The 144,179-nt window shown below is 43.3% G+C and overlaps 2 protein-coding genes and 1 pseudogene across 2 annotated transcripts; 1 reads left to right on the top strand and 2 right to left on the bottom strand.

The window, feature by feature from the left end:
* The first annotated feature begins 37,193 nt into the window (after positions 1-37,193).
* Positions 37,194-44,133, top strand: LOC147452937 (uncharacterized; annotated as a pseudogene).
* A 932-nt stretch (positions 44,134-45,065) lies between these two features.
* Positions 45,066-45,917, bottom strand: LOC147452936 (uncharacterized). The gene is made up of 2 exons (XM_086519042.1): positions 45,515-45,917; positions 45,066-45,289 (listed from the first exon to the last, which is right to left on the bottom strand). Exons 1-2 carry the CDS (start codon positions 45,915-45,917, stop codon positions 45,066-45,068), a joined length of 627 nt encoding a protein of 208 aa, XP_086375168.1.
* A 15,568-nt stretch (positions 45,918-61,485) lies between these two features.
* LOC147452935 (ATP-dependent (S)-NAD(P)H-hydrate dehydratase-like) lies at positions 61,486-112,870 on the bottom strand. The gene is made up of 11 exons (XM_086518486.1): positions 112,684-112,870; positions 112,467-112,543; positions 81,778-81,887; positions 81,540-81,651; positions 81,351-81,413; positions 81,056-81,246; positions 62,727-62,788; positions 62,571-62,637; positions 62,407-62,487; positions 62,201-62,332; positions 61,486-61,932 (listed from the first exon to the last, which is right to left on the bottom strand). Exons 1-11 carry the CDS (start codon positions 112,781-112,783, stop codon positions 61,902-61,904), a joined length of 1,026 nt encoding a protein of 341 aa, XP_086374612.1. The 5' UTR covers positions 112,784-112,870; the 3' UTR covers positions 61,486-61,901.
* Between the last annotated feature and the right edge of the window lie 31,309 nt (positions 112,871-144,179).

The raw sequence follows: 144,179 nt of genomic DNA, 5'->3' as shown, positions 1-144,179 counted from the left end.
GTCACAGAAAGTAGCAAGGCTGGAAAGACTAATGGAGAGTTTCAGAGCTGAGAGGATGCTAAAAGGGGATCTGAGCGAATTATGGAAGCCCTCACTTGAGGCTATGTCTGGATCTTCTCGAAGGACTAAAAGGGATCGCTTCGAAAACTACATAAAGAATTTCAAGATCTTAGATGCTACAACTGAGAATATCCCAAACATACCTTTTATCGAAGAAGAAGTTGATGATGTGAGGCGGAAACTGCTAGAAGAGCAGGAAGGGGAAGAAAGAGAGAGGAAAACAAAAGCTGACCGGGATTTCAAAAAGAAACCATCAACCCCACCATCAAGCCGAGAATCCAACCCTCCACCATCACCACCTCCTCAACCCCGACAAATCGAGGAGTTGAACAAATCTAATGGGCAACAAGACTCCAAGGAAGAGGAGAACAAAGAGAAAGAGCAGAAGGCAGAAATTGAACCAAAAGATGAGAAGCCAAATCCAGAAGAAAAAAACTATAGAATATTCCTTGATCTACTAGCTGTTGGATACTCTCGAGAAGAGACAGCTCATGCAGCTTTTCAGCTGTCTAGCACTAGGCCCAAAGAATATATGTTGAGCCCCCAATTGGTTGAGTTGAAGGAAATGGCCACAGATACAATGGATTTAAAGCCACAAGCCAATAATTGGGATGAGGTGATGCAAAGACTCACTGGGCTCAGAGCAAGGTCTATGGCCACTGAGATTGAGTGTGATGATCTCAAAGAAAATGAAGTTCAAATCAAAGCCGAGGTGGACTCACTGCAAAAGCAGGACCAAGAGAACACACAGAAGCAAGCCAAGCTGCAAGCTGATCTGGACGCGGCACTAAAAAGATGCCAAGAGCTGGAAAGTTAGAGTCAGGCAGCAGACCAAAAGCTTCAAAGAGCAAATGAGGAGTATAAGAAAATTAGCAAATCACTAATTGATGCGGAGAAAGAAAGGGACAACTTGACAGTCCAGCTTGCTGATGAGTCCAAAGAAGTGGAGACTTTGAGGAATGCTAAGGAAAAAGCTGAGCTAGAACATGAGGCCAGCCAGGAAGAAGTTAGAGAGATGAAAGATCAAATAAAAGTGAAATATCAGGCAATCTAGAGACTAAGGGAATCTTCGGACAGAGTTAGAGTCAGAGCCACGGCCTCAACTAGCACTGCTTCAGAGAAGGATATGTATGAAGAACAGAAGAAGAAACTCCAAAAGGAGTTGATACTAGAGAAGAGACAAAGATTGATGATGGCCGAGGGCTCCCTAGTGATGAAAAGCCATTTGGAGGATGAGAACAAGGCCATGAAAGATGAGCTAGCAGCCTTGATAAGGAAGATGGACGAGGATCTCAAGAAGATGCAAACTGAAAATGAAGACACCAAGAAGAAGCTAGAAGAGGCTGAGAAAGCCAATGCTGAATTGAACGACCTTTTAGTGACCACGAGGATCAAGCTGAACAGGAAAAGAAAGCATATCAAAAGCAGATTGATGAGCTAAAAGGACAACAGCAGACTGAAGAGAGACACTTGAGCACAGGGCCAGCAGTTACGGAAGGAATTGATATAGACAATGTGTCAGATCCAGTGGACACAACAATGCAAGAGGACATCCTTGTGGGACCATCCCAAGAGGCCCAAGATATGACACAAGAAGAAGAAGACAATCTACAAAAGGCAATAGAAGCGGCCATAAAAGACACCACCAAAGAAGCAATGCAGTGGGAGCAGAGGATATTGAAGTCTATGAACATTCAGAAATTAGCTGCAAATGTTTCTCAACATGAATGGCTACAACCCTCTCTCCCATATCCTCGTCTCAAGTATGAAGCTGCTACACTAAACAACAGGATTAAAGAGGAGCCGATAGTACCACTTTACGAAGAAGATATCACCAAACCAGAAGGTCTTAAGCTTATTGTGGACTCTCAGCCAAAATGGAGGAAGGCATGGCTAACTAAATACCCACAGTATTTAGTACATATGGTAGAGGCACCTAAAATAATCAAAGACAACCTTAGCTTTTTTCCTCTACCAAGGATGCGGACCTGGAAAGAACAAGAACTGCTGAAGAAAAGCCACCCCACGTGGCTCAACTACCCAAAGCTACCAGGCTTGAAGGCAGGTGAGAGAATGAGTGAGCAATACATGGTGAAAACCCTAACGGGCGACATTAAATTGTTCGTTGGCTAGCCTGACCTCTCTTGCATTATGGAAGATATGTAAAACCCTTCTGGCAGTTTTTGAGATCTTTAAACCTAGACAGGCAACAGACAACATATTTTTCTTCCAAGATACATACAGATGTGCGTATGAACTGTCTGCTCAACCTTCCCATGAGGTGATACATGCCCTCTACCAGCGAATAATGTTTTTGCCCTCGTACCATCTCCAGGCCTTTGAAGAAGCCTTCTACACCGGTTTCTTCACCATCGATACAGATATATTTTACCCTACATTACTGGCCCAGCATGCACGGTATGAGTCTGTTCTGAAGATGCACGAAAGCCTCCACTAAAGAAGCAGTTCTATTGTGATGTCGAGGACAACATGATCTAGGAGGGGGGGTGTTAGCGTCTAGACACACTCAACGGAGAATGATTGCCTGGCGGGCTACTAATTTCCTTTATAATTATTCCTTAATTGAGAAGAAACCGTCATTTCACCTTTGTAAATAGTAGGGCTTGCAGAAGCTTCCAAATTGTATCCCATTTTTGACATTTAGACTTCGTAAATGGTTAAATTGTAACATTAGGGTTTGAGATTGTAAGGTATTTATACCACTTTTGACCTTAATGCAAAAAACCTTTTTGTCATTTTTATAAGTTTTGTCTGTGTGAGTTGAGCGTACTCTGTGTACGAGACAGAGTGAGAGTTTATCTTGAAACTATGCGCACACTGATGGTTGGAATCAAGTGCGAAGAAGTGTAGCATGTTGCCCCCGAAGAGAGCTACGCGCCAACACCTACATTGCAGGTGTACGACCCAGCTTTGTGAGATCGATCCACAAGCTATATCTGGTGATTCGATGAGCATACGTTGTCCGTTTTTTCATTTCAGCATATCTACGCGTTCACAATGAGTAGAGCTACACATTAGGCACTTTAGTTTTCAAAAACAATGACCTGCAAAAACCTATCAGACATCCTACGTGATTCTGCACCGGGTGTTTAGGATTGGGGTTTTGGGTCACGGACCTTATGGAGAGCAACCTATTGGTGTTAATAGGATTTCCTTCAAGTTCTGTAGCGTTTCGAGAACATTTGGTGGGTATTTGGCTCTTGAAAGCATTGTAGGAAATCTCCTCTTGTGTACTCTTAAAGGCTATAACTTAGACATTGGGTAAAGACCTCTGTAGGAAGTAGTCAATAGTCGGTCGAGTGTAGGTTGACACCCTATGCTTGCTTCCATGCGCCTGCGGGTCGAGCTTCGTCCTTAGCTGAAAAATCTTGTTAAGTGAGTTATCGCTATGCTGACGTCCGTTGCGGCGTACCCGCCAACACAGTGCTTGGGGCTTTGGGTTGACTTTGAATTCAAAGGTAAATTTCAAAATTTGTAAGTGGAATTGCAATAAATCTAGGTTTCTTGAGCGTTTAAAGGCAAATTACAAATTTTTGAGGCAAATCTCAAAATTTTGTAAGGGAGGTTACACTAAATCGAGTTGAGGCATAGAGCTTTCTCCTAAAAACTTAGAAAACTTGCATATGAGAAATTTTAGGAGCAGCTTGATCATATTTGAAGGCTTTTACACTCAATTTCTCTATACTTTGTAGGTTTCCTCACCTTCAAATCTATATTTTAGAGATAATTTCAAAATCTGCAAGTGGGACTACAATAAATTGAGGATTTTTCGAGCATTTGGCTATATCATACCTGTTTAGAGATAAATTTCAAAATCTGCAGGTGGGATTACAATAAATTGAGGATTTTTCAAGCATTTGGCTATACCAAACCTTTCTTCAAACATTTTAGAGGCAAATTTACTATATTTGAAGGTTTTTGCACTAAACTTATTCACACTTTGTAGATTCTCTAAACATTAATTTATGTTCTCTAACCTTTGTAGTTTCTTTTTTAAAAAAAAATAAAAGGTCTTGAGATCTTGATTTGAATCAACTCAAAAAGAATACATGCAGACCTTGGCATATCCTTTGCACAAGGGTCTCCAACCAATACAACATATGTACACTGTGACCCAAAACATACCCGAACATTTTTGTAAGTACACTATATTTCTATCAAGGACCTATCCTCTTCTTCTTGGCAAGCCGCTTCCTTCATCTTGATAAAATCCATTCACAATTAGAGGTAAATCTCAAAAATTATAGATGGGATTATACTAAACCTATGTTTTTTCCTCCAATTGTTGTGGGTGTCCTAACATTCAAATTAAATCTTACGAATGTGTGGCCCTTCCTATGAGGGGGGAGAGAGAGAGAGAGAGAGAGAGAGAGAGATCCTTTTCTTGACACCCAATCCACTCTCTTTATTTCTTTACCTTGTTCTAAGTGGAACACTATCATTACTCTCTTCCTACATGCAGAGCTTATTGCATTTCTAAAAGTGATGCATGACACAACCTCTTGAGATAAATTCTAATAAAACATGAATATATGTAAGATGTTGCAAAGCATTCTTTGATACCAAGCTTGGGAGCTTCTCATAGACATTATTTATCACGAGGTGCTAGCCCTTGTTCAATAAAATTAGGAGTATTCTACTTCTGCTGAGAGAGAGAGAGAGAGAGAGAGAGAGAGAGAGAGAGAGTCCTCGTTTGGTCTATCTCAGTCTAGTAATGGTACCAAGCTTGGTTATATAGACCAAATAAGCTAGCTTGATTATATAGATCAGATAAGTTAGCATGGTGTGAAGAGATGAAAGATGAGAGAGAGAGAGAGAGAGAGAGAGAGAGTTTAGGCTTGGAAAAAGTGCTACCAAGTTTAGAAGTGAAAACTAGGTTAAAACTTTTGCTTGTCTAAGAGTGGAGATGTGAAAATATTAGGGCTCTCATAGTTACCATTGTATCATGAAGGAGAGCTTCAAGTTTGAAAGAGATGAGTTGGCCTTTTTGTTTTTGCAAAACTCACAATTGGCAGTGAATTATATTAGTATAGCCAAAAAATTACAAATTCAAGTCATGCTCAAGCCCATGATGTCTCCTAAGTAACCATAGGTACATCGGGTGACACGTGAGCCACCCCGTTGTTGTGCCGTGGCACATGCATAATGTGAAACTAAAATATCTACCTCGCTCTCAATGATTTTTTTATGTGGGACCAAATGCTATGATTTACATAGTGTGATATATGCACTACAAGAGGTACTTTACATTAGCGATGCTCGCAATGCGACGCTTAAAAGTGAAAATTCACGGCATTGCTATGGGCATCGCTAGTTTATTTGTAACATAGCGACACCCATAGAGATGCCGACAGGGGTAAAAAATAAACCGAGAGCGCTCGAAAACTCAGATCTCAGATCTGAGTTTTTGGCGCTCAAGCAAGCAAAGAGGTAACCCGCGCTCTCCCTCTCTCTCTCTTTCTTCTCCACACAGACACACACACATACGAGGAGAGGAAGGAGAGCCAGGTATGCTCCTTTCATCTCCTCTCTCTCATGTTCCCTTCCCCTCTTTCTCTCTCTTTCCCTCTCTCTCTCTCTCTCACACACACACACATTGTGTTTTTGAGAGAGAGAGAGAGAGAGAGAGAGAGAGAGAGAGAGAGAGAGAGAGAGAGAGGGAGGAGAGAGAGAGAGAGAGCACATGCATAAACAAAACAAAAACACACACATGTGCATAAACAAAGAATGCATACACACGCAAATTGAGAGAGGAAAAGAGAGAGGGAGGGAGAGAGAGAGAGAGAGAGAGAGAGAGAGAGAGAGAGAGAGAGAGAGAGAGAGAGAGAGAGAGAGACAAGAGAGAAGAAGAAGAAGAAGAAGAAGATATTTTTAATGTCGTAGGAAACTATCCCAAGAGACCTTAAAGATCTAGCCGACGAGGATTTGAACTCAAGACCTGTTATTCAAGTGAGAAATGGCATAACCAATCTACCACACTTGGGTGATAGAAAGGTTATACCATGTTCCTCTTTTTATTGGCACACACACACCCACACACACACACCCGAGAAGAAGAGAGTTTTAACATCGTAGGAAACTATCCCAAGAGACCTTAAAGATCTAGCCGACGAGGAGTTGAACTCAAGACCTGTTATTCAAGAGGGAAATGGCATAACCAATCTACCACACTTGGGTGATAGAAAGGTTATACCATTTTTCTCTTTTTTTTGGCACGCACACACACACCCAAGAAGAAGAGAGTTTTAACGTCGTAGGAAACTATCCCAAGAGACCTTAAAGATGTAGCCAACCAGGAGTTGAAATCAAGACCTATTATTCAAGGGGGAAATGGCATAACCAATCTACCACACTTGGGTGATAGAAAGGTCATACCATTTTTCTCGTTTTATTGGCACACACACATACACACACCCGAGAAGAAGAGAGTTTTAACGTCGTAGGAAACTATCCCAAGAGACCTTAAAGATCTAGCCGACGAGGAGTTCAACTCAAGACCTGTTGAACAAAGTGAAAGAGAGAGAGAATAAAAAACCAAAGAGACAGAGAGAGGGGGGGGAGAAGACGAAAGAGAGAGGTAAGGGGAGAAAACAAAGAGAGAAAGAGATTATGTTAAAAAATTAAATTAGATTCCATTTAGACTTATGTTTATGTTGAGTTTAAGATTAGGTTAGATTTAGATTTATGTCAGATTAGATTTAGGTTTATTTTGAGTTAGATTTACGTTGGATTAGATTTAGGTTTATTTACGTTAGATTTAGATTTATATTAGATTAAATTAGATTTAGGTTCATTTTGAGTTTAAGATTAAATTAGATCTAGATTTATGTTTGATGGACTAGCTTTTTTTAGATTTAGGTTAGATTTTAGTGCATGTCAATGAAGGTGTGCTTTGCATGTCAATGAAGGTGCGCTCTTGATGTTAAACATTGTATGAAAAACACTTGCTCATATGAAAAACACTAAAAAAGACTTCGTTTTCCTACATGAAAAAATTTCCTACGCTCACAGCCTCGACAATCCATACGGACCAGTAATTCCACCTGCATGTTCGACTGCTGCTGCCATACAATAAGCCGTCATGATCAGCCAATGGAAGATCAAATTGAGCCTACACAAAAATTAGTGATGCAAGATGACGATTCCAAGGGTCACACACACACACTACACAACCCGTCAATCTACAGTAAGAATTAAGTGCTTTGCACAGGCATCAGCTACATTGCAAGAATGGTGTACCTGCATGCTACACACAAAGATCTACTGTGAAAAGATGTTAAGATGCTATGAAATGCTACAGCTAGAGAAGAGGCAAAGGGGTTTGGTCCACTACATGCACTATCATGTAGACATGAGTGTGTAGATTTCTTATACCCACAAATATAGGCATTGACCAATAAAAACAAGATTATAACCAGGTGGTTTTGATCTCCGTGCACCTCTAGACCGAGGTGTGTGGGGATTGGACATGACTAGAGAATGTGAGGTAGTTTACAGTGTGAACAAAGAGAGAGAGAGAGAGAGAGAGATAAAAGATGGAGGATGCCAATAGAAGATTAAATTTATGTGCACGTTATAAGGTTTTCACCCTCATTATGAAAAGTGACTAGGATGTGGGGACGTCCAACCGAAACACCTATCTTTCAACGAGGATCTTATGTCCTTGTAATCAATGCAAGCATGATGTGCGACGGACAAGACGTGTTTCTTTGCAGCACGTTTGAGAATTTGGCGAGTCCAATCCATCTATTATAGATCGAGTTGTTGCCAATTATAACTCCTCGAACTCTGACACTGGCCAACAGGAAGCAATCTTGCAACCCAATAGACATGTTCGCAGGCGCTTTGGTCAAGCAGCATATGTGAGTCCACAAGATGTAGCCTTTGACATCTCGGGGAATGATCATGCAGACCACATTCCCAACAAGTCAACGTTTGAGCCCGAGATCGATGAAATGATCGAGACGATCATGGACTCAGAAAGGCTTATCTATGATGATATGAAAAGTGAAGCCGATACGCCATTGTATGATGGAGCACCTGTGTCTAGATTGAAGGCGCTCCTGGTTCTTCTCAACATGCAGACAAAGTTTGAATGGAGTGACACTAGCATCATAGCGCTTTGCAGGTGATCTATTACAATGTGTTTACACAATTGTACCGCATTTTTTTTGCTGTGTAGATTGCTTAAAGAGAACATACTGCCAGTAGATAATGTGATGCCAGATTTCAAAGAGGAAGCAAAAAAGATCTTGAAAAACTTGGGGACGGATTACAATTCGATCCACGCTTGTCCTAATGATTGCATTCCCTTCAGAGGGGAATACATAGACATGGAGAAGTGTCTGCAATGTGATTCCGAGAGATATCGAGTAGATCTCCACATAACAAAAATTCCACAAAAGGTTTTGCAACATTTTCCTCTGATTCCTCGCATCAAGCATTTCTTCGAATGTAAGTCCATGGCCTCCCTAGCATCATGGCATGAGGAGAATAAATCTTTGGATGGTGTGCTACGGATTCCTGTAGATTGTGCAGCCTGGAAACATATAGATGAAACATGGTCGGATTTTGCCAGAGAAGCTCAAAACTTGCACCTAGGCCTGGCTATGGATGGCGTAAATCCATTTGGTCAAAGATCAACATCTTACAATATATGGCCCGTTGTCATCGCAAATTACAACATTCCCCCGTCGTTGACTACGAAGAAGGGACACCTATGGCTAAGCTTGATTATGCCGGGGTGGTGTAAAGTGAAGAATATGGATGTTTATCTTCATCCACTATTAGAAGAGCTACAGCAATTGTGGATTGGCATAGAAGTTGCGGATATGAGTCGACACACAGGTCGACGGAATGCTTTGATCAGAGGCATTCTAATGTAGACCATGCATGACTATCCCGGACTAGCAGAATGCTCAGGTGACTTAAACTTAAACGCTATAAATCTTGGTTTTTCTCAAGCTTATCTATTATCATGTGTATACATGCAGGGCTTCAAACAAGCGGATACAGAGCATGTGTCACATGTGAACCTAGACTGAATGTACGTCGGGCAAGTCATTGAAGAAGAAAATCTACGAAAGTCATCAAGCATATCTTCCAGAGAATCATGTGTTACGCGATGGCTTTTTGGGAAGAGAGCCCCCGAGGATGTCTTCACAAGCATGGTTAGAGAAGAAGGAGATGTGTGATGACGGTTTGCCCCCAGGGATGAATAGACTCTCTCTATGATACGGGTTACCATACTGGCCCCGACTCATGATCAATCACTTGCTCGATCCAATGTACATATTCAAGAATGTGGGTAATCTGCTATGGTTCATTGTATTTAATGGTCTTTGCATCCACTCCAGGTACTTATGCTCTAGGTATGTTCTCACAAGCAGGGACGACGAGCACTGTGCTCCGAGTGCGATGGAGACTGAAGCTGCAATCGCTAAGGTCTGCTCAACATAGATGCTGCTCGTCCCACTGCTAGATCTAGTTGATTGGGTGAAAGAGACACTATGAAGCACTACTACTGCTTCTCAACGTCTCTTTCACCCGATCAAATTAGATTTAGTGGTGGGGAAAGCAACTTCTATGAGTAGACCTTCGCGATGCAGCTTCAGTCTCCATCACACCCGGAGCACAATGCTTTTACAAATTCACAGAAATTCAACAAAATCTCTCTACACAGGAATCCCTCCCCCTTTATGAGTCCTCTCTCTCTCTCTCTTTATCTCTCTCTCTCTCTCTACTTGTCCATGTTTTCTTCTCCATTCATTCAATATTAAGATTAAATGTTCGTGTGTTTAATGGAGGTATGGATGATGATAAGTTTCTTTCTTCTTTGTCACCCCAACAGAGACAGTGGTACGTGGAGCGTCATCGCTCTAGAGAACCATCACGTGTTCCTACTCCTTTAGCGTCTCCCTCTGTTTTGGAGCATTCAACGCGCTTTGAATCTTTGGTGTCGACAAGATGATCTTCACACTCGTCTAGGCACCGGTGCTCTAGTGGTGGCGGTGGCCGTTGTTGTGGGTATGCCGTCGCCGATGCCTTGACACCACCTCGTGTTCAACAAGGCTCTTTACCCTCCCCTTCTTTTCCCGCCCCCACACCAGTCACCACATTGCCATCTACACCAGGTTTTGCGCGGTTGACGGCCGTTCCTAGCAACCACACACCACTAGCTACTCCTCCAGGAGCCACTCCAATCGACACTCCTCGCTTCGAAGCCCAGACTCCAGTGGAGACACCTGACGTCCGTGCCCCCATCGATATGCCGCTCAAGACCCCTGCTGGGACACCCAAGTTCACGCGTCACCAGCGAGAGGGCTTGCCTTACTCCGTCGACTTCAGCGGCGGCATCATCTTGGATAATGAAGGCAAGAAGGTGATCTCGCACATGCGCGGTCTTTGCTCTCAGGTGTTTAGAAACTACATACTAAAGACGTGGAGTGAAGTACCAAGTGATTTAAAAGACAGAGTCATCAGCATGCTGCATGACGAGTTTCCCGTTTCAACACGGGATGACCTCTTCAATGAAGACCTGATGAAGGTTCGAATGCGTGAATACTGCAAGCACAAGTGTTCCGAAGTGCAAAAAGAAATTAAGCATGGGGGGAACAGACCAGATTGGCTGGCCAAAGAAGATTGGAAGAATGTGAAGAAAGAAACCCACGAGAATCCTGACAAGTGGAAGCAACAAAAGGAGGCAGCCAAAGCGCGAGTAGAGGTAGGGAGCTCGCACCACTTGGGGAGCGGCGGATGGACATCATTTGAGGCCGATTTTGTAATTGTTTTCACATTGCTCTTTAGGTTTGATAGTTTAGGGTTTAGGGGTTTTTAAATTCTAACATAATGGATTCTTTGTATGTTTTGACAGTGGTCGATGATAAGATGTGATCCCACACCATACAAGCGTGAGTACGCAAGCAGGAAGGGCTTAAACGCCCTGATGGACATTCTGAGTTCTCACGGTGGCATGGTTAGTATTAGGGTTTACTCTTTTCTATTTGTTGTATTGTTTTATAAATTATATGTTTATACTTATAAAAAGCTATCTTATTGTTTTCTTTTTCAGAATCTGACAGATACGTCGCTTGGACGCGATGAGACGTCTGATTAGACGATGTTAGTCTAGCCGTAGCTAGATAGCATTAGTTTCCTTTTGTCATAGCATATGTATCATGAAATAACGTTTATACGTCTTTTTGTAACTATTGGAAAACCATGTATATTTTTCCAATAATGATAATGGTGTTGTAACTACTACATTTGCAAAGTTTAACAATCAAGTGATTTTGCCTATGATGTGTACAATTGTCATTGATTTACTTTCATCAATTTGCTTTTGTCAATTTTGTATCTTTATTCTGCAAACAATACTATGGATGATGGAGTTAATGGTTATATTGTCTTGTGGGTGACTACTTTGGGTCTATATCTGAGCTTGCACTTTCTTTCAAAGGTGAATCTGGGCTTATCTTGGATTGATTTAGGTTTACTCAATTCTTGAAACACTCAATATGGTTGATGGGTGGCAGGGCATTGAATGCCCTGCCGCCAAAAAAAAATTCTCTCTAGCGTCACTATGAGCGTCGCTATATAAAGTGCTGCAACGTTGTTATAAACATCGCTATAGGTGGCTTGTAAACGTCGCTATAGGCGTCGCTATATAGCGACGCCTATAGTGACGCATATGGCGACGGTTATAGCGATGCTCATAGCGATGATGTTCCCGTAATGATTTTGTTAGCGACGGTCTTAGCAATTCCGGGGAGTATAAAACCCCAATGTATTTCCGTTGTTAATAGCGTCACAAGTGCACACAACCTCTTGTAGTGATGCGGAAATAGATGTCACCGTTGCAATCATGTACATACCTTGTCGAGAAGTCGAGGCCCTACGCGTGGCACTATGGCATTCCTTTTCACATAAAAATATGTATATTTTTGTTTAGAAATGTATAAATGTCAATTGTTTCAATGTGGCATGCTCGTTTTGCCTAGAAAGTTCAATGCGGGCGATCTCGGCAAAAAATAGCAGGTTTCATGCACGGACATAAGAGATGCATCTAGAGTGCTTTCCAAGTGGTAAAATGAGATTCAAGATTAAATTTAATCCCAATGGGACTTTTCCACAATTTTTGGGATTTTTCCTAGGTTGTTTGGGCTTTTTACGGGCAAAAAAAGGCATTTTAGGGCTAAAAATGACCAAAAATGGGCATAAAATGGTCATAAAATGGTCAAAAATGACCCAAAAATGACTCAAAATGCCACATCACTCCTAGTGGCGTGATTATGAGGAGTGATGGAATGTTTTAGAAGAGAGATATCAGCACGTTGAGCTCCTCTATGAAAGGATCAAAAGCCTGCACCTTGATATGCTAGTGCAGTCATGTGCTGTTCCAACCCTGTATTCGAGGCTGTGAGGCCACCAATTAGGGTTTCCCCTATTCAAATACCTACTTGGGAATGAATAATGAAGTTCTGAAGCTTCCATAAAATGGCTACGATGGAGATTTGAAGTGTTTGTATAGGGTTTTTATCAGGCGAAAGAGCACTGCAACAGTGTAATTGGCAGTGAGGCTACACCAAATCATCACACACACAAGAGTTTTGAGTTGAGCTTGGTTCTTTTTCAAAGAGAATCTTTCATGGCTGGAGTTTTGTTCTTTTTGAGTGTGTTTTTATCCTCAAATATTCTATGACTTGCTTGATTTTGTTGCGAACTCTCACAGTCAGAGGCCTGGTGCTTTCCTAGCCGCACTCTGCACTTCTTGACACAAGTTTGGTGAACCCGACGCAAAAAAGGCTAGGATGAGGGTCCAAATATTTATTGAAGGTATCAAAACAAATGTTTAAAGCTATAGAGCAACAAGGGGTTTGGTTTGATCTAGTCACAATGCAAATGTTTCAAGTTTTTGCGGTGTTTATGCGGCAACAACATGCTGGGAAAGAAGGGAGCTTTCCTCAACCAAAGCGCTTCAATCTGTGGTGAAGAAAATGGATCAATTTAAAGGTAAATATGTAAAAAAGTATCTCTATGGATATGTAAAGGAGATGGAGCTTCATCGAGTGCCCGAAGCAGAGATGGTGCAAAATTTTGAACTAGCTGTGGTTCTCGATATCAGAGAGCATGTAAAGGGAATTAGAAATGAGCATGGGGCAACTTGGGAAGCATTCAAATTATCCTTGAAAGAAGAGTATTTCATGGAATGCTTTGAAATGGTGACAAATAAGACTTTTTTAGAGTGGGTAGTTCGGCCAAAAGAGGGACTTCCGCCTACTGAGCTGCTAAGGAGATTTGAATGCTGCTATAATCAACTTTCAAGGACTGAGAAGGCTACCCTAAACTCAACGAAGACGGAGCTCTTTTTTCAAGATGCAAGCAAAGAGATTCAAGAGAAGTTAGAGTTACTACTTGAAGATAAGGATGCGGAACAGGGCTTAAAGATTGATTGGAATGAGGTCGAAGATGCCATTTCACTGCTAATTAAGAGACAACGATGAAGAGACAAGATGATAGTCAACCCTACTCAAGCCCCAAGTGTGGTTTTACATGAAGTTGGAGACTGCATTCGACTAGAAACAAGTTGGAACGACCATGTAGATTCTTTGTCAGTGCATGCATACATTGCCAAATGTCAAGCCAATGAGTCCATTGTTGAAGAGAAATGTAGGCGTGAGAATGGGGATGAAGGGCCTTCAAAACGGGTGACAAGGAGTGGGGGCAAAAATGACACAGTGCCTCCTAGATCACCTTCCCCGCAACATATGCATGTCCCTGAAGTGCCTATGCATGAAGCCTCTAAAGAAGAAGGATGCAACAAAAGCTAAACCAAAGGGTCCGGCCTACAAACTCCAATCTAATATAGAGGCAGCAATTGATCTCAAAAAGGTTTTAGAAGAGAGGATTTTGAACAGTAAGGTGGAATTTACCCTGGGTGAGGTCCTTGGATAGCAAAGAGGGAGTTCCATGAAGGTATAATTGATATCATTAAGAGGAAGCGACAGTCTCTTACTGAATCTATCCATGTACATGGTGTATAAGAGACTTTAAATGCACATGGAGTACATGTCTATGGTGAGCAAGGTGATGAAACTATTGTTGGATGCTACAAGTCTAGGGGAGGAGTAAAATAGGTTCACTTCTTGGATGATGATGATGAAGTCGAGACCATTCACAAGAGTTATTACTCCAAGACTCATTGGGCAAGAGCGACTACAAAGACCCTAGTGAAAGTGGGAGAATTAGAAGAGCCATACATTGTGTTGATAGATCATGGGTCAAAGATTAACCTTATGTCAAAGAGTCTTTATCAGAAAGGAAAATGGCCAGTTGATATAAATCATGGATGGATGATTCATGCAGCAAACAACTCATCAGGGGAGTTGTACGGATCTTGTCCAAATGTAAAGGTGATTATAGGGGATGTGAGATTACCATAATTTCTTTGTTCAAGAGATTTCTACATACCCTCTTATCCTTGGGCAGCCATACATTACTGCTACTCACATGGAAACCAAGGTGATGGACGATGGGTCAGCTTCTACTAGGGCAAGGAGCAGGGATGGAAATTGTGTAGTACAGTTCCTTACTGCTTGTGTGGACCATGAAAGGAACTGTGAAAGTCTTAGAGAGCAGCCCTTGCCAAAGAAAAACGAAGAATTCAAGGACTATAGGGATATGAGGGGTTTTGGCCATGTACCATTATAGGGCAGGATTGCACTGGTACAAGAAGAGAAAAGTTCTTTCATGATGTATATGCAAAGGAAACTTTATCTACAGGTTTTGTAGGATTATCAGACTATGGATCTATTGCTTTTACAAAGTGTGAGGACTTAAAGCGGGGTGAATGACAACATGTAAAGAGTGTACAGAAATGTTGGAGGAATGCATAGCAGGTGTGTTTGATGAGTGTTCATTTGTGGATACCATGCAAGACTTGGAGTCTTTAGTGGATTGCAATTTGTGTATGGGAAGTGATGTTGTGAAAGTTTTCTCAATAGAAATGTACAAAGTCATTGAGGATTTCAAAAATGCTCAAGGTGTTGATGTACGAGTGAAGACTAAGTATAAGTCTGTGGCAAAGAAAGTGAAACTAGTGGCATTACCTCTACCAAAAGATTGCCCAGATAAGATGGAAGAAGCTGCTTTGCAACCTAGCCTTCGTGACCCAAGCAAGATTGGACACAAGTTCATACAGGATTCCTTGAAGGAGTTAAAGGTTGGTTGCAAGAACAGCTTGACAAAAGCTGAAAAGATATGCTTTGAAGACATGCTTGCCAAACAAAGCTTTTGCATTTGAGCCTCATGAGATAGGGTGTGTTGATCCATTCATTGTTGCTCCTATGGTAATCTTCACTATCCCTCATGTACCTTGGAACTTGAGGCCTATTCTAGTTCCAAAGGCTCATTTGCCAAAACTCATTGAGTTGCTTAATGAAAAGATCAAGATGGGTATTTTGGAGCCTTCTTGTGCTCCATATTCAAACAGGTGGTTCACAGTTCCAAAGAAAAATGGTTCTTTACGCTTTATTCAGGATATGCAACCCATCAACAAGGTTACAATTAGAAATATGGGTACAAGGCCAATTGTAGATGAGTTTGCAGAGGCATTTGCAGTAAGGGTAATATATTATATGGGAGATTTGTACTCAAGGTATGATCCATTCCAATTAGCAATGGAAAGCAGGGACATGACTACCATGAGGACACCTTTGGGCTTGGTAAGGATGTGCACCTTACCTTAGGGAGCAAATAATTTAGTTGCGCATATGATGAATGGTATGAACAAAGTCCTACGTGACTTCATACCTCAAACTACAATGCCTTTCCTTGATGATGTGCTAATCAAAGGATGTGATATAAGGATATAGATGTGGCTCTGGACTTGAGGGGGTTCTGCAAGTATGTGGCAAACCATATCAATGATTATGATAAGATCTTGTCAAGGTTGGAATAACTGAACCTTACCTTGTCTGGGCCATATGGTAGAAGGCCTTGTCCAATGAAGATGTAATTCAAAGAATGTAAGAGACATGTATTAATCTAACTGAGGTTAAAAGGTTCTTGGGTGCATGTGTGTTCTATGTTATCTGGATTTCGCATTATGCACATGTGGCAGAACCTTTGTATCAACTTTTGAGAAAGAACCAAAGGTTTCAATGGGAAGAAATGCATACCCATGCCATGAGAAAATTAAAGTAGTTGTTGCTTATGTCTCCAACTTTGAGGAAAGTAGACTGAATGTGGAAGACATGTAATTGTGACAATGGATACTAGCCCCATAGGAATTGAATGGGCGATTGGGCAAGATGATAATAATGGCAAGCGATATGTAGTGAGGTTTGGTGCAAAAGTCCATGTTCTCGTCAATGCATGTATCCACAAGTAAAAAGAGAGTTATGAGGAGTAGTCACAGCTTTGAAATGTGACAAAGAGCATTTGATAGGAGCAAATGTAATAGTGGAGACTGATTGTCTACCTCTTCTTGGGATGATCACAAGCTTCTCAACTCCCGACATTGCTATGTTGAGATGGATTGCCTACATAAAGTCCTTGAATCCTGAATTTAAGCATATTGCAAGGAAAGATAATTCACTTGCAGATATTCTTTCAAGAGCAAGGTATGAAAATGAAGAAGACATGGTTGTCGAGGGGGATAATGTAGGCACAAGGTTCTATAGTATCTCTCATACCAAGGGTGATCACGTTTGCCTATCAAATGCACTTGAGTCATTTACAGAGGACCTATATCAAGGTGATTGGTTGCTCTGAGCACTTTGACAAGGCAAGAAGGGTGGACTAATCAAGAGTTCAAAAGGATACAGAGAAAGGCCTATGGATACTTTTTGAAAGATGGGTACTTATGGAAGTGGCCAAAACAAAGAAATGGAATGCCATTGAGAGTTGTGAACGATAAGGATGCTCAAAAAGAGCTTATGAAAAAGTTTCATGAGAGTCTTTATGCTAGACATAGAGGTGTATGGGCCACCTTTACTATAATTAAAGAGAGGTAATGGTGGAAAGGTATGTAGAAAGATGTATCTCACTTTGTGGAGTCTTGTGAAACATGTCAAATGTATTCAAATGTACGTCATCGTGATGGGTTGCACCCTACCTACCCATTGGCCATGCATTATAAGTGGGTAGTAGATTTGGTTACAATTCCATTGGGTCTATGGCAAATGAGATACATAGTGCTTGCACAAGAAGACTTAACTAATCAGGTTGAAGGTTGTGCTCTAAGAACAAAAAGCACAGAATGGATATGTAAGTTCCTCTTGGATGATGTAATTAGCCGTTATGGTTGTGTTGGGAAAATAACAGCGGCGAAAAGGGGTAAGTTGGATGCTGACAAAGCAAGGGATTTTTTCTCTAAATTGGGCATTAAACTTGCTCTCACTACTGCATACAATCATGAGGAAAATGGTAAATGAGAGCGTGGACATCCTCCAATCAGTAAAGCTTTGGCTAAGGCCTGCAAAGGTAAAATGGGAGAGTGGCCTAGGTTATTACCTTATGCTTTATAGGCTGATCGTACAACTCATTGCTCAGTTATTGGTTATATGCCTATTGAGTTGATGTATGGTCAGAAACCTATAATGCCACTTGAGTATCTAATTCCCACATGGAATGTATTGCCTTGGGAAGATGGAATGATTAGGAAAGACCTTCTTGCTTTGCGTATACAACAATTAGAAAGAAGGCCGCAAGATATTGAGATTGCAGTAGCACAATTAAAAGATGCAAGGTTAAAGAATAAGATTTTGATGTGAACTCTTACAGTCAGAGGCCCAGTGCTTTCCTAGCCGCACTCCGCACTTCTTGACACTGTAACATATCTTGATAGGAATAGACCTCTACTTTAGTAATGACTATCCATTGCGGCATCAATAGCCCTATTCATTTCCTTATGGTGACAAACACTTCCATACTTTTTTGTATGATCTCAGAAAATCGAGTAGTTTCCAAGACGCTCTCAAACAGTTGATGGTTCCTTGCCTTCTAGACGTGTTTGAAGAAATCAAACGTCACAATTTGTGTGCCGATAAGTAGCACATTGTTCTAGAAAAACATCCCACCCATTAGCAGGTCGTTCTTGAAGAAACCAATCTTCCAAGTCTTTTATACCCATTTGCAAATCTTTCCTACTATGCCAATAATTGTGATGCACTCCTTGAATAAGCGAGGAGGGTCCTCTCTAGTTGTTCTGCAATGCAAGCCTCTATCTGGACCAATACCTCTAACATGAATCTTCAAACTCGTAGGTAAGGCCCCTAAATCTCATTCCAAAGAAACACCTTCATCTTAGGAGGCGGAAGAGGGCACCAGATGTTCTTAGTGATTGAAAACACCTTATTCCTACCATTTCTCTCTCCCCTCTTAGACAAAGTTATAACTCCCCATCATTATGGATTTAACAAAGGAAGGTCAATCTATGACAATATTCTAGCAACCATGGTTGGCATTGAGTACGTAGCATTCTTTGAACAAGAGTGTCTTCTATTGCAATTGGATCTCAACAAGGTGTATGAAAGGATCATGCGGTCATTTATTGAATATTTTATGAAAGTACTAATAGCCGTTTTTCGGCTCTTTGTAATTGCCACAGTGAGTTACCTCACCCTACCAAAATCACCCAAACACTGTGGCTATCCCTACCATTTCACTGTACATAGGCGTGCGTGAGTCACGGGACTTTTCCCATATCTTCTTAAAAAAACCCTCAATTAGCTAGTCATTGGGCTAGTTGAGCCAAAAAAATAAAATAAAATAAAAAATATAAGTATATTATGGCCCATGCGTATGTAAATATTTCTTTGTATATAGGGCTTAAATAAAATTTTTTTTCATAATTATTTTGGTATTTATTTAAATATTTCTACCTAGGTGTGTGTTATTTATGCTCTGTACATTGCCTCACCATTACCACAATTTTTTCTTACCATTTTTCATACTCTTTATTCCATATAGAAATATTTTCATGTAAGCTTCTCTTATATTTGATGTAACTCCACCCCAACAAAAATCCAAAAAAACTAGTTTTATTTATGTGTATATTTTTTCACTATTGTGATTTTTCCCTTCCTACATCTATTTTGTTTTTTTTCTAAAAAATTAGAACACCAAAAATATTTATCTTTTTATGGTAGCCTCATAATGAGAGAGATTTCTTTTGACCCCTTTATATTTTTTCCACTTATATTATTTATATTTGACATGTACATATTTTTTAGACCCCTCAATATTTGATTTTCTTAGTTGTACTATTCACTTATATCATAATCTCAACAATATCTTCAATTATAGACCTACCAAATAAGGTCAAGGGTAGGTGGCATGCATACATGCACTATGGAGGGCTCACTCTTGGAGGTATTCAAAAGAATCATCCAAAGAAGGACCCCACAAGGACCTTGTGCAGTGGAAAAAAACGGTCGGTTTTGCTGAATTTTTAAAGTCCACTTGCTCTCCGAATTTGAAAAGGTGATACAAACAAAAGTTGTAGCTCGTGGGCTGAACTTTTGCCTCAAATTTTTTCATATTTTTTTGAGCTACGAGTTGTGAGCTATGATTTTATTAGTGGACCCCAGTTTTCCCATGCTATGCAGCCACACTCTCTCTTCCACTTTATCATTTTCCTCTTTCACACACACTTCTCCACTCATCATCCCCACCTCTCTCACCACTCCTCTCTGCACCCTACTCACCTTCTCCTCAACCTTGAAGAATAAGAGAAACCATGGTGAACTCATACCTCCCACACACAATTCCATTCCAAAATTGACCACCTAGTCTCATTTTTCCTCCTCCAATTTACCCATATCTATCAAAAAAACCACAAAATTCAGCCTCTTCTCTTAAAAGACAGCATCATGGTGGTTGATTACTCAGCTTCAATTACCTTGTCTCTCAAGGAAGGTCAAGAGTGGAGAAAAAATGTACCGTCAAAGCTAGTGGTCTTCAACAAGCGTCAAAAATTGGCCCTACTCAAGACACTTGGAGCATCAACCTTGTAAGAAATCCACCTTTTCTTACCTCTTAAGAGTTTTTCTTCCTTATTTGTATCCTACATGGATACTCCCATTGTAAATATCCAATTCCATTTGTAAATTAATACTAACTCTACTAACACTAACCCACTATGAAAAGTCCTATCACCTCCATTTCTCTCCTCTCTCTTTTCCCACCAACTTCTTGATAATTCCAAGCAAAAGAAATTAGATAAATTGTGGAAAATCTAACCCAACCATGGTTAGAGGAGTAACCCTAGCCTTCAAAATTGCTATAAAAGGAGGGTGCAGCTAGCACAAAAAAGGGGGAGCCATAAGCAAGAGCACTATGTTATAGCTTGAGAAGCCAAGCTCAACCTCTCTAGAAGGAGCTCTTGAGTGGAAGCTCATTGTCTTATGCATGTGCATGTGTTGTCATAGGGGATTAGCAAGGGAACTCTATGCCATTGTAAGAGAGAGAGTGATAATTCAATTGAGAGTAGGAAATATATCATTTCTCCTACTAGTGTAAGCCCAACAATTGATGAATCAAGGAGGGTGGATTTGGACTAAGCTTGGATATTTTGTCTCCCTTCCAACGTGAAGTAATGGACAACAATGATGAGTAAGTGTCTTGGTGTTTTTTGTTAAGTTCTTGATAGCTTGTCTCTGGTGTTGTCATCAATCTAGCCATAAATCCCACATACTGTAAGAGGGCGACAGGGTGGAGAGGACTCCCCTGGCCTTAAGACAGTGATTGGGGTGGCTTTTCTTGTGATGTGTTGTGGTGAAATTTACGCAAGCTATGTTGAACAAATACTAATCTCACTTTGATTTGTCATGACAGATTTGTAAGAAGGTATTAATGCAACAAGCACCCCCTCCCCCTTTCTCTCTCTTTCTTAAATATATAGTTGTGTTTGCTTGATCATTGCCGGTACGTTTCAAAGCAACCCGAGCACTATCTCTCTCTCTCTCTCTCTCTCTCTCTCTCTCTCTCTCTCTCTCTCTCTCTCTCTCTCTCTCTCTCTCTCTCTCTCTCTCGTGTTTTAGTGTGTGAGAGTGTTCCATTGGTGTTAGGGTTAGTGTAAATTCCTTGCTTGTTTGTGGGTTGCTCTAACGATTCTCCTCTTTTGCGTCCTAGTTCGCTCTTAAACTAGGTGGTGCCCCTTGTGTAGTTGGGATTTGGCTGTGGGTTTGTTGTTTTGGTTTGTGTTGTGTTGTGCCCCAGCCCCATTGAGCAGCACGGGAGCCTTGAAGGGTGTCTAGAGGCCACTCTTCTTGTTGCCCGCCCCGGACCGCCTCAGTACTAGGCTTTGGGTCACGAATGTATTGCCTAATCCGCACCCTAGGTGCCAATAGCCAATCTGAGCTCATGTTCAATGAAAGAGTTGTGGGTGTATTTGAGGTCAAAAGATCAATTAAGAAAATCTTCCCTTTAGCCTCTCTATTGTTTGCCACTAGATCTCATCCTTTAGTAACAATACTTGAAGACAACGTTGTTAGAGGAGAGAGTCAAGGGTTGTCTCTTGATGACAACGACCAAATTATTGCAGACAGTTCCCTTCTTTTTCTCAAAGGGTGCCCTCAAGTGATCAGGAAGGCTTTGAAGATTGTAGAAACTTAAACCATTGCATCAGGATCAAAGTGTTGTATTGAAAAATCTAAGTGGATTTTTCTCTCAAAAAACAAATTGGTTGATCCTACCTTGTGGACCATCGGGGAGATCGTATCAAAAGGGAAGGTATTTTGGGCAGTAGGGGGACCATTGGGGGGCTGGAATTTATCCACAAGAAAAGTTTCTTTTGGGTTTTGGATAAGGTTATGAGCGAGATGCAAATATGGGAGATGTCCTTCTTTATTTTTTGAGTCACGTAAAGGTGGTCAATTCAATGATTCTCCCTTACATAGCCTTCATCAGGCCTTTGCTTAAGCTGGCCAAATGCAACTGGAAAGAGTTCTTGAAACCGGTGAAAAGATTCTTGTGGGAAAAAAATACTAAAGATTTGACACTCTCATAGTTGGCAGGTGGGATTCCATGGCAAGACCTCTTGAGCAAGGCGATATTGGATCCTTAACCCTTGCATTCATGCGGAGGCCTAGTGTGCCAAGTTTATGGTATCATTTATGAAGCAATACCAAGCATGGGAAATCATGATGAAATCCATGATAGACAGTGCCAAACTGTGTTCAAATGGCAGATAGTGAAAAGTGTTGAGATGTAGAGAGAAAGAGAGAGTGAGAGGGAGAGAGACGAGACAAGAGATTCATGAGGAGGCCTAGTGTGCCAAGTTTATGGTATCATTTATGAAGCAAGACCAAGCATGGGAAATCATGATGAAATCCATGATAGACAGTGCCAAACTGTGTTCAAATGGCAGACTGTGAAAAGTGTTGAGATGTAGAGAGAAAGAGAGAGTGAGAGGGAGAGAGACGAGACAAGAGACACACCATGTACGCTCCCAAATATTGATTCATATTGAGGAATATATATATATATAGGTGAAACTACGTTGAGTAGAGTGAGCCATATATAGCTCCAACACCCCCACTCAAACAAAGATCTCTAGCTTTGAATTAAAAAACCCTTGGGGAGTTCAAGGGAAAACCCAGGCCCCTATACAAATTTGAAAATATGAAACAGCGATAATGATTTGAAAGTGCATTGTGTATCTATGTACAAATATACAAGTGACCAAGAGGTCACAGTGTGCAAGTGGGGACTGTACACAGTGCATGGTACCTATATGATTACAATGTCATATGTATAAAGCTACCATAATAGCAAAGAGGCTAATCTAGAAAGAGTGAGGCCGAAGTAACTCCAAGCTCCGAGTGCAATAGGATGAATCATAACTTGTTGAGGCCTTTGGTAAGCATGTCTGCAATCATCTAGTCACTTGGATAGTGTTCAATCATGATAGTGCCTTTGAGTACTTCATACCGGATATAATGATAATGCACAACAATATGCTTGGACTTGTCATTTGAACATATTCTTTTGCAAGATTAATTGCACTTTGGTTATTACATTGCAAGGGTGTTCTAGAAAGAGGAGAATGACCAATATCAACCAATATTTATCGAAGCCAAATCAACTCACGAGCTGCAAGTGATGCAGCAATATATTCAGACTCAATCGTAGAAATTGCAACACAGCATTGTTTCTTACTAGTCCAAGAAACAAGACAACCATTTATGAAGAAGCAATTTCCACTAGAAGATTGCATAGATAAATGGGAGCTCGTCCAATCTACATCTATGTAACCCAAAAGAGAGAGAGATTGCACAGAGTTCAATGTCAATTGTCGTCAATGGAATAAACCAAAATCAGTAGTGATTTTTAAGTATTTCAATACATGCTTTGTTGTAGACCAATGCTTAAGATGTTGTCCAAGATAATTAGCAACAATCAAAATATCACGACAAGTGTGCATGCCAACAAACTAAAGACATCTGATCAAGTTAGCATAAGTTTGATTTGTGATAAGATCACCGCCACTCTCAGAAGTGTTCTTTGTAGAAATCGCAAAACACGATGTATTAATTGAAATGTGCAGATTTCAAAACAAACTTTTGAATAGTATCTGCAATAAACTTTGACTAATGAAGGAACAAAATACCTTTTGTGTGGTTCCTTTGAATCTAAATGCCAAGTCACGAGGAAAGCTCTCCAAGATTCACCATATCAAATATTGAAGACAACAACTTTTTCACTTGCTGAAGAAATCCCAAATCATGGGAAACAAGGATGGTACCATCCACATAAAGAGCAAGAATCACAAAACTACCACCTTGGAGCTTTATATATAAGTTGGGGATCGAAGAGCAAGAGATAAATCCTTTGGAGATGAGAAAAAGATCAAATTTTGTATATCATGCCCACAAAGCCTGTTTGAGACCATATAGTGCCTTCTGAAGCTTAGCAACAAGGTCTTCCTTACCTGGAATAACAAACCCTTTTGGTTGCTCCATATAAATTTCCTCTTTCAAATCACCATTCAAGAAAGAAGCTGGCACATCCATTTGATGAGCTTCTAAATTGAGTTGAATAGCAAATGTCACTAAAACTCAAACACTTATAATACGAATAGCTGGTGAAAAGGTCTCTTGATAACCAACACCTTCCACTTGGGAGTAACCTTTTGTAACTAAGCGTACCTTGAGCTTGTTAAAATATCCATCTACTTTTACTTTTGTCTTATACACCGAATTACACTTAATAGATGTACAACCAGGAAGTAGTTCAGTTAGTATACATGTACCTTTAGAGGTAAGAGAATCATATTGTGCTTCAAATAGCCTCTTGCCATTGATCCTTTTTGTGGAGAAGAGGTAGCTTCACTATAAGTAACGGGGTCTTCAAAAGTAGAGAAAACATTATCAACAATATCATCATCATAAACATACATTAACCATGTTCAAAATCAATAGGCAGATTAACAAAAGTGTTAATATCATCATTTAGTAACATTTAAAATGGGTTTATGTGAAGAAAAAAGCTGCTATGTAGGAAGAGTTTCATAATCTAAAGGAAATGGAAAATCTTGAAGCAACAATTTAGTATCATCAACATCATCCATGGACCATGAGCCTCCCATAAGCTGCTCGTTAAAAGTAGTAGCATGATTCACGATTACTTTCTTGGAGAAAGGGTCATAGAATTTGTAGCCTTTGGAAGTGTCAAAATATCCAATAAAAATAACTTTAAGACCAAGAGCTTCAAGCTTTGTTCGTGTTTCTTTGGGAACATGAATATAAGCGATACATCCAAAGGTTCAAAAATGAGATACAGAAGGAATGCCACATGTCCATGCTGTGATGGGTATCATACCAGAAGGTGCAGTAGTAGAAAGATAATTTTGAATAAATACTGCTATCAAAGTAGCTTCAGCCCAGAAAACACGAGATAATCTAGAATGAATCAACATACATCTTACAAAATTCAGAATAGTGTGATTCTTTCATTCATCAGTAACATCTTTTAGTTGAGGTGAATATGGAATAGTGTGTTCATGATGGATGCCATTGTCTGTAAAAAAAAATTCAAAATCTTGAGAAACATATTTGCCTACATTATCATTGCAAAGCTTCTTGAGGCTGATCAGTTTGAAGTTTCGCAGCCTTGTGGAATTGCTTGAAAATAGATGAGGCCTCAAATTTTCGTCTAAGCAAAAAAACAATCGTATATCGTGAGTAATCATCAATAAATGTAATGAAGTAACGATGTTATGATCTTGAAGAAGATAGAGATCCACATATATCAGAATGAACAAGATCCAATAAATCATGAGAATGAGCTGCATTTGAGAGAGGAAAGGGTTTTTTATTATGTTTCCTAAGAGCAAAAAAATCATAAATTTCCATCTGGGGATGAGCTTTAAGATCCATGCCATGAACAAGATCATGACGATGAAGATCAAGGAGTTTTAAGAAATCAGCATGAACAAAGCGGTGATGCCATACCTTGCAATCATAATCACCTGGAGTAGTGACAACATTTGTTATAGCATCATTGAGAGAGAGTTCAAGTAGATTACCATTTCAAGAATTAGTGGCCATAGTTTGTCCATCTTTCTCAATGTGGCATTTGGTATGATCAAATCCAACAAAAAACCCAAGATCAACAAGCCTAGCAACTGAAAGAATATTACGTTGAAGATCTGGAACATGTAGTACCCTTCACAAAACTTGACTAGAAGAAGATAAGGTACCATGATATAAATCTCCAATACCCTTTACTTGACAAGTCGTATCATCCGCAAGATAAACAACACGTTGATGGATGATAGTTATGGATCCATTTAGACTGATATTTCATATAACCTGTAGCACCCAAATTGATGATAAAAAATGAACCATCATATACATGAAGTATTCTGTCTAGAGAAACCAAACATAGGACACAACTTGTTTCTTGTACAATATTGTTACAATGTTTTATTAGCATATGCTCTATTATGATCTATGTCAAATCGACACGTATAGCACAAATGAGTGGGATGATCAAATCCCCCACAATATCCCCACAAGAAGAAAAAGAATCTCTAGATAAACATGGTTGTTTAGTGGTAATATTGTGTTCTTTATCATATTGACGTGCCCAACAATCATCTTTACTGTGGCCATTTTTGTTGCAGTAAGAGCAGTGCTTGTTAGAAAATTTGAAACGAGAGAAAATATTGCGACGAGAAGTACCTCTACGGTTTCCTCGTTGAAATGGACGCCTTCGAGCATAAAAAGCACAGTCCATATGTTGTGATTCAGTCTCCTCTTGTGAAATCATAGTTGCATCATGACTAGCATTACGTCCTCTTGACGTTGAGAGTATTCAATTAAAGATATACAGGTTTGGTCAAAATCAAGACCATCCTTGTTAGAAATAATGGTAACAATGTTATCATAGGAAGAGTCCTTCACCGTATCATCAAGAAGAAGTGTAATCAGCTCTTTTTTGGGGACAAGATCACCGACAGAAGCAAGCTTATTAATAATAGATTTGAAAGACTCAATATGTGCATCATAGCAGCTAAATTGCATTTATACGCCCGTATAACAAAAAATTATACGTATATTTTGGTATTATACATTGTATACCCATATTATACATGTATCTTCAAATAAACATTATTTCGGTCAAAATAATGTTTGCTTTATAAAAAAGGGCACCACGACAGTTCGTTCAAACTATCGTGATAGTGATTTGTTGATAGATAGATAGAGAGAGAGAGAGAGAGAGAGAGAGAGAGAGAGCAAATTCGATAGCGACACAGCCCTCACGAGTCAAGTAATTTCTTCTTCTATTTTTTTATGTTTTTTTTGTGAAATTTATTTGCTAGCGCTGATGTTGTGGAGCTTTGCTTGCACCTCAGAATTAGTTTGCAGGTTGTTTTTACTAGCACTGTTGTTGTGGATCTTTGCTCATACCTCAATGTTAGTTTGCAGGTTTAGATACCCGTCCTTGGCTATGTTGATCCTCGTGACACACTACAAGGGGGGTTAGACTTTAGACGCTTTGTCCTCCTTGGCTGCTGCTAACCTTCGTGTTGCACTGCAGGGAGGAGCTTAGGTTGTACAACTAGGTTTTCCGTCTTTGGTTGTTGCTGACCACCAAGTTGCATTGTAGGGAGGGATAATCTATCTTACATCTTTTTCTTCCTAGTTGTTGTTGACCATTGCATCGCACTACTGGAAGATCAGATTTAATAAAATAGATTCTTTATCTTTTTTTGTTGACCGTGTTGCATTGCAAGGAGGATTTTAGGATTTTTAAATCCTTTGTTCTTGATTGTTGCTAATCATCGCGTCGCACTGCAAGAAGATTGGATTTAATAGATTCCTCATCTTTGTCTGTTGCTAACCACCATGTTGCACTGCAGGGAGGGGTTCAGTGTTGTCAAATCCTTCGTTCTTGACTATTGCTGACCATCGTGTCGCATCGCAAGAAGATTGGATTTAATAGATTCCTTGTCTCCAATTGTTCCTAACCACCGTGTTGCACTGCAGGGAGGGGTTTAGGGTTTTTAAACCCGTCGTTCTTGGTTGTTGTTGACAATCGCGTTGCACTACAGGAAGATTGGATTTAATAGATTCTTCATCTTTAGTTGTTGCTGACCACCATGTTGCACTGCAGGGAGGGGATAGATATTTCACATCCTTTGATTCTGAGTGTTGTTGACCATCGCGTCGTGCTACAGGTTGATTGGACTTAATAAAATTCTTGTCTCTAACTATTGTTGACCACCGTGTCGCACTGTAGAGAGGGGCTATATGTTATTAATCCTTCATCTCTAACAGCTACTGACTTCCACGTTGCACTATAGGGAGATTGATATTACACATTTTTTGTCTCTGGCTGTTGCTGACCACCGCGTTGCACAACAGGAAGGAATAATGTATGTTTAGGTCTTTTGTTATTGGTTGTTATTATTGTCCATGAAATGTTTTTGTTCAGAACTATTTACAATCATATCTGTCAAATTTATATCTGCTCTAAATTTACCTTACTTATATTTGCTTCATGTATTTTCAGGCTTCAGGCATGGTAGAGACAAAATTAACGCGTCAGCATCGCAAAATTGTTTGTGATGCTCTAGTTTTGTCTCTCTATGGAGCTTCAAACGATCATTTGCGTCGGGCATTTGATCCACTGCAAGAAAAGTTCGATGATTTCATAATTGAACTTGTGTAACAGTTTTGGTTGAAACTGTGCAGTGCACTCCCTGTGTCATTTGACCCAGCTCTGCGCACTAATGGAGTAATGCATAACACAGTAAAGCAATTATTTGGCCAGGTTACTAGGAGCTTTGAGAGTATGGTTCATCCAGAAATCAAAGCCAAACCTGGAATCAAAGAGTGAATGCAGCTTGTGGCACAGATACATTCAAAATTTAAGAGCAAAGATAAGGTCAAAGGCTCTTCAAAATTTCCTAGAACAGAACAGGATGCGCCTCCTCTTTCATGTGTTGAGCCCTTAGTTGTACACCTGGATGATACTACATGTCCTTCTATCCTACACTTACTTGGGTAACATTCTATCTTTCACTTGCAAGCACCCCAATTAGGTGAAGGACGTTTTGCAAATGTTTAACAAGTTTTAGTGGCCCATCCTCTCTTCAAAGATCCTATCTATGTGGCAAAGATCTACAAGGACAAGATAGGAAGTAAGCCAACATTACAAATTGTGCTACAAGAAGCAACTGCTACTACTGTTCAGCATTGTGGCATGATATTGCCACGTGCTCTTGTTCGTTATATCAAAAGGCCTTTGTTGATCTTCAAGCTTTGGAATGGAGTCCATATTGAGTAGTGGATTCAGGGATGTCATCATGATGGAAGCAAGCCTGCTATCAGAGAGTTTCAACACACATTTGGAACTATACAACAGTTCATAGACAACATTTTTCCAATCTGCAATGCTCTTTTGCAGACGATGAAATTCGTGCATAGTCACAACTTCATTGACAATGATCTACACATTATAAATATTCTACTACGTTTTGATGAGCGAGGAGCTGGAATCGCGGACTGGGAACAAAGTACACCATCAAACACTTTGGTAACATTTCCCAAGCTGCCAAATCTCACCCCTCAAAATAGAGCTCAATTCAAGCGAGATTATCCATGGACTGCCCCTGAAAATATCAGCACCAATCCTCCTCCTTTCACCCAAGCATCTGATATATTCTCTCATATATTCTTAGAAGCTTGGTTGCATTCTAGAGCCCTTTGAGGTTCTCAAGCACAATTTTTTGTGAAATATAAACAAACATCTTGCCAGTGGATAGGCCTAAAATATGGGATTCAAGCCTTTTTTTGATGGAGCCCATAATGTTGGCTATCATGTTGTAATCAAACCTGCCTTGAGGCCTATTGATGATTAGACAAGTAACAATATTTTTTGTCATTAATAATGTACAATGTGTCGTAATATCTCAAACTAGATCTTTAATCGTATTTCTAGTTATGTCTTTAAAGTTCTTCAAGTTAAGGTTTTAAAGTATTTCAAGTTGGATCGCTGAAATCCTCTAAACCATCTCTCTTTTTTTAGTGCTAAGACTTGTCTCATTAAAGTTTATTGTTTTGCATTTCAGATATGGAAGATATTGCTCCCAACCAGAATGCATAGCAACCTAATGATCCTTTGATTAATCATGCATTGGCACAACAAATTTACAAAGAGGAAGAGATTCCGGTGGCTCAAGGAGATCTTAGCGCTTTGGCTGCATCCCAAGAAGATGAATCAAAACTTCAAGGGGAGCCATTGAATTACAGGCAATGCAGACATCTATGCCCAAGTCACTTTGTACGTGATACATTATTATGAGTTAGTGGAAATGCCAAGGCTTTCGCTCCCTTGAAGTTTCACATTTGCAACACACTGTCCGCTAAAGAAATATCCTTTCAAGATTTATCCAAGTGTACAGATCGCCACCAAATAATAATCAAGTGGCAATTTGCTTTGTGCAAAAATGCTATCGTTATTATGTATTGCGGCTCAAAGTAGATTGGAACGATCGTCCCACTACATGAGGCATCGACAGAGGACGCCCAGCCGAGAAGATTCATGCATGGGAAGCCAATCAAGAAGATCTTGCTCACGAGAGAGGCTACACATATTAGCCCAAAGAAACTGCAGTCATTGAGCAGCTCACAACCCAAGGTGTGGATTTGGCAAGTCAAGGAGAGACCCCAGCCATGCTGTACACTCATATAGCAAAGCTAGAAAGAAATTTAACATGGTACGAGGCAAGATCTGGGCCTGTTATCAAAGAAGAGATAGGCAATGCGGGTCCAAGTGATTCATTCGGCAAATTCAAAAGTTTGTGTATATGATCTTTTAGGGGATCCATCCCATGATTTAAATAAAATCTCCCAAACAATATCAAGCTCTTTTTGTATCTTAAATCTCAAGATTTGTAACAAAAACCTCTTTTTGATATGTAAATCTCTATTTGTTGGAACAAATGAACATGTCCGATATTGTTGTAATTGTGTAAGTTTTGTTCTCTCTCCCTCCCTCTTTTTGACAATGATAGAAAGAAGATAGAGAGAAAGAGAAGCAATGAGAGAGGAAGAGAGAGAGACAGAGACAGAGAGAGAGAGAGAGAGAGGTGATTGTGAAGCTAAACTCCACATTACAAAATTAATTAAGAATATAGTACAAACTTTATAGCTCATCTGTCCTCTCAATCACAGGCACCATGTCATCAATTTCTTCGACATCTAAACATTCCAGATCAATATCTTTCGGGTTCCATTCCATTTCATCATCGGAGTTGAGCTCATTTGCAATTACTTCACGTGTTTGAAAGTTCCCGAAGCTTTCTTCTGTGGCACGTGTGGCTAACTTTGTTGGCTTATGCATAAGTCGCATGTTACAAAATACATACACCAAGTCCGCAGCTTGTTTAGGACTTAAACAATTTCATGTTGTAGTATGCACGAAAGCAAATGAAGGCCAATTCCTCACAACTACCACTTGAGAAGGCAACAGACAATACTCTCATAGCCACATGTTGAAGTTACACTTTTTTTCCACCATATTCTTTCCACCAAACTGGTGTGCTCATCGTCTTGATAGCAGCTATATACCAAGGATCCCCAAACATTCCTTCTCTGCTAGTATATGCAATCTTTTGTGTGTATGCCACCTGTCCATCCACATTGCCTAATAGTTGGGCACACACTTTCTTGAAATCATTGATCACTTCATTTTTTGAAGATTGCTCGTGCATTTGGAACTTGGGATCTAAGAAAAACCTTGCTCCATGTAAAGGAGTATGCAGTTGTTCCCATCGTCTTTTGACAAATGACATCATCATGGCTTTCTCTTTTCATGCATAAGATGTACAGTATTTTAACTTGCGAGAGGCTTCATGCATGTACCAATAAACCCGTCCAAAGATAGAGGCTTCTTTATTTACTAATTGTATCAAATGAGTGAAGGGTTCTGTGACAATAACAATTTTATCTACATTTCTCCAAAACACAGGAGAGCTTACAAGTTGATAGCATTTGGAAGTAGTAGGTTCATACTTGGGATATTTATCAATCTAAATGTCCCATCTTCTATCTACCATTGTTTCAACAAGGGCTGCTTTAACCTGCTCTGCAGTGTAGAGAGAACGTACTATGCTGTCGCAAAACGGGTCACACAAAAAATCTATAATTTTTTTGTTGGGGACTTTGTTCTAAACAAAGACTAAGAAAATGAATTCTCTCTTATAAACTTCACCAAGTGGTTTGCATCTAGAAGAGTTTGCTTAATAGAAGGAACTTTTCCAAAGTCCTTCAAGAGCAGATTCAAAGTATGAGCAGCACATGGCTCCCATGTAATCTCTAGATACTTTGCTTCAATTGCTTTTCCAGCTGCTTTATAGTTAGATGCATTATCTGTGACAATGGCTATCACAGTTTTAGGTCCCCCTGCTCTTCTGATCGAACGCTCATATACACTAGCAAGATATCCACTAGTTTTCTCTTTCAGGTATGTGTCAATTGCTTGAAGAAAGATGGAATCTCTTGAATAAATCAACATCACATTAATCAATGGTTTCTTCTAACAATTTGTCCAACCATCTAGAGTGATTATGCATCCATACTGTGGCACATAATCAAGAGTTGTGCGCTTTAAAATATTCTATGATGTGGTTTTCACTTTATCTAAATAATATGTACGCATCTTATTATAATCAAGTACCACAAACCCTTCTTGGTTGTGCTCATTAAAGCATCTTTGAAGATAGGATTTTGAATGACATTAAAAGGAATTTCACATGCAATAGATGCTTGTGTCCACTTAAGATAGAGTTCAAGCAGCCATTGTTTATCAAATGCTTGATGCAAACTTAGGATCACTTGGTGCAGGTTCTCCTTCAGTCCATGCTTCACTTCGTCTTATATTAGCAGAGCTTGCGGTAGGGTTAGAGCTACAAGCCCCAACAAAGGATGAATGATACCCTCCTTGACCTTGATCAGGGGTCGAGGAAGGTTTTTGATCATTCTCGATTGTAGTCTCCATGTCCCTAGCCATAGATAGAGCCATCATTTTGGGACACCCCTTTTTTTCCCCTTAAGATGTACTCTCTTTGCCCTAAGCGCCCACTCGGGAAATTTTGTTTCAATACCTTTGTTTCAATACCTCTTAGGGGGGTTTTGCAAGCTTTCACGTTTTCAAGAATTTTGAACACATGTTCTTTTATCCTGTGAGCATTTTCACTAAAATTATGGCCGCAAGTCTTACACCTCAACATTGATGTAGTCTTTCCACTGACCAATTCATCTACGTAGTTTCACTCATATCCTTTCACCATCTTCTTAAGATTTGCAAACTCAAACAGGACTAATTACTAAATACACGTCTAAAATCGAACTCTAATACTATTTACATTACTTTATTCGTCAACGTTTTTAAAAAAAAACATAAATTTTCAAACTCTTTAAATTATAAAAACCAAAAAAAAAAATCAAGCGTGTGCTTTCACTCTATACCTGAATCATGATAAATAAATTGTTTAATCTATTTCAATAACTTCCAAGTGTGAGTAAACTCTACACAAAGTAAGATATTTGTTAAAAAAACCTACGTAAATTACCTCCAAGTGTGAGTGTAACTCAACACATGGCAAGCAATCAAAATTCACTACTTATCTAATTCTATTCTAGGTGTGAGAATACCTCTACAAAAAGCAAGAGATTATTATTTAATCTACCTAAATTGTCTATAGTGTGAGTATTACTCTACACATGACAGACAATCATTAGATAAATCTAACCTAAGTTAGTTCCAAGTGTGAACATAGTTCAACACACAACAAGTAACTCCTAACTTTACTATCTAACTTAAGTTACTTCTAAGTGTGAACATAGTTCAACACAAAGCAAATAACTACTAACTTTAACTATCTTAAATCACTTCCAAGTGTGAGTTTTCTCTACACAAGGCAAGTAATCACTAACTACTTTACTTAATTTACCTCCCAATGCAAGATATACTTCACACAGAGTAGATAAAGACTAAACTCAAAACTCCAAAGCCAAAGAAAAACTACATTTAACTAATTTAACTTTTTATCGAAAGCTCTAAATTTTTACTAAAAAATATATATAGCTAAATTTAAAATGTTTTTTTTATAATTTCTTTGATATTGTAAAGCTCACCTATAGATGAGAAAAGGGGGAAGAGAGATTAATAGAATGAGGAAAACAATCCGTTTCCACGGTATATATAGAGCTATATTTCGATCAAAATTCTAAGAAATTATACGACATGGTGTTTTTGTTGATGTGGCACCATATAATACGGTCAAATAAAGATAGGTGTCATATAATACACCCATTTAAAGTGTATTATACATACACCGTATAACATGTAACGCAACTTAGCTCCCTAACCTAGCTATTATCCACTTCTTATTCTACACCCACTTTTATCTCTATCTCTACATCTACTTCTACCTTTATCCTTATCTCCATCACTCTTGTATCCTGATTACTAAACGCATTCAAGCCACAACACTCCGCCAAAGCTATGATCGACCTTCTTGGAGAGCTATGCTAATGCACAAGGTGAGTAGTCATATCTTTACACTCTCACAAATCTCTTTCACTCTTAGAAGTTCATTCTCTCTACAAACTCTAGGTTCTCCTTGCTATAGGTACATCTCTTTCCATAGTATCCTTATTGCTTACGAGCAAGAATAGGGCTTGGGAGGAAAAATTCTCTTCTCTTCACTTCTCTCATATCTACATTTTGCACATAGTAGAATTATCCTAGACGAATAATCCACATGATGTGAATTTCTATCGCTTTCACTCTGTGCGATCATACTACCCCTTCTAGACTATAACTTTTCTTTTGATATAAGTGTAGTTATTTTGCTATTAACCAAAAGGATTTGTACACACAATTAATCCATATCACTAGACAAAACATATATATCATAGTAAGCACAAAAGTATAGTTCCAAAAATTATTTGTAGCTTGTTTGGTCATCAAAGGTTGAATGCCATTAGCTCATCTTTAACCCTTTCATCCCACCTACGATAACATATGACCAAATCCTTCATGTTTTCATCTTTGTGTTGTTTTGATTTTCTCTTTTGTGTTCTTTCTTTGTGTGTGTAAGTGCAAGAGAGAGAGAATGGGCTTCTTTGATTGCACTTCCTACCAAACTCTAGACTTCATAGCATCTATGGCATAACTTCATATAGTTTTTGGAGTTAGTTCACAAATTCTCATAGCAAGAAGCCCAGTGCTTTCCTGGAAAGGCTGCAAACTTCTCGACAAAGTGTAAGCCATATTGCCAGCTCACTTCAATATTTTAAAAGGCCCATAATATCTAGCAATGATTTAGGTGTTGGCTTAGTTTTTTTACTTTTTGAATGTTCTAGCACACGTAGGAATAGTGTATGGTTCTCCTTCCATCAAGGTTACCTGTTGACGTTTCTCATCAGTGTACTTTTTATATCTATCTTGTGCTTATCGTAAATTTTGACGAGCCAGTCTTAGCATCTCCATATCATCTTGGTTAAGGTCCTTTACTTGCTGAAGTTTCTTTAGTTCCCAACCCCATCATAATTGATGATCCCATGCAAAAAAAACCAGCTCATGTGGATCAAAAGTCAGTTGCCACATAAAGGTCATAAAGCAGCACTCGTGAATCACTTTAGTATGTGTTACTTCCACATTGGAAAAATGAGAAGAGGATTCTAGGGGAGGAAATTACACCATGTGCACAAATTTTTCACTATCGTGGGTAGCAAATTTCCCCTTAGGACAATCCTTTTTGACATGTTCACTTTTTATGTACTTATTATATAACTTATCCTTCTTTGCTTTTTCAAACTCCTCACTAGACGGATTTTCCCTTGGACTTTTTGGATGCATCAAATGAGCTACCAAATAGACTTCCTCTTATTATGACCATGTTATACTGTGCATTTGAAGTGTTAAGCATGTATGTGATATGCAATGCCTTTTCATATAGATCATCATGGATATGAGCCTACACTATAGCTTGGGGAGTCCACTATGTAGAAATTGCATACAGCACGTGTGAACAAGAGGTATTTAAATAATTCCTTCCCTGTATATTTTCATGTATTATATGTATCCCTTACGTATTCATTTTTGTGAAAAAACTAGCCCTTATGTATGAAAATTTTCACTTTCTCAATTAAAACTCTCGGGGGGTTCACCAATTCCTATATAATGTGTGCTCACGGGGTATTATAAAAAACCCCTCCTTTAACATGTCTAAATGAATAAAATGACCCCTTATTTTAGGAATTTTTTCCAAAATTGAATATAAAAACTCCTTATTTTAATGTATCTCTGTTAAATTGTCTAAATTTTTTTCATTTTAAAACCCCTCCTTTTGAACTCATGTTATACATTAACATAATTACATAGTGCACCCCCCGAGTTTAAAAACCCTTTATGAAAGTATATTTTTTGTAAATGTACCTAATTATAAATCCCTTATTTTGTTCACACGTCTATCTTACATATTTCCTAGTGAACGCCCCTGGGCACTATAGCTTCCTTAAGCTGTGTCTTGGGATCTTGGAGTTTCACGTGAGAGACAACAGGGCAATAAGTTTTTTCAACCCCCTCCTTTCTCTATTGTTTTAAATGCACAAACACACACTAAAGAGTAGAAGTAAATCTCACCTCTTTCATGATACCTTTTTTGCTTCCTTGCGATCTATTTGTCCTCTTTGCGGTTCGGTTTGTTTGCTTGCTTTTCTTGCTTGCGGTGTGTGATAATTAGTATGATTAGTGAGAAAGAAAAAGACCGGAAGAAAAAAATTAGTGTATGATTAGTGAGAGAGTGAAAGATAGGGAGGAAATGATTGCTTGATTAATGTGTATTGGCATTAATTAATTAGTGTGAGATAGAGAGGAAAAGATTGATTGATTGATATAGATTAATGTTTAATTGAGTTTGCTAAGTTTGGAAATAACTAAATGAATAGAAAAACAATTGAATGGGTTTAAAGAAAAAAATTATTTAAAAAAGAAGAAAGAGAGTCTAAAGAAAGTTTGAAAAAAAATAAACTTTTTGAGTAGATTAAAAGGGAAAAGTAGAGAGAGAGAGAGAGAGAGAGAGAGAGAGAGAGAGAGAGAGAGAGAGAGTAAGTAGACACAAGCGAGAGTGTGTAGAAAGGGAAAGAGAGAAAGACAAGGTAGAAAAAGAGTAGAGAGACAGAGAGAGAGAGAGAGAGAGAGAGAGAGAGAGAGAGAGGGAGGGAGTAAGGAGAGAAAGACAGATAGAGAGTAGGTAGATAGAGAGAAAAAGAGAAAGAGAGAGTTGGTAGAGAGAGAAAGAATGAAAGAGAGAGATCGACATGTATGCTTATATATACGTATGTATGTAAGTGTGTGAATATATGCATGTATGTAGGCACTAAGAAAAGGAGCATAGCCCTAGATGGTTGAACACTTCCTCTCCTGTATAGTCCTTTTTTAATCATGGCATTGTGATCCTTAATCCACTAATGTGTGGATTCCTGCATCGTACCCTGGGTTTTACCATGATTGAGATTTTGATTATATATGATGTGTCTATGTGTGTCTGTATATATATGTAGGCTTGTATGTACGTATCTATGTGAATGTGTTTATATATACATTCATGTATATACATATACATATATATATATATATATATATATATATATATATATATATATATATATATATATATATATATATATATATATATATATGTGTGTGTGTGTGTGTGTGTGTGTGTGTGTGTGTGTGTGTGTGCATGTATCTATGTGAGTTTGTGTATATATGTAAGTTTGTATATACGTATCTATGTGAATGTGTCTATATATGTATGCATGTATATACATATAAACGTGTGTGTGTATATATGTGTATATGAGAGATCTTGTATGTATACACCTAATGGGTCTCTCTATATGTGTCTCTTTGCACACCCTCTCTCTCTCTCTCTACCTTGATTAGATAGAGAAGTAGACATGTGTAGATTAGGTATAGAGATAGATAGGAGGAAAAAAATCTATCTAAGGCTCTCACTCTCTCTCTCTCTCTCTCTCTCTCTCTCTCTCTCTCTCTCTCTACACCTATTCTACCTCTCTTTGAACATCATCTCTATCTACCTTGATTAGATAGAGAAGTAGAGGTGTGTAGAATAGATATAGGAAGAGAGGTAGATAGATGGATAAAAATATATCTACCTCTCTCTACACACCTAATCTACACCTATTCCACCTCTCTCTACACACCTAATCTACACCTATTCCACCTCTCTTTCTATGCTCTCTCCATCTACTTTGATTAGGTAGAGAAGTAGAGGTGTGTAGATTAGGTATAATTAAGGGATACATAGCGACGTGCAGATTAGGTGTAGAGAGAGAGAGTAAGAGAGAGTGGATAGAGAAAAAGAGTGTACACATATAAGTGAGTCTCTCTATGTGAGTGTGTGTGTGTGTGTGTATGTGAGTGTGTGTGTGTTTCTAGTCCGGCCTTGCCCTTGTCCTAACATTACTCCCCCCTTAAAGAAGAGTTTTCGTCCTCGAAAACAAAAGTGGGGAACTTCTTCTTAAGAACATCAATGTTTTCCCAAGTGGCGCCTTTCTCAGGTCGATCTTTTCACTTGATTAAGGCTTGTTGACATACATGATGGCGCGTACGTAAATCATGATAGTCGAGAATGCGTTCAGGTTCATGCGGTAAGGTAGAAGGTTCAACAAAATCAACCAAAATCTGTTGGTCAATGACATTGTCGTCCCCAAGTAACCGCTTACGTAAACGGCTTACATGAAACACCGGATGAATAGGAGAATGTGTAGGTAGCAATAATTTGTAGGCACGATCACCTACTCGCTTGAGTATTTTGAAAGGCCCACACTATCGTGGAGATAGTTTAGGTGTTGGCCCAGTTTTCAGACTTTCTGAATGTTCTGGCACACGTAAAAATACTTCCTCCCCTTCCTCAAAGGTAACTTGCCAACGTTTCTCATCAATGTACTTCTTATACAGATCCTACGCTTGTCGGACATTCTGACAAGTGAGTTTCAGCATATCCATGTGGTCTTGGAGAAAATCCTTAACCTGTTGGAGCTTTTCGGTTGCCAACCCCACCGTAACAGGTGACCTAGGTTGAAAACCATACATAAGCATGAAAGGACTAAATCCAATTGTGACATGCTTAGCACTATTGTAGGCAAACTCGAGAATAGTTAAATATTCTTCCCAGTCTGACTGTTTTGCTAATGTATGCTCTTAGCATATCCTCTAGCACTTGGTTAACTCGTTCAGTCTGACGATCTATTTCTGGATGATCGGCTGTACTGAGGTTCAGTTGTGTACCCAATTGTTTGAACACATCCCTCCAAAAATGACTATTAAACTTGGGATCACGATCACTGACAATGTTACTTGGCAAACCATACAACTTTTATAGATTTTCCACAAATAACTTGGCTAGTTCTGGAGTCTTCATTGTTGATTTGTTTGGAATAAACTTACATAGTTTAGTCAACCGGTCTACGACCACCCATACCGAGTCATGACCTCGTACAGTGGTTGGTAAACCGACAATACAGTCCATAGAGATACTTTCCCATTTACCATTGGGAATCTCCAAAGGATGTAAGAGTCCTCCTGCTTTCAGGTGCTCTGCTTTGTTAACTTGATATTTTTGGCAATGCAAGACATAAGCTTGAACAAAGCCATGTAAACCTAGCCAGTAAAACTGTCGTCGTACGAGAGTGTAAGTCTTTCTAATACACAGGTGCCCTGCACTTGGACTACCATGACATTCATAAAGAATTTGGCACCGAATGTCTGTGTCCATCGGTACACAAACTCTCCCCTTATGAAGTAGGTACCCATTGTCGATGGTGAAATGCTTCCATCGCTGTAGTTCATCACTCGATAGAGGAGAACTATGTGTGGAGGTTAACGTTACACTACCATCATTGGAGTCAGAAGGATCCCTCATTTGTACCTGGCTCCACACTTTGGAATATGCTTCATCATGCTCATATTTGCCCTTTAGAGAATCCAAAAATTCACTGCGAAGTTCCGTGAACAAGAGAGAATTGATCTCCGGCATACGACTTAGAGCGTCAGCCACATATTGTATCGTCCTTTACCATACCGGAGCTTGGCGTCATATTCCTGAAGAATCTCGGGCCACCTGGCTTTTTGACCCTTCAAATCCGTTTGTTGTGTAAACCATTTGATGCTTTCATGGTCAAACACAATCTCAAACTGAGCACCATACAAATAATGCTGCCATGTTTTTAAGGCAGACACTATTGCATAGAGTTCGCCCTCATAAGAAGAGTAGTTCTGTTGTGCTACATCAAGCTTCTTGCTTTCAAATGCAATTGGCCGTCCGTCTTGTAACAAGACTGCTCCAATAGCACGGTCACTGGCATCCGTTTCCAAAATGAATGGTTTCAAAGGATCTACAATAGCTAGTATGGGAGTTGTAGCTAATGCATCCTTGAGCGTATCAAAATTGTGCTGTTGAGCGGGTCCCCACTGAAAAGATTTTCCTTGGCCTTTTAGTTGGTTCGTCGTAGGAACAACAATATTAGCATAGTTTTTAACGAACCTTCGATAAAAACCTACAAATCCTTAAAAAAATATGTAACTCCTCCAAATTTTTTGGAGAAGGCCATTGTCGGATTGTATCCACTATGGATATGATCCATATATAGCCCATTGGCTGAAATAACATGCCCAAGATAGTGAATTTCTTCTTTCATAAAATCACACTTAGATACCTTCGCATATAATTTATTTGTTCGTAACAATTCGAGCACCTGCCTCAGATGTTGTAAGTGTTCTTCTTCAGAAGCACTGTAGACTATAATGTCATCGAGAAAAACGATGACAAATTTGCCCAAGTACGGATTCAAGACACTATCCATAAGTGTCATGAATGTTGCAGGCGCATTGGTTAACCCAAAGGGCATAACCAACAACTCGTAGTGTCCAAACCTTGTCCGGAATGCAGTTTTGGGTATATCAGCAAGTCGAATATGGACTTGGTGATAACCTGACCGCAAGTCTATTTTCGTAAAAATATGAGCATGAGTGAGTTTGTCGAACAAGTCATCCACGCATAGCAATCGGTACTTGTTCTTAATCGTAACCGTATTTAAGCCACGATAGTCTATGCACATGCGCATACTGCCGTCTTTTTTCTTCACTAATAGGATAGGAGAAGCCCATGGTGAAGAACTGGGTTGGATAAACCCTCTGCTAAGGTATTCAGCAAGCTGACGTTCCACCTTAGCAGCTTCAGAGTAACTCATACGGCAGGGCGGTTTACTGACAGGTTTATTGCCTGTAACCACATCGATGCTATGTTACACCGATTGTGTCGGTGGTAATCCTGGTGGCAAATCACTAGGAAAAACATCGTGAAATTTCTTTAATAAATTTTGTAACTCACTAGCAACTTTTGCTTGTTTGGAAGGAGCCATTGGTGGAAGAGATGAGAGAGAAGCATGCGGCGTTGAGGAATGTTCAACAGATTCAATGTTAGACAGAACATGAGACAATGAGTAACACAATAAAACTTGATCTATTTCATTATCAGAAACGAGCTGCATAAGCTCAGCTGTACATATCAATGGTGAAGAAGGTACATCCTTCTCTCCTAACAACAACACATGTGTACCATGGGATTCAAACATCAAGTTGTTGTGCTCATAGCTACGCTTCAGTGATGGTCCTAGGCTATGCAACCATTCCCTACCAAGGACCACATCTGCCCTCTCCATGTCCATAACCTGAAAATCCAAGGATGTGGAGTAGCCTTGTACTTCCAACGGAACAGCTCAGACTTGAGTATCCCAGATTTTGGTATCATGTCCATTCATCATTGCTACCTTGTAGCGGTGGGTACTTGGAGTTTGAGGCAATTTGAGTTTTTTCACCAATCCGTAATTGATAAAATTATGAGTATCACCGTCATCTACCAAGATGTGCACCTTGTGCCCTTGCAGAGAGTCGTGCATATGTACTGACTCATGTGGTCCGAAGGTCTGTTGCCACATGGAAGCTGTGAGACAGCATTCATGCACCACCTTGGTGTGTTTTACTTCCACTGTAGAGAATCATGAGGAAAAATCAAGAGGCAGCAGTTGCACCGTGTGCACTGCTTTCTCCTTGCCATGAGCAGCAGATTTCCCCTAGAGACAATCCTTTTTGCCATGACTGCTTCCTAAACATTTAAAACATAATTTCTCTTTTTTAGCTTTATCAAAGTCCTCAAGAGAGAGAGGACCTTTGGGCCCCTTGGGTTTTTTAGATGCTTCTGAATTGGCTACTATAAATTTTCTTTTATTGTGTCCGTACTGTGTGCGTGTATTACCATGTGTATTAGCAGGTACATGATTATGATGTGATTTCTTTTCATCTGGATCATCGTGAATATGTGCTTTCACTATGGCTTCCTCAAGTGTGCTTCTTAAGCTCTCGTATCATACCACGTATAAACCCCCGTACTTGCTGAAAGGTATCTAGGCCTTCCAACTTGAGGATAACATCCCTATAGTGAGATATATATTCAAGTTATGATGGGTATTGGTGCATGGAACACGTGTCCCAAGCCGTCCAATTGAGATCTGCCTCATTTGTAGGCAAAAATTCTTTGCAAAACATAGCTTCAAAAGCTGCCCAACTCTGTGGTATGATATTCTTCTCCTTGAGAGACATCCACCATTTGTAGGCCTTGCCTTCCAGAGTTAAGCTTGTTTGCAGTGCTCTAACTGCATCCGGGGTATGCCGTAAGGCATGAATTCCATCCCACTTGCTAAGAAAGATATTCACTACATCCTTATTGCAATCTCGTTCCTCTCCCTTAAAAGTCGGTGGTTTGGTGTTTTTCAACAACTCATCCACCTCTTTTGCAGTGAGAGTGTGCAAAGCATCAGCAGATGGATCTTGTCCCTGATTAGAAGGGCCTTGCCCCTGTATAGCAACATGCTCATACATGTGCGTGTCAGCAGGACCCTTGGACTGCTATTGCATTAATTGGATCACTAACGTGGATAATTTAGTGACGTTTTTATTTAAAGATTTAAAATTTCCTTCCATGACTCATATGTGTGTCTGAAGTGTACGAAATCCTTGAATATCAAGCATTTCATGAGTGTCGTCACCTACCGTAGCGTCGCGAGCACTCTCCGTGAGAGCATCAGGCCGTGAGCCATCATGGACAGAATCAGGCATATTTTGCATGAAATCAAAAGTCATATTGATATCTGAATCCATGGCGACACAGTGCAGTGAAAGGAATAGCAAGAAAAATACCTGATGTCGACAAGATATTCCGTAGATGTAGGATGTACCGTAACTGGTAAATATCGATAAAGAATCCCGTTGATAGCGGTAATTAGCCTTGTGAATTTCTTTCATGCTCCAATTGCTGCTGAGGATGTAACCTTGCTCCGGGTTCCAAGAAAATAATCGGTTAGTGTAGGTATGATTGCCTTGAGCACCAGTACTACACTGGTCTTTGTATTTTGGAGAACTTGAAGACGACTTGAATGAATTTATGAAAAGATTATATGTAGTATACGCAACAGAACTAGCAACTTTTGCTTGGTATTTCTCGGCCTTGTTTGCGAGCCACGGACTGCCTTTGCTCTGTCGGTATGCCGAGCCTTGCCCGAAGCTTCACAAGAGGGTGGGGGGTACCCTGCTGTGGGAACCTACCCTTGGTTGTGGAAAAAATTAGGGTAGCCACTAACCCAAAGGGTTGGGCGCCCATTGGGTATGAAAAAAAAATTTAACATAGTCGATGGCGGGCTCGCAAGCTTCGCGAGGTGCAAGCAAAGCTCACCCCACCTTGGGGGTTGGTCAAAACCACACGCCACAAGCACGCAAAATGCTCAGAAGTCTCGCGCGATGCTGTCAAGCTCGAGAGGGGGAGATTTGGCGCAGGTCTGGTTTCGGCCCTTCTCCTCACTAGCGGTGTTGCCCACCCAGTCACGTCTTCGTCGTCCTCCTCACAGGAGATGAGTTCCATGGTTCTCTTGACCACGGCATGCAACTCATGCAAAGCTTTTTCTGGCTCTAAAGCACCATGCCTGTCCTTTCCCAAAATAGGAACTTGGCTCTTGATACCAATGTGAGACAAGGGGAACTAGTGCTTTGGAGTCCACCTCCCAACCACCCACTATATAGCATGGCTCCTAGTCCTTTACCCTAGTTGGACTCCCTTTTCACACTGCCTAGCCCAGCCTTGCCCTTGTCTAGTCCGGCCTTGCCCCTATCCTGACAAATAGTACCCAATAGTTGAACGCTTCCTCTCGGGTATAGTCCCTTTTTAATTGTGGCATTGTGATCCTTGCCAGTCATGTATGGATTACAATGTACACTTGGTTTTACCATGATTTAGATTGTTCTATTGGCCTATTGGCACTACTAGCCCCTACTTAGGTCAAATAGTATGGTCCAGGTCTATGTATTTAATTATAAGTGTGTATATGTGTGTGTGTGTGTGTGTGTGTGTGTGTGTGTGTGTGTGTGTGTGTCACATATATGAGTCTGTAGATGTAAATCTATGTATATATGTATGTACGTGATTGTGTGTATACATCCATGTGTATAGGCATTGAATAAGGGATCATAGTATTTGATAGTTGAATGCTTCTTCTCGGGTATACTTATTAATCATGGCATTGTGATCCTTGATCCACTCATGTATGGATTACTGCAATGTACCCTTCACTTTACCACGATTGAGATTATGATGATATCAAAAGAGTTGTGAGTAGACTATTGGCACTACTAGCCCCTACTTAAGTCTAATAGTATATGTGTATGCATGTATATACATATCACTGATTAAATAAAGAGAAAATGAGTAAAAATTATGGATATTCCAAAAAACTTCTTAAATTATATTTTTTTTCAATATACCCTAGGTATTGTGGTAATTTTCCCTTAAATAAATGATATATAGGACTTGTCTTAAAGTTACAAGCACTAACTTTCTATGTCTAAAGAGACACCACTAGAGAATGTAGTGGCATTGTTATGAAAGTAATAACAACAGAAGTGTGAATAAGGGAGCCCAAAGTCAGTATGAAAGGATATTAGTTGTACTATACCATTTGCAAAACAGATAGAACAATGTGTGACCTTGTTGGTGATGATCTCGTGATGATACAAAGAAAGGAAGCATGGAAGAATACTAGTTGTACTTTGCAATTGGTAGAAATTATAGAACAATCTGTGACCCAGTTGGTGATGTATGAACTAGAGACATTGAGTTGTACAATTGATAAAACAGAAGGAGACAGATTTGCAAAATTGCCGATCTATGTGATATGGCTCATCAATAGATGTCATGTTGCCATGGTCAATGTAGGCACAAGCAACTACTTAATTAGGATGCACCTTTAAGAGACTAGTAGATTCTCAGTAGATTAGTGGTGAAAATTGGTGAGTGATTCACATTTGGTGGTGGACAAAAACAGTAATCAAGGCATTATGTGCTTGGAGGAGAGCTCAGAGATTATGTGCTGAAGAAGAACACAAGCAAGCTTGATGAAGTCTGCATCTGTATAAGCGGGTGATTTTGTAGGGTAGATATTCATAAGCCGAGGCTCACTAGCAGCAGCATCTAGAGCTGTTGCAAATGATGGTAATGGGTGAGGTGATATCGATCCATTGCTGAAAGACATGGAGTTCATGAGAGACTTAACTGCAATAGAACATTAGGAGAAGTGTGTGAGCTGTAATTAAACATAGAAGTTATTGATTAGCAAGAGCTAATTACTGATTAAGAACTAAGCTAAGATTGTGAGTAGACAAGCTACCTCTATAGATATTACTATATGAATACTAATGCTTATGCCTTAATTATCTTTATGTATATGTTCGAGTTAGTAATTGCAACATTGCTAATGTGTCAAGCTGACAAACGTACCTGCACTGGGAAAGTCGTAGATATGGCTGCTGTTGCATGCAGACGATGATGAGGTCTGGGCTTCATGCGCGTGAATTGTAGCTGCAGGGGACAGAGACGACGACATATGCAAGAGGCCTGTGTGCTGATGCACCATCTCCCTGAAATTGAGCCTGCTGGCGGAGAGCTCTTTGATGGGCGCTTTGGGCTTCGCTCTCGACTTGCGCTTCCTCACTTTCCTATGAGTAGTACTGCCGCTGCCGCAGTCAGCCGCTCTTCTTACCGGATCTGCAGGGCTAATTATCGTCTCCTCCTGACGTACTAGAGGCCTTTTTCCAGGTAAGAAGCAATAATCAGCTTGAAGCTCGCTATCGGCGCCATCGCTAGTGCTGGAGCTGGCAGCTAGCTGCTTCCTCTTCGTCATCGTCTTCACAAGCTGCTGATGCGCAAGGCGCTCATATAAATATCAGTCTCCCTCTCTCGTGTGGCAATTAGCTGAATATCTTGTTTAAAGAAAGATTGCAACAGAGAGAGAGAGAGAGAGAGAGAGAGAGTTCATCAGATTTCAAACGGTGAGCTACAATTTTGCAGAAAGAATTATGTCTTTTGCGTCATGCCTTCGATAACGACCAGCCTGACCTGCCTTTGAAAAAAGCATGAGGGGGAATGACTCTTTGTCTTGCAGCTTAGCAGCCAAGCACTATATCAGTCAAAAACGTCGGGCTAAAATATAGTCAAAAGTTGCCAAAATTCTATATCTTCATTATAGTAGAAAAGTCCCTCAATTCACTAATGTCAAAAAGTCCCTGTCTTCATAGATATTGTCCAATTAATCAATACACTCATGGGACACTAGGAGGCCTCTAAATTGAGATGACCAAATAGTGACACTAAAATATCAAAGGGTATAATGGTGTCCCAATATGAGTCTTACTGTAACCCGAGCAAGATTTCTCGAGCAATGAGAAACCCGAACGAGTAGCAAAGTTATTATACAAGTATGAAAACCATGTCATGATCCACAACAACAATCAAAACTACAATTTTAATGCAAGATTTGTCGAGCAATGAGAAACCTAATCGAGTAACAAAGTTATTTTACAAGTATGCAAACCATGTCATGATCCACAACAACAATCAACACTATATTTTAAATTCAAATTTTAATAATAAAATCTTATGCAATTCAACAATGCTCATACATCTACAAAGTTTCTAAACTATATCAATAAACAATTGTCATATCCTATATCCAAAAAGAAAGATTTTTTAAGAATTGTAAGATAAAAAGTGGGATATGGATGCAAAATAGAGAGTAGCATGTTGTGCCTTTTCAACAACAACATTAAAAAATGTTTTAGTTTTCTCTAGTGACTATGAAGAGTCACACTCATCATCAATAAAAACATTATGCCTTTGAGACTTCTCATGGATGTCAAAATTGTATTGTACATAAGCCACCATGGTTTTTGCAATCCCCTCAGCATAAATTGGCAACACACTTCCATACAAAAAAAAAAAGGATAAGACTCACAATCCACATGTAAGAAATATAGAACATACATCATAGAAACAAGAAATATAAAATTGAAATTGTTGTTTGAATCATTATCCATAATTCCTACATAACGAACAATGATACCAAAATAGTGACAAAATAGCATAAAAGTACGATGGGAACATAATTTAGAGAGCAAAAGGAAGAGTAAGGTGGAGTCTCACTAGTCAACAAAGGGGTTGACACGCGAAGGCATGTCACCCACATCATCAACATCAAGAGAGGTGGAAGCCCCCTCTCTGCTCCGCTTTATAGGACGAAGTAATGGTTGCACATAATTTGAAATCAAGGCATCATCACTGTCAATGGCTACACACACCCACCCTGTACCTAAGCATGCTACCAATATTGGAGTTGTATCACATCCCAACTGCAAACAAAGACCTCCACAAAACATGCAACAAAAGAATGACTTTGTTGAAGGTCACCACGCCATGGCTCCCCTAATGATGATCTCACCTGAGAGGACTCTAGAAAGTCGTGCATCATGTAAGAGTCCAAAGGATTCATGCCACGTCGATTGAAAAGTGGTGTGCTCGCAAAAAGCAAAGTGGTTGCATGCCAGTCCTATGCACCATAAGTAGGAGAAAACAATGACACTACACCACAACATAGACAATTATAAGAACAATAACACTTAACACACCAAATGAGAAACAAACAAGTTAGTATAAAGAAGAGCATTACGTCAATCTGACCACCAAAGTTATTGACATCCTGTAAGCTCCATGATGGAGGACAGCAATGCGACGAATGATAGCCAACTCTGATGCATGACAAAATCTATCAACCCAGCCACCAATGGTATCTCCTACAAGGACATGTGTGTTCATGCTATTCCAAGTTTATATAGAACACATACCAAGTCAGAGAAATATAAAAGACATTGTGTTCTTGAATATATAGAAAGTCATGAAATCTACAAATTCATTCTTTGCAAGCTACTAAGTAGAGCTATCTCTGGCACTCGTGTATGATCAATAATTGTACAAAGCACACTGCAATGTTTCTCTCGATCAAAGGAGAAACTCTCTTTAATAGCAGCCATCCAAGCGACTGTTCTGTGGTTGCCCTCCCATACATAAAACATTTTATCAGAGAGAACTTAAAGATTAGGTCTTTTAGAAAGCTCTATCTCAAACTCTTTGTGTATGTCAACCCACATTGGGTCCCATGATGAAAGAAGGTCCTCTACAAAATACATAAGCACAAACAAAAAAGAACACTTAGCAACTATTTATGTCAACAAGAAAGAACACTTAGCAACCAAACAAGAACCGAAGTAGAAAAATAAAATACATGTCACATAAGCTTCCTCCTTGTTACAATTCCAAATTGAAACAATGAAGGCTCCTTTTTTTTGCATATAGCCCTCCTTTGCAAAAGCAGATTTCAATCCACTAACATCATCCCTTAAACCTCTCACCCTTGCATAGGGAATCAATCAATATAAAGGAATTGGTGGACAATCAAAACAACTGAAAATGCAAGTAGATTGAAGAATATCCTGTCCTCGATGCATTTAGAGCTTGTGCTCATCCCCCAACTCTATGCCACTACTGCTACTTCGACATCTCTTGCGACATACGGCACTATTTGTAAGCATGCCTCTTATGGAGCAAGAGACTCATCAACTTTATGTATGGAGCCAAGCCGCAAGTATTGACTTTGCATCTCCTCCTCTTCTGTCTCCCAGCCTTCTGTCATATCAGTGACGGCGATCGCACTTATTTGATCACTTCTTTCTAAAATACTTGAAGCTTGATTTGAAGAAGGTCGTCTTCCTCTCCGACCTCGTCCAGGAGTAGAAGGAGTAACATAACACAACAAAAACCAATTTCCTTACTTCACTCCATACCAAACCAACTTTACTGCAATTAAAAATAAATAAAAAACTAACTCAGAAATTCCTTCTAGCCAACCATGTCGGCAATATCTATGATGCCTTGGATGGCTTGAAGGAGCTAACAAATTCTAGCAAGTGATGAATAAACTTAAAAACAATCTCATGTGTTATCTCAGTGGTCCATTTTGATTTTTAGTAATGATTCAAAAATTATGCATCATTGATTTTATAGTTCTTAAAAACTCATGAGAAAAAATCTTCCAGTAGCCATCCACGTCTATAGATAGTTTGCAAATGATTTAGCAAGAATATCGCTCTCACGATAATGGTGTCTCTTCTCATGTTTCGGCCAAGAAACCAGCTCTGCATCATCATACTTAGCTTAATATGAAAGTAGCAGTAGTAGCTGAGCCATCCCTGATCAGTCACAACGTGCCATGTACTATTGCAAAACTATCATGAGAACGACCCCGATTTGTAGCAGTTGTGCGAACTAGAGCACTATTAGCAGCGAAGATTAGCACCATTATCTCAATGTTTTTTGTGCAGCAAGTTGCAACAAGCTATCAAGGTAAGTGTCGCTCAATTTTAGGACTTCAAACTCTTGTAAGCATGTGAAAGGAAGCCACTAAAGCTGTTTCCAGCTTGACTTGCAAAGGGTGCCATTGAGGAGTTCAAAATACCTAAAAGAGATGATCCGACTCATCCAGAGTCCCAGCCTGCTTGGCGTTTTGCAAATGGGATGTTTGGTCTAGTTCTTTCTTTTGGAGTTCTCCTTACAGGATTAAGGAGCAGGCAGGCTTGCGCGTGGTGCTACGAAGCAGGCATGCATATGTGCTATCTGTGTTTTTGCTTGCTTCATGTAAATTGAAAGCTGGCTATTTGTCATGACAAATGAAAGCTTATACTAAGGCGCACAAGAATCTTGTAATGATAAGCTTGGTTGGCTAAGAGCACTAATAGCATATTATGGTCTGCCAGTCATGGTACTTGTCTGGACTGGAATATCCTATGCACCCACAGAGCATGTGCCTATTGGCATCCTTCAACACCTTTTCAGCCCAAACCCATGGTCCCCTGGTGCAACCCGAAACTAGACAGTAATCAAGGTAGGCCAATGATATCTGTATAGGGTCAAGTAATCCGTGGTGACAATATAAACTTGCTCTCATCTCTGTGTTAAAGGACAACCTCATTATCCTCCACTCTGGCCCCTAGGTCCACCGCAACCAACAAATATGAGCACACACAGTTTTGGATATGCAAATGTACTTCCTCAGCCACTGCCGCCGCCGCATCCTCCCATGCAGGGCCAGGTGCCGTTAAGTACGCTTCAAACAATTGCAACTCCTCAAGTCTTCAATTCTGGGACGTATCCGGCTTTGAGATCATGATATGTCATCTTGCTATGGCAGGAATAATCTAGTGCATGCGATCATGAAACTGCAGCATCTAGTCGGCGTTATGAGGAGGCCTGCACGCTTAGGGTAAATAACTTCATGTAGCCATCCACGCCAGCATGGATTGCTACAGGTAGTTTGCAAATCTATTAAGAGCATGCCGCACTCAGTTTCCAGGCCATGCTGACCTCACCCACCCAAGGCCAGTATCTGGAGCCCAACCACCAAGAGTCCTGCCATCCGTCTCATACAGCCATGCTATTGAACCAGCCGGCTCTTGCTGGCCACCACTATCTCCGCCAGATCAGGTTCGAAACATGCTTAAAACTTGTGCCAACTGGGCGCATGAAATGAAGGGCTAAAAGCTTTGATGACCTGCCACAGCTATCGCTTATATCTCAGCTAGCACTGTTTTAGCTCATTAATTCCTCATGATGCGAACAAAGCTGGCTTGGGGTCAATAGGCCGGTATCGTGAGATGATCATGTCGGTGATTGTTGCCACTTTGTACTGCAACCACCGCGCTCTTCATACTCTCTAGTCAGGGTTCTACTGCAGCTATGGCATTGGAGGGGCACGCACGCACACACACACACACACACACACAGATAGAGAGAGAGAGAGAGAGAGACAGCGAGCGCATGCAAGCTTCGGCGGGGCAAGAGGGGGCGAGAGGTGAGGGAACTAACGACGTTGAGTTGATAAAAAATTATCTATCACTAGCTAAAGCCGCATTAATAACACAGCCATGCACAGTAACCTTAAAATTATGTAAACAAAACTGTCTGTAGCCATCCACTCCGGCGTGGATGGCTACAGGTAGTTTTCAAAGGTACCTAGGAGGAGGTTTCTTTGCGGATGATGACTCTCACCTTCGCACGAAGAAGCTTAAACAATGCCATTAGAGACAGTCGAGCTCTTGGTGGAATGCAAACCACAGGAGCCTGTGCTCGTGTTTGTGACGGCTTGAGGATAGGATTGAGGAAGTGAAGCACGTCAAAGAGCGAGAGAAAGAAGGAGGTTGAGCACTATAGCCTCTCTCTCTCTCTCTCTCTCTCTCTCTCTCTCTCTCTCTCTCTCTCTCTCTCTCTCTCTCTCTCTCTCTCTCTCTCTCTCTCTCTCTCTCTCTCTCTCTCTCTCTCTCTCTCTCTCTCTCTCTCTCTCTCTCAAGAAGTTCTATCAACAATGCATCACGGTGCCTGCATATTGGGCGCGGACGCAAGTGCAGCTGACTATGCATCCCTCCGATAGCGGGTTGTCCCTAACCATCTAACAGAAGGTGCACATTGTGCTGGAGGGGATGGGCAAGCTCCCTGCCATCTACTACCATGCTCCCATCACATCACTTGGGCTCATGTCATCGTGACGACTTGGTCGACGATAGAGATCACCTGCAGTTGATAAGTCTATTGATGCAGTAGCTGCATGGTCTGGCCTGCAGTGGTGGAGAACTATGCAATCAAAGAGGAGCAAGAGAAGGACCTGCAGTACACAAAAAGAGAGGAAACAGAGGAGGAGGACGAAGAGGTGGCCAACAGTATTGGTGGAGCAAATTTGGAAGCCATCTAACGTAGTATTGAAGGGATCACGTCTTGATGATCATGAGGTGGATATTGATCACACCAAGAAAGTAAGTCTAGCCAAGAAGGAAGAGCGATTCCTTAGCCTAATGGATCAGCAAGTCGGTCCACATCCACTCATCAACACCTGTTTGCAGATAGAGAGAGAGAGAGAGAATGTTGTAGCAAAGTGTTGTCAACAATGCATCACAGCTCTAATGTCAAAGATTAGCGCCTATTTGCAAGTGGGCAAAGAGAGAGAGAGAGATAGAGAGAGAAGCCCATGATAGTGCACCCCCGTTTTATAAGTGCATGCCGTGAGTGGGAGCCCGTAGCTCAACACATGCACTTGATCGTGAGTGCGCCCAATGCCTTAGTGCGCCTCCACATCTCAATGCCAAAGCAATGACCCTATTGGGATGGGATGGTGAGGGACAGACCGATGCGAGGTGGCAGTGCAATCGACGTTGAGACTGGTAGTTTAGAGGCGTGGTTCCAAGAAAACCTCCACGTAGGCTAGATGCATAAGGCTGGAGAGTGGGACGGGAAGCGCCTAGGCTGGAGAGTGGGATTTGCTGCCACCTGGTGCAATTGACTTGCTCTTTTTAATATAGATATAAGATATTAAAGAAAGCCATGATTGGCAAGTATGGATACATGAACGTACAAACCTCCTCAGGCGGCTTGTAGTTATGACTAGAATTTCAAGTAAAAATTTTGGAAAGAAATTTGAAACTTTGATCCAACCCTTTGTAGCAATTTGTACACTACCACTGCTTCCTTGTCGTTTGTATCAATATTTTAAAAATTCTGCTCGTCACACTATTAACCCATGGGGAGATGCATGACAGTTTTTGGGCCACGACATGGACATAAGCTAGTGCTAATGTTTGAAAGTAGATTTTATTCACTAGCAGTTGCTTCTGTGCAAGAACATTTTGAGCTTTGTGATGCCAATTTCTATCTTTGATCGCTAACATTCTTTGTACCACAAGTAAAGCTGGAGGCTACAATATCAGATGATGGTGAGCAAACTTTTATGCTTGATCATGAGCTGCACCAGCTCTACAAGGTAGATGTTAGAAGTGATGATCAAATTGGTGCAGGCATCGGCAAAGTTGCTCAAGATAAGAAAGACAACAATGGAGAAATTTAATGATGATCTGCACAAAGTAGATCACTTAAAGATCAATGCAAGTGTGATTGACATGATTAAGTGCATGCCATTGCAAAGCAGTTTCTATTGCACTCCATCAAGCCAAGAAGGTAGTCCAGACTGATAAGATCCCAATTAAATATGATGGCTACATTGCATTTGAATTGCCACCAGTTGATGATTCTTCAGGTATGTGGTATGGAGCAAAGACATGATAGTCACATGTGGACAGAGTATGTCACTTGCAGTAGTGATAGTTTTAATGGTGTTGTTAGATTTAGCAGATGCTTTGGGCATTTGCATTGCATTAACATTGATTTTCCATTTTATTTGCGCTCAAATATGTCCAATGAGTCTCAGTGGCGAGGTCGGCTTGTTAAATCATTTCCTAAAGGATTCGTCTCCTCTAGTATGCGTGCCTCTATTGGTTATAAGGGTCACATAAGTTTGTATGAGGTAGCATGTGCTATATGGCTTTGGCTGTGCTTCAAAGTGTGAAATATAATGCCTATTTAAAAGGTTTTGGTAGCTCTTTTGGTCTCAGCATTAAAGACTTAGCAGATCGCTTCATGAACCAACCTTCATCCTCTGCAACAGCAGTAGGAAGGAAACTAGTTGACCTAACACACTCTTTAATGCATGAAATGGGTGTCAATAGTCTTGAAATGAATAGAACTATACTCCAAGAAAAGAGTATTAGAAGAAAGAGGTCAATTTTTGTTGATGCAAGTATTATCTTGGTGAAGGACAGCCACCAACCAGAATATGTTATAGTGACAACTTCAATTGGTGGGCTCCAAACACACAAAAAATCCTTCAAGGAATGTCTCATATCTAGAGGTAATTGTAGCAAAGTCAATTTGGGCAATAAGAAGAACAGAACTTGGGCGAAAGATGACTTGTTTTGGTGTGGTGTCAAAAGATGGAGATCATTGTAGGCGGCTCATTAATGATTGTTCTATGGATTCCAAAAATGGGGTGCCCGCTCCTTGCTTCTAGGGTTGCAGGAAATATCTCCGATCTGGTTCAAACCCAGGAGGGCTCGTAGAAGGGTTCATTTGGTTTTGTAACTCCAATAACATGCACACTTGGAAGGTTTGAAGGGCCACCGGGTCTAGCTCCTGGTGTTTGGGTGGTCGCAAAGGGCACAAATTTGCAGCCTCAAGAGGTAACTCAATTGCAAGCCAATGGTTTTGTTTTGCAAGGAGGAGTGACTTTAACAACAAGAATTCATGAAACAATTACATTGAACCAAAGAGTTGCTAGCGGCATCCGTCCCAAATTGAGAGATGGCAAGATTGTAAAGTGGAGATCACGATTAGCAAAGGAATTTCATGGCAAGATTGTAAAGTGGAGATCACAATTAACAAAGGAATTTCATGGCAAGCTTGAACTAGGTAGAACCATGGCAGCAGAGTTCATGCAAGAGGTCATTGTGGTTTGCAATGAAACACATGTTTTCTATGTTAATACTACGGGGTCAAGTGCAAAGGGAGTGACATACTCTGTAACAATGCCGGATTTTCCTAGATATACTTATGAGGATTTTCAAAATCGAGAAATCAAATGCCTTGTATAAATGCCATGTAAGCACATTTAATTCATATTTTTGCAAGTCCTTGGCCTTGACCCTCACGCTCATGAGTTCATGCATGAGGCTTCCCTAACAAAAATAGAGTTAGTTCAAGCACTTGGAGGTGCACGGGTGAAGATGTAGCCTTGAAGGCTTGTGTACCTTGCAATGGTTGGAGAATTATTTTTTTGGTGATATATGGTTATGGGCGTTAAATTTTGTGCCAAGTACTCTTGATCGGAAGTATTGTTGTACATTGTACACATTTTTGAATTGTAGGTGCAATACATCTTTTTTGTCGATTTCATTGTTGATGTAAGATTTTTGGCATGTGTGAGTAATCGAACAATTGAAAAAGAGTTTTCTAAAGTAAAGAAACTATGAAGGGATTTTTCTAACCCCAGCAAAAATTGAATATGTATATAACAAATATATTGCACAAGGGTGTCACAAAACATCACATGTTTTGCTCGGATTTTGGGATTCCTCTCCCTATATGTGTTGGGAAGTTGGAAGATGCAATGCTCTTTCAACTACAAACTTCCAAATTTGTGGATATTGAGTGCTAACATAGACCGCTATGCACATGCAAGTAATGGGCTAATGCCAATCCTTTTGGATGCAACTATCGACATTGATATTGGCGATCATACTCGTCCTTGTTCAAATGTTATTTAAGATTGAAGGATTGCGGATTTGTTGTTGTTGAGTTTCTAATTGCTTGTGAAACTTATCCTCTCACTATGTGTTGTGTGCATGTATGTGTGTTTGGTTTTGGGGGGGGGGGGGGGGGGGCGGGGGGGGGGGTGTTGTTGTGTTACACCTGTGGTTTGTGAGCATGTTAGTGATGGCTCATCTCTACTATATGTTTTTATAGGTGCATGCTTGTTTTCAAGAACCAAAGCCTCCCTCTAGCTAATTTGTGCACAATTATTGGCTAATTACCCCTCGAAAAGTTCATCACTCTTCCGTATAATCAAAAAGGCCCTAAATTAAGCCCTCTTCACTGTGGGTGGTGGTAGATGATCTTGAACTCCAAAACAAAGTAAAAGCTACCATTTAAACATCTACCTTCATACAAGGCAATGGAAGATCTTTCTTTCTAGTCCACATCACGGAAGGATTTTGTTTCTCTCTTCCACTTTGTCGAAACATAACGAGCACACCCCCCTCTCGGCCCCTTGCACCCCCCACAACACCACCCCCACCCCCAGGCGCCCAAGGGCTCTTCCACCTTGACAACATGGGCCTCCAACCTATGGCCATTTGCCATGCAATCAAATGCCTTGCTTTGCACTTCCACCTTGTGTGAAACTAGGGTGCCGGAAACCTCCTTCCCTATGTGTTCTACCTTGAAGTGGTGCAAAGGTGCTTTTCTTCCACCACTCGAGTTTGAACCATCCTTAGAACCCTTTGCATCCAATCACCAAGAGTCTGGCATTCCCTAAGCATTTTGTGAGTCCCTTTCTATATCCACAAAATAGACCCATAACACAATTCCACTAGAAAACTAGATGCTATGGGGCTTCTCGATTGCAAGGTGCACTATAAGATACAAGCACCTCATAGGATGACTTCAAGTTACAAGCACGGCACAAAATTCACATATGCATGGTTTGAGCACCTCATAGGGCTGACAATCTGCAAGCTAGCGTAATGCAACGTTCTCAAATCCCATGGGAAGCTATTGGCTTTCGAAGCTGCGACTCTTCACGGTGCTTTCAAGCTTTACCCTAAATGTGCAGCTTGTGCATTTATTTTGGGGGGACTAAAACATCTTTTGACCCATTTGCTATGCTACAATCCTAATTGTGCAGCTTATGCAACTATTTTGGGGGTACTAAAACATCTTTTGGCAATCCTTATTCTCTCATTGCTAACCCTAATGTAAAAGGGAAACACAAGGTCGTCATTAATCGATTATATGTTTTTCAAGAGAGAGCAGTTGTTCTATACTTTATTGGGAATCTCCTTCTATGAATTATGTTGCAACGTCTATTGACCATTTTAGGCATCTAGCTGCTGACCAAAACAAAAAATTTGCAAAACTCACAATTGTGAGTGATTGAATTAAAATGCCATCAAAAAATTTACAAATCAACCTCAAGCTCATACCGCACCTTGAGGGTAGACGATTACCGTACTGCTACCGAAAGTCCACACCTTTACTCAGCAAGGCTCAAGCGGGTGGCGAGGGAAGCCCTAAGCCAATCATCCGAGTTTCGCGTTTTACCAATAACATATATGAACTCCGTACTTTCTTGTACAATCTTTGAGAGCTAGCCACCCAGAGGACGTCACTGTCAAAAACTCGGACGTTCTTGAGCTTTCAGATATTACTAAAGAAACAATATCGGACAATTTGAGTACAGATTAGAAGTGCAGGACTTCAAAATTGTTTCCCACCAATGCACAAATCCTTCTTGGAAAATCCTATCTTCCATGTTCTTTGTATCCATTTGCACCGTTCCCTGCCATGCCTCTTATTGTCGGGCATTCCATGAATAGGTGGGTGAGGTCTTTGCTAGCCAATTTGCACCTTGAATAGAATATCTTCATAAAATGAGGCCATTGGTGATTTCCAAATGTTATTCACAACCTCAACCCATCGAGCTTCCGACCAATTTTTCTTCCACTATTTGTTACTTGGGGCGAACCAATCAACCTCATACATACCTCTTGGTAGATGCCCTTGGTATGGGGTTTAAAGAATCGGCTACTCATGGGCCATTTCCAAGCTTTCCATTCAAAAGTAGATTCCCAAATCGGCATCAAAATATTGTCCACGCCCACTACCGCTCTACCCACAAGTAGCTTCTCAACGCCATTGAGTTGAAACTGGTTAACCAACTGGTCAAAGGATTTCCAGTACTTGTTGTTTCCATCCCAGAAGTGGATCAACCGTTGGAGACCATTATTGTTCATCTTTCTTGCAATTTCTCTCCAGTAAGGGTTCAAAATTACACCAACAGCTTTGAATAGCTGCAAATATCTGGTTAGTTCACCCCATTCCAATACCCATGTTGCTCTATTGCACTTTTGCACCAACTCTCCTGTGATACCACCCAGCCTCAAGCTAGACCACCCAGGGGCTAATAATTTTTCGTGCACCTCTATCCCTTTCCACTGACCACCTTTTGAGCAAAGTGTTTTCTTGTCCATCATATCCTTGGTCATGATAGCCCAAGACTGGTCTTGATTTGCGATTGCAAGCACAAACTTGGCACACAAGGCCTCAACATGGATAGCAGGGTTGAAAATTCCGAGGCCCCCTTAGAGAACCGGACGAGCAATAGCTTCCCACTTTACCCATTGCCATGGCAACAAGGTTTTAGTGTTTTTCCTTCATAGGAATATTTTGACAGGTTTCAGAAACTCCTTCTAGTTACATTTGACTATTTTAAGGAGCAAGGTAGTGAAGGCTATATAGGGAAGAAAAAATGAGATGATCACTTGGGCCCGACTCGGGAAGGAAAGCAGCACATACTCCCACCTTCTCATTTTTCTCTGGATCTTTTCCGCGACCCACTAGAACCTTTGCTTGTGTGTACATCCAACCCCAAGGGGACGCCCAGTTGCCGAAATACCCTTCCTTTAGACACGATCTCCCCATACTAGACCGATGTGTTGTTTTCCGTTAGGGAGATCAGTCTAAACTTCTCAATACTACACTTCGACCCCAAAGCCACAAAAAATGTCTTCCCAATCTCTAATTCCTTCCCAAGAACATGAGGGCAAGCTTACAAAAGAGGAGGGAGTCATCTGCAAACATCTTGGCCAAGAGCTGGTCGTTGTCGGGCAAAGTTAAACCTTGAAGTTCGCCCTCCTAACGTCCTCGAGCTACTACTCAGCCAGGTTGGCTTTTTCATTAACACGTACACATGAAAGAGTGTCGTTTGCGATCTTGCCGAGAAGAAATTTATGTGAACACCATAAAATTTATGACACTCTGAACACCACAAAATTACATTAAAACTACAAGGAAACTTCTTAATCCTCTCCTAAGGCTATAATTGAAATAGGGGTGAATAGCTACAACCAAAATATTGGCTTTTTGAGAAAATCATTCACAAAGATGGCAACTCCACTTAGACCTAATTGTCCTCCCAAGTCCTTCCTTTCTTAATTTCCATATCCTCCACGTCTTCAAAGAGCTCTAGTGGCTATTCCATAGCTTTTTTAGCATACATTTTTTGCTATTTTGTGTTCTGGGCACGACACTCCTTGTTGAGCCAGCACGAGGTCAGAGTCAGCATGCCACCCTCAGAGGCCATTTGCATTTAGTTGTGGTGAATGGTCTTGACCCTTGCAATTCCTTTCCCTTCTTTGGTCACGAGTGCAATGAGGGGAAGAACTGTGAGTAGCCTTGCACGCTTTTTTTTATAAACACATCATTAGGCTCAAATTCCATAACCTGCTTTCCTGCTATCGTGCAGCTCCACTTCCATGGAGAGAAAGTGAGTAGAGCGATGCAAATTAAGCTTCATTGACGGCTATGTATTAGTGATTAGTGGTAAGGGCTTGATAACAAGCCAACTTTAGGCTAAAAGTAGGCCAAATGCGACTAAAAAGGGCCAAAAGTTTCCTTGTTAATACTAAAAGAGAGTATTCTTGAAATAGTAATAGCTAGAAGTTTATTGATTCAAATTACATTACTTGAAGTGCTCTACGACAGGGCTCATCAAACGGAGCCCCGGTGAGAAAGTTATTGCATTTTAAAGCTAAAAGTGGTTCCAGATCTAAGACGGACACGACAAATAGGGACGGATGGTCAGAGGCGGTTTCAGTGTGTAGATGCGTAGTCCTTGATTTATAGATCCTGCTGGTTTTTTCAGATCGACAATTGGAGCCAAGGTGAGAGAGATATTAGCACAGAAAGTTTTGGTGGGGCCGCTTATGTGCCCGTCCGACTGCATCGAGAATTGTTTTGTCCGGTATTTCTTTTGGCCTCGACACAGTTCGAGACACTAGTATACATCAAGTGATATTAGCAGGAATTGGTGGTGCTTCAATCGGAGTCCCAAGCAGTGAGATATGCAAAGTGGAAGTCTGGAGCAGTTGAGGTTGAAGTGGTTGCAGGTGACTTTTTAAAGTTTTGATCATCTCGGATTGCAGGCCCGACAAGATTGAAATGGGGTGGTGCCTACATGGACCATAGTCGGGGACCAAGTCTATAAGCATGGCTTTACAGATTTGCAAGGGGAGTCCTAAGCAAATGATTATGGCAAGAGAAACTGGGCAATAAAAAGAACTTTTATTTTAGCCAATATGGGGAATTTGTGAGGGCTTTAGGCTATGAATGCCCTTCTGCTGCCACGTGGCAAGATGGCGGGGGGGGGGGGGGGGGGATAATCCCACATGCAGAGCCAGAACGTGGAGTAAAGGGGTATATAACCCAAACAATTGACCCTTAGTATGCCAGCAAAGAGGAGAGATCTCTCTCTAAGACGATGGCCATGGCAGTAGCGTTGCGGGCGCACTGCGCAGGTGGTTGGGTGGTGGTTTTGACGCCCGAAGGCGGTGCGTGACTGTGTGGCCATCGGTAGTTGGTAGTGCTTGGCATAACGCCGTTGATGATGTGGCAGACTTGAAAAGGTTTGGTCCCGCGTCCTAAGGGCCAAACTTTTTTGAAGGGAAAGGGAGAGCCCCACTAGCAATATCGCTAGTGCAAGGGGCCCTCCCCGCATAAAGCAATAGATAGAGAGAGAGAGAGAGAGAGAGAGAGAGAGAGAGAGGAGGTCACCCCCCCAAAGGCCAATTCCACATGCAATGCAAGGACAAGTGTCCGGTGCCCTATAAAAGGGGTAGTTCGACATACAATAAAAGAAAACTTACTAAAAAAGAGCAGATGGGCTATAAAACCAAAAAAATAGCCATTTTTCAATTTTGTTGAAGATTATTGAGTGAGGAGGTTTTTTTTGCTTGGAGAGAGCAAGATCAGAGAGTTTTTGAAGGGAAAGAAGATCAAGAGGTCTTTTGGAGGCGGAAACAACATCGTCATCGAGATCACATCGGCTTACACTTCTTCTACGTTCTCTCTTGGCTAATATCTCTATTGATTTGTAATCAACCGAGTTAACCAGTTGTAAGGGAGTTTAAACTCCGTATTCTATAGCTTAATTACATTATGGAGCTGAGAACAATGCCGATTGGTCAACGTGCGTCTTTTCTTGTTCATGTTAGCATACCCATTTTTTTTCATACATTAGATCTTATTTCAAAGCAACTATTGGTCTACTGCACAGTGTGGTGTTTCTTGCTCTCCTCTCTTTTCTCACAGCTAGCAGCCCTGTGCTGTCCCGGCTCACCTTCGACCCTTAATCCCCCGACACCACATGGAGCCTCTACATCGTGGGATGCATGAGCATGAGCTCTCTTCCATCTTCACTCATATCTATCAAGACCCACGTGAATTTCATCATTAATTGTAGTGTAAATTTGGGTATTGAGATACATGAGTAACATATCTCTAGCAGTCCTCTTTGCGAGCATTTCTTTGGAGAAAAAAGTGCCCCAACGGTCCTAATTGTGTTCGCACACATCACTATCATCATATGATAACACAAGCTTCGTGTTACATGGCCAGCTGTAGTGTCGCTGCAGTTAGTGAAAGACATTAGTCATTATGAAGCTCAACAAGCTCATAAAGAACCATCAATTAAAAAGCAGGGGAAGGGCGCGAGGATTCCTTGGCACCAGTGTTAAAATGTGATACGGAGCAGGATGCATGGTTGCAAAGCAAAGATAATAAAGACTCCAAAAAGTTTCACATCCTCTTATCATCAGAAGGCTCAATTCAGTACTCAAGACACGGGTTGAAGGAAAACTTGTAAAATGAAAGATGTGGGCACATCACAAGCATGCTTCTTGATCTAGGATAAATAGTCTATGTACAGGACATCAAGAAAGAGCTATATCTAATAACAACCAGTATACATAGAAATTGACTGAAAGAAATCAAGTTTGACCCACGTCATTGTAGTACAGGAAAAAAGTGGTGACAACCTCTAACTAAGGAGTTTTTGCTGCCAAACATTTAGGAGATTCTCTAACCCTGATACACTCTAATCTCCAATAACAGATATTGTAACCAGAGGTCATAAAGCTGCAGACAAAATTTACAAACTGATGCAATGGTTTGACCATTAATAATTTCAACTTGACAATCGGAAGACCTCATTCTGCTCTCAGCTTGTTGAAAAGTACCTTCAAATAGCACTATCAACGGTTTTTCCTCAACTTATTGAATGCTCCATGCTTAGGGAACCACTTCCATTGTTAAGCCTTGACCACTGTAAACGGATGCTCAGCTTTCTTTAAATACCAGCAGGAAACAGCTCTTCCATGCTGTCATCATACCGGTCACAAGTCTTAGCCAATGTCTTACATTCTCCATAGAATTCAGAGTTTCAACATGCAAGGATTCCTACTAGAAAGCATTGCATTGTTTTACACACACACACACACCCCAAAACACACACACACACACACACAAAAGGAAAAAAAGAGAGGAAAAAGAAAAACCACATTCAGAGAACCCACAAACATGTTGTGAAGACAAAAACAATCCGAAACTACATTCACGCAGAGAAGTCTACCGAGGCTGGAGGCCCACCTTTTTCCAATCACTTCTATAAGGTCACCTGTAACCATGCTCCTCTTCTTCTGCAAATATGCCTCCGATGCTGTCTTTCGAACTAGAAGAGACCCAGCCATAGCTGCAACTAGTGCTGGATTTTTTGATAGCCTTTCAATAAAAGGGAGACATGTTAAGAATGAAGGATAACTACAGAGAAGGAGATAATGGGTAGGCAGAGTAACCTTTCTTCAACAAAAACTTTCACATTGTCATTGCCACCGGTCATAAAGAAAGCACGGGACCACGCCATGAAAGCTCCGATGCTTGCAAAAAAAAAAACCAAAAAAAAGTTTTAAAGCTGTACTACGCACACAATTCGCAAATAACCAAGCACACTCTATTGTACCTGCCAGAAAGAACGTCTCCCTGACCCCCACATCGACGAGGTGACCCAAAAAAATCTGAGGAAAGCACTGACACAAAACCACGCTGACAATTTAAGGTTTTGAAGCGAGAAGAAAAATGAAACTTAAAAGTTCAAGATTGAGTTTAGGACGTGTACCTGAGATTCCATCACTGATATGGTCTACATTGCCTTTCTGCACAATTGTGATTCCACCCATCCTAAACAAAGCAACAACCATAAACACATGATGAGAGCATCCATATATTTTATAGCAGTAGCTCACTCTCACTCGTGAGTCGCACCACAGACCAGCCAACGTGCCATGGCTGTAGAGCCAAAACATCTGCATCATGGGGCTTTGAAGAGGCATGGGCTCAGAACCCACCACTACATATGTGGAATCATTTCAAGGCTCGAAGCCCATGGAGGGGGGCAAAGCATCCTTACCTTCAGGTAGGCAGTCCCTTCAATTTTTTATATGAAAATATACAGGAATTCAAGGACGGGTGAAGCTACATGGCTAATGGATTGGGGAGAAACAGCTGGAGAGGGACAATGTGTCGGGGGTACACAGAGGAACAATCATGTAGAAGGTGTACAAGATAACTTGATGGGAAGAGAGAGGTAGAGAGACGACCTATGATGGAAGAGAGATGGTCTAAGAGAGAGACCTTGAATGGAGGTGAGGGAGGAAACTAATTCGAAGCGGTTCAAAAGCTGCTTTGGAGAGGACTGATATAGTGTGTGTGTGTGTGTGTGTGTGTGTGTGTGTGTGTGTGTGTGTGTGCGCGCGCGCGCGCGCGCACGCGGCAATCCTTGTTTGACTGCTGTAGACTAAAAGACATAGACATCACGACTTTGACACTTTTCTATGACTGTTTCTAGTTTGGAAGTTTGCTCCTATATGGAGTGACTTCCTCATTTTCGGTTGTATAGATCTTTATGGTGGGTTTTCCTCGCGTTGAGGCTTCCCACATGTAAATTAATCCAATAGATTTACACAAAAAAAAAATGTGTGTGTGTGCACGCGCGCTTGGCGGTGTTTACTTGGTGTGCTCCCAGTGGGTACCTTTCTTAGGATGCGACGTATCCGTCCTTCATCATGTGTCTGTTGCTTATCTGCCGAGGAGGATGTTTGTCACCTCTTGTGGGATTGCTGTGTCACTCGAGACTTTCTTCGTCGGGTATCTGCCTGTATGCGGCTACGTTTTCCCACGACGGTCTTCCATAAGCGGTTTTGGGTTTTTGGTATCTTCTCACCGGCGTTGCAGTGCTTTGCAGCCTTCTTCATGTGGGTCAGGTTTTGGGCGTACTGGAGCCTGTGGCGAGAGCGTAATGGCTATATGTTCCATCGCATTCATACAGATCCCCTACCTTTCTTCAAGATTTCCCTTCGGCAGTCTTTGCGGTTCGCTTTGGAAGTTGGTGATATCACGGCAGAGATACATTAGCTTTCTTATGAATTCTTTTAGATATTTTGTACAAGCCGAACACTGTTGTGTTCCTTTCCTTGTAAATCTTTTTGGTGGGTTTTCCTCTCTTTGAGGTTTCTCACACATAGATAAATCAAATTGATTTACCAAAAAGTGTGTGCGTGCACACGCACGTGAGTAAATTAATCAAATAGAATTTTTTTTTTAAAAGTGTGTGCGCGTGCTACCACCATGTCCTACCCCATCCTGTGCATCCATTGGCTGCATAGTTACCCGGAACGGGAACGGGGAATGGGAACGGAAGAGTCCGGAACAGGGAGGAGGATGGGGGGCTGGAATGGGAACAGGGCCGGAACGGTCGACTAAAGTAAGGTTTGAATTACCTCCATTCAGCTTAGTCCCAAAGAAACTTCTAAACAACCCCAAAACTGCTCTCAAACTGCCCCAAATACATCCCCCAAATGCCTACTTTTGCCCGTTCCGCCCCGTTCCAGAACACCGTTCCGATGACACTCCGTTCCAGAACGGCGTTCCATTCCCGACGCCGTTTCGAGAACAGGACTCACGCAACACCATTTCGGAACGTTTGGGCTGCGTTCCGCCCTTTGCCTGTTACAGTTATTGGCTGTCCATGATCTTCTGACAGTAGCACAATGGGTTGCTGCACATTTTCAACATCAATAGGCACAAAATCTTCAGCTAATGGCTGATTTATGGCTGGCTGTTCATGTTGAGACTTGACCTTCTTTTTTTCAAGATCACCTTGTGTAGCATTATTTAGCAACTTTGCCTCATTAAACACTACATCTTGGCTGCGTACTATCTTCCTGTTCTGAGGTAACTATAACAAACTGCTGACGTGTCAAAGCCTAAAGAATGGAGCCAACTTGCAGATGTCGGCCAAGGGGCCTAAACCCTAAGAAGAACAAGTAACAGAAGAAGAAGTCCTACCAACTTATGGGGACCCCGTCCGATGGGGCCCCAAGTGACATAAAGGAAGAAAATAAAGCACGATCCGAACACACGCAATAATTGATGACGTGGCAGATTTCTGAAAATTGCGCTAGCATGATGACGTGGCAAGCTGTACGGATTTCCACGTTTTGCGCTGGCTGATGACGTGGCAGGTTGTACGGATTTTCGTAAATTACGCTGGCAGCTTTTGGCATTGCTTTTTGGACCAGAAGCTTTTGAGTTTGAAGGCTTTTCACTCTAATTGCTTTTAGGCCAAGGGCCTTTAAATATGAGGTTAGGGCTCATTCTCTGGCATGCTTCTTGGAGAAGGTGCAAAGTCTGGAGTATCGTCTTGTACTGTGTCGATGCAATATAAAGAAATACCGAAAGGGGCGCCAAAGTTTGGGGCCAATACTCTCTGGGGTGGAATTCCGCCACTCCATGTCGCGTGTCGTCTCTCTCTTTCAGTTCAGTTGTTATTGAAGTGTTAAAAGTCTGTTCAGTCTGTTCTTTTCTTTTGGCACATGGTGCCCGTCTTGTGACAGTAACCAAATTCTGTACCCATCTCTCCCTCATCTCCATATCCCATGAAGATGCCCTTGATGGATTTCATGTTACAGGTTGGTGCGCAGTTTTACAGGTACATGCACTAAGGCCTCACAGCCAAAGACAAGTAAATGGTCATATGAAGCAGGTTTGCCATTTGAAACCTCTTCAGGAATGCCATTATTCAAAGCACGATTCAGAGAGCGATTGCATACATGTAACTGCAGTTTTAAGAGTCTCTCCCCAAAACTCCTGTGGGAGATTAGCCGTGAACAGCATGCATCTGACTCTCTCACAAAGTGTGCGATTATATCATTCAGCCATGCCATTTGATGCAGGGTAATAAGGAGCCGTCAACTCCCTCTTAATGCCATGCATCTCACAAAACTTGTTGAACTCATTAGAGACATACTCTCCCACATTATCCATTCTAATTGCTTTCAATTTAAGCCCCTTTTGTGTGGTAACAAAAGCATGAAACCGTTTGAAAGCATTCAACACTTCATTTTTGCCCTTTAATACATACACCCGTGACTGTCTACTAAAATCATCAATGAAAGTAGCAAAGTAACGTGCACCCCCATGTGAACTAACAGGCATAGTGCATACATCAGAGTATACCAAGTCAAGAGCATTAGACTTCTTAACGACACAAGAGTAGCATACATCAGAGTATACCAAGTCAAGAGCATTAGACTTCTTAACGACACAAGAGTAATAAGAAGACTTTATATGTTTTCCATATATGCAATCATTACAAAAGTCGAGACTAGGGCCTTTCACATCAAATCTCCCTAAAGAGAAGAGAACCTGAAGGCCTTTCTGTCTCATATGGCCAAGCCTTTTGTGCCAAAGTTCCATTTGAGAATGGACTTCCGCTACAGTCAAAAACTTGCCAGGTAATGCTTTGCAATACAAATAATACAACGTCCCCTTCTTGCTACCTTTTACAATCAACATTGAATTCTTGTGTACTTTCCAAGACCCACCACCAAAAGTAGTGAAATAACCTTTCGCATCCAACTGCCCCACAGATAGCAAACTTTTCTTAATGCCAGGGACATGAGGTACATCCTGCAAAATCAGCTCTTGGCCATTTTCAAGAGCCAAATGAATGGTGCCAACACCCTCTATCTCACATGCATAGTTTTGCCCAAGTAGACCTTGCCTAGGCAACCTGTAGAGTATCAAGAAAACGACTCCAAAGAGGAAGTAACATGAAAAGAGACACCGTTGTCCACTATCCAAGATTGGGACAACCCATCATAAGCTGAAAGCAAAGCGTCAATCACTTCCCTTTTGGTGGTGTGCATATCAGGCAAAACAGAAAAAGGTTGCTGATCGTCACCGTCATGAATTGCTACTATCACCTGGTGATTGGGTTCTGTTAAGGTTCGAAAAGGCAAGGTTAAAGAAGATGAAGGGCAAGGAACGGCTATTTCCTAAGCTCAGCATGCACTACTATGGGCCTTTTCAAGTGCTTTACAAGATCAGCGATGTGGCTTACAAGCTGAAATTGCCTGATGCATGGAAGATTCATAATGCGTTTCACGTGAGTCTTCTAAGACCCTTCGTGGGTGATGTGCCAGAAGATATGCCAGATGAGGATCAGCCAGAAGTTGAGGAGCTTGATGAGATCCTGGTACCTGAGCAAGTTTTGGCACATAAGGACAGAAAAGTTAAAGGACAAGTTGCAAGACGCTATTTGGTGAAGTTCAAGAACTATCCGCCTATGGATGCAAAGTGGATGGAAGAGCATGAACTGTCAGAGTCACCAAATGTATTGCAGCTTTACCTTGAAGCCTTTGGGTTACAGCCTACTTATGCCCCAACACAACAGTGCAAAGGAGGGGTAATGATAGAGCTAGTACATCAAATGTACATATGAATTCAGTGTAATAGATGGAAATGACAAAAGTATGAAGGCCTCATTAAGTCATTTGTATCTATGTGTTATGACCTTTCTTGCGGACACATGCGATGATAAAAGAGTGTTAATAGCACAAGATCATCAGTGGCTGTATTTATGGTATGCAATCCAGGACGTTTGCGATTTCAAGAGGGGGGTATGTCACGGGGACGTGGCAACTGTTAACTATGTCACGAGGACGTGGCAACTGCTAACTTTAGTTGTTGGTTTCTTTCCCATGGGTTTTGTTTTATTTTTGAGACCCTCTTCTTGAAGTAGCAAACGGTCGGACATTGTATGGCCAATGTGAACGGTAGTTTCACCCGCAAATGGGTAGTGGTCGGCACTGGAATTCGTATGGTAAGAGGATGTCTAGGCTTAGAGCAAGATCATACAGGTCCCCTCGTCGCACTTAGCAGGTTGGTGGATACTAGGTAGTGAACTCAATAAAGGCCTAAAGTCAAGGTGTGACTACCAACAGAAAGTATCCGACAGTTGGGCCACATTGCACTTTTGGATGCGGTCCCAATGAGGATAGATGGTCAGATGACCACAGGGAGCCCAACGGAATCATTTCCTAAAATTTAGGGAACTGCTTTTTGGGCCACGAAATGTGTTCGCGTCATTACCTCCGGTATGATTAGGGGAACACTTTACAACTCTGCCGCGAAGTCAACTGAGCAACCGGTCGGGAGATTTTTAGGCGGCAACCCCGAAACGGGAAATGGTATGTAAATGCGCCAAGTGGCACACTCTTGTGCGCTTTCCTCATGCAAGAAGAATTTGGCGCTAAATTTCATGCTGGGAGAGGCCTCATTTACTCTCTGTCACGGGTTAAGAGCTGTGGAGTGCTTCCTTTCCCTCTTATGTACAGTGCGGTGCCAGGAGTGATGCCTTGCACGCTACGCACTGCTCTCTCTCTCCCCTACGAGCAGTATGTTATGCCCCACTAGTGGGCTTTTCATTTGACCAATGTACAATTATGTGGGTTCATGCGCGATTGCCGAGGCAAGAGCCTCTTGCACAAGTACTGGATTAGCTAGCGGCTAATCCCCCACAGGTACAAGTGAATTCAGAGAGGTTTCACGTGAGAAATCTCGTCCGATTCAAAGGGCAAGTAGCCCTACAGGTGCGGGAGCTCGAGGTCTTGCTACAGATGCGACCGGCACATGAAATGGAGCCCAAAACAGGGAATTACAGCCTGCTGTGTATTTTTGCAGGTTTAGGGTTTCGGCCCTAAACGGACCTTAATACCCCCAAGAGGTTCGGGGACGCGAGGGGACCGCTGTACAGGTGAACTGGCACATTTTCAGGGCAGAAAACAGAGAATTCAGCGTGCTGCAGATTTTCGCCAGGTTTTGCAAAATGTCCGTATGCGTCGGGAAAGTCATCTATTGCATGGGGATACTGACTGTGAAGCGTCCTAGTACAGTTATGCTGCCGAAATCGGGCCAGAACAGGTGTTTCTTCGCTTGGAATGTGCGGGGCAGCTCGTAGGAGATCACAGGTTTTATTCCCTCTGTTTAAGAATAAAGAAATACCGAAAGGGGCGCCAATTTTGGGGCCTACAGGTTGTCGGCGTCTACTCGGAGCATTCTAGCTTTCGAGCCGTGTGTGTGCTTAAGTGTTAATTCCCGTCGCAAGGTTCCTTGGCACGTTCTCTGTGTGTGTGTCTAAGTAAAGAATTTCGGGTGAAAGCCAAAGCCGACCGCCCCACGGGCCGGTTTCAGCATCTCTTATCCAAAGGAGGGGCCCCCAGGTGGGTTAATCCCAGTAGAGAGCAAATGACAAAAATCAGTGTATCATTCAGGGCAACATCCATCTTGACGAGACGACTGTCAGGTAGGTCATCATCAATCCTAAATGCACTCTCTCCTGAGTCTACTCTCGATAAGTGGTCACCCATAACATGGCTTTCCCCAGGATGGATTAGAATATCAAAGTTGAATTCTTGGAACAGCAGTAGCCATCTCCACACCAAATCTGCAACCTGATGCTTGTTAAGTAAGTGCCTTTAGGCCATGGTGGTCAAAGATGACACTTAAGTGAATAGCAAACAGCTAGTCTCTGACTTCTGTAGTGCATATACAATGGCCAAACCTTCTTGCACAGCAGGGTTCTGATTTCTCTCCGCCCTTGTGAGAACTTCACCTAAGGAAGTCGGCGGACCACCACAAAATCTAGCTGAAAGGCAAAATCTTGCACCTCAAGAGGAAACTTTTCCCCTATATGAATGAAATCACTGTCCTATTATCAGCCAGAGTGACGGAAGGTGGTTTTAATCCCCTATTTTACATTGTTTTTACATACAAAGGGGCCCCAAGGAGGTCCTTACAGATTGAATAGCAAAACTGTGGGTTCCATTCATGAAAAATTTACAGATAAGGAATATTTAACATAGGCCTGAGAATAAGGGATATCACTAAGTGAGGATGCTTAGAGCATAAGGGAGATCACTAAGGGACCCACCTTTTGAACTGCCTTTTGAAGCTTCAAGGCCTTCAGCTCCTTCTTAACACAGCCAAGGGGTTGAAAGGGTTGGTACTGACCGATGCTATAGAGACTCCTGCGTCGATGAGTGATGTTGTAGAGACTCAGGACTCAAAGAAGAGAAGCCTCACATCTTCCATTCTGGCTGCAGTTGCTACGAAGTCTACCAAAGTGGTATTGTGCATCAAGGACACCTACAATTTCTGTTGAGTAGCCCGCGGATGAGCCTTTTGTACCCCACATCCCGACCATGAAATACCCAGGCTGTTGGGATACCTTTGCCACCAAAGTCTTCATCCTAGCCATTAGTTTGGCAAAGATCTCCCCAGCCAAAGCTCAAGAGCCTCAAGTTGGCCGCTGTAACAGACTTGGACACACAATCGAAAATTCAATAGCAACACACGAGCAGGAACTGCACAGAGAGAGAGAGAGAGAGAGTTGACACGAAGTGGCAGAGTTCGCTTCCAGATGCAATGGCCCCAAAGACTAGCACCTCTTTCAATATTTCCTTCTTTATTGATAGTTCGCAAAGTACAACAACCAGGCTTCTGCTGTTCTTGTCGAGGAAGCAAACTTGCCCATTTCGGTTTGCTTCCCTGGCCTGAGGGGAGAGTATCTCCCGCTATTATCCAGGATTGGTTCAAAGATTGGGACTGTCTTGGAGACCCCGCGCATGGCGGCTTCAGTCGCTGCCAAGGCAGCAGGTATACCTCTATACGTGCATTGGTTCGGGACACCCACACTCTGTCACAAACTGGTGACGTGTCATGGGGCAACAGTTACACACGCAGCCTGCAGGCCCGGAAAGTACGGAGATTTGCTGACGTGGCATGCTGTACGGACACCCGTGAATCGCAGCGGGAATTCCGCTGACAGTGCTGACGTGGCTGGCCGTACGGACCCCCGCTTTTTGCGCTGAAGTGTATGGAAAATTCCAACTTTTGCTTTATGAAAATCCTATGCACTTGCTTGGAGAAGCTTTTGGGGAAAAAAAGTTGCTTTATTTTAAGTTGAAGCTTTTGATTTTGAAGCTTTTGGGACTCTGCTTTTAGCATCCCTTGTAACCTATATAATAAACCCAAGGGGGTTCCCTTTGCAAAGCATCTGGACGTAGAGTCTCAGAACGAGCACCCGCGGGAGTTGTACTTTGCTCAAAGATAAATACAAAAAGAAATACCGAAAGGGGCGCCAGTCTTTGGGGCCAATATCTCTAGGCACGGAACTCCGCCAGGCCGTGTCGAATCAATTGTGAACTGTGAACTGTTTTGAAGTGAATTCTTGTCATGTCGCGGTAGAATCTTGACTTGGAGTGTCCAAGTTTGTTACACTCTCCTGAAAGTAGTCATTCTACTTGGGGTGAGTGGCGCCTAGCGGAGTGTGGAGTACTCGGGTCTCCCGAACTAGTCTTCATATGCAGACAAATTGGCCATCTCGCGAAGTCCTGTCCTTGCAAGAGACCTCGTCCCGCGACACATACTCAGCCTTGGATCCTCTCAAACACACCAGTATGCTACTTGGGTAGTCAGGTTGGTTTGGATTTGTTACCAGAGCAGTAGATTGCTCCTCTCTGCCATTCCATCACGAGGAAATTACTCCAATGGAGCTCAGCACAGCTTTCTCTTGTTGGAAGAGTGAAGAACAGAGCCAACCTTCAGATCACGACCGAGGGGCCTAAACCCTAAGAAGAGCAAGCAAAGCAAAAGAAGAAGTCCTACCAACTTATGGGACCCCATCCAATGGGGCCCAAGAGGCATAAAGGAATTAAAATAAAGCAGGACCCACACACACACACACACAAAGGCTTGCGCAGCAATTGGTGACGTGGCAATCGTACGGACGCTCCAGATTTTCCACTGACTAATGACGTGGCAGACTGTACGGATTTTCGCGTTTTGTGTTGACTGCTGACGTGGCAGTTGTACAGATTTCCGTGATTTACGCTGGCAGCTTTTGGGCATTGCTTTTGACCAAATGCATTTGAGTTTGAAGGCTTTTCATGTAAACTGCTTTTGGGCCTAGGGCCTTTAGATATGAGGCCATGGGCTCATTCTCTGGCATGCTTCCTGGAGAAGGTGCAGAGTCTGGAGTACCAGCTTGTATTGAGTTGATGCAATATAAAGAAATACCGAAAGGGGCGCCAAGGTTTGGGGCCAATACTCTCTGGGGTGGAATTCCGCCACTCTCTCTCTCTCTCTCTCTCTCTCTCTCTCTCTCTCTCTCTCTCTCTCTTCAGTTGTTATTGAAGTGCTAAAAGTTTGTTCAGTCTGTTCTTTTCCGTTGGCATGTGGTGCCCGTCTTGTGACAGTGGTAGCCAACCAGATGTTGTTGGCTACTATGTGGCACATCACGTCTTGCTGGATTCTTTTCAACACTTGCATCACCCAGCTAGAGAGACTAATCAAGAACTTTTTGTGGACAAGACGAGACACACAGTTGGCTCGGTCCAAAGTTTCCTAGCAGGCCATCACTTTACCTTGTTCTTAGGGAGGGTTGGGGATCATAGACCTAGCATGACAGAGTAGAGCCCTCCTTGGGAAGCTTGTGGTCAAAGGACTTCTTTTAGGGGAGGAGCCCTAGAAGGAGCTGTTGCTTCATCAAATTTGGACCAAGGTCCCATAGATGGGAGGCCCATGGAGCCCTTCCACCAGCTGGATCTTCACAGAGATGCGCAAAGTAGGTCTGTGCAAGAGATCGGAGGATCACTTCGCCAAGAGCCTACTTCGGTCTTGGGAGCCTTGAGCAACACCAACCCACATGCATTGAGGAGCGTTTGAGGCAGCCACTTGTCTCAAACCCTATGGTAAGCACGCAACGAGGCCACATGGTTGGTAGCAAACCTCATGTCTCTTGGGGTCCCATGGCACAAGGTCTAGCCTGCACTTTTGGGGACACATTGCAGTTTACAGCACTTTCAGAGGAGGTTCGGGACACTCAGCTGCTGCAAGACATGAGGGGTGTGCAAAGCATGTGTCAGGATATTTTAGAGGCTCTGCCTGCCGAGTGGCACACCCCTATGTAGCCGGCAGCACCCTGCTTCATGGGGGCTTTCACACGACTGGAGGTCCTCATCCTAGATAGGGCCTGCTCAGACATGGGGTCTTGTGTGTTCTTCAAGGTTCAGAGGGAGGGCCGCCTCCACAGAGTCACTATGAGGTCACCAGAGGTGGCACAGTGTTGCTTTCAACGAATCAAAGTTGTGGGCATCAGTGGGAGGATTGTGTCATAGACCCCAACCCGATAGACCTTTGTTGTGAGCACGTCTTGAGCTAGGAGAGAGAGAGAGAGAGAGAGAGAGAGAGAGAGAGAGAGAGAGAGAGAGAGAGAAGGCGCTCACAATATACAAGAGCTTTGAACTTGCTTATGACACTGTTCTTGATTACAGTATCTTTTAGGTTCTTCCTTCTAGAACTTTCCAGTGATGATGCAGGCAATGACATAAGCGATGATGTAGGCAATAAATATGCGATGATACAAGTGATTATGTAGGTGATGATATGAGCGATGATGCAAGCAATGACATAAGCAATGATGTAAGCCATCTTTTAGAATCTTCCATAACTTTTCTCAATCTTCTAGAATCTTCCAAAACCTTATAGAATCTTCTAGTGCTTTCTTGTAGGAAACTCAAGAAGACTAATTCTCAAGCATCCATCACATTATCCCCTCCTCTAGCGACGAGCTCCACGAGGAGCGGTTTTGCTTCTTGGTATGGGGACAAGGCTTGATGGATGGTGTTGATGGTACTCACAAATTTTGGACCCATGACAAGGCTCCAACACTGAAATATTAAAGACTGGATGAATCTGCATAGAAGGTATGTGGAAATCCTATGTGTTGGACAGATAGTCTAGCTAGGAGAAGTATTTGCCCCTTGTCGAGTACACATATAACAATACTATACATTCGTCTACGCGGAAGGCACCCTTGGAGATTCTTTATAGGAAGCCACCATTACTTTTAACTATGGATAAGATATTTGCCGTGGGTGAGTTTGTCCGAATATGGACAAGGCCTTCAGGCAAGTTAAGAGAGCAATTTTACACTCTCAAAAAAAAACACAAGAAAGTTGCGGACAAGCATAGAAGGAATTTGGACTTAACAGTCGGTCAATTGGTCTCACTCAAGTTTGAGAAGGCAAGACTTAAGAAACAAGCGACTCACAAGGGAAAGGTGGTAAATCTTTCCAATAGTTATTATGGGCCGTTTAAGATAATTTACCAAGTGAACGATGTGACATTCTGATACCGCCTAATTAGATGATCCATAATGCTTTCCATGTTAGTTTACTCTGGCCATTTGCAGGACCGCCTCCACGTTAGCCTATTGCTGAGGAACCTCTCGAGGTTGAGGAAACAGAAGAAATACTCCAACCGAAGCAGATCATTCATCATCAGGAGTGGCCACTGAAGTCCGGAAAGATTACACGGAAGTATTTGGTAAAGTTTAAGAATTATTCTACTCTAAACCCTCAGTGGATGACCGAGCAAGATTCTAGAAGGATATATACAAGCACTACAGCTGAGGATAATTGTTTAGAAGGCAAAGAGATGTTGCTAAATAGATTTATTTATTTTTTTTGAGTAATTTTCTCTTTATTGAAATTTGGATATTTGAATGTGTACAAGCACTACAGCTGAGGATAATTGTTTAGAAGCCAGAGAGATGTTGCTAAATAGATTATTTTCTCTTTTTTTGAGTAATTTCTATTTAATGAAATTTGGATATTTGAATGTGTACAATTGAACTATAAAGGTTAGGAACCGTAGGTCTACTGGAATAAATAGAAGCCATCAGGAACGGACAACTCTAATGTGTCACAAGATGAGTGACATTAAGCATCACGAAGGAGTTGTACCGTTAGTTCAGTGGGAGAGACCGGGAAGCGGATATTCCTGATGCGTCACGTGATGGGTAAACGTGAGCATCGGAAAGGTGATATTCCATTGGTCTAGCAAGAAATCCGAACTAGAAAAAGGAATACGCGTAAAGACGCAAGCATAAGAATAAAGATGGGTTCTAAGAAGCTTTTTCTAAAAAGCAAAATATTTTAAGTGCTTCATGGGAAAAGCAAATGCTTTCCTACGAGCAATCTGTGTTTGCATTGCATATATGTTTACATTCCAGGACACTTGGGAAGTGTTGTGTAGCATCCATTTTCAACTCACTGAGTTTTATTGAGTTTTTAAACGCGTTCACACATTTTTAAAGATGACCGGCCGCCCACTTAATAAGTGGATAGCCAATCGTTGAAAAAAAAATGCCACTGCTAACTCTTGGGCTAAGAATAGCGTGCGATCTCTCTCTCTTTTGCTCTCGCCAAAACTGCCGCTAGCCTCCTAGTTATTCCACCGCTACCATGCTTGGCTATTCCTACAGGAATTTCGTCCGATATTCCTACCAGTCCTATGGGCCTATAAATTCAAACAGCTCTCTCCCTTTGTCTACCAATTTTGCCAACGCTAGCTTTTGAAGACTCTGGCGTCACTTCTCCGCATTTGGGGTGATAGATACCTATTGTGAATACGCTCTACGAGTTGTTGTTTTGTGTTTGTGCTTTTGCAGGTACCCCATTACAAAGGAGGAGCAAAAAGGCCTCGGCCTATGCTCAGGGATTCTGCAAACAGAATCAGGAATAGTCTACGGAGTTTCACACTCCGTGTGCAGATGGAATTGGGAGCTTGTCTCTCCGAATTTCTTGCACGGAAAGAAATTGACCATCGAGTCTAAGATTTAGAATGGAGGAGTTACTCCGGTTCTTGTGCTTGTAAAAAGATTCTCCCTGATAAAGATTCTCTTCAAGGGGGGGACCAGCCCGTCTTCTAGTCCCCAATACTATATCCATCTTGTCCCTCGTCTCTTTCGGTTGAAAGTTTATTTATGTTCAACTAGTTGATTATTCGTGTGCGCTCCCGTTTGTGACAACCACAACCTTTAAATAAGTGCCCTCGGGGTTGTTTCTACAAATTAGTGTGTGATCACAAAGAGTAGAGCAACCTCTCGGTACTTGTTCTCTATTCTTATCAATCTAAAGAGAAGTACCAAAAAGGGGCACCAAACTTTGGAGCCAATGCATCTGGAAGCAAAACTCCACTGCTTCGTGTCTCGCCTACTTTGAGTTTTGAAGTGCAAGCGTTAAAAGTTTTTATTTTGTTCAAGTGTTGTTGAGGATTTACCATCTTGTCAATGCTAAGTCGGTTACAAGAAGCACCAACTTCTGGTATGGTCAGATGTGCACAAGGCTGGCTCTATATTGACCGAGTGTTGATGCACTCCCACCGTTTGATTACAACCTTGACAATCCTTTACTTGATATCACTTGCACAAATTTGAACCGAATCATTTTGACGGATACTATGAAACTAGACACAGAGCAGAGATGGATCACGCCCTCACATACATTGGGAACACATGAACTGAGTAGTATTGATGCACTCCCACCGTTTGATTACAGCCTTGACAATCCTTTATTTGACATCAATTGGACATATCTGAGCCGAATCATTTTGACAGATAATGTGAAACTAGACACAAAGCGGAGATGATGGATCACGCCCTCACAGCCATTGGGCACAAAAATGGAACACTAACAGTGCCAGTTTCTAAACACCTCTCCAAATGGGTTCATTTTGCCTCATGCATACATGGACAAACACCTCTCACAGGGTAACCAAAGCACTAATGGGCAGATGCAAACCTCATCGCATAGCCTCAGATTGGAGACAGGTTAGTTATGAGGATATGCCAAGAGAGGACAACATATGTGAGATGTGTCAGCAGGATGAGAAGCACTATTTCTGTAGCTGCAGTGTTTACTATGAAATCCGCAGCAGGTACCAACGTCTTGTCTAAGAAGGCTTTGGGCCATTGCATCAGATCATGAGCTTTGAGGACCAAAGGTGTCTCGGGATCCTTTTACATGCTTAGGCACCATAGAGAAAGTATCATGAGAGATAAGAGGGGAGCAGGCCTAAAGGATTTATTGGACTGAGTCGGACTCTTCCTATGAGATTCTCTTTGAGTCATCGGTTTCTTTCTAGCTAGGGATTTAGTTAGTGTCACGAGGACATGGCAATTGCTAACTTGAGTTGTTGGTTTCTTTCTGATGATTTTTGTTTTTGGGACCCTCTTTTTGAAGTTGCAAATGGCCAGACATTGTATGGGCCAGTGTAAAACGGCCAACGGCCGAGAGTTTCATCCGCAGTCGGGAAGGGCAGGTCACCACGAGTTGGTCGGGCCAATCGGCACTGAAATCCGAGCAGTAAAAGGGTGTCTAGGCTCAGTTCAAAGTCATTTAGGCCCCTCGCGACACTTGTAAGTTGGTGGGTACTAGGAAATTAACTCAAAAGAGGCAAACTGGACACATGGCGGCTCCTGATGCAATTGCCAGAAGCATCAGCAAGAGGGGGCGCCCAGGAGAGAGAGGGCTGATTTTTGTACATTAAGTGTGTGCTACAGTGTGTGAGAAGTGGGTGCAGATGCTCACAGCTTTAATGGAAAGCTTGCCTTCTCCCTTGCTCTATGTAGCGCGATGATTTGCTCTCGCGCATCTCTCTCTCCCCTTTGCACATATGGTAATGCCCCACTAGTTGGGCTTCTCAAATGACCATGTATAGTTTTGGGGGTTTATGCGCGTTTGCCAAGGCAAGAGCCTTGTGTACAGGAACCGGATTAGCTAAATGTTAATCCCCTTTAGGTACACACTGTTCCATCGCGAAGGAAGAGAAAACGGAGAGTTTTCTCACGTGAAAACTCGTCCAATTTACAGGGGAACTGTCCCATTGCGTGCAGGAGCACCTGAGACACGCGTAGGTGTGCTCGCTCCGTCCGAAACGGTCCAAACCAGAGAATGCAGCATGCTGTGTTTTCTGCAGGTTTAGGGTTTTGCACCTAAACTGCAGGGAATTGCCAGGGGAGCCTCGAAAAGGCCTTGGGATGCGTGTACAGGGCAGTAGGCACCTAACAGTGGCAAAACAGAAAATTACAGCATGCTGAAATTGACCTACAGCTCACTGGAAAGCTTCCATACCGCAAGGGAAAGTGTCCTTGACGTGTACTTTTGACCTACAGGGATATTTGCACCATTATGCTTACAGAATGGGGTCAAAAACCTGCAATTACAGCCATGGACAGGTTTGGACAGCTTGGTGAGGGTTAGGTGGAAGCGTTCGGATCGTTTATTTGTCAAGGGAGCCTCGGGAAAGCATTGGGTGCTTGTACAGGATAATTTAAGAGATTTCCTGCGAGGAATCTCGTCTAATTCAAGGGGCAAGTGACCCTACAAATGCGAGAGCTCGAGGACTACCTAGAAAAGTGATCGGCACACAGATCGGAGCGCAAAACAGAGAATTCAGCGAGCTGCAATTTCTCGCTAGGTTTTGCAAAGAGCTCTAAAGTGCGTGGAAAGTCTATGTTTGCTTGGGATTTTTTCCGTGGAGATTTCTACTGTGGTTATGTTGCCGAAATCGGGTTGGAGTAGAGGAATTTCAACCCGATAAAAGTGGGATAGCTTGTAGAAGTTTACAGGTTTTTCTCAGTATAATAAGAATAAAGAAATCCCGAAAGGGGCGCCAGTCTTTGGGCCAAGAAGGTGTCGTTGTCTGCTTGGTAGCGCTCTAGCTGCCAGGCAGTGATTTGTCTTGAAGTGTTAAATTCCAATCACAAGCTTATTCGTGAAGTTCCTTTGTGTCCTAAAGTCTTAAGTAAAGAATTTCGGGTGAAAGACAAAGTCCACTGTCCTACGGGCCGGTTTCAGTTAGCGGGATACTTTCATTTTTGTAACACTCTAGGATGAGATAGCACCATCATGTGTACCTTGATTGGTCTCATGGGCCACTTTGGCCTTTAAGAGGCGTTAATACATCTGTCTTTCTCTCTTTGGCTGTCTGCTGCTACATGGTGCCATAATGATGTGGCAATGCTAATGAAACCTCCCACCATTTAGCATGAATCTTAACACGGATGCTTTTAGCAAATTTTCCCCATGTGGATGCTTTTCGCAGTATACAGCTACATGGTGCCATATTGATCTGGCGGTGCTAATGAAGCCTTTCAATGCAGATGCTTTTTGCGTAAATCTCAATGTGGATGCTTTTGGCAAATGTGGATGCTTTTGGCAGTTGCTTTTATTGCAGCTAGACTTGCTTTTGGCAAGTTGCTTTTAGAAAAATCCAGGAGTCAAATACATGGGCCTAGTGTCGTAGTTTATACATGGACAGAGTAAACTTGGATTATCTCAGTTCCTAGAGATCGGCTGTTGTAACCAACTAGATGAACAAAGATGTCCAAGCTCGCATCCAATGAGCCATCAATGATCAAATGCTCGCTAAACCTCAAACATCAAACCCCATCCTCTTGATTATCCTCCTCTTATGTAGCATCATCAAGCTCTGCATCCTGATATCCTGACTCTTATTTGCCCTAGACTCGTCAAATGGAGCCTCATACTCTGTCCTAGCTGCATCATTGGTATTAGCCTGTGCATGAGAGCATGTCCTAAAAGATGGAAATCTCGTCTTCTCATGAAGCACAGCATATATGTCTTGAGGAATGTCAGGGACCTCTTTGCACTTGTTGATATCTACCTTATCAGGATCAACTAGATTGGCTCCTTGGGAGTCCCATTAAGCTCAAGCAACTCCGTAGATTACAGTCACAAAAAGCAACTCTCTTCAATTGTAAAGTGGAGAGCTTCTTTGTCTTTTTCATATGAAACCGAGCTCATGTGCCGGTCTAGGGCTACACACCCTGGGAGAGCACTCTTATTGCAATCCTACTCTCAAAAAGAGAGATAATATTATCTTCACAAATCACTAGAATATTAAAGACATACAACTAGAAGACGAAAAGTTACCAACTCAGCTGTGCCAATTACTATATTTCTTTCATCAAGAAACGTTTCAGATACGTGTTGTAAGTTTTGAAAGGGTAGGAAACACATTTCGAAATAACACTTATCTCGGTGCCTGTGAACAGCACAAGATTAACATGCTCTTTTATCGTCTAGTCAAATAATGCACCCTCCTAACATACTTAGGCATTGGGGTGTCCTCCACTTGCGCAAGCACCTCTTCGTAAGTGGAATGGGTTCTTCAATGTGCGTAGCAAATAGAGCTAATGAAAGCTCTCTTTTCCGGCCTTTGCATTTCCAACTATGAATTGTACAACCTGCCGCGATCCCATCTGTTCAATTCTTTATGCTGGTATTACAGTGGCCAGTTAGTCGCATTAATGCATTAAAATCGGCATAATTATTGGACAAAAAGGTGTGAACTTAGTTGATGGTAATACCGGGCTGGCAATATCCTTACCTGTTGCTAAACCCCTGTTAGGGTGACCATTATCAACCAGCCTGGCATAAAGCTTCATTTTCCTTTTCTGACCGTCAGATTGGCTTATTGGCATGTTTGTAGCATTCCTTTGGCTCTACTCACAGCTAAAATGCTATATGCAAGCTTCAACTCCTTGGGTATCAGAGGTCTGTAATGCACCTTCGCATATGCAAAACTCCTCTCTGTGGTGGTGGACGTGACTTTCTCGATTATTCAAAGCCACCTTTCACTGTTTCTCTGGAGATGTCTGGCTTGGAGTACTACCTATTTCCAGTTTGCTTTCTTAAGCTGAAAATTCCTGATGGGCAATGTCGATGTTGGAGATGGATAATCGTGTTCATTTGCTTTTGTCATGCCGACATTCTCAGGATTTCTTGACGTCTTATTCAATGCCTACATATGAGATTCCCTTCTCTTAGATTCAAAAAATGCTGTTGGTTGTTTGGTATTCAGTCAACAGATGCTCCCATTTTCCTTACAGGGATTTGAAATTGAACCTTATGGCTCATTTAGAGTTTTACAATCATCTTATTTTCCATCAAATCCAAGCCAAGCCTTTTCACTTCTTTGTGGCATCTCAAAAGAACAATACATTTCTACTTTCACAATGGCCATATCTCTCAGACATTTGAAAAGTTCTTCGACAGCTTTTAGTGCCTGCCATCTGTAACAGAGAGTTATGGCCTACTCATTGTACATTATCTTCATTGTTAAATAAAGAACTCACAAGCCTCCATAAACCACCATTGCAACGTACATGCAAGGAGAAGCAATACTATGTAAACCGCTAACATAACATTGAAACAAATGGACATGGGTTCTTACTTCTTTGCTAGCTCCTTCAACTGACTAGCTAGATCTTCCCCATTCACATCGTTTGGCAGTGCTGGAGCCTCACCATCAACATCTGCCATTTTTGCAACCAAGCGCTTGTGTTCGTTAACATTGGGTGTCAAAATAGCGGAAGAGTAGCCACAAACTAGCTCCGGGCTGTTGGTGATGAGAAACAAGCCATCCTTCCACAGATCAAAAGCAATAAACCTTTGAAGTCAACTTTTCCAGAAATCTAAATCAAATACTAGAACATAACCTATTTCACATGTAGAAGATTGAGAAATACCCCATCAATCACTAAAGGTATCTCTTTTGCCTTCGCTTCCTGGATAATCTCCGAAACGCAATCCTAAAAACAAGAAAACAAACATCAACAAAACGAAAAAATTAAAAGATAGACGACCTTAGTGCGACTTTCAACTTCCAAGGGTGCACTCCCTTAAGCATATACAGCATAAATGCTGAAGCTTCTTACCAGGAGAAAAGGATCTCTACCAAGACCAGGTCCAATGACCAAGCAGTCAAACCGATCAAGCCATTTCCCTATTTCACATAGAACTTTCTTTTGAACCTCTTGTCTCTCACCCCTGCACTCGTCAAAAACAAGGGAACAAACCAGACTGTGAAAATGGACAAGGTTAAATCAAAGAGCTTACTAGGCTTAACTAAGCTCACTATGCTTCTAGCTAGATTTATGAGCAAGAAAAAGTTACTTCACATCATGAGATTCCTCAAGAATAGGATGGACAATGAGTTCTGGACTATAGCTTTTGATCACAGTTGCTGCTCCTTGTGTGCAGAACACATGCGATAAATCCGCACCCTGCAGAGTTTCACAGGTGATTCTCAAATTATGTCCATCCTATCTGACCCAGACCAACCTAAACTTGTGGCCATTCCTGTGAGATCTCCAGGACTATTTTGATTTTACAAGACTATTTTGTAATCCAGATGATCTGGGCGAAAAAGACTAGCAGACAATAATTACTATATCTTCACAAGACTCCTTCCCATAGATAAGGATTTAGAAATGCTGCTCTTTCAAACCAGTGATGGACATGCTCAGCAACCTGCTTAACCAAATGAGCTGTACCAAAGCTTTCGCAATCTTTTTGTTTCACATATGCAACTGTTTGCTTAATTAAGCCCCAAGGCAAAGATCTCAATTAATGATATTTTGAACTTACATAAGAGTAAACAATAATTACATCTCATAAACTTTCTTTTGACAACAGAAAATGATTTTAGTGAAGAATGCAATTGCCCAAGCTACATATAGGTTATAAGGAAGGCTGCAGTGTCACTTGCTTCTCCACCTGTCCCCCCACGGGTCTCCTGGGCCTAAGCATGCAACTCCCTGCAGGCTGACTACAGCCTGCCCTGCCAGCCTTGTAACTTCTTGCCTGTCCTGCTGCAAATACACGGATTCCGACCCCCTGCCCTTGCTCTGTTTGTCTGTCTTTCCAACACCAAACGTCACTCTCTGCTCTAGCCGGTCTGCTCTTCTAACAGCAAATACAAATGGCTTCCTTGAACCACTCTACAAAAACCCCCTAACCGAGGCTGTCCTTTGAATTCTTCTTTTTCCAGAAGAGAAAGTGACCCTTGTGGCTGAGGTCGACCATCCACTGTAAAATGCAAGTTCATTGGTGCTTAGCCAAGTAGAGGTTCACATATTGCAAGTCTACTGTAACAAACTTGGACACCCCAAATCAAGATTCTACCGCGACACAGCAGAGATTCACTTCAAAACAGTTCACACTTCACAATTAGGTCGACGCGGCCCGGCGTAGTTCCGTGCCTAGAGATATTGGCCCCAAAGACTAGCGCCCCTTTCGGTATTTCTTTTTGTATTAATCTGTGTTCAAAGTACAAGAGAGTGGGTAGGTGCTCACTCGCCATGAGAAGTGAGGCCCTGCCCACTTATTTATTGATACAAGGGATGCCCAAAAGCAGAGCCCCAAAAGCAGTAAGTGAAAAGCTTCTCTCACAAAAGCAATTATCCCCAAAAGCTGCCATAAAAACAGCCAGCATAAATTCAGGGTTTCAATATGCTGCCACGTCATCAGCAAGCTACGCAAAAAGCAAAAAACCCGTACGGATGCCACGTCAGCAGCAGTCAGCGTAAAAAGCAGGGGTTTCCAACTTTCTGTACTGTCTGCCATGTGTCACTGTCAACGCATTTTCCCAGCAGATCTCAGCAGCGCGTGTGTGTGTGTCCGGGTCTGCTGCCATGTCACCCATTTGTGACATACCCCCCTCTTGAAAGCATTGTAATCGCCCTCGATTATGCCTGCAAAACAGACAGAGGCCATAAACTGTCTTAGCAAACACTGACTGTTAGTACCAACACAATAGGAACAAAAGATCTAGCACATGTACCAATCGACAATCACATCACAGGACATCACTTGACATCACAGGTTTTCCGTACTCTGCCACGTCATCAGCAAGCTACGCAAAAAGCAAATCCGTATGGATGCCACGTTAGCAGCAATCAGTGTAAAAAGCGGGGGTTTCCGTACTGTCTGCCATGTGTCACTGTTAGCGCATTTTCCCGGCAGATCTCAGCAGTGTGTGTGTGTGTCCGGGTTTGCTGCCACGTCACCCATTTGTGACATCTACCTTCCTGTGAAGGCGAACAAGAACATCGACATGCAAATAATGGGACAAGGCCCTTACGAAATCCAATTTGAGTCCCCCAACCGTCAAAGGTGCAGAGGAAAAGGTAAATCGGATGACGATCAAGTGTGAAATAATGAGAAAACCTCCTCTCAAACATGGGTAGCCACTGGATCTCTAATCCATCGCGATAGAACTCCACTAAATAAACCTCCAAGCCTGCAAACACGGCTACGGAGAGGGTGAACAAAGATCAGTGGGACGGAGAGACACCACTTGCCAAATAAAAGAACTACTCGAACAGACTTTAGCACTGAAACACAACTCAACTCAAAGAGAGAATCACACTTGAGACGCGGAGTGGCGGAGTTCCACTCCCAGATGTAGTGACCCCACACTTGGCACCCCTTTCGGTATTTCTTTATATTGATCTTCAGAGAGTACAACTACGGGGAGAAGCACTCTTCCAAAGTATGCAGCTGCCAGATCTGAGAGTGGCTCCCCAAAGGCTTTGATTTAGGCCCTGAGCCCTGCTTTTTACACTTCCAACTCTATCACAAAGTCAACTGCATCATCTCTGAAATCTGCTGCCCAAGTGCCACGCAAGCAATCCGTAATTTACAATGCAAAATCTGCTGCAAATCACGGTGTTTATTACAAAAATCTGAAGTCAGATTTTGGTCCTGCTTTCCAGGTGTCCAAAGCCGGCTAATGCTTCCCATTCCCCTTGGGCCTCTAGGGTCTTGCCATGTCATACATTTGTGACACACCCCCACCCCACCCCCCCCTTCTCCCCCCTTCAGAGAAAGGTAGTCGCCGTGATTGCATCTACAGAAATTCAATTCAATTCTTCAACACACACTGTCTTCGTGCATATGTGCCAATGAGCATGAACACAAGATTAGTACTTTCTCTAGCCTACACACAAAATCCAATTCCTCAATCAGATTATATGCATTCATCTCTTCCTGGTCTGATCTATCAATATCCCAACATAGTGATGTCAATCATCACACCTAGGGCGCTTGAGGGCCAATACTCGCTAGAGCGGAACTCTGATGCTCTCATGTCATCTACTCTCACACAAACTGTCACGTGCACATCTAACCCTGCTTGCATGTGGACAAGCTATCCCAGGTCTAGGGTTCAGGTTAGCCTAGGAACTGTTCTGGCACCCTTGTGAGCTTGTGCATAGGCCGTGCATGTCCAGGCACTTAGAATAGTTGCATACCCTCTGATTGCACACAACATGATCGTTAGCACGACATTTAGTACCCATCATGGGCATTTTCCAGAGCATAGAACTTTTTTTCCCAAAGTACACATTTTTCACTTATTTATTAATAAGTGACTTTTGTTGGAAAAGTAGGTAATGCAAATTGCTAAGGAATTATAAAAGAAACCCAGTGGGCACTCAGTAGAAGCAAAAAACAGCAGACAGGCTCAGTGCACAAGTGCAGAGTGCAACCAGACAGCTTGGCCAGTGTTTTCTCAGCAGTCAGCCTAGCGTTTGCAGATTCAGCAAGTTCTGCCAGCATTTTCGGTTTTCAGCCCTTAGCTTCGCGAGACCCCGCTCCCACTGTCACGGGGACGTGGCAACAGTTAATTATATCACGAGGACGTGGCAACTGCTAACCTTGGTTGTTGGTTTCTTTCCAATGGGGTTTATTTTATTTGTTTTGAGACCCTCTTTTTGAAGTAGCAAACGGTCGGACATTGTATGGCCAATGTGAACGGTAGTTTCACCTGCAGATGGGTAGTGGTCGGCACTGGAATTCGTATGGTAAGAGGATGTCTAGGCTCATAGCAAGATCATATAGGTCCCCCCGTCGCACTTAGCAAGTTGGTGGATACTAGGAAGTGAACTCAATAAAGGCCTAAAGTCAAGGTGTGACTACCAACTGAAAGTATCCGATAGTTGGGCCACATTGCATTTTGGATGCGGTCCCAATGAGGATAGATGGTCAAAAGACCAGTGGGAGCCCAACGGAAGCATCTCCTATAATTTAGGGAACTGCTATTTTGGGCCGTGAAATGTGTTCGCGTCATTACCTCCGGTATCACTAGGGGAACATTTTACAACTCTGCCGCGAAGTCAACTAGGCAACCGGTCAGGATATTTTTAAGCGGCGAACCCGAAACGGGAAAATGCTTGTAAATGCGCCAAGTGGCACATTTCTGTGCACTTTCCAATGCAAGGAAAAATGGGCGCTGAATTTTAAGCTAAGAGGAGCCTCATTCACTCTCTGTCACAGGTTAAGAGCTATGGAGTGCTTCCTTTCCCTCTTATGTACAGTGCGGTGCCAGGAGTAATGCCCTACACGCTACGCACTGCCCTCTCTCTCCCCTACGAGCAGTATGTTATGCCCCACTAGTGGGCTTTTCATTTGACCAATGTACAGTTATGAGGGTTCATGCGTGATTGCCGAGGCAAGAGCCTCTTGCACAGGTACTGGATTAGCTAGCGGCTAATCCCCCGCAGGTACAGGTGAATTCGGAGAGGTTTCACGCCAGAAATCTCGTCCGATTCAAAGGGCAAGTAGCCCTACAGGTGCGGGAGCTCGAGGTCTTGCTACTGATGCGACCGGCACGCGAAACGGAGCCCAAAACAGGGAATTACAGCCTGCTGTGTATTTTTGCAGGTTTAGGGTTTCAGCCCTAAACGGACCCTAATACCCCCAGGAGGTTCGGGGACGCAAGGGGACCGCAGTACAGGTGAACTGGCGCATTTTCGGGGCAGAAAACAGAGAATTCAGCGTGCTGCAGATTCTCGCCAGGTTTTGCAAAGTGTCCGTATGCGTCGGGAAAGGCACCTATTGCATGGGGATACTGACTGTGAAGCGTCCTAGTACAGCTATGCTGCCGGAATCGGGCCAGAACAAGTGTTTCTTAGCCTAGATTGTGCGGGGCAGCTTGTGGGAGATCACAGGTTTTATTCCCTTTGATAAAGAATAAAGAAATACCGAAAGGGGCGCCAATTTTGGGGCCTACAAGTTGTCGGTGTCTGCTCGGAGCATTCTAGCTTCCGAGCCGTGTGTGTGTTTAAGTGTTAATTCCCGTTACAGGTCTCCTTTTCAAAGTGCTCTGTGTGTGTGTCTAAAGTAAAGAATTTCGGGTGAAAGCCAACGCCTACCTCCCTACGGGCCGGTTTCATGGTTCCATCGCCGGAATATCAATCACTTGCCTTAAAGAGTGAGCCTAGATTGTTTAGGGTAAAGACACAGAGTGCAGGAACGCGGGGATTACACTATGGCCGACAAGGGGAAGGGAATTATGGAAGAGGGTTCCTCTTCAAAGGACAGGCAGGAGATTCCTATGGTTTTTGAGATTGGCGAGAGCTCACGGCCACGTCAACGTGAATGTCCCTCCAGTAGTACAGGGCTTTATGACAAGGCAACTTGAGGATGATGCGTTCAAGACTCAGTTAGTTGCCGCGGTGAATGTCTTTTCGCAGCTGGTGCAGAATCCGAGGTTTATGGAATTCTTGCAAGCGCCACCAGTGCAACAGCAAAATAGGCAACCTACGCCGCGTACGGAGCTTGTTGATGCTCAAGCCCAGGTACTTCATGTGGCGCAAGAGGAAAGGGAACACTCGCATGTTGCGGAGTCAAGGGCTCCAAAGCAGGTTCCTCCCGTGCTTGAACAGGTGGCTAGAACGCCTATTCCACAGGTTATGCCAGTTCAGCCTGCCACCTTTCAGAGCCAGCATGCTGTCTGGAATGGACAGGGAGCTGGATACCTGGCTATGCACTCAGGTTTTCCACCACCCACGGTACATCCTGGGTATTTCGGAGGTGGATCAGTGTTCCAAAGTATGGCTGGTTATGCGCCTGGAAGTCAGCCGTACATGCCAGGAACAGTGTTCGGGGGTATGCAAGGCATCATGCCAAACCCCATGTATGGTAGTATCGGCATGCAGCAAGGTTTCCACTGCAACCAGGGCCAGTTTGGGGTGCCACAGGGTCATTTTGGCATGGCTGGTTTTTCTGGACAGCAGCCAGATATCGCACCTCTGACGCAAAATGTGAATGGCCAACACGTGCCAATCATGCCTACTACAGTGCCCATGTTGCAGACCATTCCGTATGACAACTTGGGGGCACTAGAGAAGCCGAAGGCTTACAAAGAAGGTGGTGCAACGGTAAAGTTCAGTACCTTCAGTGGTTTCGAGGATAAGACAAAGGCCCTCACTTTCCTCCAGCAGTTTGATACAGCTTATGCGGGAGGGAATTTTACAGAGGCCTCAAAGGTCAGGAAAGCTGCCACTTTCTTAAAGGACAATGCGCTTACATGGTGGACGACATTGTTAATGCAAGGACAAGCACCCGCCACTTGGGTTTACTTCAAGCAAATGTTTGCATCTGCTTGGCTATCAAATGAATTTGAAGCCGACGTCATGACAGATTGGCACCAGCTTACTTCAGCTTCGTGCAAGAGCTTGCTGGAGTACAATATGAGGTTTTGTAAAGCCTTACTCTCAGTGACCTCCTACAGATTTGTGCCATTGACAGAGCAGATAGAGAAGTATTGTTGTGGGCTGCCTAAAGGGCTTCGCGATTACTGTACAACGAACAGAGTGGCTACCCTTACTCAGCTTATGGAAGTTGCGAACACTGGTCTTGCCTTGTTGAAAGGAGAGGACAGTGGATTTCCGAGCAATGACAAAGGAGGGCAGCAAAAGAAAAATTCAGCGAAGAAGCCCTTTGTGAAAATGACTCCTGATGCGTCACAGGGGTCAGAAAAGGCCACCAAAGACAAGGATTCAGCCGGGACTTCTAGAGCGCAGGCAAAGAAACAAAAAAGGAAACCTTTTGTGCGCAAGTCGCTCGAGGAAAAGAAGGTCCTAATGGCTAAGAACAAATGCTTTATATGCAAGCAGCCTGGTCACTTTTCTATCAATTGTCCACAAAGGAAAAGGCCAGCTGACTCAGAGGATAAAGAAGACCAGAAAGGCAAGAAGCCAAAACCCACAGTCCGAGTGATGCTTGCACTCAAGTTCCCATACTAGCACTTTGCTTTCCTGCATAATTTATACGAAGCCGATATGTCACGGGGACGTGGCAACTGTTAATTATGTCACGAGGACGTGGCAACTGCTAACCTTGGTTGTTGGTTTCTTTCCAATGGGGTTTATTTTATTTGTTTTGAGACCCTCTTTTTGAAGTAGCAAACGGTCGGACATTGTATGGCCAATGTGAACGGTAGTTTCACCGGCAGATGGGTAGTGGTCGGCACTGGAATTCGTATGGTAAGAGGATGTCTAGGCTCATAGCAAGATCATATAGGTCCCCCCGTCGCACTTAGCAAGTTGCGTGGATACTAGGAAGTGAACTCAATAAAGGCCTAAAGTCAAGGTGTGACTACCAACTGAAAGTATCCGATAGTTGGGCCACATTGCATTTTTGGATGCGGTCCCAATGAGGATAGATGGTCAAAAGACCAGTGGAAGCCCAACGGAAGCATCTCCTATAATTTAGGGAACTGCTATTTTGGGCCGTGAAATGTGTTTGCGTCATTACCTCCGATATGACTAGGGGAACATTTTACAACTCTGCCGCGAAGTCAACTGGGCAATCGGTCAGGATATTTTTAAGCGGCGAACCCGAAACGGGAAAATGCTTGTAAATGCGCCAAGTGGCACATTTCTGTGCACTTTCCAATGCAAGGAAAAATGGGCGCTGAATTTTAAGCTGAGAGGAGCCTCATTCACTCTCTGTCACAGGTTAAGAGCTATGGAGTGCTTCCTTTCCCTCTTATGTACAGTGCGGTGCCAGGAGTGATGCCCTGCACGCTACGCACTGCCCTCTCTCTCCCCCCTACGAGCAGTATGTTATGCCCCACTAGTGGGCTTTTCATTTGACCAATGTACAGTTATGTGGGTTCATGCGCGATTGCCAAGGCAAGAGCCTCTTGCACAGGTACTCGATTAGCTAGCGGCTAATCCCCCGCAGGTACAGGTGAATTCGGAGAGGTTTCACGCCAGAAATCTCGTCCGATTAAAAGGGCAAGTAGCGAGCTCGAGGTCTTGCTACTGATGTGACCGGCACGCGAAACGGAGCCCAAAACAGGGAATTACAGCCTGCTGTGTATTTTTGCACGTTTACGGTTTCGGCCCTAAACGGACCCTAATACCCCCAGGAGGTTCGGGGACACAAGGGGACCGCTGTACAAGTGAACTGGTGCATTTTCGGGGCAGAAAACAGAGAATTCAACGTGCTACAGATTCTCGCCAGGTTTTGCAAAGTGTCCGTATGCGTCGGGAAAGTCACCTATTGCGTGGGGATACTGACTGTGAAGCGTCCTAGTACAGTTATGCTGCCGAAATCGGGCCAGAACAGGTGTTTCTTAGCCTAGATTGTGTGGGGCAGCTTGTGGGAGATCACAGGTTTTATTCCCTTTGATAAAGAATAAAGAAATACCGAAAGGGGCGCTAATTTTGGGGCCTACAAGTTGTCGGTGTCTGCTCGGAGCATTCTAGCTTCCGAGCCGTGTGTGATTAAGTGTTAATTCCCGTTACAGGTCTCCTTCTCAAAGTGCTCTGTGTGTGTGTCTAAAGTAAAGAATTTCGGGTGAAAGCCAACGCCTACCGCCCTACGGGCCGGTTTCACCCACCCGGTTGCAGATCCTCACCAGTTTCCCCGTCAAGACCCAGATCAACCTAGCATTTTCAGAATTCAGCAGATCAGCTTGGCGTTTTCAGATTTCAGCCAAATCAGCCAGCGTTTTTGCCTTTCAGCCCTAGTCCGGCGAAGCAGTTGCAGAATCAGGCGGCCATACCGCCATAGCAACAGATTCCCAGCAGAGCATCTAGCGGTTTCAATTTTCAGCCTTGACGTCGTCGTCGACGACACCATCGTCGGCGTCGGCGTCGTCATCTAAGTCTCTATCTTGACAACGACACCTTCGTCATCGTCATCGCAAATCCCTATCTTGACGACAACACCTTCGTCACCATCGTCGTAGATCCCGGACTTGACGACAAGGACACCATCATTGTCATCGTCATAGTCTCCATCGTCGTCGACATTGTCATCATCAAGTTCACAGCATCTTAGACCATTGTACCAGATTTGTGCAATCTATAGCATAGACCTCTCTCGCCATAGAGAGGGGGGCCCTTGGAGCAGGGTTTGAGACCCGTCTCGTGTCGTCTCTCTCTCTCTCTCTCTCTCTCTCTCTCTCTCTCTCTCTCTCTCTCTCTCTCTCTCTCTCTCTCATTCACAGTAGCATTCACTTTGTTTGTGATCATTGCACTCTCTCTCTAAGACGGAAGGCTCTCCCTCCCGTAAGTAAAAGGAACCCTTGAGCATAGTTTGGAGCACTCATCCTGAACACTATCAACATTCACTTTTGTTGCACCTTACAGAAATGCAAGCAAGCAATTTAAACACTTCTATACTCCTTAATTACACTATTTAACTAGAAATAACTCAATAGAGACAGCACTAGGGACCAAAAGATGGGTTGGTCCCCACCCTTAAGGAGATTTTTCTATTAACTCATCCAATTGATTCTTACAAAGCACATGAACCAAAGAAACTGAATCTATTCTCCTCTTTTGATGCACGACACAAATATTATTCACTAGTGTCGTGGCTGAAATTTAATATACCTGTAGCCACTAGCGGCTATCTTTGACTTGTTCTATATTCCTTCGTCCGGGAGAGGTTCCTTCTGGTATCTACCTACTTCTAGAGCGCCAAAACAAGGTCCTCTTCGCTGAAATTTGGTCTTTCTAACCCCGTTTGAGGGCTGAAAACTGTTTGGACAGCCAACAAAAGCGCTTTTCTGAGCGCGGCTACCCACAAAGGGACGAGTACTTGTTGTGTAGTCCCTCGCCGTATCCATCTTGCACACATGACATGACACAAGCCATACTCACGCATAAACAAGCGTAGAGAGCAGACATCAAACTCACCTCCGAGCCATAGAGCCAATATGAGCTCACCCCCGAGCTTGGGAGCCTGCAGCTAATGGGCTAGCCTCTACAGCAAGGGCTGGTGTCCCATACCACCAAGCCCACACCAAGCGGGTGTGTAGGTAGAGCTGCCAAGGGCTGATCACCAGGTGTCTTACAAATGAGACCTATTTATAGGACTTCTTAACCTTCCTTCAACCAAGGGTACGTTCACACTAGCCAGACATATTGCAGGCGCCCATCCTGATGTCTGGGGACGTAAAACATCCCCCCTTATTTTTAATTGTTATCATCAGCATATCCTTAGTTATGAAACCGGGGAAACAACTCTTCAATGAACGTACTGGTTCCCAAGTAGCGCTTGACTCAGGTTGATGCTTCCACTTGATCAAATACTCTGGGTAAGAAGCATTTCGAAACCGCTTGACCCTTTGATCCAGAACCAATTCGGGTTCAAGTGGAATATAACTAGTGGTATCCTCCAAACTCGAGACTTCCTCCAAAGAATCACTTGTTCATCTTGTACCAACCACTCCTTTAAGCGGCTAGCATGGAGCACACGATAGACAACACTGTAGATCCAGTTCGTAAGAGATCACTAATTGTCACAAACTGCTGACCGTGTTGTTATAGACTTGGGGCACCCCAAGTCGGAAATCGGGCACGACACACGAGAGAATCGCTTAAAATACTTCACAACTTTATCACACGTTTTTAAAAATAGAGTCAACACGGCCCGGCGTAGTTCCGTGCCCAAAGGTATTCGCCCCAAAATCTGGCGCCCCTTTCGGTTTTTTTTTTATATTAATACTTGAGCAAGTTACAACTCTCGGGGGGGCCTCTTTGCTCAATTGCTCGTAAGCACACTGAATCAAAAGAGTGGCCTTGGGTTCTAATTTCTAGGCCCTTGTCCTTCAAAATCAAAAGCGATTACATGAAAAGCTGCTAACTCAAAAGCAACCATCGTGAATCGCGGAATCCAGTACCGCCCTCTACTGCGTACAGGCCGGTTATATAGTTCCATCGACGGGATGTCAGGTGCAACGGAAGTGTTTGATTTTGCTCGGATCTAGTATTCCGCACACAAACACAAGGTTACTTTAATTCACTTGAAAGAACTGAACTGAACGAGAGAGAGACACACACACACAGAGAGAGAGAGAGAGAGAGAGAGAGAGAGACGACATCGAATGTCGGGTCCCAAACCCTCAAGGGCCCCCTTGCTCTATTGCGAGAGCAAGTACTTTCTTTATTCTTGCACAATGCTGATACAATGACTGAATGTTGAGATGCTAATGCTAATGGGTACTAATGCTACTGATGCTGGGTACTACTGAGATACTTAAGGGTACTGCACATACTGAGGTACTGATGAGTATTGAGGGGTACAGCGGGGTGTTGAGGTACTGATGGGTACTGTGGTGTGTTGAGGGGTACTAAGGTATTGATGGGTTCTATGTCGACGATGATGACGACGAGGGTACTGATGGGTTTTGCGGGGTGTTGCAGGTATTGATGGGCATTAAGAGTCCTTATTCTGAGCTAGGTAGGGACCAAGCCAGAGCACAAGGGGTACTTGATGTTGGGGTACTATGTCGACGACGATGATGATGAGGACGACAAGGATATGGCTGATTGCTGTAACTGCTAGCAATGTCGATGGCTTGAATCTGCAACCATGACGAGGCTAAGGGCTGAATGCTATCGCCAAGGACGACGACGGCTGAAATCTGCTGGCTGTTCTGGCTGAAAACGCTGATGATCAAGGCTGAAAACGCTCATGGAGAGATGAGAAAACGCTGGCTGATCTGGGCTGAAAACCCCAGGTGAGGCTGAGAGGGTTGCCGGTCTCCTCCTCCTCCTGCTTCTTGCTTTCCAAGTGCTGCATAGGGCTCCCCAATAATGCTTTGAGCTGCTTCATGTGCCTCTCCATTTAGAGCACGTTCAATGTGTGTGCCTTTATAGCCTCCAAAGGCTGGGTCGAGCAGTCATAAGTCCAACCCCACAACCAGGGAATATGAAGGGTCATTTTAATAATAAAATGTGCACACAAGAGGCAGTTCACACGCGGTAATGCCTATGTGCTGAAATGCTATACTGTGCAAGAGAGGGTACAACCTGCTAAAGGATCACAAAATTGTGAAGCTAGGTCCTAACCTAATGACTCATGCTAAACTGTAGAAGAAGCATGTCCACGTAGCACAAGTGAAGTGCGCACGTGACACGGAATAGCCATTTTTTCTTCAAAAAGTGCAGCGTGGATTGTTGTGAGTGAAAGCAACACAAAGCTTGTCAATATGGCAAAGAAAGAGAGACCAAGTACCTGAAGAAGGATCTTCCTCACAAGGCACAAAAAAAGTTCCTTCAACTCTTCAAGAAGAGGACTGTAGCAAGGCTACAGTGTCACAGGCACGGGACAGAGTTAGTTACAGTTGGCCTGGAGTCGACAACAGGACGGACTTTCGTCTAGGCAATGACACGTGGCAAGGACATAGGTGGTGGTCTAGTGGACACCGTGGCCAAATCACCACCACCACAGTTGGAGATAGACTTAGCTGGACTGGATATTTTGTGAGCCATTGGTGGCTCTTTATGGTTGTATGTATCCGTAGTTGTTTGGAGTCATTATCATTGTATGGTCGAGCGTCTTGAGTCTAGCGTTTGGAGTTCAGGCACAGCACGTCTGCACCATCCCTGCACATTTGAGTCTCCACACCCCCATTGTACCCGTGAGTTCTGAGCTTGGAGTTGAGTGTGTTGCCATGCCAGAGTCTGGTTCAGTTGAGTTAGTCGAGTCCCATGTTGTTCAGGTTCTACTGTTGAGTCGCTGTGTTTGCTCTGTTGTTCATCGTTTTCAGTGTTTTCATTCTGTTGGAGTGAGGTTTCACGCACATTGCACTGAGGAACACCCACTATAGAGAACACGACACATTATCTCCACTATAGGTGCTCTCATTTTTGGCACGCCCGGTGGGACCTCAACTAAAGTCTCACTCCGTCGAAAGTGGAGGAGCTACCTGGTTTAAGCTTTCTTGTACTAGTATGTTAGGTTCGACTGGTCTGGGCTTGCTTCAGCTTGGTCTCGTCCAGTTTGCTCTCGACCTGCTTAGTTCTCAACCTACTTGTCTAGTCTCTCGCCCTGGTCTAGTAGTCTCCTAGCTTGGTCTAGTCCTCTCTCGTCCAGGTCTAGCCAAGTGGTCTAGTCACTCGCCCTGGTCTAGTGGAGTCTGGATCAGTGTTCAATAAGTTAAAGGTTTTCGTGCCCAAAGCTTGGGTGGGCTTCTGGTTACTCCATGACCCATACAAGGCAGTCAAAAGAGCAACAAAGGCACTACTAAGTCCTCTAAAGTACTACCATAGAAAGCGTCAACCCTTTGTGCCACGTAGAAGTCCACCAGCCCAATTACCCCTATCTTCCCACGCACCTACCTCCATTCCCTCAACCAATTCTACACCTCCCCGGTCACCCTCCCCAGTAAAGTTCTCGCCCACTGTGTTACAGCAAGCACTTGAGCAACAGGCTACTACACAGACGACCATAGAGGAGCTCACAAGCGTTCTGGCTAAGGTGAACATCAAGTTTCCAACTTTCAAAGGTCTCTCCACAGAGGATGCTGACGACCATGCCCGGAGATTTGTTTCTCTATGCAAGGGTCGTGGCCTCAACCGAGAAGACGCCTACCTAGTACTCTTCCCATCCACCTTGGATGGCTTAGTAGATAAATGGTATAGTCAGTTTGCAGAAAACCACTTTACGACTTGGGCCACATTAAGACAACAGTTTTGTGAAGCTTTCAGACCAGGGGACTTCCAAGAGAAGGTTCTGGATGAGTTGGCCAACCTGATGCTCTAGCCCAAAGAGACTTTTGCAGAACTCATGACCAGAACAAAGTCTCTAGTAGCCAAGCTTCCTCAGCAACCAAGTGAAATTATGGTCAAGAAGTGGGCAGAGAAGGCTCTTCCTAAGACTTCTCAGCAAAAACTCAGAGAGAGTCTCTGATCGGAAGCCACTCTGGAGGAGTTTGTTGCTACTGCCACTAGGATAGAGGGGGCAAGGCAGTTGTTCACCAACTCTCCTCAGGTAGAGACTGCCTCTGTACTCTTGGAAAGTCCATCTGACCCCTTGACTTCTTTACGTTGGGAACTAGACACACTAAAGTTACAACGAGCTCTTCAAGAGGAGAGGTCCTTCTCTCTTAGACAGGAGAAGCCTCCACATCACGAGGCTTTGGAACATATCAAGCGCGAGCTAGAAGAGCTCAGGTCTCAGCAGAGACTAAGGCTATGATCTGGTGTAGCTCATGCCGCTCTCCAGGGCACCCTCCACATGAATGCCCCTTCGGGCATATTGCCACTTCTGTGAAAATTCTGGACATGAGGACAAGGATTGCTCTTACCTAAAGGGAGTGCGACAAATACAGCGAAGTCTCGTTCCTACTCCCCAACAAGGGTTAGCACCTGCATCCAACATGCTTTCCCCCTATGTACATTCAAACTGCATGCAACCCTTGCTGAATACGCCTCCTCTGCAAGGTATGCCAACCACTTTTCCGTCTCAAAGTTTTTATCATGCCAATGCTCCCTCAGCCCCTCAGAGCTTCTACACTTCACCCTCCACCTCCATCCAACAAGAGCAGAAACCACCTCGTCCCCCGTTTCGTCCATCCAATCAGCCCATTTTATGCTACACGTGCGGAGAATATGGGTATTACCAAAGCAAATGTTCTTTACTTGAAGGGTCTCTACCTTGCGATCATTGCCTTGAGGCTAAGGACCACTACAATAAGGATTGTCCCAAGCAAAGGGTTCAAACCCAAGTCCGAACCAACAAACATTTCCGAATCTCACCCTAATAGCACTAAGCACCATCTCTCAGCCGTCTCCTGCTACTCATGCGGTAATCCCTAAGGATAGGCCACAGTAAGTGGAGGAGCCTGCTGGCGTCCTCACTCGGGCACAAAGAGCAGCTCTTGGTCTCGGCCTTCCAAAAGGTCCATCTCCACAACCTCTACCTGGCCCAACTGACGAGCAGTTCACTGGTGCTAAGAGCCGACCAACTGCCATGCTATCCGATATTGATGGGGCTTTCTTGGAAGCAGTGGCTGACTTGCAACAGATCAACGTACCAAAGTAAGGCCAGATGAAGGAGCCAAGCCTACAGCAGAAGCCATTTTGAAGAATACCGTTCAGCAAGTGTCACTTTATGACATGCTCCGGCTCGATGCAAATCTAAGAAGTGACACCCTTACAGTCATTCAGTCTCTGTACCCGGGTGCAGGGCCTAGTGGCGGACACCTCCCCGTACAGCCCTCACAGTCCTACATGATTTCCTATCCTGCCGTGTAAGGTGCAGCGGAATGAATGTTTGAACTTTGCTCAAGATGAGTGCTCCGAACTGTGCTCAAGGTTCCTTTGTCTTATGGAAGGGAGAGCCTTCCGTTCCTTTAGTGAGAGAGTGCAATGGAGACAAACAAAGTGAATGGACACTGTGAATGGAAATGGATGAGACTGAGAGATAGAGAAGAGAATACGACACTAGAGACGTTGTAAAACCCTCCTCCAAGGGCCCCACTCTCTATGGCGAGAGCGGTCTACTTATGATTGCACAAATCTCTACAATGCTTGGACTTGCCGACGATGTCGACGACGATGAGGACGACGACGAGACGGCTGAAATCTGAAAATGCTAAGGGGCTGAAATCTGCAAATCTTTATCTACTGAATTCTGACTCTATGTCGGTGACGATGTTGATGGCGACGATGCGACGACGACGCGCTGAAAACGCAGATGCTGAAATCTGCGCTTTCCGGGCTGAAATTGTAAACCTTGCGGAAACTGACCGTGCGGCGAGGAACTGTTGCGGGAAGGTGAGATCTGCGAGGTTCGGGGGTTCTACTGCGAATACTGACTACTGAAAACTGAAAACGCTGATGCTTAATGAGGTTCCGTCACGAAGATCTACAAAAATGCTGAGTTGTCTTGCAGATGCAAAAACGCTAGGGTTGAAAATTGTCCTGCTGTGGAAATCTGCTAACGCTAGGGCTGATCTGCTTCTTGCTCTCGCCAGGAATCTTCAAGATCCAAAAACACAGATCCAAAAACGCTGGCTGATCTGGTCCAAAACGCTAGGTTGATGCTGTGGAGCAAAAACGCTAGGCCTCTTGGGGGTTCTACTGAGAAGTTGCATGTTGAGCGTGTGCTCCTGCTGCCTCTTCTGCCAGAAAGTGCTAGCTCTGGTTTGCTTATATACAAACTTAGCAAAATTGCCCTACCTACTTTCCAACAAAAGTCACTCAAAAATAATAAGTGAAAAAATGTCAAAATAGGGAAAATAGGCTAAATGCACTAGAAAATTCCCCTGAAGCATTCTGATGGATTCTGATGGGAATGCTTATGATCATGCTGTGTGCAACCAGAGAATATGCATCTAATCTAAGTGTCTGGACATGCACGGTCTGCGAACAGACTCACAAAAGTGCCGGATCACTTCCTATTCTAGACTGACTTGACTGAACTGAACCCTGATCATGCTGTAGCTTGTCCACGGACACATAGGGTTGGATGTGTCACGTGACATCCCCTCCTTTTCAAAGTGAGGTACTGGTACCGAACTGTATGGCGTCGAGGGAGATCACCAATAGCATCCGGAATCCTGGAAGGGACTCTTCGGCGGCCCACTCTGATGTGTGGGTCGTGCGGTACTTGAACTTCATAAAGGTCTGCAATGCTTGCTTCTTTGAGCCGCGCCGAAAGCGACACAATGTCTTCGGTGGCTCCTTCGACGCTTCAACTTCGTCTAGAGTCATGCTTCTTTCTTCTTCAAGAATCTCCATGGCTCAAAACTCCTGAAACCACTTCCAACACAAAAACATGAACATACCTATTCCATGTAAAGTGAGTGGAGAAAATCTTGTCTTCCTAAAAGACTGTGCATGAAATGTAGATGAACAAATAGACAGAGTGCCAAACTGTTCACCACACACACGCAAACAATGAGATCGACTCTTGTCTTGCTGATCTAAATCAATCAACTGTGGCAAATCACAACGGAAATGCCCATGCTTGATACTCATACTTTCTTGTGCTCTTTCTACAACTGTGTCGTGCCGAGGAAGAGATATGGAATGTGAATTCCTTGAATGCATACTTTTCAGCTTTTCATGAGAAATCCGCATACATCCGTACTCATTCATGAGTGAATCGTGCTCAACGTACAATATGGCATGCCTATGAAAAGGGATCACATAAAGACGCTGACTAAAATACAGGAAACAATCACGAATGAAACACTCGAATAATGCGTGCTGACTAATCATTCGAGCACATAGTACTTTCTGTGGGGGTTCTTTGGACCTAGGCGCAAGAGCCAAGATCGGTTCTTCGTGTTTAATCGAATCTTCTTGTGGGGGTTCTGTGGACCTTGACTCGAGAGCCAAGATCGGTTCTTCGTGAAGGGATGCTTTGGACCTAGGCTTGAGAGCCAAGATCGATCCTTTGTGATTGATCGAATCTACAACGAGGTTAGCTTCGCTAGAAAAAGCATCAACTAACTCATCATCCTTGTGAACAATCACGTCATCTTCATGCAAATCATCATGCTTGTGAGAAATCACATCTTGATCATGCAAATCATCATGCTTGTCATTGTCATTCAAATCATCATGCTTATCATTGTCATTCAAATCATCATCATGCAAATCCTGTGAGTCATTCAAATCATCATTCAAATCATGTGTGTCTTGCTTGGGAGAAGAAGGGAGTGAGAGAGACTCCTTTTCCTAATTCTGTGCAAAGTACGCCTGCACTTGAGAAAAAAGTCGCCACAACTCTTTCATGTGTTGGTCGCCCTTCTCTTGTCTTGCTTTGTTCTCGCGATCATATTCTGCTTGTCTTTCGTTGTTCTCACGATCAAATTTGGCTTGACTTTCTTTGTTCTCACGATCCAATTTGGCTTGACTTTCTTTGGCTTCCAAGTCCTACTTACGCTCTATGGCTGCCACGCTTTCTTCGTAGTCACGATCTATGGCTGCCATGCTTTCTTCGTAGGCCTTTCTTTCTGCTTTTCGTGCTTCGCGTTCTAACTTCATGTCCATCACCATCTTGTCAAAAGCCTCCATAGGAGTTAGTGCAATCCTTGGCGCACATGGGGAAGGGGGAGGGTCGGAAAAACCTCCTAGTGGGGAAAATTCTTCTTCGCCTCTCTCATGCTCATCACCTCCAAGCGAAGTATCCATTCCGCTTCGAGTGATGACCATCCACTGAAGTGTTGGGTTCTTGTGGGTTCTTGTGGTCTTTGTAACAAACTGCTGACGTGTCAAAGCCTAAAGAATGGAGCCAACTTACAAATGTGGCCGACGGGGCCTAAACTGTCACAAAGTGAGACGTGGTTGCCCGAGAGCAGAAACCCTAACCCTAATTTTTGCCAAAAACCCTAACTATTGAAACCCTAATTTTGGAAACCCTAAACCTAAAACTTGGAAACCCTAATTCTAGAAACCCTAACCCTAATTCTGAAAACCCTAACAGGGAGATTTCCGCGTTTTGCACTGGTTGATGATGTGGCAGGTTGTACGGATTTCCATGAATTACGCTGGCAGCTTTTTGGCTTTGCTTTTGGACCAAAAGGCCAAGGGTCTTTAAATATGAGGTTAGGGATCATTCTCTAGCATGCTTCCTGGAGAAGGTGCAGAGTCTGGAGTACCGGCTTGTACTGTGTTAATGCAATATAAAGAAATACCGAAAGGGGCGCCAAGGTTTGGGACCAATACTCTCTGGGGTGGAATTCCGCCACTCCGTGTCGCGTGTCATCTCTCTCTTTCAGTTCAGTTATTATTGAAGTGCTAAAAGTCTGTTCAGTCTGTTCTTTTCTATTGGCACGTGGTGCCCGTCTTCTGGCAGTCTTGGGTTCTTGAGGGTCTTGAGGTTCTTGGCGGTCTTGAGGTTCTTGGATTCTTGCGGTTCTTGAGGTTCTTGGTTTCTTGAGGGTCTTCTTTTGCTTGCAATCTGAGTTAGAGAAGGATCTTCTCTTCACCCAAGTTCTACTCTTTTCCGCGCGCAGACCCCTTGGCGGCCTTGCGCTCACACCAAGGTTGCTTTTTCCCACCTCACGACGATTGGCCGGCCACTAAGTGCACGGTCCGCTCTCAATGAGTGAAAAGAGGCACAAGGGGAGGCTGGACAAGCCCTTCTTTCCTGGGATTCCTGTCACTCTTCAAAAACACGATTAGGAATCGACACGCCCAAGTGAACTTGAGTTCGTGCGACTGTAGCAAGTAAAAAAAATTATGTGGTTCTTGATGTTCTTTCCTTGAGTGATACAGAACACTGCCAAAGCTCTGATACCAATGTAAGGTGCAGCGGAATGAATGTTTGAACTTTGCTCAAGATGAGTGCTCCGAACTATGCTCAAGGTTCCTTTTTCTTATGAAAAGGAGAGCCTTCCGTTCCTTTAGTGAGAGAGTGCAATGGAGACAAACAAAGTGAATGGACACTGTGAATGGAAATGCATGAGACTGAGAGATAGAGCAGAGAATATGACACCAGAGACGTTGTAAAACCCTTCTCCAAGGGCCCCACTCTCTATGGCGAGAGCGGTCTACTTATGATTGCACAAATCTCTACAATGCTTGGACTTGCCGACGATGTCGACGATGATGAGGACGACAAGGAGACGGCTGAAATCTGAAAATGCTAAGGGGCTGAAATCTGCAAATCTTTTTCTGCTGAATTTTGACTCTATGTCGGTGACGATGTCATTGGCGACGATGCGACGACGACGCGCTGAAAATGCAGATGCTGAAATCTGCACTTTCCGGGCTGAAACTGTAAACCTTGCGGAAACTGACCGTGCGGCAAGGAACTGCTGCGGGAAGTGAGATCTGCGAGGTTCGGGGGTTCTACTGCGGGTACTGACTGCTGAAAACTAAAAACGTTGATGCTTAATGAGGTTCCGTCGCGCAGATCTGCAAAAACGCTGAGTTGTCTTGCAGATGCAAAAACGCTAGGGCTGAAAATTGTCCTGCTGTGGAAATTTGCTACCGTTAGGGCTGATATGCTTCTTGCTATCGCCAGGAATCTGCAAGATCCAAAAACGCTGGCTGATCTGGTCCAAAACGCTAGGTTGATGCTGTGGAGCAAAAATGCTAGGCCTCTTGGGGGTTCTGCTGAGAAGTTGCCTGTTGAGCGTGTGCTCCTACTGCCTCTTCTGCCAAAAAGTGCTAGCTCTGGTTTGCTTATATACAAACTTAGCAAAACTGCCCTACCTACTCTCCAACAAAAGTCACTTAAAAATAATAAGTGAAAAAATGTCAAAAATAGGGAAAATAGGCTAAATGCACTAGAAAATTCCCCTGATGGATTCTGATGGGAATGCTTATGATCATGCTGTGTGCAACCAAAGGATATGCATCTAATTTAAGTGTCTGGACATGCACGGTCTACGAACAGACTCACAAAAGTGCCAGATCACTTCCTATTCTAGACTGACTTGACTGAACTCAACCCTGATCATGCTGTAGCTTGTCCACGGACACATAGGGTTGGATGTGTCACGTGACACGCCGCTCCACTCACCAATTACAGGAGTCCTCGTCTCACTGTATCTATTCTTGGGCGCCAATTCTCCAGTGTCATAGTAGATGGTGGATCTGGCATCAATCTGATGCTGGAGTTCACTATGTTGGCTTTAGGTCTACAGCCTACCCGCCCTGCTGCCTTAACAGTTATATTGGCCGACCAGAGGATAGTCTACCCAGTGGGCATAGTGGACAAGGTGCCTCTGCAAGTACAAGACTTCACCTTTAGCTTGGATTTTGTTGTGGTTTGTCTCCCCCAAGTTGAGGGAGGATTTCCTTTGCTCATCGGTAGACCATGGCTACGGCACACTAAAGCACTTCAAGATTGGGGAAACGACGCCATGTGGATACACACTCTTGGCTCCCCAATGCAGCCAATTCGACTCGAAGTAGGCATGGATCCAATAGTTCATCATACTACATAGTTCTTTGTCAGTGGAGTCCAACCCCGACCTGGAGCAGCCTACCCCACCTAACGGGTCCGACGAAGATCTACTGCAGTGGTTGGAGGCTACCACATCGCTGCCATGCTATGTGGTCTCTATTCGACCCTTCTTGAGAATCCACCCTCTTCCTCTACTCCTCTAGTTGAAACCAGTGAGCCACATCATCCAGAAGCAAGTGTGACACTCACTGAGGACCATGGAAGCCATCAGCCTCGGTGAACCCATAACACACCATAGAAGGGGAAGAAATCTCCTTTGCAAGAGTTCACCAACGTCTGACCTCTCCCCTTAGCCTCCTCTGTGTCCGACTCCCCAACCACGCAAAAACACTCTGATGTGTCTGAGGACGTACCCTTCGAGGAGCTTCCACCAGGATGGTTACAAGAAGAGTATGTTGATTTTCACATCGATCAGACACCAACCCATGATGCCTCAAAGCTCCAAGAGGCGGCTCAATCTTCATATTCTGATGCACCCTCACCAGCTACACCTCCTAACCCGATCAAAGAAGTCAAGCTAGGGGGCCCTGACGACCCTCGGCACATACTCTTAGCCGCTTGGTTATGGGATCATCCCGCACTACTCGATCAGATAATCTCTTTTATGCGCTCCTTTAAAGATGTTTTTGCCTGGTCTTACAAAGATTTGGAAGAAATCCCACCAGAATTGGGTGTCCATATTATCCCTCTGGTTGAAGGGGCTAAGCCAGTCAGAGGCCGAGCTTACAAGCTCAACCCTAAGTATACAGAAGTTGTCAAGACAGAGCTCGAAAAAATGCAAGAAGCAGGGATTATTGACAATTGTACCAGTGGAGCATTCTGAGTGGCTATCATCCATGATCATAGCGCCTAAGAAGCAATCTTGCACTCCTTTAAAGATCTTTTTGCCTGGTCTTACAAAGATTTGGAAGAAATCCCACCAGAATTGGGTGTCCATACTATCCCTCTGGTTGAAGGGGCTAAGCTGATCAAAGGCCGAGCTTACAAGCTCAACCCTAAGTATGCAGAAGTTGTCAAGATAGAGCTCGAAAAAATGCAAGAAGCAGGAATTATTGACAATTGTACCGGTGGAGCACTCTGAGTGGCTATCATCCATGATCATAGCGACTAAGAAGCACTCCAATAAAATCCGTGTGTGCGTCGACTACAGCGCTTTGAACAAGGTAACTATCTTAGATGGTTTCCCAACTCTCTTCATTGAGCGTGTGCTCGAAGGTGTGGCAAGGCACCCTAAGTCTAGAATCTGGCACGACACACGAGAGAATCACTTAAAAATACTTCTCACTTTAATCACAATTCAATTGAGTTGACAAGGCCCGGCGTAAGTTATGTGCCTAAAGAGATTGGCCCCAAAGACTGGCACCTCTTTCGGTATTTATTTTTATATTAATGCTTGAGCAAAGTTACAATGCCCACGGGTCCTCTCTGCTTTGAAGCTCGTCAACAAATCTGAGCAAGAGAGTGGCCCTGGGGTTCAATTTAAAGGCCCTGAGGGCTCTCAAAAGCAGTTACATGAAAATCTTCAAACTTAAAATCACTTGGCCCCAAAAGCTGCCAGCCCTCCACGCGGAAATCCGTACAGCTCTGCCGTAAAACGCAAGGATCCGTACAGCTTGCCACGTCATCAACGCAAAACGCGGAGCATCCGTACAATTGCCACATCATCCGCCTTTTCTCTCTCTCTCTCTCTCTCTCTCTCTCTCTCTCTCTCTCTCTCTCTCTCTCTCTCTCTCTCTCTCTCTCTCTCTCTCTCTCAAGTCTTAAGTGTCCCTAGGGCCCCATCGGACAGGACCCTATGAGTTGGAACAACTTATAACTTTAGGTCTTGTCAGTTGTGTCACAAGACGGGGACCACGTGCCAATAAAAACGAACAGACTTTTAGCACTTCAATAACAACTGAACTGAAAGAGAGAGAGAGAGAGAGAGAGAGAGAGAGAGAGAGAGAGAGACGACATGCAACACGGAGTGGCGGAATTCCACCCCAGAGAGTATTGGCCCCAAACCTTGGCGCCCCTTTCAGTATTTCTTTATATTGCCTTAACACAGTACAAGCCGGTACTCAAGACTCTGTACCTTCTCTAGGAAGCATGCCAGAGAATGAGCCCTTAGCACATATTTAAAGGCCCTAGGCCCCAAAAGCAGTTTACAATGAAAAGCCTTCAAACTCAAAAGCATCTGGTGCAAATGAAATGCCAAAAAGTTGCCAGCGTAAATCACGGAATTTTCGTACAACAGTCAGTGCAAAACGCGGAAATCCGTACAGCCTGCCACGTCAACATGTCAGCGCAATTTTCGGAATTTCCGTACAACTGCCACGTCATCAGCTTTGCGTGAATGTGTGCAAGTCCTGCTTTATTTTAATCCCTTTATGTCACTCGGGCCCCATCGACGAGGTCCCCATAAGTTGGTAGGACGACTTCTTCTGTTACTTGTTCTTCTTAGGGTTTAGGCTCCTCGGCCGGCATCTGTAAGTTGGCTCCATTCTTCAGGTCTTTGAAACGTCAGTAGTTTGTGACATCTCCCCTTCTTGAAAGAGAGTAATCATCCGCGATTACAACATATCTGGAAAACAACTCAAGTTAGCTCAAAAATTTCCGAGGGTCATTCTGAGGGACGATCAATTTGCTCTTTTTGTTAAGGAGTTAGCTTCTCCTTTCAGCTCTTTTGATTAAGGAGTTGGCTTCTCCTTTCGTCCAAATCGGAACTCTTGATATTCCGGCGTAGTAAAATTAGCCATCACACCCAAACCGCACTGACCTTCCACGGGTGTCTTGATGCACTAAAATTACATACCCAGGCAATCTCATCCAATTAGGAATATTCAGTGGTTGGCACATCACAATGCAACACAAATGCTCACATGTGCATGTTACAAGACATAGAAACATACAATTGCCAATGAACACTCCCCCCGCATAACCTAATAGGTCCGGGCTGGGAGATATTCAATGACTCCCTCATCACTCCTCCCGCATAACCTAAAAAGGTCCGGGCCGGGAGATATAGAGGCCTTTTACAACCAAACGCCCCCCAGACCGCAGCCTAAGTCGTTTGGAGGTGCTGAGAGTAACCACTGCTCAGACTTCTTAATACTCCTTCCGCATAACCATCCAGGTCAAGGCCGGGAGTCACAACAACAATTATTTTACAAGCATACAACCAAACGCTTCCTAGGCATCGGCTTGCGTCTTTTGGAGGTTTTCTAGCATACAACAAAACGCTCCCCAGGCATACGCTCCCCAGGCATAGGCCTGCGTCATTCCGAGGTTCAAACAATACCAAAATAGTATTTCTCACTTCTCCACCCGGGAGTAAAATCACCAATCAATGAAACCAGTATTGAAACCAGAGTCAAACATTACAAATCGGCATCAAAACAGGTTCAAAACACATACCATCCATTTCAAACAAGTTCTCAAACAAAATTCAAACTTAAAAAGCAATCTCGACATCGATCGAGCTCGAAAAGTCGCCTGACTTTCCATCCTGAAACCTGCACCAAAAATTAGGGTTAGATTCCTCCCATAAGGTCGTAGCCGACCACAGCATGGTCCATCAACTCTTGGACAGACAGTGTTCCTTGGCGGTGATGGTAGTCCCAAGTCATACAAGACCTCCAAGGTTATCAACAAGAGGCACCTACGGAGAGATGTAAAGAATTTTCAAGTTAGAATCTGCTAGGGTTTCCATGGCAAGCATTTCAGGATACCCCACTCTACCAGAAGTTGCACTCCGAAGGAAGATGTCAGAAACCATATAACTTCGGGCAAAATTTTTCTTGAAAGCTTGCCAAGTACTTGGAGTATGTTGCTTGGTAGCTATCAGCATCTACATGGTACTGTCTCTAAGAAAAAACAGCCGCTCGAAACAAATCTTGGATCCTTCTATTGCAAGTGATCTTAATGGCTTATGCCCTGTAACAGTGTGACATGAAATGTTTCGTGGTTTCGCCCGTTTCGGGGTTTCGAGGTTTTGAAACGTTTTGTTTCAGGGCACAAAAATTATGAAACAGGTTTCGTAGAAATACATTTAAATAAAGATATAAAAATATATATTTATTTATATATGCATACATGCATGTATGGATGTATGGATGTAAGTATGTATCTATGTATGGATGGATGGATAGATTGAAGATTCATGTGTGTGTGTACATACGACTAGTAAACTCGTTTTATTATGTACTCTTATTAGTGTTTATACACATACATATGCATATGTATAAGCACACGTGTATAATAGACATACATACATACATATACATGTGTACATATATACATATATGTACGTATGTATATGTATGTACAATGTGCATAAAAGAGAGGCAATAGTGCAAAGAGAGTACAAAAAAATCTTTTTAAACTATTGAAATTTTAAAAAAATCGCAAATTTTTTTAAAAAAATTGACTTTTTTTTTCGGGCAGTTTCTCGTTTCGTGAGTTTCGCCGAAACGTTTCGTCCGTTTCAGGGTTTCGAGGTTTCATACCTATGAAACGCGTTTTTATGTCACACTCCCCTGTAAGACATTAGCGGTGAAGACGGGAGCGCACCTGATGCGCGATGAAGTAAGGGTGCGAGTGGCTAATGAGTCCGCGGTCGGAGCACGAAGCTAAAATTTCCAATAAGCTCTGGAAGTGCGATCTTGCTCTATCTGCTCTTTGGAAGGACCAGTATGCTTTCAAAAAAGCACACCTAATGCTCTGATACCACTGTCACAAGACGGGCACCACGTGCCAATAGAAAAGAACAGACTGAACAAACTTTTAGCACTTCAATAACAACTAAACTGAAAAAGATAGAGACGACACGTGACACGAAGTGGCGGAATTCCACCCCAGAGAGTATTGGCCCCAACCTTGGCGCCCCTTTCGGTATTTCTTTATATTGCCTCAACACAGTACAAGCCGGTACTCCAGACTCTACACCTTCTCCAGGAAGCATGCCAGCGAATGAGCCCTTAGCACATATTTAAAGGCCCTAGGCCCCAAAAACAGTTTACATTGAAAAGCCTTCAAACTCAAAAGCATCTGGTGCAAAAGCAATGCCAAAAAGCTGCCAACGTAAATCACGGAATTTCCGTACAGCAGTCAGCGCAAAACGCGGAAATCCGTACAGCCTGCCACGTCATCATGTCAGCGCAATTTTCGGAATTTCTGTACAGCTGCCACGTCATCAACTTTACATGAGTGTGTGTGAGTCCTGCTTCATTTTAATCCTTTTATGTCACTGGGGTCCCATTGGATGGGGTCCCCATAAGCTGGTAGAAGTTCTTCTTCTGTTACTTGTTCTTCTTAGGGTTTAGGCCCCTCAACCGGCATCTGTAAGTTGGCTCCATTCCTCAGGTCCTTGACATGTTTGCAGTTTGTGACAAGTTGGACATACCACGTCATAATTTTGTGACAATCTATGATCACGGAGTCTATTGTCTATTGTCTACTGTCACTCTTGGAGCCAGTTGTACTCTTTTGGCATTAAGCTCAGAGCATTCATTGGCTCTTACTGTTGTATCTAATATCATTTGTAATGTCCTTCTATAAATATACATTCCAGTCCCAGTTCTAGTATCACTCTTAGTCTATTGTTTCTATTTCAGTTTAGTCTTTATCTGATCTTGTGTCTGGAGTCAGCTTGCCAGATCTAAACTAACTCACTCTAATAATCCAACCTAGTAGCTGTCAAAAGTGACTAGCTCATTCCACCCTCCACTAGTTGAATTTTCACAGAAATGCGTAGAGTGGGCCTGAGCAAGAGATGGGAAGACCGTTTCACGTTGAGCTTACTAGAGCAGCTGAACGAGGGACTAGAGCAACACCAACTCGCATGCGTTGAGGAACGCTTGAGCCAGCCTCTTACATGGAACCCGTTGATCAGTACACAACAAAGTCACATGGTTGGCAGTAGACCCCATGTCTCATGAGGCCCCATGGCAAAGGGTCCGGTCCGCACCTTGGGAGACTGGTTGCAAATTACAGCACTTGAAGGTTTCAAAGCATCTAGTTGCGCAGCATGAGAGGGATACAAAGCATGTGTCACGACATCATAAAAGCTCTACCAACAGAGTGGCACACACCTCTTGAGACGACAACTCCAAGCTAGATGGGAGCCTTCACTCGCCTTGAGGTCCTCATCGTAGTTAGGGTTTTGCTCATACTCGGGCCTTTGCATGGTCTTTGAGGTTCAGCAAGAGGGTCGCCTCCACAGTGTTACTACTGTGGTACCACAAGTAGCAAAGTGCTGCAGAGTGCTGCTTCCAACGGATTCGAGTTGTGGGCATCAGAGGGAGGACATGTGTGCTTGACCCTGACCAGTCAGATCTTGAGACTCGACATTGGAGGCTATGGGCTTGGGAGAGTCGCCCTCTGTCACGCGCGCAGTGAGACCTTGGGGAGTGGTTTTGGCCGGATCCTTTTGCTTCAGCCGATCACCCAGGGATCCCTGCACGATTGGTGCATCACATATTAGCTGCTCGAAGAGAGGCCCGCCTCCAGCAACAGGTCACTGGCACGAGGTGGGCCTCACAGTTCCTGACAGACTTTTGGGAGAGCTTGTGGGACAGCAGACAGCCAAGGAGTCACCATGTTCCAGTGGCTAATCGCCCATTGAGCGACCGCAGTTGGGAGTCGGCTGGTCTACAGTGGCCATCCGGCGGGCTGTGCCGCTTGTGCCCACCCACATGAGTCACAGAGGCATTGCCTATGGGACTGCCCCATGGCGCAGCAGGTTTGGCTTCGGATTTTACGGCTAATGTCAGCCTTGTCGTCAGCTAGGCAGTGTACTCTTGGGGTGTTGCTGCCTGGTACACCTTGACGAGCACAGCACTTCGTTTTGAGTTGTCTTCAGCTGGCAGGATGATTGAGATACAAGAGGGCTGGCCTACACTCTAGCCTGCCACAAAGCTTATGCCGTGAAGCAGTGATAGAGAGCTATGTTGGGAGCTTATCTATAGCCTGACGCTTTGGTTCATTTGGAGAGTCCACTGCTTCCACATCTTCAAGGCCTGCCCCGTTCCACTGGTGGAGACTATAGGAGATATTTGGCTGCAATTGATCCATACACTTCGAGGACACTTCGAGAGGCTGTAGAGTCCAAAGGTATGCGGGAGCGCCGCAAGGCATTCCTACGACTTTGGCGTCCAGGACCTTTCTACACCATGGTCCATGGGGCTCCTAAATGGCACCACCGGCCACCTATGAATTGTTTTCTCCTCCCATATCCTGATTTAGCCGTATTTGTACCTATCTCATTTTTTCATTGGGAGAGTCTCCCCTCGTGTTGATGTAGGCCCCTCTTGTCCGGGCACTATGTAGCCCGCTGGGCAGTGTTATTAACAATAGAAGGATCTTTTTCTTGGAAAAAAGCAACTCTTAAGTTTTCTTCCCGTTTCCAACCACAGATAGATGGTCAATCAGAAGTCACCAACTGCATAGTTTTGGACTTGCTTCGATGTTATGTATCAGATCACAAAGGTGAATAGGAAAGGTATCTTCCATTGGTGGAATTCGCGTACAGCACAATACATTCTACCACACGTAAAGCTTCTTTTGAAATAGTAGTAGGAGGGAAGAAAATCCCACCTATTTATTGTACAAATGATAAAATATTCCAAGGTGATCACTTCGTGGAGGATTTAGCTTCTTCCTATGCTAACGGCAGAGTCGTTCTTGAAGGCAGCAGATGAACATTGAAGAAAAATGGCATTTAAAGAAGGTGATTCGGTCCTTCTCCGTTTTGAGAAGGCTTGACTCCATAAAATGCACGGCAAAGAGAAGCTTTACCCAAAGCTTAGCATGAGGTCTTATGGACCTTTTCAGATCTTCGAAAAGATCAATGATGTCTCTTTTCATTTGCAACGACCTCCTCAATGGAGAATCCACAACGCTTTTCATGTCGGCCTTTTTCGTCCTTTCCAAGTGTCACAAACTACTGACGTGTCAAGCCACTTAAGAACGGAGCCAACCTGCAAATCCCAACCGAGGAGCCTAAACCCTAAGAAGAAGTAGCAGCAGAAGTTTACCAACTTACAGAGCCTTGCCAAGTGGCCTACTTTTAAAGAAGAGTTCCCACCTACTTTTGAGACCCCGTCCGATGGGGCTCAAGGGACCTAAAGACATTAAATAAAGCAGGACCAACACACACACACAAAAGACTCTTGCGTAGAAGATGATGACGTGGCAGTTGTACGGCACTTCTAGATTTTGTGCCGACATGATGACGTGGTAGCAGTGCGGATTTCCGCGTTTTGCGCTAGCAGGTGTTGACGTAGCAGTGTATGGAGTCCCTTGTTTTGCGTTCGCAGCTTTTGGGCAAGATGCTTTTGAGTTTATAGCTTTTCATGTAAACTACTTTTGAGAGGCCAAGGGCCTTTAAATATGAGCCAAAGGTTCATTCTCTCGCATACTCTCGTAGAGATGCAGAGGATGGAGTACCGGCGTTGTACTGAGTTCAAGCAATATAGAGAACTACCGAAAGGGGCACCGTGTTTTGGGGCCAGTGCTCTCTTGGGGCCACTCCCTCCCCGTCTCATGTGTCGTGCATCTCGTTCACTTCAGTTGTTATTTGAAGTGCTTAAAGTTGTTCAGTCTGTTCTTTTCTGTTGGCACGTGGTGCTCGTCCCCGTTACACCAAGGGGAGATACCCGAGACATGATTGATAATCAACCCGAAGTTGAAGAAATGGAGGAATAGCCTAAAAAATGGAAGACATCCTTCAGCACATGAGGGACCCAAAAGCAACTTGTTCCAAAAGCATCTGATACCAAAAACCTGGCACAAAAAGCACCTGCCACGCAAAAACAGTCCCAGAACTGATCGTACAGATCTGCCACGTCATCAGCCAACGCAATTTACAGACCTGCCTCCCCTGTCATCACTGCGCAGAGTCTGGGTCCTGCTTTCATTATTGCCCAATTCTTCACTTCAGTGGCCCTAAAGGACGCCAGGTTATGCCAAGTCATAAACTTGTGACAATGGTAGCGCACAGAGGGACTACAATAGGGTTCTTGCTAGCATATGGTGGACACTCCTCGGCTTGCCCTCCGTGTGGACATCCTCAAGAAACTACCCTCTCACCCAACAGATTTGGCTCAGGATACTTTGAGTGATGGCATCCCACTTGCCAAAAATGACTCTCACTTAGAGGCAGTTGCATGGTCAGCATGTTCAGGGCCTGCCCTTAGATATGAGATAGAGCAGGACAACCTTGGGATTTGGCTCGTGGCGTTGACATCAACAGTGCCCGATGCTTTACTTCTGGGAGCTGATCAGTAGCCTTGGCCAGTGGTTTGTATGGCGGCCCCACGGCTTTATAGTACTCGAGGGGAAACCCAAGCCTCCAGTAGTGAGAGTGCGTGCTAGCAGGGAGAGTGCATGTTTTTTTGTTGCAGCTAATGGACACGCTCTAAGGCCACCATGACAAGATTCAGGGCAGCTCTGACAATACAGATAAACACCGTTAGGCTTTCATGGAGCTGTTGCAGCCACGGCCGTTCTTGACGATGGGCCAGGGCATTCAGTGGCATTACCATCCACCTCCGTGGCTCTCCTCTCCTCCCATTTCTAAGCCATTGTATATTTTATTTGTTCCTCATGAGAGAGTCTCCCTTCCTTATTCTTGTACCATGTACCCTCTTGATAGGGGAGTTGTAGCCCACTGGGTAGTTTCAAAAGGATCTTTGACACAAAAGAAAAACAATAGTGCAATATCCTTAGACTATATGAACATAGCTCAACACCATACAATGTGGCAATAACAAGTAATACCTCTTAACTCTCTATCGCACGCACCTGCATATTGGGCTGGAGTTTCAACTTTGTTTACAATGTGGATACAGCTGAGTGATTACCACTTTTAATGCAGAAATAGCTGAAAAGTAAGGGGCTCCTGTATACTCTCTGCAACCTCCAACAACTGCAACCTTCCCTAAAGAAAAATAAATGTTAGACACACGGTTACTTAAATGTGACATTGGTATTCTGCCCACAGCATCTAACTGTGCATGCAAGCTTCCTAAAAGAAAGCCCCATAGGCCAACGTCCATATTGAGCAATTAGGTACCATACCAGCTTGGCCCTTGTAACGTGATGCAGAAAGGGGAGGAACCACAGCACGCAGGGCCGGTAAAATCACATCAAGTTTTGAGCTCGCCATGTCCAATTTCATCGGCCCGAACTTTGGAACGTTGTATTAGTACAATGTTTCAAACCAGCCACAAATCAAGGTTGAGAGAGAGAGAAGAAGAAGAAGAAGAAGAGAAATTTTAACGTCGTGGGAAACTATCCCAAGGTCTAACAAGAGGGAAATGGCATAACCAATCTACCACACTTGGGTTGAGAGAGAGAGAGAGAGAGAGAGAGACTATAACAAGCTCTAAATATAGAGAGATAAGGAAGAATAGATGCAGGAGAAACACACGCACAACTACATGAAACTGCTTTCATACATCTCCTTAGTTGACCCCTCATATATTTACCGAGTGGAATCTCTCGTGATCTCTTTGGATAATCATCTATCTATTTGTCAATGTGATTAATAACTCATTAACCGTATCCCTCTTGATGTTTGGTCTCTCTCTTCCTCCCTCTCTAGTAGGTCATTTTTGGTAGGCTATTTTGCCGGTTTTTAATGGGTGAAAATGTAAGTTGCTCTTCACAATGTGCACTAAACTACTCACAAAAGTTAAAAGGTCTTCAAAATTTGATGGGTAATGTGTTTTGCAAAAAAACAACCTTGCTCTTTGTATGCACCAATGAGACTATGTGTATCATATGTCAGCCAAAAGGTTGATACGCCACAACTAGCATAGATTTGAATTGCTTTGCAACAAGTTAAGGGTTCCTTGTTGTGCAACACGGATTTCTTTGTCGTGTTGTTTCACCCACAATCTTATGTGCATAATGACATGCATCAGAGGCAATTGGATATACAATGCCTTCCTTCGGGCAATCTAAAAATGGCCTAAGTATAGCAGTTCTTGGATAATTGTGCCTATAGTAAAACTTAACCCCTTCCAAGCATCATCTACAATGTATTTTCCTAGTGTATGGCTTCTATATGGACATGATGTCATTTGTAAAGGTAGGGTAGAAAAGGGGCTTTACTATTTCTGTTGATATTAGGAGAGACCGTGAACTTGCAAACACTATTTGATTACCTAATTAAGTGGGGTTTCAGCTTTGCCTCTGCAAAAGCACTAACACACAGAAGACATTGTACACCTACTCTCTCTCTCTCTCTCTCTCTCTCTCTCTCTCTCTCTCTCTCTCTCTCTCTCTCTCTCTCTCTCTCTCTCTCTCTCTCTCTCTCTCTCTCTCTCTCTCTCTCTGTGTGTGTGTGTGTGTGTGTGTGAACCCTCACGGACACCCTATCACCTACAACGGACGTCGTATTATTTATTTGGTAGAGTCAGGGACCGGGCTTGTCGTTCCAATAGGCGTGTAGGTGATCGCCGATGAGAGGCGCATCGCTTACCTTATTTTTACAGCAGTTGTGCAATGATCGGCCACTGTGGGCACCCATGTGTGAACAGGCTAAACTCTTATAAAAGGTCCATTTGACCTAAAAATCCTCATTCTCTGAGGTGTAAGCTAAGAAGTGCTCTTGCTCCATCTATGTCTCCTTCTCCTTCTTGTGTGTGTGTGTTTGTATGCTAGAGAGAGAGAGAGAGAGAGAGAGAGAGAGAGAGAGAGAGAGTGTGTGATCGAGCATTGCAGCGACATCGACGGCGGCGAGGCGGTAGAGCACGGCATCGGCGGCATCTCCTTCTTCTTCGGAACACAGGATCCTTCACGACGGCAGCATTGAGAGGTGAGTGACACACCATTATTCTTTGAGCTTGCTAGGATTCTCTAGCTGTGTGTTTGCAGCCTTTCGAGGCTCGCACGCAGTGCACAGGCAAGTTCCCAGCCTTAGAGACGTACAACAAAGCGTACATTTTTTACGCCGCTGCCGGGGACAGCCTTGCTTGAGGAGCACTCAATGCTACCTCTGGAAGTTTTTCTTCCATCTGTTTTCTGTTTATTGTTGAGTTCTGTGAGAACTGTTTAGTGACTATGAAGGGCAGATTAGCATGTTTTTGGCAAATTTTGTTAGTAACTATAAGCTCTGTTAGTGTTGCATTGTACTAGTTTTTGTTAGTTTTGCAAGATCTATATTGTGCAAGTGTTAGTAGAGCTATTAGTGAGTGTAGACAATGAGAAGTAGAGTAGACAGCGAGAAGGAGAGATAATTGTGTGAGTGTGCAATTCTATGTTAGACAATTAATTAATTGTTAATTAGTTGCAAAGAAGTTAGACAGAGCTCCTAGGAGCTGATGTGTGCATGTGGGAGCTCGCCGTCCACACGGCCATATTATCCTCACAAAAAGTTTTTGTTGAAAAAAAAAGTTTAAAAAAAAAGCTCGCGATATTTGGGACTAAAAAGAAATTCGAAAATTAAATTTTAAAAAATATCATTCTAAAAGAAAGGGATCGGATTCTTTCCCCAAGCCCAAGCCCAAGCCCAAGCCCAAGCCCAGGCCTCAGTTCTCTATCTTATGATATACTACTCACACTACCTTATATATAAAGACTAGGATCTCAAGTGAAGGGAGGGCATGTGGAACAAGTTCCTCAAGTCCTCCACCATCACCTTCACTCTCACCCTTTGGACTTACTAATTCTAGCCCTCTCTCCACCTAGGAAAATACTAGTTTTAGGATTATGAGGGTTGTACGTAACCGAATCGCTGACTGTAAAGCACGGCCCGTTCCTCTAGCCAAGACGCTCATTTTGAGCTATCATACGCCATATTCCATGGCTCAATTAAAAAAAGAGACCAAAAATCCAAAAATATAAAAAATTTGGATTGTAAACACCTAAAAAACTAGGTGAGCGGCCTTCACGAGCACTCATCAACACTTCTAGAGTGTTGAGGTCACATGCACCTACGCTCTTATCGTGTGCTAGAGGACGACCATATCAAGAGTGTCTCTGTTTATGCGGGCACTCATTTTCCTTTACCTTAGGCTCTAGGCTCTCAGTGGGAACCCAAGGTAGTACCACTCAGGACCCGCATATTATGTCTAGTGACTCTTCCTTTGACTACGACATCATGGAGGGTTACCCAATGCCTAATCCTGATAGCTCAAGCCAAGACATGCATGCCATGGGCCCATGGTCTAGGCCGAGCGTGCTTAGCCGCTTGAAGGAAACCTTTAGTAGAGTCACTCGCCTCGAACATGGAGCTAACGATGTGAATGAGGGGGGTGGGGAAGTAAATAAACCATTCATGACCAACGTAGACCCCATGCTACTAGAGAGTGTGCACGTTAATACTCCATTCACTGCACCCCCTGACTCTTCAGAGCTATTCCCCTCTGAGGTTATATTACCTGATGGTAGAAGCCTTGCCGAAGTGCAAGAGGTTGAGCGATATATCATTGTGGCTAGGGAAAAGTAAATCGAGAGCTTACGCAAGGCGGAGCAACAAAGAGAGTTAAAAGCGAAAGCCCCTATGTCAATATCCTTGCTAGGAGATCAATCGAGTGCTCCTGAATTATCGACCACTAAGGGTCAACCCATAGAGACCCACATTGCATCTAGTTCAAAGGACACCCCTAGCACCTCAATCCTAGATGGAGCGTTCCTACATGAGAACTAGGAGTACGAACTATAAATGGAAACTATAACCGACCTATACTCAGGTCACACATATCACGTGGGTTAACAACGGGTGCTACTAGTGTAGAGGATCAACAACAAAGAGTTTGTGAGGTCATCCATAGGGTTATTGAGCTAGAGAGACAGAACAAGGGGATCCACATACCTTCAACGGGTCTCGTGAGATTCTTGGATATAGGGAAGGCTAAACAACCAACCTTATCGCAAATGGAGACTCCCTCGTTAAGTCCGATGGATCCTCCATATGTTGTTTTGCCAGGGGTCTCAGTGCAATTTGAGCCCACAAGTGATAGCTTTACCTTTCCAAGTCTAGTTCATCTTTTCCTTTATGACACCACGGCTACCATGCCTACCCCAATGATGGGCATGCCGAGAAACACGCCATGAACCTCATTTGTTAGTAAAGCACCGCTACATGGTAGCTTAATGCCTGCAACAGTACCTACAAGTGTGTACCAATTGTATACACCTATAGGTCCTCGTACTCATGTACTACCTACCCCTCCCATTGTTTCAACAACCTATGCTCCACAACCACAACACCCAAGCTCTTATTTCAATGGGACCATACCAGCTAGCATTAGCATGTGACATCCGACGTCTGCTATGCCTAGGGCCACACATATGAACTTTGGGCCACCACATAGCACAACATCGTACCAAACGTGGAACCCAAGGGCTTCCTATGCACCAAGCCCAATGCCAATACCTACTCCACATATAGTCTCTGGACACGTCTATGGAGCACCTTCAGCCACGGTGCCTACTCACTTAGGTGACTTGGCAACATTTGCTCAAGCTATCAATCAATCTATTGCTGAGAATATGCGTCACACGCCTGATAGAGAGCCTAGAAGTAAGGCACTACAAATAGCCAAGCTCACACAAAAATTTTGTCGATACGGGGATGTGAGAAAGCATATCAAAGTGTTTGAACAAATATGCGATTCTCTAGGAGAACACAATGACATGCATAAGAGTAATGCTTTAAGCCTAACCTTAAGTCGGAAGGCTAGGGATTGGTATATAACCCTAACGGTGGAAGAAAAAACGATTTACCCTACTCTTAGGAGACTATTCTTGAAAGAATACATATGAGAGGGAGTGCTTTGGGGTGTAGCCTCTCAGCTCCAGAAAGCCCAACGAGAGGAAGGAGAGTCGGTGAGAGACTTTATTAGTCGCTTGAAGCATTTGAATTCTCGTTGTAATCCAAATGAGTGCTTCAATAATAATCAATTGCTTGATAGATTCATTAGGGGATTATGACATGAGGATATCTACAATGGCCTAGTCATTAGAGGTATCACCACTTGGGAAGCAATCACCACCAATGAGATCCAATTGGAGGATAATTTAATGATTCAAGGAGAAAGAGTGTCTGTTGAGCCTAAATCTACCAGCTCGCAAGCATCGTGGCATCATCCAATGACCCTAAAGCCTATTGCTAAGGAGTCAAAGATATCTGAGATGACTTTAGCAGATCTCACCAAGGCCATTCAAGAGAGTCTTAGAGACAATCGTGCTCCGCAAAACAATCATATGTAAAGGGAGCAACAATGGTGCTCAGTATGCTATGGTCCGCATAGTACCAGTGAATGCTCTACTTTTAGAGTAAAATTCAATGGGAATTGCAATGCCTATGGGAGGTATGGTCATCAAGCTAAGGATTGCATAGTATTTAAGCGCGTGATGGCCAATAGACCAGCCTTAGCATGGACAGACACACCTCGAGTGCCTGCATTGATGCTGGCCCCACCTCTTGAACAAACGTCACAACACATGGTCCCTAGGGCCCAAAATGTTGTTCAAACAACACCCTTACCACCTCCAGTGCTAGGACCGCAACCACCACATTCGAGAATCATTCTGTGAATCAAGTGACTTGTGAGTCATCTATTGCTTGTTTGGAAGGCTATGAGGAAGATATAGACCCTAATATTGCCTAGGGGATTGATGCGCTTGAAGAAAGTCCACAATATTACATGGAGGACTATTAGGGACAAGTCAAACCTGTCTATCAAGTAGTTGCTCTTACTACAAGAGGCCAAAATATCAATTACACTGCCAAGAGACCACGTAGGGGGTGGGTGCCGTAAAGCATTAGAATTTTTTTAAAATAAAAAATAAAAAATTGCAACTTACTCTGAGCGATGGCGCTTCGGGCAGAGCCGTCGAGAGGGAGAAAGAGAGAGAGAGTCGTCATCGTTGCTTGAAGGCATCTGCCACTGTGATGTGTTTTCCTTAGCTCCCCCTCTCTACTGAGCCTGCATGCACACCGTTTGGTGCCGGCCAAAAACCCACCTTCCTCCCCCCTTAGGGTTGCTGCCCACACTACGGCTTTGGCTTGTAGAGAATGCCTCAGCCCTTGGAGACCATGCCCACGTCTTCAGCTTCGTCGCTTAGTAGGCGGCCATGCTCGCCTCCAATCTCTTAGTTTTGCATGAGCATGTAAGAGTGGCTTCGAAGCGAGAGAGAGGCCATGCCTCATACTGAATTCGAAAGAGAGAGAGAGAGACCTAAAGAGAGAGAGTCCTTCCCCATCCTCCATAGATCTCCCCTCCCTTGAGCTCTAATACCAGTGAAATACCATAGGGAGATAGACATGCCAATAACCACCCAACCATACCCATATATAGGCCCTTGGCCTCTGGCTCTTAGCAATATATATAGCCCATGTACCGCATGTGTATCCGTTGTGAGCGGGATGAAAAAACACACAACGCCTCTATAATGACCCGACACACACTCTTGGGATGATACACACACACACACACACACTATGGGGCACCACTCGGCTTACACAACCCACCTAGCCAAGACAGGAAACACACCGATGGAGTGAGAGGAGAGAGACTACCCATTTATCCACTCCACACAGGATGATATACACACACACACACACCCGAAAAAACTCAGCTCAAAAGAGGAGAATTTTTTATGTTTAGATACAATTGAGCTTGGGCCAACACCAATGGGGCAAATAGCTCACACAATATCGGTAAAATATGCCAGATACAATCACAAATTGGAGTAGAAGCTTCGCTCATAGGAGAAACTTACACAGCCAAAATAGCAAAAAAATAGTGAGGAATTTGGCAAAATAGACAGCGCCATCGCATTCGGAACGGCCCAAAACCCCAGTCTACAATGTCAAAGTGCTCACATCCGACCTCGAATGAGCAGTTTATGGCCAAAACAGGCTCCAAAAACAGCAAAAACACAGTTGCGGTTGTTCCTCCTCTTCTCTCCATGTTTTTTCTGGTCTTCTCTCAGTTTTTTTGGTTCCCACACTTAGCTTTATTAGTTGGGCACCTTTGGCCTTTTAGTTGACCTCAAACGGACCCCGAACAGGCTAAAAAGTGGCCTTGTAGTGAATAGTTGTCACAAATTGGAGTAGAAGCTTCGCTCATAGGAGAAACTTACACAACCAAAAATGCAAAAAAATAGTGAGGAATTTGGCAAAATAGGCAGCGCCATCGCATTCGGAACGGCCCAAAACCCCAGTCTACAATGTCAAAGCAGTTTATGGCCAAAACAGGCTCCAAAAACAGCAAAAACACAGTTGCGGTTGTTCCTCCTCTTCTCTCCATGTTTTTTCTGGTCTTCTCTCAGTTTTTTTGGTTCCCACACTTAGCTTTATTAGTTGGGCACCTTTGGCCTTTTAGTTGACCTCAAACGGACCCCGAACAGGCTAAAAAGTGGCCTTGTAGTGAATAGTTGTCACCCTGCTGCATCCATCCGCACACCTGGCACTCAACTTTTTCCAGTAATTCATCCCACAACCACGTGAAGTGGCCCCCAAATATAGTCCTCATGATAACATTTTTGCATAATTATCACAAGAAAACACCCACGTTGTGTCCGTACTTATCCACGTGCAAATATTGACCGGCCATTTGACCTCCTGACGCCACTAGATGCCATTTGACGCACCTGCTTACCTCATGTCGTTGGCCCGCGGATAGCTTCCTTGAGAAGTTTTACACGCTATCAACTCCTCATTATTATAGAAAAAACACACTGGTAACGGTGATAGTGAAAATCGATGCACTATGTACATGTCCTACATGTACACATGTGGGCCCCACGTAGCCACCTGGCTCTGGAAAATGGGCAATCCTTTATTTGATGCACCATGCTTGTGTATATACATATGAACAATATCTTGCTCCAAAAAACTCTTGACATAATTTGCCCATCCCCTAGCCTGCTAGATCATTCATGATCAGCAACAGCAAAAAGAGATATGAGACTCGCCGCGTCACAAGTCTCCTCATCCCTCACATATATTACTTGCTCCACAGACAGCTCATCTTGCTCCACCATCATTAACCTAGCATGATATAATTTAAGACGCAATCCATTTACCCTTGACTTATGTAGGTTTCCATCCAGGTTAGCCAGCTGATATGTACCATTTGGGAAACACTCCACTACTTTAAAAGGGCCTTCCCACTTACTTGAAACTTCTTTTGGAAGGTGTTGTCCAGCTTACTCTTGTATCGTAAAACCAAGTCATGCTTCTTGATACCCTTACTTTTGACCTTTTCATTTATCTTTGCTAAAGCCTTATCCTGCATCTGTCCATAATGTTCCAATGTACTCATCCTATCCAGCTGAACCTCTTGTAACTGTAAGAGCCTCTCTTTGAATGCATCACTAGGCGGCCCAAGAAACTTCTCTAACATCTTTAGTGCAGGCAACTCTACCTCCACAGGCAATAGTGCTTCCTTTCCATATACCAGATGAAATGGGGTAAACCTTGTACCTGTCTTTACCGAAGTACGGTAAGCCCATAATGCACTAGGCAACTCCAAATCCCAATTCTTTCCTTGGTGCTCTGTCACTTTTGAAAGAATTTGTACCAACTCACCATTGAATCTTTCATTTAAACCATTACACTGCGGGTAATAAGGAGTGGTATGATGGTGCCTAATCTTTATCTTTGCGCGTAAAAAGTCTAGTAGTTTAGCTCTAAATCCTAGCCCCTTGTCCGAAAGAAGTTCCAGTGGCACCCCAAACTTGCAACATATTTCATCATACACAAAGTTTGCCACATCCTTTGCAGTGATCTGTTTTACTGTTATAGCCTCTGCCCATCTAGAGAGATAGTCCACTGCAGTCAAAATATAGCTTTTGCCCCTGCTTGTGATAGGTAACGGGCCTATTGCATCAATCCCCCACTTTTCAAACACATCAAACGACATAATGGTTTTTTGTAACTCTGGCTTCAACACTCTCTTCCCAAATGCTTGACACCTATTGCAAGACCTACACGAATGGTGAACATCCTTGTGCAAACTAGGCCATACATACCCCTCTTGCAAGATCTTATGCAAGGTGATCTTTAAAGCAAAATGTTCGCCACATGCACCTTTATGATTCTCTTCCAACACTCTATAAATCTCCTCCCGCCAAGGTACATGTCTCAACACAAGATCAGCCCCTTTCATGTATAAGACATCACCAATCAATTTGTACCTGGATGCTCTACGCACAAAACCATACTTCTTAGACTTCTGAATGTCCTTCAGAATGATTCCTGTTAGCAAAAACTCCTCTTCTTGAGCCAAACTTTCCCGGCCATGATAAAGCGGTAAATTGGTCCTCAACACAAATAGCTCCCCAATCATGCTTTGAGCTGCTTCATGTGCCTCTCCATGCTTCAAACTTTTTTAACAAGCTAATTCTGAAACACATTTCCTTCAATGAGGTGTTCTTGATCTTCCACACACCCAACACTTGCTTCACAACTAACAAGGCATCACCTTTTATGCTCAACCTTCTAATTCCATGCTTCAAACAAATGTGTAATCCGGCTTCCAACGTAGCATATTCAGCCTCATTGTTACTATGCGCATCCAACTTGAACCCTCTCTTGCATACTAGCTTCCCCTATGGATCATAAAGTGCTATACCCCCTGAAGCTGCATCATGGCTTTTTCTGTATGAGCCATCAAAAAACAACACATGTGCATCACTGATCTGTGGCACTTCTTCAACTACCTTTCTCACCACCTCTTCCTTAACAAGAAGGGGATTCTCCTTGTAGGTCAACAAATTGGCTAGGGTAGCTCTTGTACTGTCTTCCACTAGAAAAGAGAACTCAAACTCTTGTAGCTCAATTACACATTTCTTGACCACATTTGACATGTTAGTGCCATTAATTAACTATGGCAAAAAGGCATTACTCGTCAAGAAAACAAAAGGTCGTGGTAGCAAGTAATGATGAAATCATCGACAAGCAAATATTACACTGGCCATCACTAGCTCTACTTCTGAGAACTTTCTCTCAACTACCAACTTCACTTGGCTTGCACAATACACTGGCCTCATATAATGGCTGCCCTTCCCCTTTTGCAATAGCATGGCTCCAATGGCATCATCCCCTACTGATGGATTTACATAAAACAGTTGCTCCCAATCAAGAGCCTACATGGCTGACAACCCCCCTAACACCTCTTTCACCTCTTGAAACACTTCTTCACACTTGTCATCCCATTGCAATGGATCATGCTTTGCCACTTTTTGTAATGGATAAAGGAGCTGTGAAGACAAAGGAATAAACCGCGCCATGTACTTCACTTTGTGTATAAAGGTTGCCAATTGCTTTGGTGATGGAAGAAGAATAATAGACTTAACCTTGTCTGGCTCAGCCTCAATGCCATTTTCTGACACCATGTGGCCCAATAACTTCACCCTTGGCTGTGCTAGATGACATTTCTTTGGATTTAGTTGTCCTCCAAACTCATGATATCGAGCTAATACCATCTTCAACTTCTCATGGTGTTCAACCCTACTGCTATAGACACAGAAGTCGTCCATAAAAGCTTTAACACAACTACCAATGAATGGTTCCAATACCCAATTTGCTCTCTTTTGATAGAAGGAAGGTCCATTTGACAACCCAAATGGCAATATCGTGTAGCAATAGCAGCCCCATGGCGTAATGAAAGTTGTCTTTGTTCGGTCTTTAAGAGCAATCTTCAACTGAAAATAGCCTGAAAAACCATCACACAGGTTGTACCTCTCATAACCTGCCATTGAATCCAAGATCTGATCGATGAATGGAAGAGGATATGGGTTCTTCTTAGTGGCTGCATTTAAGGGTTTAAAATCTACACAAATCCTCCACTATCCATCCTTCTTTGGACTGACTACTACTGAACTCACCCATTCTGTGGTTTCCAATGGGACTATGAACCCTACCTTCAATAACTTGTCCACCTCTTCCCGCAAGGCTTCCATCTTCTCTTGACCCATCCTTCTTAGCCTTTGCCGCACTGGCTTAGCACCTTCCTTCAGTTCTATATGCATCTCTTCTCCCTTAAACCCTCTAATCTCTTCATATGAATTAATGAACAAATCAGGAAAACTAGCCAACATGTGCAAATATATCTCCTTCTCCATAGCTGAGAGGTCTCCACTGATCATTTGTGTCATCAATTCCTGCTTCTTTGACAATTCAACCTTGGTTTGCATCAGCCCTTCAATCACTTCATAAGGCCCTTCACTTTTATCTTCAACCTCATTTGCAAATGCAACTAAACCAGACTCCTGGATTTCTTTGTCCATCAAAAGAAATGCAACATCAACATCCTCATCACTGCTAGTAGTACTATCACTGTCCTCATCAGACATTGTGGAATAGTCTTCATCACTAAACTCATTTTCATCTTCATAAAGCTCTTCCAATCGTTTCTTTGTGTCTATATTATATAGCTTCTTGGCACCTGTCTTTCCATAGAGGCTAATTGTACCACGTCTTCAATCTTGAACAGCTCCCACTGCACGTAACCATGGTCTGCCCAGTATAATAGGATATGCTCCTAACCCCGCTAGCATTACATGAAAATTAACCACTACCTTTGCATCATATGCCTCCACTTCTAAGCTCTTTACAACACCCAAACATTTTACTTTCTGATGGTTTTCCAATCTAATCCAAAAGCCTGACACCCCAGCCACTCTAAGACCCATCTTCTCAACACATGAGTGTGTTATGACACATATCTGGGCTCCGCCATCAACATAACCTTGTCCTAGATTTTTTCTTTTATGCCACACGTCTACTATTGGGCAAATGTCAGGTAGCTCGTCCATTGCCAACACCTTCACTCAACGTCTCTCTGGCTCTCTCTCCATTGGGTTAACCATCCTCTTCCACCGTCGCTTTAGCTTAGGCACCATCTCTATAAGCTGCCCAAAAGTAACATCTACCTTCCTGCTGGTCAGATCCTCCTTCAAGTCATAGCTTAATTGCCCATCCCCTAGTGGAAAATCTGAAACATGAAACTTGCGACGAGCCCTTCTTTTCCTCTTGGCCTTCACATCTTCGCCTTCATGGCTCTTTCCCTTCTTCTTACTAGGACTTGGGGCACTTCTTCCTTCCTTGTCCTCTATGGTCCTCTTCCCAATAGGCATCACTAATGTATCCTCTACCTTTGATGCGTTCTCCAAGGTGACTACACTTATCACTTTTGTCTTTCCCTTTTCCTCGTGGGTTAACCCACTTGTTCCTTCTTCTCCCTTAATTTTGATGCCATAATCATTTGACCTAGTTAGCACCTGTCTTGGCAATGGATACATGTCTCCCCCCATCCTTGGTGGCTTATCACATTGCGGACTGATGTGGCCCAACTCTCCGCAATTATAACATATGGGCGTTTGCCTCCAAAACCTACCATTGCTTTGTCCAACACCATTCCTAGGTCTTTCTTCACCTCCTTGTTGATTTGCAAACCTACCTCGCCCTCGATTATTTCCCACTTGACCTAGCATGTTTATGCTGAGATTCTTCATTAAATCTACCACTTGCCTCATGTCCTTCCTTAGCCCATCATCTTGCATTGTTGTAGTGACCACTGCTTGCATAACCTGAGAAGTAACAGAAACCATTGGTTCATGATGAACCCCTGGCATGCGACCTTGCAAAGAATCCATAGGCTGAAATTCAAACCTCATGGGCAAAGACTCTACTCCTAGCTGGCTCATTTTCCTCAGCTTCCACTCTTTGTTCCTTGCTACCTCCAATGTATCTTCATATGTTCTAGGCTTCTTTAGCTCCACTCTCCAATGTATATTCTCCCAAAGACCAGCCAAGAACCTATCCTTCTTAAGGTGTCAGGTTGGGGTACTTGTGGTGCTAAGGCTTTGCACATCCGCTCCCATGCCAATGAAAACTTACGTTGTCGAGAAATTTGCGGTCTTGCCAGGAAAGCACCGGGCTTATGGCTGTGAGAGTTTGTGAGAGAACTCAACAAAAACTATATGAAGGAGTTAAACCATAGATGCCATGAAGACTAGGGTTTGGAAAGAAGTGCAATCAAAGAAGACTCACTCTTTCTCTCTTGCATTCACACACACAAAGAAAGAACGCAAAAGAGAATGTCAAAACAGTACGAAGATGAAAACATCAAGGCTATGGTCATATCGTATCATGGGTAATATGAAAGGGTTAATGGATGAGTTAATGGCATTCAATCTTGGCTGACCAAATAGGCTACGAATTGTTCTTTGGAATTGTAGTTTTGTGCTTACCATAATATATATATTTTGTCTAGTGATTGGGATTAATTGTGTGTACAAATCCTCTTGGTTCATAGCAGGATAACTACGCTTACATCAAAAGAAAAATTGTAGTCTATGAGAGGTAGTATGATGGGATCCGGTGATAGAAGTATTTCATTGAGCCTTTCAGGGCCAAAGAGAAACACTATACGTTGTTGAAAGTGTATTTTACGGCTAATCCATACGTTAATTCTAATAGATTGTACAGAGTGAAAGCGATAGAAATGATCATCATGTGAGTTATTCATCTAGGATAGTATGTGAGAAATGTAGATATAAGAGAAGTGAAGAGATGAGAATTTTCCCTCCCAAGCCCTATTCTTGCCTGTAGACAATAAGGATACTGCGGGGAGAGATGTACCTGTAGCAAGAGAACCTAGAGAGGATGAATTACTAAGAATGAGAGAGATAGGTTTGGTTAAGGAGATGAGATTAGATACATATATATATGTTGGATTAGAGATGAAAATGAAAACAACAAGAAATCAAGAAAACATCAATGTAGAACACATCTTACTTGAAACCCTTCGGCACCATTATTGATGGGAGAGAGAAGAAGAGGGGAGAATTCAACGTTGATTGATACGCCAAGTACAACACCTTCTTTGATTAGAGTTGATCTTCCAAGGATAGCGTACAAGAATGGCTAGTTTTCCTCTAGGGGAAAGTGTAGGCTTGGGCTTATGTTAATGGCTAAGTACAATTAGGCATTACTACTCACTCCCTCGAGAATTCCTCTCATCAATGGCTTGAATACTTGAGCTCCTTCCAAGGAAGAAGAGGTCCCCTTTTATAGGTGAAGGGAACCCCCAAGGGTTTACACAAGAAGAGAGAAGCCAGTGTGAACAGGAATTGGAAAAGTTGGAAATGAGCTGTTCCTGCATGATGTGGGCAGACTAGGGTCCAGTATTTTGATCATATCTCCTCAACCGTGGCTCCAAATAAAAAAGTAAAAATATGAGCAAAAACTTCAGCTCATTATCTACGATTTTCATTTTAAAATCGTTTTCCAATTCGGATTGGAACCTTGTGTAAAAAATTCATTAAAATAGGGTCCATTTATGGCAGCAAAAGTCTTCATGTGGTCTCCTTAGCTTAGACTTTCATTTAATTCCAAAGGACACCTCATGCCATATGAAAGCATGAAATTGCTCCTTGACAAAGTTTTGTAATCATGCTTGCAATAATGCATTTAAATAAGTGTATCTTTGAAATCATGCCACCTAGTGTCCCACTAGGATTTGATTCTCTCCTAGTAGCTATTTAAAAAAAAATATAAGAAAAATATAAAAAATATATAGAATATATATATATTGGAGTTTACCCTAGATATAGGATCTAGCTAGGGTGTGAGATGATAATGAAATAGTAGAAATAAAGAATCAATGCTTTTTGCTCCAAGTTAAAGAGGCGGAGCTATTGATGCTTTTCCCATAGTATTTTCTGATGGTAAAGTAAGGATATGTTACCCTTGAGAAAAATAATAGGATGAGATAGAAGGCTTATTATTATACTTAAATATGCATATGTACACTATAGGAAATATAATTATGTATCTAAAAAAATACAAGATAGATCTTGCAGCATGCGTTCCCACTATGTACATGTCACAACACGACAACGTATGTATGAATCTACTGGCTCACCTTCCTTTTGCACCAATCCCTGTACTTCTTGCCACACTTTGTGAGGATCTTCTATCTTCACAAACTCCACTTCCAATCCATGCCTTAGATTGTCCCAACTCAATCTTACAGGTGGATCCGCTGCATGCAACTCCTCTTCAAATGCTTTGGACCAAACTCGTGCATCACTCTTCAAACAGATTTGGAGAAGACGTAACATCTGCGTCGGGTCATGAATCTGGTTGCTGATGCAGGAAACCTCTATCTTTTCCAAAAAGTCTTCAACATCTTCATCACTTCTTCCATGAAATTCCTGATAAGAGAAAGCCATGGCTACCCAAGCTACGATGCTTTGAGAACCCCTTCGAACACACGTGCAAGAACCCAAAACTTTTGACTGACCCAATCCCCAGAAACTTCAATGGAGCTCAACATTAGATAAGGACAAACACATGCACATCAAATGAGTTTTCATAGTTAATCATCGGAATTACAACAGGCAAAGGACATTCCAGTCTCTCGTTATCTTCTTGGCCCAAACATAAAGACTATGGGCTGCTAGAAAAAAATCTTCGTGGACACATGAACATTTATCTGGATTCTTTGAGTTAAATGAAAAGGAGTGAATTGAGGGCCATTTTGATCATCCGTTAAACTCAACCATGCAGCTCCCAAGAAAGCACACCTATCTTATCCTCTGGTTTTGCCAAAATTTCAGCAGCATAACAACATAAATGGCTCAAAAGACAAAAAAACCAGCCATCACAATTTGGAAAAAATTTGGCAGAGTTTCCCCAGAAGTAGAGCAGTAAGAGCCCAAAATATAGACTTTATATGTATGCATAAACTGCCAACAATAGAACTCGAGCATCAAGTAAGAATCACTAGTACATAACCTATGGCGAGGTCACGAAAAGGGTGCTCTAGCCGCCTGTATCACCAAAAGGATCTCACATTTGAGAATCCCCCAACTCAATAAAACCTCACGCTATCGGCCCTCTCACGAAGGCTTATGAAAATCTCGTATAGTCAAGTCTCAGAAATGACTATCTTCCAGACCAAGTCTCAGAAATGACTGGGACTGCCAAATAAACCAAGTATGGCTCCACAAAGGCGTACAATGGTAATTTCCACAAGTAACGTACAATACCAGCAGACAATGTGCTCAAATAGGCGCTAAATGATGCATACCCACGATAGCTGCAAGTGACTCCCACTTTCCAGTGTATCACTCTAATCAAGCTACCTGTATCTGTGTGAATCACCAATACCTGTACCTATCCCTGTAACCTGTAATCCGGAATCTCAAAGCTTGAAGCTCAAAGCAGAAGGTACTCGAAGAAAATCCTCCATGGGGGTGCCAAAAGAATGTGAGCGGGATGGAAAAACACATAACGCCTCTATAATGACCCGACACTCACTCTTGGGATGATACACACACACACACACACACTATGGGGCACCACTCGGCTTACACAACCCACCTGGCCGAGACAGGAAACACACCGATGGAGTGAGAGGAGAGAGACTACCCATTTACCCACTCCACACAGGATGATACACACACACACACCCAAAAAAATCAGCTCAAAAGAGGAGAATTTTTTATGTTTAGATACAATTGAGCTTGGGACAACACCAATGGGGCAAATAGCTCACACAGTATGGGTAAAATATGCCAAATACAATCACAAATTGGAGTAGAAGCTTTGCTCATAGGAGAAACTTACACAGCCAAAACAACAGAAAAAACAGTGAGGAATTTGGCAAAATGGACAGTGCCATCGCATTTGAAACGGCCCAAAACCCTAGTCTACAATGTCAAAGTGCTCAAATCCGACCTCGGATGAGCAGTTTATGGCCAAAACAAGCTCCAAAAACAGCAAGAACACAGTTGCGGTTGTTCCTCCTCTTCTCTCCACATTTTTTCTGGTCTTCTCTGAGGTTTTTCGGTTCCCGCACTTAGCTTTATTAGTTGGGCACCTTTGGCCTTTTAGTTGACCTCAAACGGACCCCGAACAGGCCAAAAAGTGGCCTCATAGTGCATAGTTGTCACCCTGTTGCATCCATCCGCACACCTGGCATTCAACTTTTTCCAATAATTCATCCCACAACCACGTGAAGTGGCCCCCAAATATAGTACTCATGATAACCTTTTTGCATAATTATCACAAGAAAACACCCACGTTGTGTCCATACTTATCCACGTGCAGATATTGACCCCATTTGACCTCTTGACGCCACTAGATGCCATCTGACGCACCTGAGTACCTTATGTCGTCGGCCCGCGGATAGCTTCCTCGAGAAGTTTTACACGCTATCAACTCCTCATTATTATAGAAAAAACTCACTGGTACCGGTGATAGTGAAAATCGATGCACTATGTACATGTTGTCCTACCTGTACACATGCGGGCCCCACGTAGCCACCTGGCTCTGGAAAATGGGCAATCCTTTATTCGATGCACCATGCTTGTGTATATACATATGCAAAATCTCGTGCTCCAAAAAACTCTTGACACCGTCTGCCATTGGCCAGGGCCATGCCCTCCTATAGTCCTACCCTTGGCATGACAATTAGGAGTACAGTGTCAAATCCTGCTCCAGCATTGACACATGCTAAATCATATTCAATGATGGTGTTGTGAAAGATAGGGTCCCTTATGCAAAGCAGTAGGCCTTGTATGAAAGAGGCTATAACATGTAATCCGTCTGAGTAACCTAGCTACATGAGTTCTTCATGCCAAGTAGCTACGATGTCTTGCATGCAGGAGAATATTAGCTCATTTATCAAGACAAAAGATATTGGTATGCTTGTGAGCCGTCAAGACCATTAGTGTGTGTAGGTAGCTTTCAATGGAGGGATCTAAGGACATCAACTTAACACAAGTATAGAGCATAGATGCTTCAAAAAAGATAGTTCCATTAGGTTGGTAGTCACAACAGAGTGCTTTTTTAGAAGAATTTGTGTGCAAAATATAGAAAGCTCCACAAATGATACTTGCATCCATTATGAGAAAAAGAACAAATTATTACTTCACTCATAGACTGCAGGCGTCATGTAAGTGGGGCACTTGTTATCGATGTAAACACTTGTTATCAATGTCAACTAAATGCTAAACACTTGTGTGTGTGTGTGTGTGTGTGTGTGTTTGTGCACGCGCGAATGCGGACGTGCACGCGTGTGTGTGTGGGGTTGTGTGAAGGTATGTGTGAAGGTAGGGTTAGAAAAGGGGCTTTACTATTTTTGTTGATATTGAGAGAAACCGTGAACTTGCAAGCATTGTTTGATTACATAACTAAGTGGGGTTTTAGCCTTTCCTCTACAAAAGGAATGAAAAACAGACGACGTCGTCCACCTACACAGACTCTCTCTCTCTCTCTCTCTCTCTCTCTCTCTCTCTCAGAGTGTGGATTTTTCCAATGACATTAAAACATCTCTTCTCATGGGTGTGTGCATGTGTGTGTGTGTCTGTGTGTGCACACATGCACTCAAGTGTAGTAGATTTTGGCTATCCTAGCTCCCTCTTGAGTTAAAGAATTGTCAGGTATATCTTTAAAATGTGTGTGGATACATGTGTGCACACGTTGGAGAGGGGGAATGGGGACGACACCCGGCACGACCAGAAATGCCTCTCTATAGCCCACTGTCAACACAGCACCCCAATACACTCGAAAACACCTTCAAAATGACAATCTACACCTAATCCGCTTCACCTGCTCAGTTCCCAAGCGCACACATGCTATCCAGGACCGCAAAAGGAGCCGACACCTCACTGCACCTGCTCTGCCTCCCTCCACACATACACTTACTCTCTCTCTCTCTCTCTCTCTCTCTCTCTCTCTCTCTCTCTCTCTCTCTCTCTCTCTTTGCAATGCACCAACGATCCGGGTGTACACACGCTTCACCGGCATCGCGGCTGGCAACAGACGAGACGACAAAGAGGAAGGGGGATGCGACACAACACCATAAACCAAAAGGGTTGTGCATTAGTGGCTTCCAAGCTCCATTACAATCCTTCTCTGAGCTTCTCTCTCTTCTCCTTTCATGTCCAGTGCAAAAAACTATGAACCCCTTGTTACAAAAAGTTTTGCCCCTATATTGGGCTCGTTTTTTGACTTTTTAGGCATTTTTCATGGTAGGCCGACATGTGGCACTCCCCTTGGGAGGCTCAGCTGGACTTTGACTAGCTTGGTGCTTATCCCAAGGCTTCATACTTCACTCTACACACAAGCACCCTCTAGGGAGCAACGACGGCGCCGTCGTTGCCCCCCTAAGGGTTCACATTGCCTTCAAAAAAGGTTTGGACCGAATTTAGTCCGCAGGAAACGGCCCCCCCATGGGCGGGGTGCCACATCATCACCTTCCTCGCGAGGGCGGAGCCGCCCAAAACCGCCGCAAACTACCACCCGCCGCTTGCAGAGCCACCACAACAGCGCCATGCGCTTAAGGCCATGGCCACGAGTTCACGGAGCTCCAAATGGGCTCCCATCCGCGCATTCTAAAGGGGGAACGCCCTCGCCCTTATACCCCGCCACCGGATGGCCATTGTGCGCATGTGGGTTTACTTCGGTGCCACGTGGCGGCCTCACCTTCCAAAGCCCTCAAGCTCCAAAAAATCTCCCAAGATACACATATAAAAAACCTCTTTTTTGCCTTTTTCTCCTGGCCCCGACTACCTTGTGGGATGATTGAAAACCCGGATTGCCGAGTCGGACCAAGCCTTCACTGAGTTGCCCCCCGGGTCATGCAAACCCCACTACACTATGCTTCTTCTGAGCTCACTACCTGAGGCCACAAAAACCGGAAAAATCATCTGCCCACTTTCTACTGCCACCGGCTACCAACTTCGTCTCATTGTATCTGGCCGACTAAGCCTTCGGTTGACGTGTAGTCGATTCGTGCTAACTCCATACGGTACACCGTATCACCGAGAACTTTGGCGAGGCTCAAAAGATGCCAGATGGCACATCCTCCAATGCGGTTAGGTGGGCTCAGACCCGGCCCCCGGAAACTCTTCCAATGACCATAACTTGCTATCCAGAGCTCCGATTCACAATCTGAGAAGACAGGCATGCTCCATAACTCGAGCACTACACACATATGCACTGACATCAGCCCGGGCCACCTGTCCTCAGCTGCCCTACCCGTCGAGGATCTGCCACACACCCTTTCTTTAAACTGCAATATCTAGAGCCCCGAGACTCCGTTTGACAAGCCGTCTGGACTGGCTTCTAGAGCACACTAAGCACTACCTTTCAGGACACGGTTTTGGCATTTTGGACATCTTGACCTGTCATCTCATCTGGACCATTCCCCATCACTTTTGGCCTAAAAAAACCGCGTCAGGCATACTTTCCCGCTATCCTTTGGCTGCCAAGGGCATCGGCACCTGCCCCAGCCTTCTGCACCGCACTCGATTGCACCCTTTGCCTGGCATAGACCACTGCTTAGCTCTGATCAACTTTAGCTGCACCATCATTGCCCAACCCCCTTGTTGAGCATTCATGCTCAACTAAAAACACACTTTTGAACCTGAAAACTGCAACACTTGATAAGCATGGAATGAAGTAAAAAACCATAGCTGTATGTACATGCTATGTACAGAGTATGTACAAGGTGTCCTCTCTCTTCATAAGCTCCTTCTGTCTAGGTTGGTTGCCCAACCCCCGTAGCTACAATCTGGTGTACATCAGGCACTAACCCCCTGTCAAAGTTTAGCTTGATCCGTACACCATTCACCCTATGCCTCAAATGTTTGCCATTGGCTCTCACCAACTGATAGGTCCCATTGAGAAATGCCTTCTTCACTTTATATGGACCCGTCCACTTCTTCTTGAACTTCTTCTGGAATGTGAAATCCAGGTAGCTTTCGTACTTCATGACCAGATCTCCCTCTTGAATCTCCCTGTTTGGCAAGCTCTTGTTGAACTTCGCCACTCGCTTATCCCTCTGTTTCACATAAAAGTCTGCCGCAGCCTCCCTATCCATCTGTAAAGCCTCCAAACTAGTGATCCGATCCTGCAACATGCCCTATTGAGTGGCACTGACACGCCACATACCCTTCAATGCACCTAGTTGTGCATGCACTGGCAAAACCGCCTCTTTACCATAAACCATATCAAATGGAGTGAAGTTTGTGGCCACCTTCTAGGATGTGCGGTAGGCCCACAAACACTTCTCCAAGTTCACCTCCCACTTTGTCACCTGCTTATAAACATATTTGGTCAACATCGTCACAATCTGCCCATTGGCACTCTCTATCAGACCATCGCACTGCGGGTGATATGGCGAAGAGAAGCGGTGTTGGATACCCAACTTTTCCACTAAAGCCCGCATCAATTTGCTTCGAAATCCTTGGCCTCTGTCAGAAATCAGCACCCATGGAACACCAAACGGCAACAAATGCTGTCAAACACGAACTGAGCTACCACATTTGCATTTACCTCTTTGAGAGCCTTGTCCTCGACCCACCTGGTAAGGTAGTCAATCGCCACTATAATGTATTTTTTACCGCTTGATGACTTCGGGAGTGGACCAATGGCATCCAAACCCCACTTCCCAAAAGCAGCTTGGGCAATGATATCTCCCTGTGATTCGGCTATCAGTCTCCTCTCGCCCATAGTCTGACATTCATGGCAGGTTTTGCACCAATAGTGCACATCACGTGCTATCGACGGCCACCAAAAACCTGCTCTCAAGATTCGAAACAAAACCCGATCTTTACCTTGATGCCCGCTCTCTTCATGGCATTGCTCCAGCACCATTCCTATCTCCTCTTTGTACAACACCCTTCTAAGTACTCCGTGACGCCCGTAATTCATGAGATCTTCACCTATCAGTGTGAATTTGCGGGCCTTTTGCACCACTCTTATCTTTTGCAGCTTGGACAAACCCTCTGAACATTGCCCTGTACTCAAAAAGCCTTCAATCTCCTTTAGAGTCTCTCTACCTACATAAGTGGCTGGAGCCACATATAGACCTGCAACATGTACCTGTACTTTGCTGCTAGCTAGTTGATCCGCCTCTCGATTCTGCTCTCTCCTCACATGCTTGAATTGGACTTCTTCAAAAGACTTCAACATCTTCTTGATGGCAAAGAACCAATGCTTCAAAGAATCGTGCTTTACCTACCATTGGCCTAACAGTTGCTTGACGACTAGCAATGCATCTCCCTTCACCACCAACCTTGAAATGCCGAACTCTATGCACTGCTTTAAACCCAAATGCAGAGCGAGATACTCTGCTTCATTATTGGTGTGGACATCCTCTAAATCATACGCCTTTGAAAATATTGTTTTGCCATGTGGGTTGTGTATCACCACACCTCCTCCTGCTTTCTGCACTACCCTTCGATATGCTCCATCGAACCACATAGTGAAAGCATCTTCCAAGTCGGGTTCCTCCTTAGCTTCATCTCGCACCACTCTTGGATAGGTCGGCAAATCGATAGCTTTGCTGACAAGAATGTCTGCCAGGTGAGACCGACTCGTGTGATCCACCTTAAACTCGAACTCGAAATCCTGTAGCTCCAACACCCACTTCATAATCCTCCTTCCTGGCTTCAAATGTAGCACTACTTCTGGCAAGAAATTGTTAGCCGTTAATACAAAAAACTTACGCACAATCAAATGGACTTTGAACTTTCTGCAAGCGAAGACTAGAGCCATCACCCACTGCTCTGCCTCGGTGTAGGTAGTCTCTCCTGGGCTAATAACCCTGCTCTCGAAGTATATCATCTTGTAGCTTCTCCCTACCTTTTGCAATAGAACTGCTCCAATAGCAACTGTGCCCACTGTCATAGATACATAAAAGTCGTCCTCTCGATTGGGAGGACACACCGCTGGCAACTGGCATAAAATCTCCTCGACTCTATCAAAAGCCTCCTGAGCTTCCCCATCCCATTCATAGCCATGCACTTGCTGAGCCCTCTTTTGAAGCGGATGCACATATTGCGACAGCATCCAAAAGAAACGTGACAAGTACTTCAACTTATGAACAAATGAAGCCAAACCTTGAGCATCTGATGGCGGCTCCATCAACACCAATGCCTTCACCTTCTCAGGATCTGCCTCTATACCGTTTTGCGACACCACATGAACTAACAGCTGCGCTCGAGGCTGTGCTAGCTTGCACTTTTTGGGATTCAACTGGCCTCCTTCTTCATCAAGCCTTTGAAAGCATAGTTGGAGCTTCAATAGGTGCTCCAACCTTGAACTGTAGTAGCCGATATCATCCATGAAGACCCTAATAAAACGGCCCAAGTATGGACCAAATACCCTGTTCATCCAACCTTGGAAGGTAGCGTATGCATTCACCAATCCAAACGGCATCCCGCGGTAAGCAAAACAGCCCCATGGAGATATGAATGTGGTCTTCAGTTGGTCTTCAAGTGCAATCCCTATCTGAAAGTACCCCGAAAATCCATCCATAATCGAGTACCTCTCATGCCCAGCCACCTGGTTTAGGATTTCGTCTTGAAACGGCAAGGGGTAGTGATTCCTCTTAGTCGCGGCATTCAATGGCTTGTAGTCGACACACACTCTCCATTTCCCATTCTTCTTAGGGGTTATGACCACTGGCGAGACCCACTCTGACTCCTTCACAGGATATATGATGCCTGCATCCAATAGTTTATTGATCTCCTGCCAAAGGGATTCTTTTTGAATTTCTCCTAGCCTTCTTAGCTTGTGTGCTTTAGGCTTATACCCCTCCTTAAGAACAATTTTGTGCTCCACTCCCTTTGCACCTCGCAAATGCTTGTACTCCGTTGCAAACAGATTTGGATAGGACTCACACAGTTGAACATAGCTCTCCTTTTCCCCTTTGGTAAGGTCTTCACTTATCATACTCGAAACCTCCTCTATGCTTAAACCATGAGCTTGAGGCTGCATACCTTCTTCTTTAGGTGGAGAGTCATCTATGGTGCCTCCAAACAAATCCGCATCTATCTTCAGCATGTCATTCTCGCTCTCCTCTTCCTCTGTGCTAGTATAGCGTTCCTCATATCCCGTCTCAGTCTCGTACTCATAGCTCGTCGTGTCGCCCTCATCTTTAACTGCCATAGGACGAGAACTGCTCTCTTTGGTCTTCAAATCAAGCACAATTTGTCTGCCTCTCTCTTTGTCAGGCAAAGTGAACACCTTGCTCTCTCAATCCTGCTTTGCACCTATTGCCAACAGCCATGGCCTACCCAAAATGATAGGGTAAGCATTATCCCCTGCTTTCATCACAAAGAAGTCGATCAGACACTCTATGCCCATTACCTTGACCTTCACATCCTGCGCCACACCCAGACACCTGGCTTTAGTATGGTTAGCCATCCTCATGCGCACATTTGACCTGACTACTGCCTTGACTCCCGTCTCTTTTATGGTTGCTTCTATCATGACACAAACCTGTGCTCCACCGTCTATGTAGGCTTGTACCTGCATCCTCTTCTCTATAATCGCATCCACCAATGGGAGAACATGAATGGGGCTACCTACTCTCAAAGCCATGTTTTGCACTGCTTGGACATTTCCCTTAGCTCTTGGCAGCCTGGTGCTAACACTCGTGGACCACTGTCTTCTTAACTTTGGATTTAAAGCTAACAACAGACCAAATGTAATATTTGCCTTTTGATTTTGAACATCACTCACCAGATTGTACTCGGGATAGCCTTGTCCTAGCTGGAAATCCGCTTGCTTGATCTTACGACGCCTCCTTCTTTTGCTATGCTCAGGCTGCTCTCTGCCTTCGTACACCTTCTCTTTACCCTTGCGAGCTCTAGTTTCCCGTTCTACCTCTGTCTCCCTCTCAACTCTTGCCCTCTTATTGGCCAAAACTTCGACATCCTGCTTGTCTACCCCTATGATGTTCACTCTTGACACCTCACCTCCGTTTTGCTGAGCTGGCTGTACAGGATTCTCCACCGCTTGCTCTCTTGGACCATTGTATTGCCCTTGACCTCGACCTCTACCAAAAAGCGGCTACATACCTCCTCTTTCTCTCTGCGGTTGAGGACAATCAGGTGCATAAGGCCCTTCTTCTCCACAATTGTAACACCTACCAGGCAGTGGTCGTGCCCTACCCCTTGCTCCTCTTGGTTGTCCTCTATCCATGACACTGAATCGCAACTCTTGCATCTACTCGGATAAATCTTGCACTGTGCGCACCCAATTTTGCGGTACAACAGCTACACCTCGAATTCCCTGATTTTCTTCATGTCCAGCCTCTCTCGGGCTCTGCAGTTGAACATGGGCCATCGTCTTGTAGCCTGACACGCCCTGCTCTATCTTCTTCTTTATCTTTATGCTCTTCGACCGTGCAATGGCTACCGCACCATTATAATTCTTTGGGCTCTTGAAATCAACTTTTTCTCTCACCTTGGGATGCAGACACGCCATGAATTTGTCTAGCTTGAAGTAATCTCCATTGGCCAATTACATGGTTGCCGCTAACTCTGCCCAACACTCTTCAAAATGACCCAAAAACAAATTGAACTCTTCACTTACATCTTGCTTAAGCGCCTTCAGCTTTGCATCCATTTCGACTGGGGAAGTTGTTGGAATTAGGGTTGCAGAGAAACACACACAGCTTGGAGAAGACGAAGGAAGCTCAAGGCACACAATAGAGAGTGTGTTACTTAGTGTGCAATGGAAAGATAGTTAGCCCTAGAGTGATGGGCGTATATACAATGCACGGGGGAAAAAACCTCCTAAAGAGGGAAAAAATGCCCCGGCGGTCCTAGTGTGTTCACACACATCACTACCACATGTATATGGTAACAAATCCCCCCTGGAGTGATGCGGTGAACGAGAGCTGGCACATGAGTAAAGGGAAGTGCCATGCCCTGAGGACAGGATCTGTCCACAAAGGGGAGTAAGCCCAAAGCTTTGCGGAAAGCTTCAAGCTTCTCACGAGACAATGCCTTTGTGAAAAGATCTGCAAGGTTGTCCTGTGTTGGCACATAAGCCAAGCTGATCTCTCCTGCTGAGAGCCTCTCCCTGACATAGTGGTAATGCACCTCAATGTGCTTTGTGCGAGCATGAAAAACTGGGTTCCTCGCAACTGCCAATGCGCTCTGACTGTCAGTGTAGATAGTGTTGGCAGTGTCCTGTCCAACACCCAAGTCAGCCATAAGGCGGCTGAGCCATACACACTCAACCGTAGCTGTGAAGACTGCCCTGTACTCAGCCTCACAACTCGAAGTGGCCACAGTAGGTTGCTTCTTGCTCAACTATGATATACATGAACTGCCAAGCATGAAACAAAAACCACTTGTGGACACTCGCGTGTCAAAACAACCAGCCCAATCTGAGTCCGGAAAAGCATGTAAGTCTGGCGGCAATGATCCCCCCTTGGGATAAAACAAGCCAAGATGTAAAGTGCCACTAAGGTAGCGGAAAATCCTCTTGACAGCCTGCCAATGCATAGACCCTGGGCTATGCATAAATCTGCTGACCTGCGAGACTGCAAACTGAATATCTGGCCTCGTGTTGCATACATAAATGAGGCAGCCAACAGCAGTTTGGTAAAGAGTGACATCAGCAGGATCGCCAGCATCATGTAGACTCAACTTCAAACCTGTTTCCATGGGAGTGGCAATAGGTTTGCAATCCTCAAGTCCAAACTTACATAGCAATGTCTCTATGTAACTTTTCTGACACAAGGCAATACCACCATCACACTGCTTAAACTGTATACCCAAGTAATGATGCAACAACCCCAAATCTTTCATCTTGAAAGTAGCATTCAAATCAGCAATATGTCTCTCATTTGGTCCAGTGATCAGCAAATCATCAACATAAAGAACCACAATGAGAAATACATCATCCTCACGCTTTACATACAATGTGCTTTCTGTTGGACTGTTACGAAAGCCTCGTTTAACCAAATGAGTGTCAGCTTTCTCATACCAAGCACGAGGAGATTGCTTCAACCCATACAAAGCCTTCTTACATTTGCACACTTTGTCCTCTTGTCCTTTTATGACAAAACCGCGAGGCTGCGTTACATAAACTTCCTCAAATATGTCACCATTCAAGAAAGCAGTAACAATGTCTGATTGATGTACATCCCAACCAAAATGAGCTGCCAATGCACATAGAAAACGCACAGTAGTCATACGACAAGTGGGAGCAAAAGTCTCTTCATAATCTATGCCTTTTTGTTGTGCATAACCCTTTGCAACAAGTCGAGCCTTATGGCGATCGATCTCACCATCCGGCTTGCGTTTCAACTTGTAAACCCACTTCGTACCAATGGCCTTTTTGCCAGGAGGCAAATCACATAAAGTCCATGTGTCATTCTCTATAAGTGCATCATATTCTGATTTCATGGCAGCAATCCAATTTTCTGAATTCTGTGCTTCATCAAAAGACAGAGGCTCCTCAACATCATGTAAACTAGACACAGCCAAAGCATAACAATCTGATGCATAAGATGCATGGCGAGAGCCTGAACGAGTACGACTAGATAAAGGTGCATCCAATTTACTGTCACGCAAAGTGTGCACCAGCCATTTTGGCATACCTCTAGCCTGCTCATTTTCAGCCCTTTCCTCATCAAGTACATCATGTACATCTGCATCAGTAATAGGCTGTTCTAAAACATTTTCAGAAACCCCCATAGGCTGTACATTTTCCTCATTGGAACTTACATTCGTATTTCCACCACTGAAAAGAGGCAACAAAGTGTCATAAATGTCCTGTGAGCTTACATTACTGTCTCTAGTACATGACAGCAAGGGCTGAACAGAGTCTTCCACAAACACTACATCCCGTGAAACCAGAATACGTTTTGTTTGCGGATGATACAACCTGTAACCTTTGCTTTCAGCACTATAACCAACAAAAATACATTTGACAGCCTTATCATCCAATTTTCTGCGCTGCACTTGTGGCACCAAAGCATATGCCAAACAGCCAAAAACACGCATGTGCTCAATAGAAGGTTTTCTATCATGCCATGCTTCATATGGAGTAATAGACTGCAAAGCTTTCGTAGGACACCTGTTAAGTACATAAGTGGCACACATGATGGCCTCAAACCAAAAAGAATGCGGCAAAGCTTGACTTTTGACCATACATCGTGCCATTTCCGTTAGTGACCTGTTTTTCCTCTCAGCAACACCATTTTGCTGAGGTGTATAAGGCACTGTACATTGGTGTTTTATCCCACGACTAGCTAGAAATGCATTAAATTCATGAGACATATACTCCCCCCCTCGATCGGAACGGAGGGTGCCCATAGTACATTTTGAGACATTTTCAGCCATAGCCAAAAATTGTTTGAAGCACATAAAAACTTCGGACTTCGCTTTAAGCGGAAATACCCATGCATGCCTGGAGTAATCATCAATGAAAGTCACGAAGTATAGGTAATTGCCCAAGGACGGAGTTTGCATGGGCCCACAAACATCACTATGCACAAGCTGCAACCTGCATGTGGCCCTAACTGAACCATCCTTTGGAAACTTAGAACGCTGCATTTTACCCAGAATACAGCCTTCACAAACATGTTTGACAGGTGCTTCAAGAGGCGGCAAAGAAGCAACCATATCAGATTTCTGCAAGCGCAGCAAACTGGCAAAATTCAGATGACCAAAACGTGCATGCCAAAGTTTTGCATCTGAAATAGCCCTTGAATCTGCAACAGCATTTGCAAAAATTTGTCCACACTTGTCATACAAAGTGAGCTTATACAGCCCACGGCACAAAAGCCCAGATGCAACAATTTCATCACCAAAACTGAGATCATGAACTGTACATCTGTCATCCACAAATTTGACTACAAGTCCAAGTCTAGCAAGTGCGGATACAGACAAGAGATTCTTCTTGATCCCAGGTACATAAAGTGCATCAACAAGTGTGAAGGAACTGCCATTAGCAGTAGTGAGCACAATCTTTCCAACTCCCTGAACTGGATAAGAGGCGTTGTTGGCACAAGTGACTGAATTCCCATGAGGGACAGACTCGAGAGAGGTAAACAATTCACGATGTGAGGTAATGTGCTTTGTAGCACCACTGTCGAAATACCACACATGTGAATCTGCAGCAACTGACAAGCATGCATCATGGACAGCAGGATTGTAAGTGCACTCTGCGCTAAAAGCCCATTCTGCATCAACATCAGCATCACAATCTCCTTTCACAGAAGACTCAACAATGGCTGCATTTGTAGTGGAACCAGCATTTGCAGTGGAACCACCCTCTTTCTTCTTAGCCTCTTTGGCCTTCAACTTAGGACACGACTTGATCAAGTGATCATTGGCTTTACAATAATGGCAACGCATCTTCTTTTTGCCCTTATCACCAGAATTTCTAGACGAAGTGCTGCCACCAGAAGCATTAGGAACAGAATTTTTGCCACTCACAGCAGAACCATAAGAAGTGGCTGCATTACTGTTACCACCCTTTCTTTGAGAAGCAATAAAAGCCTGTTCAACTGCACGCTGCCTAGTCCTGTTTTTTCTAGGAAGTGACTCTTGCAACAGCAATGTGCATAATGCATCAAACTTGACAACTTCAGGATTTCCTTGGGTCATCAATCTCCAAGTACTAGCAAAAGTCTGGTAGGAATCTGGTAAGGCATCAAGAACAGTCTGCACAAGGGAACTGTCCAAAATGACTTCACCTGTAGAAATGAGTTGCTCATTGATATCCTTGACACTAGCAAGGAAAGTATCCATATCATCTTCCTCATGCATAATCTTCGACTCTAGCTCTTTACGCAGCAAAGCAAGTTTAGCCTCATTGCGGCTTGCATAAAGACCTGCTAGAATATCCCAAGCCTGTTTTGCAGATTTTGCTGAACGGATGTGAGGAATAATGGTGCGCTTAACATACAACACAATCAATGCATGAGCCTGCGCATCCTTAACATCCCAATGAGCTTGTTCTGCCGTAGGCAAAACAACTCTAACAGCTGCAATCCTTGCAGCAAGACCTGCAACATCCTCAACATCGCCTACATCTTCAAAAGCAGGACGTACATCAATGCCCTGCACAATGTTCCAGACACCTTTTGACACAAGAACATGTTGCATCATATAAGCCCACATAGGGTAGTTGTCCCCATCCAACCTGTCCTCAGCAGCAAACATCTTGAACACATCTGTGTTGTTGTTGTCAGCCATGGTAAATGCTGCACCTGATGTGAAAACTGCCCGAAAAAAGGAGAAATGGAGCGGGAACAACTTGTGCTATATAGCACAAACCGTAGAAGACTATAAGGCACCTGTTATGCAGAAAACGGCACTGACAGAAAATCTACACAAAATGACGAAATAGCCTGTGCAGTACTGCCCGTAGTGGAAACGGAGGCCGAAATAAGCCCAAATCAAATTTCTGAGCAGACCAAGCTCTTCGAGATCTCCCAAACTATTTGTCGACCTGCGAACGCTCACCAAAGCTCACTGAAATCGGAGAAAGTGAGCAGGCGTGTGCTGGAGCAGCTGGCGACTAAGCCCGGGAGGACGTGACCTGCTCTGATACCAATTGTTGGAATTAGGGTTGCAGAGAAACACACACAGCTTGGAGAAGACGAAGGAAGCTCAAGGCACACAATAGAGAGTGTGTTACTTAGTGTGCAATGGAAAGATAGTTAGCCCTAGAGTGATGGGCGTATATACAATGCACGGGGGAAAAAACCTCCTAAAGAGGGAAAAAATGCCCCGGCGGTCCTAGTCTGTTCACACACATCACTACCACATGTATATGGTAACATAAGTCTCCTTGCGAAAGTCGTGAAGGAACCTCGCCCGTAGAGCTGGCCATGCTTTCTTCGGCTCACCTTCCAATGCGTCGTACCATGCTTTAGCTCTACCACGCATCACCAAAGGAAAAGTCTGCATCTTGCTATCCTCGTTCGGCATACGCAATGATAGCATGTAGAGCTCAAAATCTGACATCCACTCATCAGGGCTCTCTTCTCCTGTGAAAATTGGTCCATAGCTTCTACCTCCCATGACTTCCAACGCAAAAACCGCTTCTTTTCGATCAACTAGGAGCAATCAGTGTGCTCCTCAGTGGGGGCATCAGAAGATGGAGAGGGGGAATGGGGACGACACCCGGCATGACCAAAAATGCCTCTCTATAGCCCAGGGTCAACACAACACCCCAATCCACTCGAAAACACCTTCAAAATGACAATCTACACCTAATCCGCTTCACCTGCTCAGTTCCCAAGCGCACACACGCTATCCACGACCGCAAAAGGAGCCGACACCTCACTGCACTTGCTCTACCTCCCTCCACACATACACTTACTCTCTCTCTCTCTCTCTCTCTCTCTCTCTCTCTCTCTCTCTCTCTCTCTCTCTCTCTCTCTCTCTCTCTCTCTCTCTTTTTGCAAAGCACCAACGATCCGGGCGTACACACGCTTCACCGGCACAGCGGCTGGCAACAGACAAGACGACAAAGAGGAAGGGGGATGCGACACAGCACCATAAACCAAAAGGGTTGTGCATTAATGGCTTCCAAGCTCCATTACAATCCTTCTTTGAGCTTCTCTCTCTTCTCCTTTCATGTACACTGCAAAAAACTATGAACCCCTTGTTACAAAAAGTTTTGCCCCTATATTGGGCTCGTTTTTTGACTTTTTAGGCATTTTTCATGGTAGGCCGACATGTGGCACTCCCCTTGAGAGGCTCAGCTGGACGTTGACTAGCTTGGTGCTTATCCCGAGGCTTCATACTTCACTCTACACACAAGCACCCTC

This window comes from Adiantum capillus-veneris, chromosome 8 (assembly GCF_014529385.1).
Source record: "Adiantum capillus-veneris isolate H3 chromosome 8, ASM1452938v2, whole genome shotgun sequence".
Lineage (NCBI taxonomy): Eukaryota > Viridiplantae > Streptophyta > Polypodiopsida > Polypodiales > Pteridaceae > Adiantum > Adiantum capillus-veneris.
Note: the sequence above shows the minus strand (reverse complement) of the source record. Positions and strands in the feature narration are given on the sequence as shown.

Excerpts from the sequence above, each read along its gene's own strand:
- LOC147452936 (XM_086519042.1), bottom strand. The coding sequence starts at position 45,917 with ATGACGAAGAGGAAGCAGCTAGCTGCCAGCTCCAGCACTAGCGATGGC. Across the intron at positions 45,290-45,514 it reads CTACGACTTTCCCAGTGCAG|TTAAGTCTCTCATGAACTCC; the intron begins GTACGTTTGTCA and ends GTTCTATTGCAG.
- LOC147452935 (XM_086518486.1), bottom strand. The coding sequence starts at position 112,783 with ATGAAATTGGACATGGCGAGCTCAAAACTTGATGTGATTTTACCGGCC. Across the intron at positions 81,652-81,777 it reads GAGGAATCTCATGATGTGAA|GGGTGAGAGACAAGAGGTTC; the intron begins GTAACTTTTTCT and ends TGACGAGTGCAG. Across the intron at positions 62,333-62,406 it reads AAAGTTTTTGTTGAAGAAAG|GCTATCAAAAAATCCAGCAC; the intron begins GTTACTCTGCCT and ends TTTTATTGAAAG.